At 46.0% G+C, this 107,891-nt stretch overlaps 1 protein-coding gene across 1 annotated transcript; it reads right to left on the reverse strand.

Annotated features, from left to right (window-relative positions):
- Positions 1-18,783: 18,783 nt before the first annotated feature.
- Positions 18,784-97,253, reverse strand: PtA15_8A224 (uncharacterized protein; the record flags this gene model as incomplete). The annotated part of the gene is made up of 6 exons (XM_053171631.1): positions 18,784-19,047; positions 19,140-19,237; positions 19,354-19,697; positions 96,622-96,966; positions 97,039-97,099; positions 97,187-97,253. 6 exons carry the CDS (start codon positions 97,251-97,253, stop codon positions 18,784-18,786), a joined length of 1,179 nt encoding a protein of 392 aa, XP_053022875.1.
- Between the last annotated feature and the right edge of the window lie 10,638 nt (positions 97,254-107,891).

Below are 107,891 nucleotides of genomic sequence, written 5' to 3' on the forward strand. Positions count from 1 at the left end.
TGCCTCAACAATACCCAAATGGATGATCTTGATGGCTGAGTGGCCAATATTGACAGCAGAGTGGCTTACATCAAGTGTAGAGTGGCCAATATTGACAGCCAAGTGGCCAACATTGAACACTGATTGGTCAATTCGGAACTCCTGCTAGCCAACCTGAATGCACAAGTTGCATCTCTGAAGGATGCTGCGGACACCCAACTTCAATGGATCCAACAATGATTGCGGGACCTCAGCAGATGTCCATGAGGCCATACAGGTTAATCTCTTACTCCCTTCTAATCCTCAACCATCACTGTCTCTACCCTCAAAAATATCTCTTTTCTTTTCCTTTTCTTGAAATTTGATGCTGTCAGCCTATGTGATCCCAAGGACAAATCCTTCTAGCTACATGTGGTGCAAAATCAGATAAAAGAGTATATAAATCTAAGACAAAAGTATAAGGGATAATACCAATGGATATATTGGTTATTATGGCGTAGAATATATGAGAAAATGGCGTAATTATATTAATAAAATTAATATAATTAAATAAAGATGGGCCTGATAAAATCAGGGGTGTTTAATCCCTCAAAAGTACACACTGAGGCATGTAAACAGCAGTAGTTTAAATCCCATCAAGGAATGGCGGAGAATCTCAAGAGAAGGGGTTTAAACTTACTAGTAAAAAGCCCTTAAATCTTGAGTTTCTTTGGGGTAGAAACTGGGAAATTGGAAGCGCTGGAAGAGGTTGATGTTGAGGGCTGGGTGGACACTGGGCAGTTTCTGGCGGAAAAATTGGGCTAAAAACAACTACCAAGGGACTTACCAGACTTGAACAAGGCTATTGAGCTTTTTCTGAAGGCAGGTAAATTATAGTACACCAGGTTTTTCAGTTGACGCAGCAACATCCACCAGGACTGGATTAGGATCACAGACTCCTGCGTTGGCAAACAGTTCGACCCCCCCCCCCCCCCCCCCTCCTGGCACAGACCCTTGAAAAGCTCGCAGCGCTCGATCAGCATGGTAACAGCGGCCAAAGAAACAGAACGCTGAATTTGGGTAACCAGTTGCGTCAACGCATTGAGCCAATTTTGATGGGGTGCGGTGTTAACGGTGATATCGCGGGCTGGAACATTGTTGGGCTGTTCAAACTGGGTGTGATCTGTTCTTGTGTGGTTGTCATTGGCCAAAGTCTTTGCTGATTCTGCCTCTGTACAACCTCCCGATTGACTTTCCACAACTTGCGCTAGATGCTGAATTCTAGTTTCAACGGACCCAAGAATTTTTGCAACTCGTCTCATTTCCTTACTGAAGTTGTTTGAACCCCCCCCCCTCCCCCAAAGAAAATTAAACAACTATACATCAGCTGACTTGTTGTTGTTTTTAAAAATTGGAACACTTAAAGATTCACATGAAATCCTCTTGAGTCTATCAAGTCTATCATCCACATTGGCCTGGTGCCTGGCGGTGTCATTAATGAAGTGTAATACTCTCAAATGTTGGCCTTGGGCAGGTAATTCAGTTGACTCGTTGGTGATTTGTTGCCTGGAGGCGATTGTTTGAAGATGTCCGGCGGATGATCTAGAAAAATGATCTGGCTCAGTAACTTGATTGCTTTGAGAAGATCAGGATTTGTTTTACATCATCTTACAGCACCCAAGTTCCTGGACAGATTGGTATTTAATGACACAGGTGCTTGTCCACTTCAAACATCACATGGAAGATCATATGCAGGTATAGACTCAAATTCCAGTCAAATGGTAAGCTCCCTTTGAGCAAGGCTGAAACGCTGTGCTGCGCTACAAAAAAGCGGTCTTTTAGCCCAGCGCAGCGGGGAACCGCTGCACGGTCAGCCCAAAAAGCGGTAGCGCAGCCCCAGTCCCGCTGTGCTACCGCTGAAAATAGCGGGGTCCCGCTTTTTTCCCGACCCAAAAAGAGGTAGCTCAGCGGGCGGGGCCTCTCCTTTCAGCGCCGCACAGCGGCCACCAAAACAGCTGCGCTTTTTTGGCTGGCAGCAGGGGAGCGCTACGCGGCCAGCTCAAAAAGCGGTAGCGCAGCAATGGTTCCGCTGCGCTACCGCTGAAAGTAGCGGGTCCCTGCTTCTTGCCAGACCCAAAAAGCGGTAGCGCAGTGGGCAATGTGGTGCTCCATTCCAAACCATAAGTAGTATTTTATTGCTTTCCTTTACATATAATCATCATTACATTACCCATTTCCCCATAACCCTTCACAAATACCTCATTATTATTGCATATTCAGATTCTACGCCAAATTTCACCTATAGTCACTCATACATAGTACCCCCTTATCTTCAATGGTTCAGTAGTTATAGAGGATATAAGACTTACAGAAAACCTACAGTCTTCATTAGTTACAATACTCATTTCATTAGTAACTTACTTGAATCATTACATTACATTCCTTTTACATATATATTCTCACATACTAAACCCTTTACATACATTACTCATTATGTACTATGCCTATTGTAGACATTACATCATTGGATCTGTGCTTACCCCTTTCAGCAGTGCTCATCATTACAAGTTGTTATTATGTTCTCATCACTCTTCCCCATTAGTACATTCTTTTATTCCCATAACCAGCATTCCCTTTTCAGCATTGCTCATCATTACAAACTGTTACTATGTTCACATCACTCTTCCCCATTTGTACATTCCTTTATTCCCATAGCCAGAACTCCTTGTTAAGATTTCAGCTCTTCAAAAAGATGCAGAGAGGAAGGGCTGTTCTTGGGTAAGTCGGAACAGGATCGGGGAGCTGCCAAAGGTGGCTCTTGGTGAAAAATGCTCAGACTCGATGGTTAATTTCTTATCCGAGGAGCGGACACGTATACACAACTAGAGAGCCCCCTGCACAAGATCCAGAGGGGGCCTAAGAGCATGTAACACAAGAAAACAGGAACACAACATTTACTGGAACTGGAACTGTGACATGGACAGGAACTGGGGACAGGAACTGGGGACAGGAACAGGAACAGGAACAGGAACTGGGAACTGGAACAGGAACAGGAACTGGGAACTGGAACAGGAACAGGGTACTGGACAGGGGACTGAACAGGTGACATAAACAGGATAGGGGACCACTCGGTCAGACAGGAAACATGGGCCACTTGGACATACAGGAAAGAGATTAGCCACTTGGCTAGACAGGAAGAGGGGAGTAAGAAGCTGTGAGCGGAAGAGGTCAGAATTCTGACACTCCTCATTGTCTGTGCTCATCCTTCCTTTTGTATAAGAACTGTCCTTCCCTCTTCACTTGTACCTTATGCAGAATTCTAGATACAGAAATTATAGTTAGAAATTACTCATCATCCATTGATATCAGTGCAGTTGCTCCTGAACCCATTGCTATTGAACCTTGCCATTGCATTCCCCTCTCTCATCACTCCTCCAACCCTCTCACCCTCAGTAGACAGTAGTCAGCTCATAGTACTAGCTCCTAAGATCAAGTAGAAATCAGCCACACCTTTTCTTCTTTTTCTTAGTGTTACTCTCATCCCCTCAGCATTAGTCAGGAAGGCAGCCTCATCAGCACCCTTGCATAGCTTACATTAGTACTAGTGTTGCTATACATTTCCCTTCCAAGCTCTATTCTGCCCTTTGAGTAGTTCCATAGCAAGGCCGCTACTTGCAGCGCAGCGCAGCGGCCACCAAAACCACTGCGCTGCGCTTTTTGAAGCGCAGCACTTTCACCCTTGCTTTGAGGTGTGCAGCTAGTTTCTCCGGGGGCTTTGTGGAACAAATAGATTAAATACATAATCCCTTTCATCAATTAAATACACATATAAACAACTCATAACATTTGTTAGGTGAACGCCTGTCTCTGCCCCGTTCGGGCGTGGCTTGAGCCTCCATCCTGTCTGGGTGCTGAAGTGGCCTCCATAGCCTGGCTTGTGATCACCAAAGCCAAGCAACGGTGAAACCACTGCGCTGCAAACAGCGCAGCGGTTTTTGGGAGCGCTGCGCTGCGCTGAATAGCAGAGTGACAAGCGCTGTGCCAACTGCTGATTCCACAAACACTGGGCAGTTGCATTACCAGTAATGGTAGTGTAACAGTAACATGATGTTTTTTTATCATTATCATTATCAGTAATTCCCTACATTATCATCATCAGATACTTCAAGTTTTTTGTCTGCATTACATTATCACATGCTGGAGACTATTTTTTATGTCAGCCGCCTACTAGTCCAGACAGCGCAGCCTACGACAACCCTTGGGCCGCCACAAGTGCGGGCGGCCCGCAACCATGTAAGACAGGGCCGGAGCCCTGGAGTAAGCACATTGATTGAGTAAGCACATTGGTGCTTTGTAGTTAAAGGAATCGAGCACAGGACACGGGTATCGAACTTGAGTGAGCAAGTGAACACCGCCTGGGACCTCCTTAGAGATTCCCAGGAAGGTAAATAGTCCAGTAGGCATTGGCCCGCAAGTCAGCCCAGCACATCTGGGGTATAAGTACTGGGGAACCTTTCTACCCAAAAGGATTTTCCAGATCAGCTACCAAGCCCACCAATATTGTTGTATTTGACCACCAACGCCGACTTACAACGATTGGGGCCCATTGATCCACCTTTCCTCTTTTCTCCAACTTATCCCTTGACTTTCCGCGCTTTGTCTTGGTAAGTCGACTTTTTTCCTTTTATCTCTCCAAGTCCTAGAAAGGACCCATCTCAACGAGTCCGTGGACTCCGGTTGTATACGCTCAACCAGCCCCTCCAGACGGAGGCGCGGCTTTTCTCCTTGTGCTGCGGCCAAGTCAAGCACCGACAAACGTCGCAACAGCTGAGATCAGCTGTCAAACCCTGATTATATCAACGGGTTTCATTCAGCGTGCTGCCACTTTAGAGGCACGCCCTGACATTTGGGAGCCTCATTGGGAAATTTCCTTTTCCTGAGCCTATATAACTACCCAATTATCATCCACTTACCAGTGTGATTTTCCTCCCTCTCTAGGTTTGATTGTCAGACACGAGTCCCAAAATCGAACCCATTCCCTATCAAAAACTTCTACCAGTAACAGTGGTAAGTTTTAGTTTTCCCGCAAGTCAGGTAAATCCTGGTTCTAACGAGGATCTTGTTTTGCTAGTGTCTTCACAACAAACGTCCTTGCATAGTTTTTTTCAGTCGAACCGTCCAAGACCTGCGTCTGCACCCGGAGAAGACCAAGTCCAACAAAACTCAGCTCCCCCAGCAGCTCCCCCAGTGGGATCCACCAAGGTCGTGGATCTTTTTGATCAACTGTTCAGACAAACCCGCAATACAGCCAATACTGTACCCCCGTCCACTACCTCCACGACTGCTCACCGGGACCCTGTGATAACCCAGGAATCTCCGGTGGCCACTGGTATTGATCCTGCTCTCTCTACCGCTAGTTTTCCCGCGCATCCAGCGATTGCCAGGTTAATCGACAACGTCAGATCCCGCAAAACTTCCAATAAAGGCTCCACAGCGGAAGTTGAAAGAATCCTCACCCTTGGGGAACCAATCCGTCTCAACAGCACGGTACGGGGAGAATCTCCGGATAGCGTCGAATCCATTATTGTTGTGACCGAACCAGCAGGTTAGTCTTTTGCAATTAATACCATGACCCCTCCTAATGTCAGCCTTAGAGTCAACACAGTTGACCTAAAACTGCCTTTTATCTCCATTTTGTACCTAAATGTGTTTATATCTTTTTAACCTTAAGACATAAGGTTGTTTTGACTTCAGATTCTGATTTCTCATTCAATTTTGACCCTAGTGTTCACTGATCACTTTCCAATATCTCTGCTCCTTCATAGAGTTTGTGGTTTGTGACACGCATGCGCAGCGGCGCCGTGTAGTCGCACCTGAGCGCTCCAAACCACATGTACATGTGTGATTATGTCATCCAACTTTGAAAATTTTTGAAGTCAGGATCCCCCATGCAGCTGGAGGATCCACAGACTTCAGACCACCCAGAACCACGCCGTAGATAACCCAGGATCACCTTACAAGAGGATACCACGCTCCCAGTACTCCTACCGTCACAGGCGCCTAGGATATTGACAGTAAGTATACTCTTCATTTGAACCTTGATTATCCAGAGTGATTATCTGTGTCTCTTGATTGCTTCTCTTCATTGCTTTCACTTCAACCATTCTCAAGATCAAAGGTTACTCTGTTAATCGTAGACCCAGTCTAAAAATCAGAGCAGATTAGTATTACTATTCTGTGTCCCCCCACCGTCTCCTTGATGCGCGCGGAGGCTGTAGCCCTTGTTGGTCTGGCACAGCTGTCCTTATCACTTTTCCAGGTGATTCAAGTTGACCTTTGAGGATCCTCCTACAAGGAGTAGATAGACCCCCTCCAGATCATTATATTCTCTGTCTCTTTCTCTTTCTTTCTCTTTCTCTCTTTCTCTCTGTTTGTGGTTCTTTATCCCAAGAAATACAACCAGTGTCCCCCTCTTTTCTTGTGTCCTGTAGCCACTATAGAGGCTCAGGCTCACACCTAAGAAGACCAGCAGTAACACTGGGTCTCATGCCTCCTCCACTAGGTCCGCAAAACCCCCCCTCATCCCGGCCGGCGAGTTTAAACGTGGCAGCGGCCCGCCTCGGTTGGAACCCAAGAACGGAGCTTCTTCTGCAAACTCACCTGCGCTTCAAACAGACGTTCCTGGAGGCTTGCAAGGGCAACAACCAGGAGGCAATGATACTCCTGCGGGACCAAGCCATCACGACTCACAACAGCCTCAAACAATTGATCAGCCGGGAAATTCTGTTGTCTCTGACGGAGGGATGGAATCCCCACGTGACCCACCCAAACCACCCAGCGAACAGACAGCCAAACAACCCAGCAAGCATCCCCAGCCAACGCACTCGGGGCCAAAACCCCCCAGCAGCCTCTGTATGCCAACAGGCCCCTCCACCAGCGCCTTGGGCAAACGGGCCACAGGGAGCGGCTCAGCAAGCAGCTCAAACCCAACCGGGCCAGAACGGACCAGGACAGAACGGTTGCATGAGGGGCCGTCGCAACTACAGAGCGTCAATATACGAAGAACTGTTTTGCATGAGCCAAACAATTCAGGGCGGCTATCAGGCAATTGATCAGTCGCGGACCCAAAACCAAGGGCCTCGTTAGCGCCACTAACTCTGGTGGACGCCACAGGTATACTCAAGCAGATGTTTGCTGAGATTGAGAAAGTTGTTGACGGCAATACCCGTCGAGTTATGTCTCACACCGATTCCTCTATTTCCTCCCTGGTCAAATCAGTACACAAAGATGTTTCCACTCCTGTGTCTAATAATGTTCACCTTCTTAAAGATATTATACACGATAATTTTAAGTCTGTTAAGTTTTCTATTCATGGTCTGTCTCAAACTAGTAATACTATTGCTGCTTCTGTTACCGGAAATGTTGAGTTGGTCCAAACCCTGAATGCACGGGTGAATGAGCTAGAAGATACGGTGGAAAAGCTGAGGCTTGGAGAGCGGAGTGGTGACACTGATGGCATGGAATCTAGGATAAAAGCCTTCGTACAGAATGCGCTTGATATCACGGTTTCTGATATTGTGAGCCGCAATAACAGCAACAACAAGCTTATACATGAGGTACAGAGCTTGCACGCCCGCATCTTTGAGTTGGAACAACATATATTGCGCCTACCTCGGCATGATTCTCCCCCTGCCAAGGTTGAAGCACCGGGCCCGCAGTGGACAGGTTACTTTGACCAAAAGTTCCTACAACTCAAGGATAAACTGTTTGGCCATCTCCAACAGAGAAATTCCTTGCCGCAGGAGTCACGAGCCAATAGCAACGTAGAACAAAAGCTTGAGGAGCAGAGTGAGAATCAGTGTGTCAATTTCCTTAAGTTAAATGAGAAAATCGACAGGATGATGAGTCAATACTGCTCCGAAGGAGCCCGACTGCGAGAGGAAATCTCTAGCCTGTCGGACAAGGTTAAATTGGCTGTTAATACAATTCCTAGCCGTGATACCCCACCTCATCTGACCCACACTCACCCCTGCGCCCCCACTGGCCGGTCTCCCCAACGGGATGAGGGAGGCATCAACCCCGAGTTGAAGAAACGTCTGAACATGGCAATTGCTAAGTCTGATTGGCCTACCTTCTCGGCAGAAGGTGAGTATGATCATCTGCGTTTTGTCCAATGGATAGACACCGCGCATAAGGACAGCCATGTAGATGACGAAGTCATTGTTTTGAAACTCCTACCAATGCTCACGGGTACGGCCCTATCCTGGTACAAAACAATGCGGCTTTCACACCACGACACTACCTGGTTGTTTTGGAAAACGGAGATTTGTAAGAAATTTGGTCACTCCGCATGGAAACTGAAGAAGCAAAATGCGTTTTCATCCGACAGGTTCATTCCTGGTGAGACCGAACCGGCGCAATGGGTCACGCGCCAGTACAATAGGCTCCGTTGCTTTGAGCCGACTATTGACAATGAGTCCATAAATTTTAAGCTCCTGAATCTTATGGATAATGAGGTGGAGTATGCGGCCAAGAATGCTATGAAGAAGCCAGACAAAGATCTGAGCTCCTTTATTAACATATTGGAGGACATCTGCGATAAGACCCGTCTTGGCCGTCGCCGTTTTCCTCCCAAGAGTGCCCCAACTCCCCCGGCCGCTTCTGCTAAGCCAACAAGTACGGTGGGAGATAAGAGTAAGGCTCCTTTGTCTGATGTGAAGTGTTATACGTGCAAGGGGACAGGTCACACCTCCTGCACATGCCCCAAGAATGTTAATAGCGTGGAAGAAGAGCCCGAGGTTGACCCCGCGGCAGAACAGGGAAGCGACCACAAGGGCAAAGGGCCAATCATTGCGGCTATCTCTAGTAGCACTGACGCTATTGACACGTCACGTGGTAGGAACAACTTGGTTCAGATGACTTGTTGTGACAAGGACTGCCTGGTCCTGCTGGACAGTGGCGCGGTCCGCTCGGTGGTCGGCAAAGGTTCCTTATCCCGTTTCTGTCCCGGATGGGAGAAATTCATACTGCCCATCCAGCCTGGGAGATTCCACAGCACGTCAGGAGCGCTGGTTCCTTTGGGTGTTGTTAATATACGCCTAGTATTGCAGAATGTGCAAATGGTTATGAAGTTCATGGTTATGGACAACATGTCTGCAAGATATTTTATTGTGGGAAATGATTACTTATCCCATTATAGAATTTCCCTGTTGAATTCCGATAAGCGGCGCTTCACCATTGGGAACCGTACCTTTGACTTTGATGAAACTATCAATTTGATTGCACTTGAGGACCAGGTGGCGCTCTCCTTTGAAGCCGAGGCTCTCCGGGATTCCAAGTTCAGTGGGGAGATCACTGAGCTGCAACGGTCTGAGCTTCTGCAAGCCTTGTTGGAAAAAAAAGCGGCTTTTGCTACAGCGGACCAATTATTTGGGTCGATCAAAGGCCATGAGGTTGAAATCACTCTAACCGTGGATAAGCCTTATCCTCTAGCGCTGCGTAAATCCCCCTATCCAGCCAGCCCGCGCACCAGGGCAGCTATCGAGGAGCACGTGGAGCTGTTGGTCAAGATGGGTATCTTGCGCAACATGGGCTCCAACGAAGGGGTTTCCATCACAACCCCGGTAATTATTGTATGGAACAAGGAGAAGTCTTGACTGGTAGGCGAATTTTGCGCTCTGAACTCCTATACGACTCCTGACCAATACCCAATGCCAAAGATCACTGAATCTTTGACTAAGCTGCATGGGGCTAAGTACATTACCTGCATGGATGTTCCAAAGGGCTTCCACCAGAACACTGTTAGAAAGGATAGCAGGCAGTTCCTGCGCATCATTTCTCATATGGGAATTCATGAGTACCTGCGCATGCCCTTTGGCATAAAAAACGTGCAATCTCACTTCCAGCGCATGATGGATACGGAGTTCCGTATGGAACTGAGTGAGCTCTGGCTAATTATCTACATTGACGACATCATTTTCTTCACTGATACTTGGAAGGAGCATTTAACTAAATTGCGCATTGTTCTCCAAAAGGTCATTTCGATGGGTATGAAAATTTCGCTGACTAAGTGCTCTTTTGGTTTTTCGGAACTGAAGGCGTTAGGGCATATTGTTAATGGCCTGTCACTAGGAATTGATCAGAACCGCGTGGCGGCTGTCCTGCTGAAGCCTATTCCTGCTTCTGTCAAAGAACTACAGTCTTTCCTGGGCTTTGCGGGGTATTACCGCCTCCATATAAAAGACTTCAACCTTATGGCTTCCTTTTCATACAAAATCTGCAGCCCTAATGTAGCTTTTGAGATGACACTTGAGCGGATTGAGGCGTATAAGGCGTTGCGCGTTGCTCTTACCACGGCGCCACTCCTGTTCCACCCGGACTTCCGCCGGCCGTTTCTTCTGTACGTCGATGCTTGTATGGAAGGTATTGGCGCGGCGCTTCACCAGATTCAGATGGTAGGTGATAAGGAGCAGAAGGGCCCGATTTGCTTTATATCACTGCAGCTGAAGGAATACGAAAAGAAGTACGGTGCCTCACAGCTGGAGTGCCTCTGCCTGGTCTGGGCACTGGAGAAGCTGTATTATTACTTGGACGGTTGCGTTTTTACGGTCATTACCGACTGTGTTGCCTTGAAGTCCCTACTTAACATGAAAACCCCCAGTCGGCACATGATGCGCTGGCAAATTGCTATACAAGAATGGCGCGGTTCGATGACCATTGTGTATAGGGATGGGTTGGTCCATAAAAACGCGGATGGGCTGTCCAGGTGGGCATTGCCGAATGACAACGATAACCCAACGTCCAACAAAGAAGAGGTTACGCGAGAGGTGCCCGTCATGGCTATTAGTGTCAGTGGGTTATCTGACGAGTTTTGGGACTCCGTCCAGCGTAGCTACGACGCAAACAAAAACACGGCGGCCCTGGTTGGGATTCTTTGGTCTAAGTACCCCCAGCCGGATTTGATTTCTCAGTTGGAAGAGCCCTGGAAAGGGAACTTCGACGCCGGCCATTTTATTCTCTTGGATGGCCTTCTATACCATTGCACCGGCAATCATTGTGCGTTAGTTCTGGTTGAAGAAGAGCATATATGACTTATGCTCCACGAGTGTCACGATAATGTTGGGGCAGGCCATTTCTCGAAAGAAAGGACGGTAGAGCAGTTGCAATTGTTGGCCTGGTGGCCGGGATGGACCGTTCGTGTGGAAAAGTACTGCTCCAGCTGTGACCGTTGCCAGAAAGCTAATAAAGGAACGGGCAAGCAATTTGGATTATTGCAAGCTATCGAGGAGCCTAAACAGCGCTGGGAAGTGATCAATATGGATTTTGTCACTGCGCTGCCGCCGGGGGGTAAGGACAGCTTTAACGCCGTTCTTGTTATTGTGGACCGTTTTTCTAAACAAGCACGGTTCTTGCCTTGCTATAAGGAGAACACTGCGCTGGATGTTGCGCTTCTGTTCTGGAATTCGGTTATCCATGATGTTGGTTGCCCTAAGGTCATCATTACTGATTGCGACCCCAAGTTCACCTCTGAGTTCTGGAGGATTCTCTTCCAGCTTATGGGGAAAAAGTTTTCGTTCTCTACGGTCTACCATCCGCAGACCAACGGGCTGGCTGAACGTATGATCCAGACGTTGGAGGACATGATCCGTCGGTACTGCGCGTTTGGGCTACAGTTCAAAGATAGTGAGGGTTATACCCACGATTGGGTCTCATTGCTACCAGTGTTGAAACACGCGTAAAATTCCAGTGTCCACTCCAGCATGGGTAAGACGCCGTTTGAGCTTGAACGAGGTTGGATTCCGCATATGCCGCGGGACTTGGTCCTTAGTAAGGCAGTTACTCTGCACCCGTCTGCTGCACGGTTCCAGGAGATGATGCTGTGAGCCAAAGAGCAAGCCAGCTCCTGCCTGGCGGAGGCCGTTGCGTATAACAAGGAACGGTGGGACAAGACACACCGCGACCATGACATATGTGTTGGCAACAGAGTACTTGTCTCGACCGTAAATTTTCAGAATTTAGGTGGCAACCGCAAGCTGAAGGACGCCTTTGTGGGGCCCTTTTTTGTTAAAGCTCTGCACGGGCGATACACCGTTGAGGTTGTTCTGACGGAAGGATTTGATCTTAAGCATCCTACGTTCCCGGTTAGTTTGCTCAAAAAGTATGTGGTTGATGGCGACTATGGCGAGCCTCCTGCTCCTGTGGTTCCGGATATGCTTCCTGAGCTGACAGACGACAAGGTTGCTTTCCGGATCCTCAACAAAAAGCTTACAAGGATCCAGGGTCAAGACTGTTGTCTTTACCTGACGAGGTTTAAAGGGCTGTCGGCGGACCATGACAAATGACTACCAAAGAACGTGATCCTTAACGCAGACGTGTTGCTGCAAAAGTTTTGCACTGCCAAGCGTTGCAATCCTGGCACTACTCCAATCAGAGCAGTGCTTTTTTGGGGGGGCAAGTGTCAGCCGCCTACTAGTCCAGACAGCGCAGGCTACAACAACCCTCGGGCCGCCACAAGCGCGGGCGGCCCGCAACCATGTAAGACAGGGCCGGAGCCCTCAAGTAAGCACATTGATTGAGTAAGCACATTGGTGCTTTGTAGTTAAAGGACTCGGGCACAGGACCCGGGTATTGACCTCGAGTGAGCGAGTGAACACCGCCTGGGACCTCCTTAGAGATTCCCAGAAAGGTAGATAGTCCAGTAGGCATTGGCCCACAAGTCAGCCCAGCACATCTGGGGTATAAGTACTGGGGAACCTTTCTACCCAAAAGGATTCCCCAGATCAGCTACCAAGCCCACCAATATTGTTGTATTTGACCACCAACGCCGACTTACAACGATTGGGGCCCATTGATCCACCTTTCCTCTTTTCTCCAACTTATCCCTCGACTTTCCGCGCTTCGTCTTGGTAAGTCAACTTTTTTCCTTTTATCTCTCTAAGTCCTAGAAAGGACCCATCTCAACGAGTCCGTGGACTCTGGTTGTATACGCTCAACCAGCCCCTCCAGACGGAGGCGCGGCTTTTCTCCTTGTGCTGCGGCCAACTCAAGCACCAACAAACGTTGCGACAGCTGAGATCAGCTGTCAAACCCTGATTATATCAACGGGTTTCATTCAGCGCGCTGCCACTTTAGAGGCACACCCTGACATTTTATATCCTATATTACATTGCTGTAGGGGTGAAAAACTGTAATTACTAGTAAAGAGATGGATAATGTAATGAAATAGGGGTTGGGAAAACTGATTTCAAGCAAACTAAATCTGATTTTTTTTTCTTCTGGGCATAGTTGAGTTTCTGGAAGACTTGTTCAAGCATTTTGGAGGTGTTGATCTATGTGTATCCAGGGGATGGGTCACTTCACAGGAAATATCTGTTACAATTTGATAATAGGGGGGTTCAAAATAAGGATACCCAGGGAACAGTTTTAGGGGACCCAAGTATCACTATAAGGTTGCTTGAGCGGGTTTCTTGCAGCAAGTATGTCAAATGCAACTAACCAAATTGGGAGCCGCGGGAAGCAAAAATTGTTATTGTGAACCCTCCTAATGCATTATCCAGGGGCAGGATGCATTACATTATCCATCTTGGGGGGAAACAAAAAAAAACCACGGTTTTGGGAAAACAAATGGTCATTACTGATAGTGATAATGTAGCTTACTTCAACTAAAATAGTTACATTCACCGCGTGCAAAAACGGTTCATGTTACATAATCAGGTTGCACGGTGTAAGACTCAAAAGTGGTTGTGAAACCCTTTTGCTGAATGGAGAAGGGGATGAAGGAGGTGCAAGCTCTGCCCTTCTATACTAACAGCTACAAGACCCACCAAGGTAAGCTTGGCAAGTTTTAATAAGCAATAGGAGTGGTCAGACCAAGATAAGCTTCTCGTGACATAGTATAAAAAAGTTGTTATTCAGTATGTAAGGGTTTTTATATGTAAGTAAGAGGGTTGAGTGGGTACGTAAGTTTTTTGGGTGGTGGGTGAGTATAAAACTTCATGAGTAATAAACTGAGGAACCACAAATGGGGGGGAAGAGAGCTCCTTATATAGACAAATGTGAGGGATCTTGGCTCCAGGGCAGCCCCTGAGTGAGGTATTTTAGCTGGCCTGGGCTGTACAACATGAGGGAGTTAAGAGGGAGTGGCTGTGTACAATTTATGCAAGGGGTGCATACATGAGGAGGGGCTGTGCCAGATGATGTCATAATTTATGCAAGGGGTGCATAAGCTGTGCATGGAATGATCAGGTGATGTAATAAGAACAAACAAAGTGGAGTTAGAAGGAGCTAGAATGCGGGGAACCATTCAGTTGAGGGGGCACAGCCTGCAGGGGCAGTGCTGCATGAGGTCATGTACATAACAAACAAAACCAAACCAATACATGTAGTGGGTATAGAATGGTGTGGGGAATGTGACTTGAGGTGCCTGACAGGTGGTTGACTGGGTGCTACAGGTTGTCCAGAGGGTCTAACTTCCAGTGTAGTGGGGGCTCCAGTGATGCTTCCAGTGGGGAATAGGGGTTATTTTAGCTGTGGAGTCCATTTATGGTGTCCAATGGATGGTATCTTGAGGCCTTCTATATGTACATGAGAAAAACTTTTGATTTTTCACATTTTCGAGTACCACATCCTCCCCCAACTTCTTGTCTGTCCCCAGACAATTCCGCTGTGAAGAGGGCCATATCTTGAAGATTTAAGCTTGAAGTTTGATCTGTGTCTGTGGTTTGTATGGAATCCTTGACAATCAGGCCGCCAAACGTCTTCTTGATACCGCGAGCTGAGAAGATCTGTGAAATAAAAATTGGCCAACACTTTTTGGTATTTTTTACTTAAAGAAAAAAGTCCTGTCATGTTGGTGAGTTTAAGGGCTGCGCGCAGTCTGCAGCTGAGCGTTTGTTGTGCAGTCGTAGGGGCCGCAGCAGTTGTGCTGGGCTTTGATCCGCGCGGCCTTGGTGTTGAGTAGCCACCGGGGGCCCGTTACCCGTCCGGCTTGTTCAAGTTCTGGGTTGGCTCCCGGCTTGCACTGCAGCACCACGCTCCTTGTTTGGTTCCAACTAGAAGTGGAGTTACCTCGGCGGCAAGGCAACTCAGCCACCTCTACATGTACTACCTGCCGCCTTGGATCCGACTCAATTCAATTTGCCGCCTGGTCAACCCGTTCCACCACTTGCAGCTGTCAGGTACTTCAGTCGACAAGCTGGACTCAAGTTGTTCATGGAATTGTCCTCTGCAATCTTTGGCCGAGGACCTTGATTGGCTGGAGCCGAGAGCACCACCAGGTACGTTCTTTTATTTGTTCACATTGTTCTGCATGGCTCAACTGAATAGGAGCAAACTGCTGAGTTGTTTTGAATAGTCCTGTTAACATGTGCCAGTTGATTCACTTGGATTATGCCCACCATTGTTGATATGTTTGGCTTGATGACCTTGGCAATACCTTGGTGAGTCTCAATCGGGAGAGCTGGTCAATGGGTGAGGTGTTGCATCGTCTTCCAAAGCAGTTTGGTGAGTTTGTCATTGGGTTGCTGACATCCTGGGGTCCCGACAAGAGCTCATCCCCTCCTGAAGAATATAAAAGAAGCTTTTTTTTCTCGCTTTTGGTCTATCTCTCCATCCCTTCAGCTTTCACATCAGTATCTACCGCAGTTCCTACATCCTCAAACATGCTTTCCAGACAATCTTTTCACCCTTATAGCTTGCGTCCTTGGGTGAGCTCCGCTGTGACTCGAGTGCGTCCTATCTCCAAGATTCTTTGCTTGCCTAATTGATGGTCTGATCTGTTCCTGTCTACTTTTAGCCTGGCTCCCCAACCATGAAATCCATCAAGGTTAATAAGAATATTTTAAACCATCATCCCTTGAGACAGCAATCAATTGTAAGTGCCTGTCTTCAGAATGGTTGGTTGGTGCTGAATGTATACTAATAGTTTGTTTTAGTTAGGGTCCAAGGCTATTCTTGAGCTGCACTCTCCATTGTCGCCTGACCAAATGCAATGGGCCCGTGAGAGGATGGATTTCTTCTCCGTTGGAGTACCGCCACGTTGTTCATCCTTGACAATCACCCGTTGTCCCTCCGTAGCAGATGAGTTAGTGATTCCCAGTGTGGGTAATGTAAGTTACTTTTCTTGTCTTTGTCGTTAATACCAGGCTGACAGCTATGTGATCAACATTACCGGATCCATTTTAACATTAATCAGGCCCCCCCAAGTGTTGAGGCTCCTTTTATAGCCGGTGCCCCAGCAATTCCACCAGAGTTGGTTGGTTTGCCTCCACGCTTCTAGGCTCCCACACCATTCCCTGTGGATCCTTCTGAAGTGGCCGGGCCAGGCCTGGCTTTGCCCAAATATTTCCTTGCAGTCCTGTATGGCGTCCCTTGGGTAACTCGCCGGTTAATCGGTCTGGTGCCTTGAGCATGCCTCAATTGCCCGTAAGTGGGCAGTTTGTCCTAGATTCTATCTACTTTGAGGCTGATGGTTCTTGTTTTTGTTTTTAATCAGGTTTTATTGTCCAACTGAGTTGTTTTTGACAATAGTTGAGTTGATGAAGTGTCTTGGATGAGGAACCCCGTTGTCCATTGTCAACCTGCTCCTCTTGTTGATCATCAACAACCCATTGAGGTTGATCCTTTGGTATCAACCAACATTCCCACTAGTCCTGAAGTCATTCCAATCAATACAAGGTCCAATACCAAGAGTAACAATCCTGCTAGTGAAGATCACCAATATAGTAACCCAGACTTCCCACACATTCTGTCTCCGATTCATTGTGGTGACTACAGTATTACTGAGTTGCCTTTCCTACAACCACATCAGATTGGATCTCTTTTAAACCGCAATGTAGGTAAAGCCCCGCCGCACACCGCCGTTGAACCCACCATTTTGTTTCATATGTATACTAGCTTCATCAAGGGCTTTATCACCTACTCAAATCGAAGCCCGTCCACTAGCAAATTTGACCATCTTGAACGTGTCGCCCTTTTTCAACATTGGAACCGTCAATACCTTGAAGGCGATTACAGTCTTTGCCAAAATCACTACTAAGAAAGATGTTAGTATTTGTTTTTTTATTATTATTATATTGTTTGTTTCTTGTGATTGTACTAAGTTGTTTTTGTTTGATTTTCCAGTGCCTATGTTGAGTTCATCCCTGGGGTAAAATCACCATAAAAGCCAAAAAAACCAATAGATAATAGTAAAACCAAAAAAGAATCATATAAGGAAAAAATAAAAAAATGTTTTGTTTCTTTTTATTTTTGTAAAGTATCTATTTTTATTTTTACTAGAGGCCAAGGCAGCTTTGCCGCTGCAAAACCAATTTTTAGCCTATTTGCCTCAAAAATTTGGGTTAAAAGCACACATTCGAATGAAGAGCATAAAATCATTTGATTCGTAAGGGTGGAATAGGGAGTTTCAACACTTATAGAAGAAATTTAAACCAAACAAACAGTGATTAAATTCATGTCTCATGAATTTCCTAGGCCAACTGGTATATTTTAATGGTTATTGCCTTTCATATGACCAAAACTTGCTCAAAATGAGTGAAATCATTGATGGTAATCAAGAGAGTACTTGGGCCTTGTCTTAGGAAAAAAGTGGCTGGTGGCGGATCAAAAAAATGAGTTTGAATTAACTTATCATGCTTTAACACAAAATGGTATGGTTTTGAGATTAACTCTTCTCCACATGTGATTCAGCAGAGGAAATAGATCAAGAGCCTTTATCTTTGGGGGTATCAAATATAAGGAATCCACAATTAGAAACCAGTCAATTGTCCAGAAGTGAAATTTGTCACCAGTGCATTCAAAAATGGGATAGGTGGAGGAACAGAATGTTTTAAAAATGGTGAGTTTTTTCAAACCAGTCAAATACATGATGGTGGATTTGCTCATATTTGATACCCCCTATTGGAAATATTTTGAGCTTCTTGGGATTTGTTAATTCTCCAAGGCTTCATCCTCAGAATCTTTAATTGGTGGTGGTGGCTCACAATCATGAAACTTATGTAATAGAATAGTTTTCAAAAAGCATTGCATAGAATTTTTGGGGAAGATAAATCAAAGGAGAGAGGCCTGATTTCCAGAATTGGATCCCCAACCAAATTGACCACGGTATCTACAGATTCATCTGACAAGTATGATTCAATTGCAATGAGTAAATTGATCATCAGGAGACACATTGAATACTTGTTGTATGCAGCAAGCTTGTGGAATACTGGGAATGTGTGGGTCACCAAGTGATTCTGGGAGAGGGAAGTTTAAAACTCTTCATTTTCCATACCTCCAGTAATGAAAGAGATGAGCTCATCATGTGTCCTTTGAGGGCCTATTGCAAGTGTGTTATCTTTCCCCAGCAGATTGGCCACAGGCACCTGAACGCTATCAATGGTGATGCAGGCAGTCCCCACAGCGGGCAAATAGCTATTTTTGATTGGCTTGGTCTTGATGCCCTCGCCTTGTTTGATCAACAGGACTCTGAGCCCTTTACTGGTGCGGAAGCGGGTGGAGAAGTAATCCGTGAAGGTGCCATCTGTGATTCATTTCTTGGTCCTGTTGACAATGTAATGCTGACCATCTGCCTTTCTGGTTGCCATGCATTGTAAGCTGGCTAAATCTGAACCCAAAAAGGCTTTGCTGATTGCCGACGGTATGTACTTCTGGCCCAATATTACCTCTGGAATCACTTTTGTCTTCAGCTCCTCCGAGCCGAAGTTCAAAACCAACGGTAACCCAATCACCATCCCACCCAATAACCCATCTGAGAATACTTGGCCTAAGCAGTGGCTTATTTCTTGTATTATGATGAGCTTGTGCTGGGCAGGTTCAATAAACATTTTAGCATGCACCTTCCAAGAAATCACTCAGATGTGATTTGTGGTGAGCTTGGAATAAATGGCTCATAAAGTAGGCAAAAGTTTTGCCTTTGACGGCGGTAGGTAGAGTGGGACTGTGGAGATGTTTGCCGGGCCCGAGTCGCATTGCATTTATATGTTCCTTAGCCATGAGGTCAACCAATTCCTGGCTGACGCGCTTGCCATTGACCTTGTGCTCCCGGGGCTCCGGAGTAATATGTTTATCAAAGATGAGACACATGGCCTTCTGGAATTCGCGATGAATACACTCCAGTCAGACAACAGTGGTGAAATTTGCAGTCGCCTGGGATGTTGAACGCCAATATTTACACACTCAACTTTGTTTGGCCAACAAACGATCCCAATAAACTGTTCCTGATCCAAGGATCCACCGGCAAGCCCATTTACTTCCATCTCAGGGTCCGCAAAGTACATGTCTGTTAGTAGAAAATAAACCCAAGATAACAACACAAAGAAAGGGCAATTTTTTAATTTCTTTCTGAGAGATGGGAAAGGGTAGAAAGACATGTATAAAATAATATATACCATATACCAACCTTAGCCCTACTGGGCTTCTTCCAGGCGCCATCGTCCAAGATAAAGCTAATCTTTCTTGCCAACTCCTCAGCGAAACCCAGCCGGGACTTGCGCAAGGTGACAGCGGTTGCAATGATGATGATGGCAACTATCAGTGCCAGGCCAGCCAGACTGACGAGCAGCTTCCGCTGACGAATCTTCCTGGTCCGCGCTGGCGAGCCGCCAGGGGACGGGTTGTCCTTGGAGCCAAGCCCCTTAGACAGCGGAAGCTGCTCATCAGTCTGGGTGGTCTGGCATTGATAGTCGCAATCATCATCATTGCAACGGTGGTCAGCTTGCGGAAATCTTGGCTTGGCGGCTCTGGCACAGTCAATCCCGCGGATGGTGCGATTGTCACTGCTTCAGGCAATTTGCTCAAACTGTGGGGCGGAATAGGTGACGAAATTACAGTTCAGCTCAACCGTCTGACTTGCTTCACAACTGTGAAGTTTTGGATTTGCTGATTCTTGTTGTTGCATCATTATCTTCCAGACTGATAATGGCACAACCTTTGAGTACAGAAACCCTCTAGGCTACTCTGAGTGTGACTTATTCTTTGACAGCTGGTTCAATTTCTGTTTGCAGAAGGACATTGTTGGGATGGACGGGAGCAAATGTTGCAGTTCAGTCATCATTGTACAGCAGCTTGCAAGAAAATAGCATTGCTTGGTTCTTGTGCTTTGAGCTTGTTTCTTCTGGTGATGAGCAACTGAGCAAGCTCGAAAGTGTCATTTGGCGCAAAGTTTAAGGTAGCCAAGGAGGCAGTGGTCTCAAGGTTGCAATTTTTGGGAGAGGCAGGGTTGGGGTTTGGCTTGGCGTAAGCAGCGACCAGAGAAAGGGTTTCCTGTATGTAGTTAGTGTGGTCAGGGCTGAGCGGGTGTCTAGACAACGGTCGAACTGGCTGAGTGAGGTTGGCAAGTGCAAGGAGGAGTTGGTGTGTATAGATTCTCTATAAAATGGAGGCACTATTGAGCTGTTGATCCCCAGGCTGCCCCCCGCGCTGTAATTCCAGCCGGGGGTCAGTCTCAACCCCGTCCGCTGTTGCACTTGCACAGTCTGAGGGGCAATATTCGTTGGCCCCCCTTTGCATAATGCCTTTACTGCGCGCGCTGGGGGTCATCCACCCACCTTTTTTAGCCCTGCTAGACAGGAATGGAAGGTGGGCCCAGGTGCATTAGCTTAATGATGCTAGCGGGCTGAGTATAGTTTTTTTTCTTGTGTCTGAGTGACTTGTAATTATACCAGAATGTTTTTTGTGGATTTTAGATTTTGTAAAGGGGAAACCCTTGATCTTTTTGTAATTTTGTATATTTCTAGGGGGAACCCTTGATCTTTCATTCTATGTTTCACTGAATTTAATATACTTGGATTTAGTTTATCTTTCATGCTATGTTAGTCTGAAATGAATCCTCCAACACCCCTCCTCCAACTTAAAAGGTTGTCCTCAACCTCTTGAGAGAAAAGTAAGTGTTTGTAAGAGAAAAAGGTAAGCTTTTTTTTCTTTTGAGAGATAATTTTTATGAAGAACAGAGATGCAGGAAATAAATGAGTGTGATTCTTGAAAGATTGACCTGGGTAACCAAAAAGTGAGCAGAGAAAGCTGGGGAGAGATTTGTTTTTTATTTATTTTATTTTATTTTTATGGACCTACTTCGCACAGCAGAGAAAAACTCTTTGCACACAGAATCAAACACTACCTGACGTCAGGCCCGCTGGGTGCGCAAGCCGAAAAATACTTTGCGCACAGAAAAAAAGGATTGGCATTTTCGGATTTATTTCTTGACCAAAATTAAGAGGGGGTTTTTCTTGCCTCCCCTGACAATGTTTCATAATTTTAGGGCCACCCTTATGATGCCAAAATAAATCCCAAACATTAATTCCAGAAAATAGTGGATGAACCCCCGTCGAGGACTTGATTGGCATATTCCCCTGCCCAACGGTCAGTCGCCGGGGGACAGGAAGCACCCGCAAGCAGCACAAGACCACTTTGCCTAGAGGACACCGCCAGGAATACAAACACCCAATCTCAGCAACTCCACCTGATCTCAGCAACTCAGCAACACGAAACAACATGATTGATCTCCAGGAAGCAGCAGCCACCCCCTTAGATACATTGAACGTCAAAAAATCCGTGTCAGATGAGGTTGAAGTTACACCCAATAATCCTCAAGAATTCCCTCCGATTCCTCCACCTCCAGAAGCCACCTACCGATCCAAGGAAGAATGCTTTCAAAGCATCCAAAAATGGGCTCTTGAGCACAGATTTGCCATCACAACCGCCAGCTCCTACAAAGTCAAAAACGGAATATGTGTTAAATATCAGTGTGACAAATCTGGCGCTTATCGACCGCATTGGAAGCCTGTTGAGCCCCCTGACAAGTCTGGAAACTTACTATCACGCCTCCTGAAGATTCCAAAGAGCCCAACCTTCTCAACAAGTCCAAAGAGTCTGAGGATCTATCCAATACAACTGAAGATACCGCAAAGAAACTCCAAATGAACAATGCCAATCAATCTCGAAAAGCTGATTGCCCGTTTTGGCTTCTTTTAAGGTGCAATCTAGACACCAACGAGTGTTTCTTAGTTGTCAAAAACGCCAATTACCTCTTGTGATTGTAGATGTAGACTAGCTTGTCTTAATCTTGATTCTCTTGCGTGGGAGGTATCTTATTCCATAAATACAGTTTCATTCTATGTTCAACCAACTCTGCTTGTATTTATCTTAGTAGGAGTGAAATACACTGGAGAATGAACATCACAAAAGATTGAGACTGGAAGTGATCACTATCTGATGATACTGCTCATCAAGATCAGTGTTAAATCCCTTTGATGACCCAAACGAACCCGGTCATCAAGGGGAGCATGTGCTGCTCTCGGTGGCCAGAAAAGTGCATCCATCGAGAGGATTACATACTCCCCTTGGTGACCTAATTGCTCCGGTTGTTGAGAGGAGTGAACACTCCCCTCAATAATTGGAAAGGACCCGGTCATCAAGGGAAGCATGTGCTCCTCTCGATTACCCAAAAGGATCCGGTCATTGAGGGAAGCATGTGCTCCTCTTGATGACCGGAAAGGACTGGTCATTGGGGGAAGCCTGTGATCCTCTCAATGACCAGAAAGAGTGGCCATCAACGGAAGTATAACCCGCCCAATGACTGGTAATTTGCGCTACATGTAGGTGCAGGCCGGTGTAATTTGGGTAGTGTGTAACTCCGCTTGATGGCCTGTGCCGCTGCCAGCCATCAGCACGGCGGCTGGGTTATGTACATAGCCGGAGCTGCTGCCCCTTGAACTTTCTTTTTGAGGGGCGGTTACCCAACTGCTTAGTTTTTGGCGTGTGATAACACTACCAAGATGGATGAATTTGCGATTTTGTATATTGATCAATATAGTGTATATTGATTGATTTATATTGATCAATTTTTTTTATTATTATTATTCCTCTTGATACCTTTGTCTGTTTTCCATGTCTCCTTGATACTATTCTATAATCTCTCTCCTTCTGCCTGTGTTAGCTTCAAGCCACAGGAATCTTTTTTTTTTTTTTGCCTGATAACATTCATAAATTTCTACATATACCATTCAATTCTTCCTGAAAAAAAGACGTTGCAAGTTTTAGGATTAATCCATGGTAGCTAAGGGGTCTCAAATTTGTTTTCTTATTTTTTTTCAATTCAACAATTGATGTTATCAAAAGTCTCCAAATCTACTTTTTTCCAAAAAAGGAAAAGCATTGACCCCTGACCTCTCTCATGATACCATCCTGCACACATTTTTGTGTTTGTTGAACTTTCTGAAGATATTGCACATCATACTTGAAGTGCTATATGCATAGAAGGCCTTTTTGAAATTAGTTTACCATGGTTTAACATGTTTTTGTCAGGTTCTTTTTTTTATCTACTTTTGTTATCAACCACAGATTAATGAGGAATATTTCCACATAAAATTTTATCCAAAATTTTTTTTTGCATAGAAAACCCAGAAATATTTTAAAATATAATTTATTTGGGGTCACATCCATTATGCAGCAGCAACAATGTGATCAGTTCCCAAATATGACTAATTTGGTAGTTTCTGGCTCTTTCTGCCATTATCTCAACAGAGCCTGGGAGTTCTTCCATCATATTGGTATCAAAATGATCAATAGCCCCCAAGGATTCATTGTGTACCTTAAATTACCACATAAACCCCAAATGTAGCAGCTACAATCTGATCAGTTGCCAAATGTCACTAATTTGGTAGTTTCTTGGTGTTTCTGCCGCTATATCTCAAAGCAGCCTAGGAGTTCTTCCATGATATTGGTATCAAAATGTTCAATAACCCCCAGGGATTCATTGTGTACCTTAAATGACCACAAAACACCCAAATGTAGCCCCTACGACCTGATCAGTTGCCAAATATCACTGATTTGGTAGTTTCAACAAAGGGTAGTTACGTTACGTTGCGTTATCCGCGCAATTTTGGTAATGTAACTACCCCCATTATCCGGGGCCCCCCGTTACTTTACTAGTAACCAGGTCATTTCAGGCCCCGCGCGTAACGTAACGGGCCTCATTTTTGAGGCCTGTTATCGCGTTATCCCTTGGATAACGCAATAACGGACCATTTAAGGCTTTTTAGCCTCATTTTTTGCCTGTTTTCAAGGGCTCTGCGCGCCCGGATAACGCAAAAATCATAAAAAAACCGGCTCAACGTGTTGCAATAACGTAATCGCACTGCCGTTATGCCTAACGCGTAGATAACGACAAAAATTTTGTTACGTTACCGTTATCTACGCGTTACGCGTAGCGTAACTACCCTTCGTTGGTAGTTTCTTGGTGTTGCTGCCACTATATCTCAACACAGCCTGGGAATTATTCCATGATATTGGTATTGAAATGGTCAATAGCCCCCAAGGATTCATTGTGTACCTTAAATGACCACAAAACCCCCTAATGTAGCACCTACAATCTGATCAGTTGCCAAATATCACTAATTTGGTAGTTTCTTGCTGTTTCTGCCAGTATATCTCAACACAGCCTGGGAGGTCTTCCATGATATTGGTATAAAAATGATCAATAGCCCCCAAGGATTCATTGTGTACCTTAAATGACCACATAACCCCCTAATGTAGCCCCTACAATCTGATCAGTTGCCAAATATTACTGATTTGGTAGTTTCTTTGTGTTTCTGCCACTATATCTCAAAACAGCCGGGGATTTCTTCCATGATATTGGTATCATAACAATCAATAGCCAACAAGGATTCATTGTGCACCTTAAATGACCACAAAACCCCCAGATGTAGCCTCTACGACCTGATCAGTTGCCGAATATCACTAATTTGGTAGTTTCTTGGTGTTTCTGCCACTATATCTCAACACAGCCTGGGAGTTCTTCCATTATATTGGTGTCAAAATGATCAATGGCCCCCAAGGATTCATTGTGTTTCTTAAATTACCACATAACCCCCAAATGTAGCAGCTACAATCTGATCAGTTGCCAAATCTGACTAATTTGGTAGTTTCTTTGTGTTTCTGCCACTATATCTCAAAGCAGCCTGGGAGTTCTTCCATGATATTGGTACCAAAATGATCAAATGCCCCTGAAGATTCATTGTGTACCTTGAATGACCACAAAACCCCTAAATGTAGCAGCCACAATGTGATCAGTTGCCAAATATCACTAATTTGGTAGTTTCTTGGTGTGATCACAGTGTGGCTGCTACATTTGGGGTTTTTGTGGTCATTCAAGTTACTGAATGAATCTTTGAGGGAGTTTGATTGTTTTGGTACCAATATAATGGAAAAACTCCCACGCTGCGCTGAGATATAGTGGCAGAAACACCAAGAAACTACCAAATTAGTGATATTTGGCAACCGATCACATTGTAGCTGCTACATTTGGGGGTTTTGTGGTCATTCAAGGTACACAATGAATCTTCAGGGGCATGTGATCATTTTGGTACCAATATCATGGAAGAACTGCCATGCTGCACTGAGACATGGTGGCAGAAACACCAAGATACTACCAAGTTAGTGATATTTGGCAACCAATCACATTGTGGCTGCTACATTTGGGGGTTTTGTGGTCTTTCAAGGTACACAATGAATCTTTGAGGGCATTTGATCATTTTGGTACCAATATCAGTGAAGAACTCCCATGCTGCGCTGAGATTTAGTGGCAGAAACACCAGTAAACTACCAAATTAGTGATATTTGGCAACTGATCACATTGTGGCTGCTACATTTGGGGGTCTTGCGATCATTGAAGGTAATCAATGAATCTTTGAGGGAGTTGGATTGTTTTGGTACCAATACAATGGAAAAACTCCCACGCTGCGCTGAGATATAGTGGCAGAAACACCAAGAAACTACCAAATTAGTGATATTTGGCAACCAATCACATTGTAGCTGCTACATTTGGGAGTTTTGTGGTCATTCAAGGTACAAAATGAATCTTCAGGGGCACTTGATCATTTTGGTTCCAATATCATGGAAGAACTCCCATGCTGCGCTGAGATATAGTGGCAGAAACACCAAGAAACTACCAAATTAGTGATATTTTGCAACTGATCACATTGTGGCTGCTACTTTTGGGGGTTTTGTGGTCTTTCAAGGTACACAATGAATCTATGAGGGCATTTGATGATTTTGGTACCAATATCATGGAAGAACTCCCATGCTGCGCTGAGATATAGTGGCAGAAACACCAAGAAACTATCAAATTAGTGATATTTGGCAACTGATCACACTGTGTCTGCTACATTTAGGGGTTTTGTGGTCATCCAAGGTACTCAATGAATCTTTTTGGGCTTTTGTTCATTTTTGTACCAATATAATGGCAGAACTCCCATGCTGCACTGGAATATAGTGGCAGAAACTCCAAGAAACTACCAAATTAGTGATATTGGCAACTGATCACATTGTGGCTGCTACATTTGGGGGTTTTGTGGTCTTTCAAGGTACTCAATGAATCTTTGTGGGCGTTTGAACATTTTGGTACCAATGTGATTGGAGAAATCCCACACCGCGCTGAGATATAGTGGCAGAAACACCAAGAAACTACCAAATTAGTGATATTTGGCAACTGATCACATTGTGGCTGCTACATTTGGGGGTTTCGTGATCATTGAAGGTAAACAATGAATCTTTGAGGGAGTTTGATTGTTTTGGTACCAATATAATGGAAGAACCCCCACGCTGCGCTGAGATATAGTGGCAGAAACACCATGAAACTACCAAATTAGTGATATTTGGCAACCAATCGCAATGTAGCTGCTACTTTGGGAGTTTTGTGGTCATTCAAGGTACTCAATGAATCTTTGAGGGCATTTGATCATCTTGGTACCATTATAATGGAAGAACTCCCACGCTGCGCTGAGATATAGTGGCAGAAACACCAAGAAACTACCAAATTAGTGATATTTGGCAACTGATCACATTGTGGCTGTTACATTTGGGGGTTTTGTGGTCATTCAAGGTACACAATGAATCTTCAGGGGCATGTGATCATTTTGGTACCAATATCATGGAAGAACTCCCATGCTGCGCTGAGATATAGTGGCAGAAACACCCAGAAACTACCAAATTAGTGATACTTGGCAACTGATCAGATTGTAGGGGCTATATTAGGGGGTTCTGTGGTCATTTAAGGTACACAATGAATCCTTGGGGACTATTGATCATTTTGAAACCAATATCACGGAAGAACTCCCAGGCTGTGTTGAGATATAGTGGCAGAAACACCAAGAAACTACCAAATTAGTGATATTTGGCAACCGATGTGGTGCTCCATTCCACACCATAAGTAGTATTTTACTGTCTTCTTTTACATATATTCATCATGACACTGCCTATTACCCAACACCCCTTCACAAATACCCCATTATTATTACATATTCAGATTCTACGCCTGATTTCCCCTATAGTCACCCATACATAGTACCCCTTTATCTTTAATGGTTCAATAGTTATAAAGGATATAAGATTTACAGAAAACCTACAGTCTTCATTAGTTACAACACTCATTTCATTAGTAACTGACTTAAATCATTACAGTACTTTCCTCTTACAGTTATTTTCTCACATATTAAACCCTTTACAGACATTACTCATTATGTACTCTCCCTATTTGTACACATTGCATCATTGGATCTGTGCTCACCTCTTTCAGTAGTGCTCATCATTACAAGCTGTTACTATGTTCACATCACCTTCCCCATTTGTACAGTCTTTCTTCCCATAGCCAGAATTCCCATGTCTGTGCTCATCCTTGTACCCCCCCTGTGGTTTCTTTCACTTATAAACTCCCCTCAGCCGCTGTACTTCCCCCTCATGCTGGTTTATTTTGGATTATCCCCCCCCATAGTATAGCTCTCATCACTTGCACACTTTGCTCTCAACCTCTCTTCCTTTGCACATTTTGCTCACAACCCTCATTTCCACTCACCTCATCCTCAAGCTTGTGGTATTCCAACTAGACATTGATTGATATACATAAACCCCTTATTCTAGACCTCACTAAGGATTAGTAGAACTCAAGCCACACCCTTTTCTTTCTTCTTTTTCTTAGTGTAACTCTCACCAACTCCAGCATTAGATAGGAGGGCAGCCTCAACAGCACCCTTAGCTTCAACCTACATTATCACTAGTGTAGTTGTCTATTTCCCCTCCAAGCTCTTTTCTGTTTGTTCAGTAGTTCCATACCGATCAGATTGTAGCAGCTACATTTGGGGATTTTGTGGTCATTCAAGGTACACAATGAATCTATGGGGGCTTTCAAACATTTTGGTACCAATTTCATGGAAAAATTCCCAGGCTGTGTAGAGATACAGTTTCAGAAATACCAAGAAACTAACAAAGTAGTGAGATTTGGCAACTGATCAGATTGTAGCTGCTGCATAGTGGATGTGACCCCAAATACATTATTTCTGGGTTTCATATGCACAAAAATTGTCCAATGAAATTTTATGTGGAAATATTCCTCATTAATCCAAGTTTATTAAAGACAGCCAATCACAGAAATCAAGATCAAGAGTTCCTCCTACAACTCACCAAAATACAAAATGGCAAGACTGGGAAAGAAACAACACAACCAGCCCATCATCCTTCCCTGGCTAGCAGGGTCAAAAATAGTGGGCAGATGACCCCCAGCGCGCCGCAGGGGCATTATGCAAAGGGTGGCCAACGAATATAACCCCCCAAACTGGGCAAATGCAACAGCGGAGGGGTGAGCCAAACCTCCAGCTGGAAGTGCAGCGCAGCGGTTTGACTGAGGAACAAATCAACCTGCTAGGAGCCTGCTTTTTATACTCAACACCCCTTGCCTCATTTTGTGAACACCAGCCTCGCCCAATGGTTGTCAAGCCACTAATCACCATCACCACGAGACCGCCAGGTAAGTTGCAAGCCCAGCGCCATAGTCCCTGCCACGCCCCTGGCCATAACAGCCTGCGCCTTGCCTCACTGAATCTAAAAACCTGCCCATACTACAGGTGAAAATACAATCCATCATTCTGTATCTCATTGCTGTTGCTAGGACAACTCACACAAGCCCACTGGCCCCCTTCAAATCCCGGCGTACAACATTCAACGCCACTAACCAAACAGACTAGGTGAGGCTGCTCAAACTCCAACAACTGCTATTCAGCCGCCGTGGTTAACATCATGTTGTAAACAGTAAAACTCGGCCACAGCACCTGGCAGTGTGGTGCTCCCACCTTCTTGCCAGCCTCAGAGCAAAAAACGACAGTCTACTCTCCCATCTCATTGGTCCGGTTGCCCGGACAAGTGGCCGCAGTTCTTGGACCAGCAAGTCTCCGGGATCGACCAGTTCCAACCGCTCCTCAGCAATCTCCAAAACCGACGGGACTTGTTCGCGCTCGTTTTTGCGATTGGCTGCCTGGCAGTTGGTCTCTCCCACGCGACTTGATAAAGTCACTCAAGGATGAGCTGGTACACATTTTCTGGAAGCTGATGAAGTTCCCTGTTGTCGCCCTCATCAAGGAGCTCTTTTGTTTCCCGATAGAGCCTGGCATTGTCAATCATTTCCAACCCCAAATTACCGGACGAATCGGGTAAGTAAGTCAACGGTCTTGAACTGGCCATCCTTTCAACCTCCAAGCTTGTACGTGCTGATTCATTGCAGCACAATTTTGGCTACCTGCCTGTTTAACTCATTGATGATAGCGGGGCTCAAGAGTTGGATCATGTCATTTGAATTGAGCTTATCAATCAATCGCCAGGGCAACATGAAGCTTGGCTCCATGCCCACATCGCCGATCCCACTGCGCATCAGCCCATCTAGGTCCATCCAACCCAATCTCCCTATGGGCGCGAGCACATCTTGATACTGTTTATCTTCCTGGATTCACTCTACCCATGCTTTGGCAGAAATTCATCAAACATTGTCAAATGAGTCTTGATTTGAAACACAAGTCATGTCAACATGAGCACGACCAGAAGACGCTCTTGTTCAGTGCTTGGAACAACCAACAGGGATACATTTTGAGTACAAGGTCCGACTGGGTCTGATCAAAAACACCAAGCAGCCCACCTATCAAGACGTTACTGAGGTCCTTGATGGCCCCAAAGCATCTGCACAACAGGTGATCCATATTGGACCTGAATTGGACCGGACCAGTTGAGGTGAAGTCAGCTTGACCCAGAATTTATCATCCCAAGAGCTTAGCCAAGCCAAGCGAGATCAGATCCTAGAGTTTGGTCAATTTTCTCAAATTCTTGCCAAGCAACAAGTGAATGGCATCTGTGAATCAAGTGACCATGAAGTCAGATCCAATGGTCACACCCAGTTTGGGGATTCCTCCAGCCCTGTGTATTGCTGTTGGTAATCAGTCATTCTCCATCAGTCTACCCAATCCATTCACAGATTTCAAGAGTCATTCCTGGGCAATAAGTAGTCCCGTATTCTTGTGAGTGAGATGATGATTATGGCCGGAAGACTTGCGGGTTGTTTTTATGTTGATTTGGGTGCGTTGAACCACCTTCCAAAGTTGCAATCCCAACCGTTGCCAGACCTATGGGGCTCAACTCAGAACAAGGAGATCTACAAGGAGCTACAAAAATCATCAAACCCCCTGTTGGGCCTAATCAGCCTGTTTGATTTCCAGAAGTCCAGAAACATGTTCATGTCTGCCATGAATGGCTTGGAGCCAAAGGACCACTTCCCACTGAGGATCAATGACCAATTTGGATGGCACTGCCAGCACATTTGGCGGGGTTCAAGTCATCCTTGTTTAACTGGGATGCACTCAACCAATTTAAAATGGGTTGATCTCAACCACTGAAATATAAGCCCAAGGGGGGTACCTTGGATTTACATTTCATCAGTTGAGATAAACCAAGTTTAACTTGGTTGAGTGTATCCCAGTTTAACTGGGATAACCTCAACCCAGCCAATTTTGCTGGTAGTGTGGATGTTGTGATTTGGCTGTGATCTTCTTGGAAGATCTCACCAACAGGTTATCATACAACTACCCATAACAAAAGGATTTATTGCATTGGCCCATTGATGTCAGTCCTTCCTTGTATAACTTCCTTGGTTCAAAAAAACACAAAATTGACGATGATTTCTCTCTGTTTTTCTGCATGCAGCCAAAGGTCATACTAACCAGTATTTCCTGAGTGTGCCTTTACAATTGTCTTTCATGTAAAGTTTAATTATTTTCCCATTTATTTATCACCCCAGCTATCTGAATTGTGCCCATCTTGCATGATTAACTGTGGCTTTTTTCAGATAGTATGGCTTCCTCAGAAAGTGAAACAAAGCTGCCAAGGTTGTTTCAATGGCTTTCAGGAAGGTTGAAATCAAAAAGAATCAGAATCTGGTTCTGAATATTTGCAGTGGACCAAGAGCACTACATTGAAATGAAGGAAGTGGGCTATTTGGGTTTTTGTGGAGATGCTGCCAAATAACTCAAGCAACAATGACCATTTGATTTCTGTCAACCAAGAAGCTCATCAGCAGTTCCTTCTTATATCTTCTCATCAAAAACTAAACAAAGCAGGCAATTGATGGATTGAGACAAAGCTGTGACATTCATGATTCAAATAAACAGTAAATGCCTTTTTTGTGAGAGAGAATAATACAAAGGAATGGAAAGTGGTGGGTCTTAAGTAACAGAGAGGCAGACAAAATTTGAGTACTGATGAAACTGAAGATTTGGGGTTGTAGATCTGATGGGCAGTTTTCTCTATTGGAGTTATAGTCATTAATGGGAATTTACTTATGTGACAATATCAAGAGGGATTTTTGTAATGTAACTTCTGACCGCTAGCAGAAAATTTCTTATTGTTATCTGGTGAAATCAGCCTTTGTACATTTAGATAATGTAAAATAAGGGGCTACCCCCTAATACCATGAAAAATAACTCAGATAATGTGCTAAACACGTTATCTGTTGTACTAATGCTGCAAAATGGGCAAAAACCTTGCAGTAGTGCACATCAGCAAGTAATAATGATAAATCATTCCAATTTATCAATTATGGTGTTCAAAGTTGGTTTGCATAATTTTATGCATGCATAAATCATAAAATCATAAAATCTTTTTTGCAGGGGATATGACTGTCTGATTATGTAATACAAAATTTCCTCACCAAAATATTTTTATGATTTTATGATTTATGCATGCATAAAATTACAGACTTACTTCACGCACTGCGAAAAGCTCTTCGCGCACTGTGCAGTGCGCGAAGTTTGCAAACACTTCGCGCACTGCGCATGAAGGGCGCAACTTTTTCAAATTATTTTTTGACCAATCAATAGACAAGCTTATTATTGTCCTCTGTGAATTTATTTGGAGTTTTTTGAAGCTTCCTTGTATGCTTAAAAATCCCACCAATAAAAAAAACAAGTACAGCCATTTGGGGACCTGGAATTCATATTCCCACAGGCCAAAAAATCCAATTAATTTATTGAATCATATTAAACATGTATTTAAAAGTTTTAGAACTTTTTGGCCACTTTGTACAAGGACAAGGCTTTCAAAAACCAGTAACTGTTTCTCAAGATATGCCAAAATGCACCAGTAAGTGGTGAACTTTCCTAATTTTTGAAAGCCTTATTCTTGCACAAAGTGGCCAAAAAATTCTAAAAAGCTTGAATTCATATGTATCATTATTCACTAAATTATTTGGATTTTTTGACTGGTGGGAATATGAATTCCAGGTCCCCAAATGGCTGTACTTGTTTTTTTTATTGGTGGGATTTTTAAGCATACAAGGAAGCTTCAAAAAACTCCAAATAAATTCACAGAGGACAGTAATAGGCTTTTCTATTGATTGGTCAAAAAATAATTTGAAAAAGTTGCGCCCTTCACGCGCAGTGCACGAAGTGTTTGCAAACTTCGCGCACTGCACAGTGCGCGAAGAGCTTTTCGCAGTGCGCGAAGTAAGTCCGTAAAATTATGCAAACCAACTTTGAACACCATAAATGTTTCAAAAAAATTCTCATAAACACCTTAAAATGTGTCCTAAAGTTTTATAAATTTCAATTTTGAACCCCTATTATCTCCATATTATCCCCCCCCCAAATTATGGAGGATAGAATATAACATGTAAGGGAATAGGAAAGGGAGGAAAAAAAACAACAGAAGAATTTTTGAAGTTAGTGTGTAACAGTAACAGCACCAATTCCATTGCATTTTTGTTATATTGTTGTTACTGGTAACATAATTCCAATTGCTGCTCTTAATCTAGAGAAAAATGCTAAAACTTACTGGTTTGTGATAATTGATTGAGATCAAGTTTTCACTAGCAAATTTTAGGCCAAGGGAAGTCATCCACTATCACTTAAATGGAATGATTTAGAACTGGGGTTTTTACCTTGTTTGCTGGTGAGTGCTGAGGTGGGATACTTTCAATGGAATCTGCAGCAGCGCAGCCGCCCTGGCCTCTAGTCTGTGGTTGATAACAAAAGTAGATAAAAAAAAGAACCTGACAAAAATATGCTAAACCATGGTAAACTAATTGCAAAAAGGCCTCCTATGCATGTAGCACTTCAAGCATGATATGCAATATCTTCAGCAAGTTCAACCAACCAAATTAAAAATGTGTGCAGGATGGTATCATGAGAGAGGTCAGGGGTCAATGTTTTTCCTTTTTTGAAAAAAAAAGTTGATTTGCAGACTTCTGATAACAGATCAATTGTTGAAGTAAAAAAAAAGAAAAATTGAGACCCCTCAGCCACCCTGGATTAATCCTGAAACTTGCAATGTCTTTTTTTCAGGAAGAATTGAATGGTTTATGCAGAAATTTATGAATGTTATCAGGCAGAAAAAAAAGATTCCTGTGGCTTGAAGCTAACAGAAGGTAAAGGAGAGAGATTATAGAATAGTATTAAGGAGACATGGAAAACAGAAAAAGGTATCAAGAAGAATAATAAAAAAAAAAATTGATCAATATAAATTGATCAATATACACTATGTTGATCAATATACGACATTGCAAATTCATCAATCTTGGTAGTGTAAGTCCCCGGGGGTGGGTTTTTGGGGTAGTGGGAGCCTATTTTTGGAATTAATATGATATTTTTTTTGTGTCATGAGGACAGCTCCAAAAACTCCAACATTTTTTGGAAGGGGCAAGTAATATCCCTTCTTTTGATCTATCAAAAAAAAAAAAAAAAAAAAAAAAAAAAAAACGCCTCCTTTTTTTGGGGGAAGTCGCTGTGAGCAAAGTATTTTTTGGCTTGCGCGCACAGCAGGCCTGACGTTGGGTAGTGGTTGATTCTGTGCGCAAAGAGTTTTTCTCTCACCACCCCAAGAAGGATGGCAATGAGTGCACATTGCCATGCTCTAACATTCCTCTAAAACAACTCTTAATTGTATCTTAATTCCCTCAAAGAGACCTCTTACTTTCCTCAAACAACCCTCTTAATTTCCTCAAACACCCGGCACCACCCCCAAAAATGAAGGAAATGTGTGCTTATTGCCATGCTCTAAAGCTTTTGTTACTTGAATCATTCCAATTTAGAGCCAGGGTTCTCAGTAAGGACTTTGGATGATTGTCCAAAACCACTTCCAGGATGTATGTGCAATATGAGTATGGAGGGATGGGATCAGTTAACCAAGTAACAACAAGCTCAAATCTCAGTTAAATGATTGTATCACAAGGTTATACTTGGTGGTAATACCAGGCAAGACCTATGTAATAGCAATGTATTGATCATGGCAATGTGTGCACATTGCCATCCTTTTTGGGGTGGTGTCTGCTGCACGAAGTAGGTCCGTATTTTTAAATGAGTGAATATTTTGCTTTAAGGAAATTGGACTCCTCCCCCTTTTTGCAAAGAATAACTAATGATTGTGTTGTGTGAACAGTTTAGTTTCCTGCCCAGGAGATAGATCAAAGTTGGAATTGTTGGCCAGCTCATCATCAGAGTCTTCAGGTGGGTTATCTTCCAAGTTTTCCTCTTGCTCTGATGAATCTGGTTGATCTGGATCTTTGTCTTGTCAAATTTCTTCAAGTTCTGGTCTGCAAGGATGAAACTGTTTGATATGGGAAGCTGCGTAAGCCCTTTCAAGTTCCACACCATCCAATTCCTCCGATATATAAGATCATTTTGGTAATTATTTGGTAATTCTAAATGGCCCATTCCATTGGTTTGCAAAAAGTCTTCCCTATTGGTCTTCCAGACTTTTACTATAGATTAGAACTAATTTGCCCGGTTTCAGAGGTTTTCAAAGTTGTGCTGCCATCTTTCTATCCCAGTACCAGACAGAAGATTCCCTTACTTTCATCAGTTTTTTGTGAGCTATCACTAGAATTTCTTCCCATTGTTCCAACTGCTTTGTTCAAGCTTCTAAGAGTTATTCCGTAGTTTTGATTTCCGTCCAATCAATTCCTAGATAGGTGTCCATCTCCAGATCAACTGGTAAAACTGCTTTTTGTCCAAAAACAAGCTCAAACAGCAAGTATCCTGTGGTCCGCTTTGTTGATATTTGGTTGGAAAAGAGCACTAAAGGCAGATATTCTCTCCATTTTCCTCCAGATTTGCCACACATCTTGATCAAGGTGTCTTTAATTTGTTGATGTCCTCTTTCAATCATTCTGTTGGCCTTGGGATATTAAGGTGTAGGTGGTTTAAAATTTGCACCAATCTTTTCTGCAGCTTTGATAAACTCATTCTTGAATTCAGGTCCATTGTCAGCAGTAACCGTCTTGATTGCCCTCATTGATAAACCCATTCTTCCAAGAGAAACTTTGCGATTGTTGCCGATTTTAGCTTTACCAAAAGTGCTGCTTCCACCCATCCTGATAAGTCATCTCAAGCTACAAGCAAATATTTATATCTTCCAGCCTTGATGTGACAGACGTCCAGCGCTACTTGTCCGAATAAAGTGTTTTTGCCAGTTGGATTTTGAATTTCCCTAGGTACTAGTGGGTCTCTCTTTTGACAGGGTTCACAGCTTTGTATCCATAAACGGACCTTTTTCTTCAGACTTGGCCACCAAAATCGGCAGACTAGGCGTTGGTATGTTTCTTCAAGTCCTTGATGACCAAGCTCCTTGTGAACCTTCCGTAAGAGTTTACTTTGATACAATATGTTTGAGATTACTAGTTGCACCATTGGAGAGTGTCTATGCATTAGTTTTCCATCTTGAATGAAGTAGTTGGCTGACTTCCGCCTGAGTTTCTGAAATTCTTGAGGATCCAAGCCTTTGGGTTTATGTAGCGTTTGCAAATATTCCTTGAGATCTTTCCAAAACCCAGAGGTCTCCCATTCCAGAAGATGTGTAGAAGCTGAAATCATTTTGAAACAAGAGCAGGCTTTGATTACAGGTTCATCTTTGTCAAAATCTTCCGCCTCCTTGTAGAATTGGTCTTCTTTGTCACTTATTGGTTGTCTTGACAAGGCATCCGGCATAGTGAATGTTTTACCTGGTTTGTGAACCATTTCAAATGAGAAAAGCTGAATGAATGCTACCCATCTGGTCATAGGTGCATTTGGAAGGGATGGTGAGTCTATCATTTGAATTGAAGATTGTGCATCCACTTGCAACTCAAAGTGTTGACCCCACAGTAGTGTTCGTAGTTTCTTGAGGATCCTGGCTACGCCACAGAGCTCTAGCTTTGGCTGAGAATATTTTGACTCCACCGGCAAGAAGACAACTAATTTGTAAAGAACTGGTTGAATAAATCCCGTTTCTAGTTCTTGCTGAGAAAGTACTTCTCCTGCCGCAATGAAGCTGGAATCCACAGCTAAGATAATAAGTCCGGCATCTTCAGAGTAGTCAAGGTTTTTCAAGGTGATGTCTTCTCCAATGATCTCTTTGAGGTGGTTGAAAGCTTGATCACAGTCCTTGTCCCAGACCCATTTGATATCCTTTTGTGTCAGCTTCCTGAGAGGTGCAGCAATCTCTGACAGATTTTTGATAAAAATTCTGACATAGGTTACTATTCCCATGAAGCCTCGGATTTCTGTGACATTATTCAGATTAGGCCAGGTTGAGATTTTGTTTTTCTTCTGGGATGACACACGCCTTCCTTCTCTGCAGACCACGTGTCCAACAATGTCTGAAGCTGGTACACAACAGGCAAACTTCTTCCCTGAGATGGTAAGTCCTTTTAGACAAGTGAGATAAGTGATCCGACTTATGAGGAGCACACGAGCGAGACACACAACAACCAACCTTTTAGACAAGTGAGATAAGTGATCCGACTTATGAGGAGCACACGAGCGAGACACACAACAACCAACCTGAGACACGAGATGCGTGGATCAGTTGAGGAGAAATGCCGAGTTGAATGAATGGTTATTTCATGCACACCTTTTAGACGAGTGAGATAAGTGATCCGACTTATGAGGAGCACACAAGCAAGACACACAACAACCAACCTAAGAGGAAACAGTGATGAGAACATGGTGATGATAAGAGATAGTGAAAGAACAATACCTGAGACACGAGATGCGTGGATCAGTTGAGGAGAAATGCCGAGTTGAATGAATGAAGAAAAAGAGAACCGGTACAATGTGCCCGCGGGCTCTTGACTACATACAACTAGGTCTTTGACTACTGCGGCGAAGCTACTTGAGACTATAACAAGGTGACTGATAGGAAACCACGGATAGTTCAATACCCCCCCTCTTTCACTAGCTTGCTAGGTTCAAAACATTTACCAGCTTTTGGTGTTTAGGTCGGGCAAGTGATTTTGTCAGGCCGTCTGCTTGCATTTCAGATGTGGAGATGTAATTGAGTGAGATTGAGCCGGATTTGAGAATTTCACGGGTCCAGTGATACTTGAGGTCGATGTGCTTGGTCCGTTGTTGATACATTGGATTCTTGGCGAGGGCAATGGCTGCTTGATTATCGACGTGTACATTGAGTGAGGCTTGATCGATGACCTTCAGGGATTTAAGAAGATAAGAGAACCACACTCCTTCTTGGGCGCCCTCATAAAGCGCTCGATACTCTGCTTTGGTTGTAGATGTTGACACAGATTGTTGCTTTCTTGACTTCCAAGAGATGATACTGCGTCCCCAACGGAGAAGGTAGCCCGTGTATGACCGACGACTGTCCGCGCAATTTGCGAAGTCCGCGTCGGTGAACATTTGCGGTGGACCTGATCCGCCTCCAAGAACTAGCTTGAAGGTTTTAGTCAACGAGAGATAGCGGATGAGATGGATGAACGCCCGCCAGTGGGTGATGCCGGGACGCTCCAGGTGCTGTGAGAGTTGAGACACTGCAAATGCAATGTCAGGGCAAGTTGCAACGGCGAGGTAGTTGACTGCGCCGATTGCCCTCCTGTAGTTGATGCCCAGCTGGAGAAATGCTTCGCGATCGTCTTCCGATGCCGCCTGAAGTCGTGTGTTTGGGACCATGGGAGTGTCAGTTTTACGAGCGTTGGTGAGGTTGTATTCATTGACAAGCTTTTCAGTGTATGATTGTTGAGAAAGGGTGACTTGTCCTGGGGAGTGAGTGAGTTTCATGCCGAGGAGGGATGAGGCTTTGCCGAGATCTTCCATTAGGTATTGCTCGGAGATCAATTTTTTGAATCGGTCAACGTCGTGGCTGACTATTACCATGTTGTCGACGTAAACGTGGACAAAGCATTGCCATCCAGGGACATTCGAGACAAACAGACATGGATCCGCAGGAGACGACTCAAAGTTGATGGAGTCAAAGAAATTTTTGAGATCCCGATACCACACCCTAGGAGCCTGACGAAGACCGTAGATTGATTTCTTCAGCTTCAAACAGTAGCCCGGTGGGATTTGAAGACCAGCGGGAGGGCGGAGGTACACCACTTCTTCGAGAATGCCATTTAGGAAGGCGTTCTTGACATCCATCTGATGGACTTCCATACCTTCATTCACACCGACTGTGATGACTGTCCGAAGAGCAGACTGACGACCAGTTGGTGCATAGGTTTCGCCAACATTCACGCCTTCCTCCTGAGCGTTTCCTTGCGCGCATAGCCTGGCCTTGAGCTTAATCGGGATTCCATCGGCGTCGTGCTTGCGGCGAAACACCCAGACTGTGCCAATGAGATGAAAGCCCGGTTCGATCCGGACGACTTCCCATACCTCGAGCCGTTGCATTGGTTCGAGCTCGTCCTTTATTGCGATTAGCCAGTTCTTGGAGTCCTCCGATTGCATCGCCTCCCGATAGGTGCGAGGGACGTCGTCCAGGGGGTGAGCTGGTGCCAGAGCTGCCATAGCCATGGGCTTGTACCATGGTTCGCTGGAATAGATTGAGTTTGCCATATGAGCACGGCGCTTGGTGGTGATGATATTTGAGGTGTCGATATCGGCAGTTACCGGTTTTGGTGGTGGCTGCTCTCTCGGCGCCCATTCCCACCTGGGTCGGCCAGGGACTGTCCCCGGGGGAATCGGTTCTTCCGGGGACCTAGGGCTTGCTGCGGGAGCAGTGACAAATGTTTCCGCAGTTGTATTGGATACGTCTGCCTGTCCGGATACGGGATCCGCACCCGGATTGAGGTCGGTTTGCAGTGGCGATTCCGGATTGACTGGCGCAGTGCCTTCTTCCGATGATGGTAGGAAGTTGACAGAGTCTTCAAAGAAGTGAGAAGGGAATGTACCAGCTGGAGAACAGGTGGAGATTCCTGGAAAAACAGTCTTGTCAAATCGAACGTTATGACTGAACTCCACCTTGTTTCCTGGAATGAGTATTCTCCAGTTTGGAATACCCAGCCGGTACCCTACGAGAATCCCTTCTTTCGCTGTGTCACCAAATTTCCCCTGCCTGCGCTCCTTCGGGATATTGACATAAGCCCTTGAGCCAAAGACCCGTAACCTTGAGTAATCAAATTTCCTGCCGAACCAAAGCTCATGGGGAGTTTTCCACTTGATCTTTTGAGTCGGTGTGATGTTTTCGTACAAAACCGCTGTTGTCACTGCCTCGCCCCAGAGCTCGGCTGGGAGATTGCCCTCCTTGAGGAGAGCTCGAGCTTTTTCACTGGTGGTTCTGTTGCCTCTCTCCGCTACCGAGTTTTGTTGAGGAGTGTATGGAGCAGTGACATGATGAGTAACACCATTAGCATCAAAGAAGGCTTTGAACTCATTTGAGTTGAACTCTCCGCCTCCGTCTGTGACGACATTGACGACTTTGGATTGGTGTAAATTGGTTACTGCACGATAGTATGATTTAAATTGCTTAAACGCCTTGTCTTTAGATCAAAGAATGTAGACTACTTTGAAGTATGAAAATGCATCGGTGATTTTAAAGTAGTAGAGGCCTCCGCCAACGGTGGGAGGAGTGATTTTCCCACTGAGATCCATGTAAACAAATTCTAGGATACGAGTCGGAGGAGGGAGTGTTTTAGAGAAAGGAAGCAGAGTGGACTTAGAGACGACAAGATCTACACTCTAGCGTTGAATGGTCAACTCCAAACATGATCTTCAAGGCCTCTCGACTAGGATGACCGGCGCGGTTGTGGAGGAGCGAGCTATCAGCGATTGCGCTTCTAGCAACAAGTAGATGAGATTGCTCACCTTGAGGGTTGATCGGCTTGCCGTCAAGAACAAACACGTTCCCCTGCACCTTCCCTTTGAGAACCGGCAAGTCAAGGTGAAGATCCATGACCACAAACTCGGGGGAATTGGGATTGAGGGTTCCGGCTGGTTTTTGAACAACGCATCCCTTGCAGAAAAGACGTCCTGAACTGATCAGAGGTTGAACAACTCGCGGGACGTGAAGAGCTTTCAATCGGATTGATGCTCCTAGGCCGTTGTCGATGTGTACATAGCCAGTACCTTCAACTTTCATAGATTGACCGTCAGCAATCTCCAGGGATGACAAGAGCTTCTTGTATGATGAGAAGTGTTCCTTTTTTGGGAACAGATGATCGGAGCATCCGGAGTCAAGGAACATTGTCATGTTCGAGTGAGCTGACAGGGCCTTCTTTGGATTGATACACCTATACGCTCCGTCACTCGAAATGCTGGCGGAATCAGAATCGTCGTTTACGGCTGCCTTAGCTTGTTTCTTTCCCTTCTTCTTTTTCTTGAGGCCAGGGTGAAGCTGCCAGCATTTGCTGGCCGGATGAGAAGTTGCTGGATTATGAACTCCACGTTTGCAAAAAGGGACCATAGCCATTAGAGCGGATTCGGTCTTGATTGTTTGGGAGTCGGCACTTGAGATTGAAACCCCCGATAAGCTGTTGATTTTTCCTTGGATGAGTTCCTTCACTTCTTCGACCGTCAAAGGGCGTTTGTCGGCCAGTCGATCCTTGAACGAAATGAGAGAATCAGGGAGCTTTGCGATAATTTGTTTGGAGAACAAGTGCTCGTGAAGGTGGACATCTTTAGGAATTCCGATAATCAGTCCAACAGAAGAGATGGTGGCCAAGTGGGCATTGAGGTCTTCAAAGAAGGTAGGCAAATCTTTGCCAAAGGTGAGGTTGCAAAAGGACTGATAAACCTTGGCTTGGTTTTTGGCCGAATTGGATTCATAGCTTGTAGACAGGAGCTTCCACAATTTTCGTGGATCTCGTCGGTTGGTGTCGGTAACAAACTTGTTATTGTTAAGTTGTCCCATGGTGCGTACCAAAATACCCGCAGCCTTTCCTCGCCTTGCTTCATAGATCTCAAACTTCGTTTCGTCGGTCTCAGGAGGAGCTTCAATGTCACAAAGGAGATACTTGTCAAGGTTGAGTTCTTGACAGTAAGCAAGGATCTGGGTCTTCCATTCTGCCCAGGTGGTTTTGCCAAGGCTTGGTACGGTGTCTTTCGCTGTCTTTTCGTACGACATAGCGTTCAAGCTTGGAGATATTGGTATCTAACAAAAGTCGGTTAACCAGCGCTAGACTGGGCTCATAACCTTTTAGACAAGTGAGATAAGTGATCCGACTTATGAGGAGCACACGAGCGAGACACACAACAACCAACCTTTTAGACAAGTGAGATAAGTGATCCGACTTATGAGGAGCACACGAGCGAGACACACAACAACCAACCTGAGACACGAGATGCGTGGATCAGTTGAGGAGAAATGCCGAGTTGAATGAATGGTTATTTCATGCACACCTTTTAGACGAGTGAGATAAGTGATCCGACTTATGAGGAGCACACAAGCAAGACACACAACAACCAACCTAAGAGGAAACAGTGATGAGAACATGGTGATGATAAGAGATAGTGAAAGAACAATACCTGAGACACGAGATGCGTGGATCAGTTGAGGAGAAATGCCGAGTTGAATGAATGAAGAAAAAGAGAACCGGTACAATGTGCCCGCGGGCTCTTGACTACATACAACTAGGTCTTTGACTACTGCGGCGAAGCTACTTGAGACTATAACAAGGTGACTGATAGGAAACCGCGGATAGTTCAATAAGTCCTGCTTCTTCAATCTGAAATAAAACTCTTTCAAGAATTTGAGTGTATTCCCAAATAAACCGCCAAATCCCCAGATTTTCTTCTAGTGTCTTGTCATTGTATGTTGAAACATGTCCTTTTATACCACCATTGTCAATAAATACACCTAAGTGTTGCGGTATCTTGTCCTGCAGGATACACATCATTTGAGCTTGGTAAACTGCCACAGAATTTGTTTCTCCCTGGGGAAGCCTTTTAAGTTGGAATCTTCCTGGTGGTTTATCAAAGGTGGTTAAGGGTCTTGCACCAGGGGGGGATGTGTTGCACTCTCTAGAGAGTGCCAGGCCGTAATTTTATCATGAACCAGGTCTGAAGTGAGTCCAATGTGGGTGCTGTCCTCAGTTGCCACTGATCAGGTCTGCAACATGCTGAACTCATCCCCACCTGAAAAAGATGCATGATGAAAGCACTTGCTAGTCAGACTGAACTCATGAGTACATCCAGCTGATCTGAAATTCCGTCTTCCTCCATCCTAATTAAACAGCTGATTTATGTACTTCGGCGGCAATCAGTTCTATGCCAACATCAAATATTTTTTCACCACAACAAATCCTGGTACAATTCTGAGTTTGGAGAAGTCAATAGATATTCTGTGATGTTTGATTTGTGGAGCCATGATTGAAAGTCCATAGAAATCTGCCATTCCTATCTCTTTTCCTTGCACTGTTTGATGAACTGTACTGGTACTCAGTTGTCTAGCCTGAATGCCGAGGATTCTACAGGTCAGAGTGAAGCAAGTGTGTTTTACTGGAGTACTATGCATGCCCAAAGGGTGTCAATTTCATCTTTCTCAGGATCCTTGGGAGGAAGCCTAACCTGCTTGTCTCTCTAGACATCCTTGCACATAGCAAGAAAATATACCGATCTTCATGTTGATAGGCTCATATTGCAACAGGTTGTGCGCCATCACTCCCACATGGCCAATCAGGACACGATCTCCACCTGAGCAGATGTGGGTGAGGGAAGTCCCCCAACCATGAAGGATGGCTTTCACTGCGGCGAATGATTATCAAATGTGGTTGTCAGGAGTCTGGAAGTAATTTGACTTCACCAAAAACTTCATGTCCAAGACAAGGTGTCTTTCCTTTCCAGTGGAGGTGTTTATCCAGCCAGCCAAAGATGTGTGTCAAGGAAGTGTTGTGTCTCAGTGTCAACTAATGCCCCCTTTCTCAGGGTTGTGGCTGATCACCAGCAGTTTGTAATCTTCTCAGAGGCTCTTGCAGCTGGCATGCCACTAGTAGTCTGTTGTCTCTGTTCCTGCTCTCCATACACTGGACTAGCTCCGGTGCCAGACTTGACAAGTTGGAACAGTGGTTAACCAAATCTCTCCAGCGGTCAGAATTTGCGGTGTTGGGCTCCATAATTCCCCAGAAGCTTGACATCCCATCACATATGTGTTTGCCTGTTTATACCTACAAATGTCTCATTTCGGCTGCAGATGGATGAGTAATCTGTAGAGTTTTACAACATTACAAACACCAAATACAAGGCTCAAAGGCAATTGCAGGGTCTATGCATGCTGGGTGGGACGATACATATTGGAAGGGAGTGTGTGTCCCCGACATCGACCAATTTTGAAGAAGACCTCTCAACCTGGAAGAACCAACTGACTACCCTGCGTGCGGCACAATGAGCTCGACATATTGTCTCGGAAAATTCAGCGCTCCGATTTCTTCCGCTCTACACTCTGCACGTTGGGAGGCCCCCCAGATGGGCTTCTTGCAAAGAGGTCGCTCCCAGCTCCATGTGTATTGCGCACCACGAGAGCGAGTAGGAGATCTCAGCCCAATTGCAAGCGAGCACCTCGAGCCTTTACTTGGACCGATATCGACCTGTTCGACTCCACCGACCAGCCGCAAGATTTCACCTACAGATCATAATCTCATCAAGCTCCGTCTGTTTGTTGTGACCCATCAGGGCACTCCACCTGAGTTGTGGAGTTGTGTATTCTGCCATTCCCATCATGTTAACTTGGTTCATACTGCTTTTGCTGCTGCAGGTATTGAGCTGACACAAATCTGGAACTATCATCCAAGTGTCTTCTTCAACATCCCCCATTTGGTTATTGACAGGCCCGAACCAGGTGTGACACCCCACGAAGCTTCGCTCATTTCGGCACTTTCACAATGCCATACCAACCTGAAGCCCCATCAGCTCAGTGCGCTCGAGTTACTTTGGAGGAATGAGTCAGGAAGTTCTGAAGCTTTGTTGCTCTGGAATCATCCCACCAATGCTTGGATTCACCAATTTATGGAGCAGGCCGGCATCAAGACAACGGAAATTCCAGCGGCCGCTACATCTCGAGGATCAATCCTTGCAGACAATATGGGTCTGGGAAAGACTTTGACAGCCCTAACTTACGTCCTCGCGACACGTGATCTGGCAGTGGAGTTTCAATGGGCCAATTGGAATACCCGTTCATCTGCGACATTGGTCATTTGCCCGCTGGCAACGCTGTCCAATTGGGAGAATGAGATCAAACTCCACTTCACCGATCAGGCAATTAATTACCACGTTTTCCACGGACCGGCTCGGAAAAAACTCAGGAAGCAGGACCTTCAATCGGCCCTGCTTGTTCTCACGACCTACGAAATGATTGGGGAGGGTGGGAATAGATCAGTCCGATACCAACCAACTGTTGAGTCCCTCGACTTGTGCTGGTTCAGGATTATCTTGGACGAAGCCCAGTGAGTACAGTGGTTGATCATACCTATTGACTGCCACCAAGACATATTGCTGATGGCATTCATAGCCTGATGAGGAATCCAAGCGCACACCGAACCCAGAACATTCAACAACTTCAGTCGCAGTTTTTACTTTGTTTAACGGGGACACCGGTGCAAAATTGCCTCTCAGACCTTCAGAGCTTGATCACAACCTTGAACATTGCACCCTGGGACAACGAACTGATCTGGCAGATATTTCTGATTCCAAAGGTGAACTGCGGGGCAGCGGAGGCTATCAGGAGTATCACACAATTAATGAACTCCGTCTGTCTGAGAAGAACAAAGGAAGTTTTTTTCGAACCTACCGAAGAAGGTTGAGCACGCGGTGGTGGTTAAATTTAGCTCACAGTGGGAGCCACTTTTGAGAGACTTGCATGCCGACTTCATCCGCGCATTTGGACAATTGCGGACATCTGGGGAGCAGTGGGACCCAGCGGAGTTTTTCCGCCAATTGACCATGCTTCGCCAACTGTGCAACCACCCAATCTTTGCGCAAGCCACGCTGCTAATCCAACCAACCTGGCGGTGGCAAGATTCAGGCAAGGTGGTTCACTTGGTTTCCAGTCTACGCGCCTTTTTGATTGGAGCTCGAGGTATTCAACGGCCAAAGGCAGTTGTGTTTTCTAGTTTTGTCGCTTTTTTGGAGATGTGAGCAGGCAATTTGTCTCAGACGCTTGGAGTGCCACATGCTAATTAACATCACTACAGAATCGGCCGAGCTCTGGATGAAAATCACATTGAATTCACCCTCCTCACGGGCAACCTAAGTGTCCGAAAGCGTGACGAGAACCTTGACATCTTTCAAAGCAAGAACAGCTGCAATGTTCTCCTTGCGTCTATCCAGGCAGCAGGAGTGGGGATAGACTTGCGTTGTGCTCAGAATGTATATATGATGGCAAGTGTGAGCCCCTCTTGCGAGCCATACACTGCCGGCTGACAAAACTTATGACTTCTTAGGAACCCAGTTGGAATCCGGCAAATGAATTCCAAGCAATTGACCGACTTTACCAATTGGGGCAGGAAAATACAATATGCATATATAGATACTATGTCCAAGGGAGCCTAGAGATGAATATATATCAGGTCCAGAGACGTAAGACAGAATTGGCGTTGTAAGTATTGGATCATGTCTTCACAGTGTTGTTGAAGGAATTCGCCTGGGAGCTAAGAGATGTGGAATTGAAGGCTCAGTGTACCGACGGGAGGCAACGACGAATACAAATTTGCAAAGATGCTTATGCACAACCTACAGGGGGAGGGATGCTCGTCCTCACCATAACCGTCACCCATCAACATAATGTCACCAGATTAGGCCATGTTATAGGATCTTGTGCGTTCGGGAGCGCTCTTTGGGAGTTGGAGAGTTTGGACAAGTACTGGGTGAAGTAGCAGTTGATAGGAAGGTTGCGCGGCACGTTTCTGAAGGTGCTTGACGCAGGAAGATCCGAAGGTTTCCTGCGGACCTCGAGAATGTAATCATGAACATAGATCCGTCCATTTGTGTTGACCTTTTTGTTGGCATAAATGTGATCTAACTGGGCCGCCAAATCTCCGAATTCAGAGGATCTCCAAGACAACGGCATCTTCACGAGTGTGCGAGGTGGGGTGGTTTCCGTCTCAGACGTAGTCTTGATGTTATCGAAGAGTGATCGGACGGCAGGGCTAACAGGAAGCGTACAGAGAGTATCTTGACGGTGTTGTTGCACCTGCAAATCAGTAGTGGGAGCATGATCAGTTTGAGAAGTAGCAAGTGCGCAAGATGACATGGCTACCTGCATGCGGATCTTGGCCTTGCACTCAGATTGTTTCTTCTTCAACTTCTGTTCTGGCGAGAATCGGCCGAGTCTGAGGCCGTCCTGCCTGCCAATGAACCACCGATGAAGCAGTCCCATGGGGATGGACTGGTTTCCAGCCTCGGCGGGATTGATGAAGAACAATTTGAAAACTCCGGCCTTATATGCATTCGACCAATGCTTCACGACAAACTTTGCAAACAACTGGTTCCAATGGGCATCCCACGGATGATCCCACGCAAACGTGTAACCTGGAAAGTTGGATTTTGCCAGGTCTTGCAAGAAAATGGTTCTGAGTATAGGGTGGATTGTTTGAGATTTGCCTACTAGAGCCTCCGGGGGAATGGGATCTATTGGGTGCATTAAGATGGAATCCGGGATATTAGAGCTGACATGGAAGTCGTGGGCTGAAGGACGGATTTGCCAATCATTGGATATTGGTTTCTTGCGAGCAGTGGCTAAATTGAGGACGGTTCTGATGAATGCCGCCACGCTCCGAGAGCATGGTGACTTGAAGTCAGGAAGAAGAGTTGAGTATATGGCATTGATTTTGGTCACCCCGTTTGGAGGTTTCCCAGATGAGAAACTATTCTTCGAGGATGACATGGAGGGAGAGGATGAGAAATTGCAGAGGAGTGAAGTGGCTGGGAGCCAATGATGATGGCATTAAGTATTGCGACATTGAGCAATGCACACGGAGAGACAAAGGCCTGTCCAGCTCACAGGGCCCCCAAACAGCCCTATGATCCAATCAAAGGGGGTGGGGGACGGTGGTTGTTTGGATGATACGCGTCATTGGGGTGGAGGCCCCGAGGGAATGTGGAGATGCTGCACTGTCTGCCCTCACGTTCGGGCAAAGGTGAAGGTGGACCGCCGCCCCAGCCTGAATCAGACTACTAGAAATCCTGTCACAAGCGGTGTGGGGCGCCAGAGAGTCCTTGGGAGGAACACAGTGTTAAAGTGAGCGTTGAAGGTGTCCACCCGGATGTGCGGCCGCACGTCAAAGTGGACATTGAGCCCTGGGTGATGTCAGGTCAAGTGTTCAGCTGGGGCTGAAGGGGATCACCACAGAAGCTGCAATTCGTGAGATTGGTTAGCAGCCATTGCAGACCAACACTTTCACCCCCGTCTGTGACGGAGCTGACATTCTGGGTATGACCTCTCTCCCTCTGCAACCCCGGCAGGAAGTCACTCACCATCCCCCCTTAGCGCAGGAGGAGAATGTGTGGTATAGAATGTAAATTTGGATGGGGCTGGGCGGCGAGAGTCACAGCCAAAGCCGCCGATTCCAACTGGCACTTCTTCAGTTGGTGCTTATGACCACCATCAGCGGATCAACCAATTCGTGGTGGACACAAGAAAGAAAACTGTTAGCCATCTCCAAAGGCCGGCCGACAGAACTTTATCTGGATTGCTGCAGCTTTGGAATGAGTATTTTCATGGTGCACAAGTGGCTCTGTCTGCAATTACTGCCACATAACCCTCTGGCTATGACGATGAGGTGATTGGTACATGACACCCAGCTGTAAATGACATTTGATAATGCCATCCAGATTTGCAACCGAGTAAGAAAGGTGAAATGTTGTTCAGGGAGCCCACAGGGGTCTTTTGGTCCTGTGAAAGGGCAAAGATGGAGTCAATTAGTGAGAAATTACATTGAAAGAGAGATCTGTCAGTTTCATATACCGTATTTGTGGAACAAGCAACCAGCACGGCCATTAGGCTCTGGAGCCTACGATGTATGGCCGGTCGCAGCGCAGGGCTCTGATTGTTGCAAGGCCCTGGACAGGAATGGGGATGTGAAACAGTGAGCCCAGTGATGAGGGGTGAGTTGGTTGGCACAGCTCATATCTTTTGCTTTGCGTTTTGTTATGTGTTTCCACGTGGCCGGCACATCTAGAACAGCCCGGAAACGAATCTGCAAGTCATGAGCCTCGGCAGAGAGTTTGCCTTGGAATCTGTAGATCAAGTTATTGTTGACGGTAATATGTCATATTTATATAGCTGGTTTACAATGAGCCACATTCCGGCGTCCACTGGGTTCTGTTTCTCTTGTAGCCACTTGGTTGTCAAGTAGTGAACTGAAAACAATCATGCATGAGGGAGAGGTGCAGCAGTGCAACACAGAAAGGATGGTTGAGTGATATAACTGCCGTGGGCAGGCGGTGAACTGGCTTTGTGAGCGGCCACCCGGATGGTTTGCGGGAGCATCAAAGCGGAGGGTTATGATCTTGTACAGGAGCTGATTACCCCTCAATCCTCTGCAGGTGCTGGGCTTGCTCAGGAGTACACTTCTGGGCAGGTTTTCAGGTGGAATTATTCTCTTATGTATGTGGTGTGCGGCTGCAGGCAATGCGTGACAAGGATTGTCGTTGAAACACATTGGCGCAACACACCTAGCATGCGAGAATACATACATCCTCCTGATCTATTCTTGCAGGTCCCACAAAGCTCTGATTCTGTAAATTTTGGTGTCGTTGCGGGTGATAACTTGGCCAAAAGAAGGTACTGGAATCCATCAGGCCCGTAGAGGATCTGAGCGTGCTGTAGTCACATGGTTTGGCGAGGGTGCTGGGTGACAGCTGACTGTGTTAAGGTGGCATGACAACGATGTCAGCGCGGAAACATATGTTAACCTTTTTCCAATCGAAACCTGACTCATTTCCATTTTGGGTTGCCCAGAATCATTGTTTGCAGATTAGCCTTGACCCAAAATTCCCCCAGCTGCCCATGACCAACCGAAAAGTTCACGTTTGTATGTGCGAGCCTCTTGGCTGCAGCCGAACCCAACATGAAGAAGAAGGACGAGGACTTGTCCCTGGTAGGGTTTTGTCGATGCGAGCTTTTCAACAACATCAGTTGAAACTGAGGGTTGAGCAATCCAAACACGCTGTGAGTGGTCCAGCACCCGCTGGTGAAGCTTTGAACCCAACCTTGGTGAGTGAATACAGTGAGCGGGCAGACTCCATCACACATCACACAATTTGGTTTATGGGGCTTGGCTGATGCATCCTTCACTTGGAAGAATGTTCCTATCTGCGCCGCGTATGGCTCGGCTTCTCTTGCGATAGAAAACACGGGCACCGAAGCCACCAAGCTTGTGATCAAAGAAGCCTTTTGTAAACAGGTCATGATCCAACTGGCTACGTCGGTTTTTCACAACAAACTCAGTAAAGATGGGGCCGTGGCCTTCTTGAAGGCTGCACGGGCAAACATGGGATTTCTTGCACAAATATGGAGCGTGAAGAATTCAACAATCATCAACCCAAATCCAATCCTTCGGCAGATACCCAAGAGTCAGGAGGCAGTCTTTCATCGCCTTGGTTTGAATCCGCAACTGACAACGGTTGTATGCTGCAAGAGATGCTTTTCTCTTTATGATGTGGAGCAACCAGGGCCTGAAGAGCCTCCACAAAGATGCACCCAGGCTTTTCTTTCACCAAAGCAGGGCTTTTGCAAATGGGCTAAGGCAGAAAAGCTGTTGCCACAGTGCGATGAGGCTCTATACAAAATTAACAACAGACAAAAAAAAATTCCAGTTCGCACGGTCACTTACGTCTCGATCAAGTCATGGCTGAAGGGCCGGCTCTCCCAATCTTCTTTTGAAGGCTTGCTAGATTCAAGTCTTGTGTTGGTCAACTGGCCAGCTGAGAAGCCAATGGAAGACGTTTGGCACGGCCGGGTCTGGCAAGAATTTCCTAACTTGGATGACGGTACGGGGATTTATACCAATCATTCAGGAAACCTTGTCTTCAGCCTGTATCTTGATTGGTTTACCCCTGGAGGAAGCTCTAATCTCGGAAAGCATATTACTGTTGGCGCCATCACTTTAGTTTGTCTGAACCTTCCACCAACTCAGCGATACAAGGTGGAAAACATATTCCTCTTTGGTGTCATTCCGGGCCCACAAGAGCCCAAACTTGAACAGATCAACCATGTCTTGAGACCTTTGGTAGCCGAGATGAAAGAGTTTTGGATGTGAGTCTTCTTTGATTCAACAAGCCTTCACCCGACTGGGAGAACGGTCCGCATTGCAATATTCCCGCTTATTGCAGATCTCCCCGCGCTCCGCAAGACAAATGGATTTGGAAGTCACACCGCGCTCCTGTTTTGTTCATTTTGCTTGCTTGCCAAGGATGACCTGCACGAGACGGACACTACAAAATTTCCGCGACGGACGGACAAGGACCACCTGCGAGACGCATCCACTTGGCTCCAGATGCAGAACTTCACGGAAAGGAAGAAATTCGCAAAGAAGAACAGTGCCCGGTGGAGTTTCCTGTACAAGCTGCCTTATTGGCGACCAGTTCAATACTCAGCGATTGAAGTGATGCACACCCTTGTGCTGGGTGATTTGAAGGATCACAGCATGCGTTTCTTGAATTTACCCGCAGCGGGGGCAGAACTGAAGAAGATCCAAGAGCTAGATGAAGAGTGGCAAAATGACAAGTCTTGCACCGAACCTCCTTTTTCTGGTGAGCCTGGATCCTCTCGTTTTACCGCCAAGGGGAAGAGAAGGCGTGACAGTATTGTCAATGAGCCTCCTGCCACCGAGCGACCCAGTAAACGGACCCGTCACACCACCACTGACCTAGACCGGGGCAGAGCTCCTGGTACTGGCAGCAGGTATCCCCAAGTTCGTTCTTCTGCAGGGGATTCCAGCCGATCAAAGCCTCAGGAACGTTCTGACTCGTCATCTGCATCTGGACACTCTTATGCTCTGCGTCTGCAAAAAAAATCCTTATACCACGCATCCGAGGAGGAGACTACTACTGAATCTTATGGATCTGCTGGGAGTGATGACACTGTCAAGGGTCAGCGGACGTGCCCAAGGCACCTCGAGGGGCCAGCCGATGATGTCAATTGTCCCCGACTATTGCCTGAGGAACTGGACGTGGTCCGGCAAACCATCCTACACACTGTCTTGCCTTCTTGGATAGATCGAGTCCCCCGCAACCTGGGTTCTGCTGGCCATGGCTCTTTAAAGGCAGCGGAATGGCTGATCCTCTACAAAGTCTACTATACCATTGCGCTCATTCCACTTTGGGTCACATCACACAAGACGGCGGCCTGCACAACTACGAAGAGAAGAATTTCCATTCTTCTAGAATCAACCACCACTCTGTCTTCAGTGGTACAATTCCTCACTCTTCCGAAGATCGCTGTGCAAGATCTCGACAAGCTTGATAGTATGATCTTGAAGTACCGATTATGTGTGCAGGATGGCTGGCCTGCTGCTTCAAGCAAGCCAAATTTGCACCTGACACAGCATTTCTCAGAAGTGATTAGGCGGTTTGGGCCTCCCCGTTCTACTGCAGCCTGGGCGCAGGAGCGCGTCAACGGGATGTTACAGAGGCTACCCACAAACCACCACCTCAGTAAGTTATCTCACCAGAAACCTGCCATGGTTGCCGAACAAGTTTGCTCATGTAATGCTGTCTTCTTTGCATAGACCAAATACCAAAGACCTTAGTAAACAAATGGCACATAAATTCAAACCTCCGCTCCCTCCAGCATGACCCTACGTATGTAACCCCCTTGATCGCGGAGGAGGCAGCAGAGGAGACACCAGTGAAATCCACGCTTGCGGGGCCGTTGTTTCTCAAGTGGAAGCGCGCGGTTGCATTGAAACCGGGGACACGGCACAGTCAAATGAAGCAGTTGGACCTCACTTTAAATTGTGTAGTTGAAAACATAAAGAGTGTCCTAATTGATCGGAAAATGTTTGCCACAAAGGACCACCACGAGGGAAACGCACTAGTTGAATTTTATTTGGGGGAGGATCAACGGTTTGGTCAAAAAGAGCGCATATTCCGATCCACCCAAACACCGGGCAAGACATGGCTTGTCGTGCAGCCATTCCGAGAGCTACAAAGGACGGAGGATCTGTATGGGGATTATCCCGATCTCAACTGCCGCTTGGTACAGGCCGAATTTGAGGTGACCACGGTGATTGATAGTGAGCAAGTCATTGGGCACGTCGCCATCATGCGGCATGCTGCTGGCACCTTTGGATTGTCTGGAGAAACCATAAGCGCGGTTGGTTTACGCACAGCTGTAAGTGCTTCCTCTGAAGCCTCTTTTTCACTGTTGTTGCGTGCTCTGAGTGGGTTTGTGTGGACCTTTTTACATCATGTAGGGTTGGGAAGGCCTTTTGGATGGCTGATGATGAAGTTGACTCGCACAAGTAGTGGTGGGACCTGCTGCATGTGTCAGAAAGTTTGAGCAGGTTTTTGTGTGCTGCCCATCGTGGATGGATTGAGGACATCCCCTTGTCTGGGCCCAAGATCAACTGAAACAAAGGCAAAGCTCTGTTAAATGTAGAAGACAATGTTGCTTGAAGTGTGGCTGAATTTGCTGTGGATATTGAAATTCAGACCTACTTCACACCTCATTCGTCCGCAATTGTGCCTCGCACTTGCCCCTCCATTATCTCAGAATAAGGCAGTGCCCTATCCGCTCCCTCCCTGGTACAGCCGGTGTCCTTTTTCCGCCCAGTTGATTATAAACCTCCTGTTCCTCCAAGCCACTAACGCGCCCTATACCAAAGTTCATCATGAGTCTGGATCCTGCTGCTTCCTCTGAGCAACGGGGCAATGGGGATAACGGGCCCGCTGCTCCAAGCAAGGACCAGATTTGGATCTCGGCGCTGGTGGACAATCTTGTTCTGAAATTTCAAGCAAGGGATGGAGCTGCTGATGACGGAATGCAGGACAATTCACAAGGCAAGTGTGCGGACCCTCTGAACTCGCACAAGTGATTTCCCAGCCACTGATTCCAAATTCACAGCAGGCCAGCGCACGGAGCCCGAAGTGCAAGTCCCGTCAAAGATTGATGACTCCAGAACATTGGAGCCCGAGTTTGTCGTCGCCAATGCTAGGCAGGCTCGACGTGAAGCCAAAGAGGCTGAGGGCAAGCGGCAAAGCGGGCGGCGTGTCAGAGGGATAGCGCAGAAGGGAGCGCTGGCACAGCACCACGATCAGCTGTCTCGGAGTATCCAGGCTTTTGTCAAGTTCTTCATGGGCAATCCGGAGAAGCCTCACGACTATCCTCGGACTCCAACACGAGAAGAACTGGACAATCAATATTGGGTCGACAAGCGGAGCGTGGTCATACGTGAGCAGCTCGACCGAGTGCAAACTGCTCTTGCTGGGAGACCGGAGGGCGAGATTGCCTACTACGTGGCGGTTGCGGAGAAAGAAATCCGCCAAAACATTGTCTTGCCTCCGTTCAATCCCGCTGTCCGATTGAATCCCGTGAAGGGCCCTAAACCCATCAGCCTCCAGACCAAGGCTGATGTCGAGCGGCAGTTTGCGTTGGCGGGCATCTCAAGGGTCACGTTCCAGTGGGAGCAGGCCGGGGGTACCTCTGGATGGAACTTGGCTGTTATTGAGATCCTCGCATTGAAGGCTATCGAGTGGATCCGTCGAACTTCATCTCTGACTGAGGAGCAGGCTGCTCAAGCGCCAGCGATCATCCAACGGTGGCTCCAGACCAAGTCCCGCAAGATCCAAGAATTTCAGGACATGGAAGTCAAGGCTTACAACAAAATGAAGCAGCAGAAGAGTACCAAGAATCAATATACACGATGGCAAAATAAATTGAGTCCAAGCGTAACACCTCCTTAACTGGCTGCCAATGTAGACGCGAGCTTACAAATTTTGGACGTCTATTTTGTTCGGCAGATCAGGGAAAACAGATGCTCAATAGTTGATGCTTTCTTCAAAGATAATATTGCGCTGGCGGACATTGTCGAGAATAAAGGCTGTGGCTCAGATTATGAAGACGGTCCCGGCAATGCAGCCCCTATTTCCCACATCCCAGAATGGCGTAGCCACAATCTCACCACCATATTACATTGTCTCGACAAGATGGTTATTGCCCGAGGACAGCATCACAAAACCTTTGCCGCCAACAAAAAACTTTACGGTCGCTCCAGTGGCAACTTCAAGCCAACAAAAGGAATACTTGGTGTCCCGCGTGGTTTGCCCCTTTACTCTTACCACAAGATGTACTGGGCTCGGCTCAGTCCCTTCGAGCGAGACACCATATCCCAAATCCCAGCCATTGGGCTCGATAATACTGCACGGAAGTTAGAAGAGCTTTGCAACCGTTCTGGTGCGCCCTTGGGGGGGAATCAAGGCCCCGCTCAACAAGGCCAAGCCGGATCCAGCTCTACCCCCGGCGGTGCTGCCGTGGGCTCCTCAGATGCGGCGAATGAGGCGGGTTCAATGCATATCAACGCTTGAGTGCTTCTTCCGGCCGTCCTACTCCTCGCTCATGCACCCCAGATCTCCTTTGTCTCTTGTTATTCCACCTGTCCCTTCTCTGAAATATACACGTATTGTGTTGGTTTGAAATGCCGGGAGGTGAAGTTGAAGGCTGGCGGCCGGCAATCCACGGTGGGCCCATTGGCTTTTAAGCCAAGATCCAGTGTCCTCGCGGTGGGGCTCAGTAATTGAGTATGGGCAGGGCAGGATGGCAAAGCAATCCTGAAATGCTGTGCTGGGGTGGGAGTGGCGCTGCGCGTAAGGCGACGGTGAGAAATGAATTTGGGGTCATTTAAATTGTATGTACATGTCTGACAGTCTGTCCACCCCAAAGTTTGTGCAAACATCAACGTGGCCCGGTCAGAGCTGGAGGCACTTGTCCACTCTGATGTGCGGGCGAACATGGCTGTGGACTAGGAAGCCCTTGAGCATGATCTCCGCACATGTTCACTCAGCTCAGCTCACCATCCAGCCATGAGCTCAACTCGCCCACATCAGTCCGTATGGGCTGCCCGTGAATCCTACTCCGCTGTGTTGAACTACCCGCACCAGCGTGATCAACAACATGCACAAATCACAGGCAAATCAAATGTGGTGTCACCGCTGTGACACATATGCGACTCCTAGCCCACAGTTTGAGGTACTAACAGATTCGCCCAAACTTCCCAGTGGAAGAGCTGTTATGCCCAATAGCATCTTACACCGCAGCTGCTGTAAATAGCATGTGCAGCAGCGTGTACGGGAAACAAGAATGCCACAGAGCCAAAGATAATGTATCCAGTAGGATTCCACGGCAATCTGCCGCGGATCGACTCTTGCGTGCCCCTCATCATCACCTGCATACATTCATGCTTGAATAGGCGGCCTCACAATTCCCATGAATATGTATGTAACACACACACCGGGCTCCTCCATGCTCTCAGCCGAGCATGCAACGTAGGAGCCTTCTCATCCGCGCTGGGCTCCATGCCTAGGCAGACCATTTCAGACAGGACCCAGGGCAAGCACAAGATTTGCAGCAAAAGACCATCAACTGCTACATACGGCGAGAAAAGCCACCGCTTCCACTCCAATCAATGGACCCCGGGATCAAATCAACCGGAACCTGCCCAGGCAGCAACATCCACATGGTTCTCGCCCCACTCCTTCCACCCAGCACTCACGGTGCCGCTGACACAGCAAAACCACACACAGTCAGCGGCAATATTGCATCAGCTGTCTGTTATAATCTGGCCCACTCAGTGATCATTTTTCCATCGGTACTGCCAAAGCAGATCTCAATCACACATGCAAACATTGATTGTTGGTTTGTGTACCTGCTAGTAGGTTGTGATGAGGTCAGCTGAACCCGGCAAACCCGGCAATCAACCACAACAAACACAAAGGCCTGCCTGCACGTTCATCCACAAAGGTGTTGTCTTAACCATCAGCCAATGAGCATAAAGAGGCCGCGTTGACTTCTGATTCGCCCCTGTCCACCCATCATCTCTTCTTTGCACCCACCATTCACTGCTCTCTTCGATAAGATGTCCAACCCGGGTTCTTCTACTGTACTCCCTCCTCCCGAGCTTCCCTCCTCGGACATGGAAACCGAATCCTCGCATTGCACTCCATCCCCAAGTAAGCTGGCCTTCCACTTATTGCATAAGACTCTGTTGAACGTGACTCAAAAATTGTTGTCGGACCAGCCGAACAGGACCTTCGGCAGAACTTCTTCCCACAGTCACTACCGGCACCATCCTTTCAAGAATTTGCACTCCAGAATAGCACAACTGCAACCTTTGCCTCACTTAACCCACAGGAATCCGTTCTCCAAACTGAAATTGAGGAAATCACGGCAGAGGAATTTGGCCGTTCAATTGATGTGGCCGCCCAGGCAGCAGAAGGCATTGCTGCGTTGAAGCTCCCCCGCAGCTGCAAACAAAGGGCCGAAGAACTTGCATCTTTGCTCACAGCCAGTAAAAGAAGTAAGTCACCTTTCTCTGGACTCCTCTGCCTCTCACACGTGCTCTTGTCCGTCTTGCAAACCCGGTGGCTTCTATGTACCTACAGGATGGCAGGAAACTGGTATGATTCCTGATGAAGAGGACATCAAAATCATTGATCCAACAAACTCCACTGGTTCCACATCCCTCGCGGTGACTAAACGACGCAGACCGGCCACGAAACGCAGCTGCAAACGACCATCAACCAAACCTGTCAATCTGCTTGCCAAGACACCGCTCAACCCCTCCATACCCTCATCACAAAGCCAGGCTCCATCTCCAGCGGGGATCCCGACCACTTCGAACCTGTTCAGCTGGTCTGAAACCACTGTCAATAAGTCATCAAGTGCTGAACCTTTCCGGCCGTCAACTGCAAACGCTAGCTTGGGACCGCTCATTGCAAACCCTTCAGAAATGAATGCCGATGACTCCACTGCAGGTCCTCATCCAAATCAGTTGTCTGTTCCAACAAATCCAGCTTCTTCTGCCTTGGAATCTGCTGCCGACTCAAACGCCTTGCACCCCACCTCGGCAGCAAATACATCAGCGCTTCCCTTTGAGCCTACCCCAGCCGACTATCACTCATCCGGTAAAACCAGTGACAGGCCTCTATTCCAACCACTTAGTCCTTGCACCAGCGATAAAGCCTCCGCGCGCGATCAACAGCAATCCAGCCGGTCACACTCCCCCTCCACCAACGCTCAGCAAGACGCCAATTCATCTGCAGCCGCAGCGCCTCAGCCGGGGAGACTCACAATCATCAAATGCGACAACATCCGCAGGCATTTCTTCAGTATTCATGAACAATTCAGCGGCGGCTCCAAACCATCATGGGCGAAATATCAGACAACTTGGCAGTCTTTGGTGCCCTTGCTTGAGTATTGGGCACGCGCAATGCGCCCACCAGTTCCCGCACCTCCGGAATTTGGTTTGCAACGAACTTCCTGCTCGTATGGAGGGTGGATTGATACTATAACCTCCCTTGGTGAGTACCTTGCACCAGTGATGTCCAGTGATCCACAACGTGCATAAATCTCACATTGTACATTCTCTCAGTGAATAGGTTCTTGTCGCCACATCACGGCGAGCAATGGTATTGCCCGGACCTGATTGACTTCCCTAGGCTCACTGGATTTGGTGACAAGAAAAATGACCTCTCACCCGGCAATTTCATACCGCCCATCACAAAGACTCTACATCCTGAATCCACGATAGTCCGCGGCCTCTACCGGCTCTTGCACCCGCCGCAACACTCCCACAAAGAATGGGCCAGGATTGTAGCAGCTTCAGTCGAAATGATGGCTGACAATCTCTTCAAACCACCTCAACTCAACTCGGTTGAAGCGGAAGATCATCTGACTCAAGGTGTTGAAGTCCTCGCCTATCTTGATGCTGTCAAAAATGCGTCTTCCAGCTTTGACCCGCCTCAAGAGAATGCTGAACCCTCTTCACCATTTGCTCAGCGATCGCACTCCCTTGACGTTATCCGCAAATTTAGAGATGTCATTATTGACGTGCTAATGGCTTATATCATTCTCCATACCAACTACTTCAGTGATGCGCCCTTGACGCCAGCTCAGAAGAAGGCCAACACTCGAGCCAATCAAAACCCCCGTCATGGCACAACAGAATCCCCCGCCGCGGTGCAGAAAGCTCCTTTGGACTTGGCTAATGTCCCCAAAAATGCTGCTCACCATCTTCAAATGTATCAACGCAAGCAAAACCTCCAGCCCTTCGTCTATTTTGTTCTCGCCGGCGTCCGCGGACTATTTATCATATCCCGGGACCACCAAATTGCCGGGATCTCTACATGCATGTCATTCATCCAAGCGATCGCCGTCATCAAAAAGCACACAACGACCGCACACACTCCCGAAGAGCTGATCTGGAAAAACCTTTCCGGGTATCTATTCCAGATATTCCTCCCTCTCTTTGAGTCTCCAGACAAAATTTGCCCGCTTGCAAAAGTTAAAGTCCCAACTTGTTTTGAGCTTGCAGAGGCCATCACTAATGATTTCCTCAATCAATGGCAGGCTTGGAATCCCACTTCCCCATTCCTTTTACCACACAGAGCTCCACAATTGACCTCTACCTGAATTTCATGTATATCATACAATAAACCTCCAGAGAATGGTGCCCTACTGTTCCATCTTCATACTAAATAACACTCCGCCGGTGATGTTCCCCGGTGATATATCCTGTATGAGTCTCCCTTCTGTCTCCATCTCAACCCTTTATCCCATGATTAAATTAATAGCCAGATTCCTACCTGAAAGCACCAGGAAAAATCAGTAGTCACTAGATGACAACTGACATGACACCTGCTCCAGCTGGCTATCCAGCCTCTAGTGCAATTTTCACGAGCTGATCCTCAGCTTTGTCCCAGGCACAGCTGCCTCCAGTCTTGGCACAGGACAAGCCACTGCTCAGCCTTTGCCTGAGCAAGAACGGGCATTGATAAATGCACACCTGTCCTCCGGGGGCACGCCCACGACCACGCCCTTCGAACAGGGCGTGTGGGACCGCGCACCCTTTATCAAGGGCGTGCACGCCCCCACATAGGCGTGCACAAGCGTGCACCGTGCCTGCTCGCCGAGAGCCCCTCGGTGGGCAGGTGCAAGTACATATACCTGCTCGCCGAGAGCCCCTCGGCGGGTATGGTGTATGTATCCCTGCTCGCCGACAAGGATAACTCTTGGCGAGCAGGTATACAAACACCTGCCCGCCGAGCCTGCTCACAGAGAGCCCCTCGGCGGGCAGGTGCATCTATACCTGCTCGCCGAGAGAAATCCTCGGCGAGCAGGCATACAGATCCCACCTCGCCGAGAGCCTCTCGGCAAGCAGGTATACATATACCTGCCCACCGAGCCTGCTCACCAAGAGCCCCTCGGCGGGCAGGTGCATTTATACCTGCTCGCCGAGAGAAATCCTCGGCGAGCAGGCATACATATCCCACCTCGCCAAGAGCCTCTCGGCGAGCAGGTATAGTTGAACCTGCCCGCCGAGGCGCTCTTGGAGAGAAGGTATACTTGAACCTGCCCGCCGAGGGGCTCTTGGCGAGCAGGCTCGGCGGGCAGGTGTTTGTATACCTGCTCGCCGAGAGTTATCCTTCTCGGCGAGCAGGCAAGGCTCTCGGCGAGCGGGGATATGTATGCCTGCTCGCCGAGAGGTGTATGCCTGCTCGCCGAGGATTTCTCTCGGCGAGCAGGTATACATGCACCTGCCCGCCGAGCCTGCTCACCAAGAGCCTCTCCGCGGGCAGGTGCAAGTATACCTGCTCGCCGAGAGGCTCTTGGCGAGGTGGGATATGTATGCCTGCTCGCCAAGGATTTCTCTTGGCGAGCAGGTATAAATGCACCTGCCCGCCGAGGGGCTCTCGGTGAGCAGGCTCGGTGGGCAGGTGTATGTATACCTGCTCGCCAAGAGGCTCTCGGCGAGGTGGGATCTGTATGCCTGCTTGCCGAGGATTTCTCTGCGCGAGCAGGTATACATGCACCTGCCCGCCGAGGGGCTCTCGGTGAGCAGGCTCGGCGGGTAGGTGTTTGTATACCTGCTCGCCAAGAGTTATCCTTCTCGGCGAGCAGGCAAGGCTCTCGGCGAGCAGGTGCATGTATACCTGCTCTCCGAGAGGCTCTCGGCGAGGTGGTATCTGTAACTGCCCGCCAAGGGGCTCTCGGCGAGCAGGTATACTTGCATCTGCCCGCCGAGGAGCTCCCGACGAGCCATGGTGCACGCCCGTGAACGCCCATGTGGGGGCGTGCACGCCCTCGCACGCCCATACAGGGGTGTGCATGCCCTTTCGCCCTTTATCAAGGGTGTGCGGTCCCACACGCCCTTTTCAAAGGGCGTGGGCGAGGGCTTGCCTCCGGGGGACGGGTGTGTGTCTATCAACACCCGTTCTTGCTCAGGCAAAGGCTGAGCAGTGGCTTGTCCTGTGCCAAGACTGAGGGGCAGCTGGGCCTGGGCCAAGGCTGAGCAGCAGCTTTGCCTGGGACAAAGCTGAGGAGCAGCTTGTGAAAATTGCAAGCTAGAGGCTTCAGCTGTGCCAAAATGGGCACTGAGCTGTGTGCCAGCCAGCCCTGAACTAGCAGATGGAGTAGCTTTGGAGCTGAAACCAGAGCTGTGTTATGTCAGTTGTCATCAATTGACTACTTTTTTTTCCTGGTGAAGCTGTGCGAACAAGTCCAATCAGGTAATCATGTTGAGCGGGTCCTCTGCCCTCAGGATGGGAGGTCAGATTGCAGAATCTCTCTTTGGCCAGCACCCCAGTTCAGTCTACTCTTAGAATTTTTGGGAGCCTGACGGAGTCAAGCGCAACACTTTGGCAGCTAGTATACATGTGGAAGAGCAGGAATAATTGATTTGGGGTGGCGCTTGCGACATGCAAGATGAATGTATGTGGAGATGTAATGAGAAGCATTCCACCGGTTCCAAACACAAACCTAGCTGGCATTATGCCACTAGAAAGTTTTTAAGTGAACCTTCTTTCCCTTGACTCGTCTGGTTTTTGAAGGGGTCTTCCAATCGTTCACTTGCAGTTGGAACCTTGTTTTTGGATGGCGCCTGAGGTCATAGGGTGTGTTCTTGGCTCGTTCCAGCTTTGTAGCATGTTCGACCTGAAACCACCCCATTCAATTACTGTTGTAGACTGAGTAATTAGCTGGCCAGATGACTCACACACAAAGAAAGTAATCCGGTGTGAGAGTCCAACGCTTGAGCTGCCACACCTCCAAATCTGATGGAATCCCCCCGTCAAAGTGTTTGAAAGGTCTTGCGCTCTTGAAATTGGCTTGGTGTGAGTTTGATGTGGGCAGGCTTTGGCTATAACAGTTCTAGTCAGCACGCTTGACAATGACCCACACCAGCCCGAAGAAAACAGTCTTTGTTGTTGCAGCAAAAGAATCAATCTTACCAGATTCATCTCATTATCAACAACTTCAACGTACCGCACACACCTTACAATTGGGTCCATGTGGACCTTCACAACGTAGGCTGTACCAAATGCATGAGTCCTTTCAAATTCGTGAGCCAAGTGGAATTCTCCACGGTGAACCTGCCACCGGCGGCGGTTGACATGAATCGTTGGGGAAGTCGATTTTGAGTGTACAACGAGTTGACCAAAGAAAAAAATTTGGGTACAGAAGTCATACAATATGGGAGGGACACTGCTCACTGACGACTGAAGCAAGACTTGATATTCTTGATAGGCTGTGATTGGGATTTCAGGGCGGAGCTGATGGGATAGAATGGGAGTATTTATATGTATGACATCCCCCACATTATGTATGTTGGCTGGATTGGTATTCGAGAGATGGATATTACCGGCAACCTTAATCATTCTTGGGGTCTTGTGTATTTACTGCTAGAGGGGATGGCACTTGGGTTGGCTTATGCCCAAGTGGAGGAAGATACAGGCACAGATATACCCCTCTCAAGTCCAAGGTGCACTCATCTGCTGCCGGAAACCATGCCTGCGCCCGCCAAGGGCAATTTGCGCTTTTCCACTTCAAGAAAGGGAAAGCTTTGGACTTTGTCCAAGGTTGGTGTACGTCATTCCTCCTCTGCTTGGCCCTCTCTGCAAGTAATCACGCAGGACCACACTTGGCCCCTTTCATCATGTCCCCTCTCCCCCACCTTCGGCCTTACTACATCGGGCTTGATGTTTGGGTCAATTTGTGCAACCTACGGATACATTGTGGTGTACCCTTTTGGCCTTTGTTGACTCCCGCGACCCTGCGGTTCTTACAAAGTTGTGCATTCCGGTTGGAGTCACACCTGTCATGTAGATCCATGCCAGCTGGCCTATGTCTACCTCAAAGTGCGGCCGTGCTTTGCGGGGGACAACTTGTTTAGTTGATTGTCTGCACGGGTCTATCTCCCCGGGAACCATTACAAGGCCCGCGCAGCCAAACCGTCCTCTTGTTCCCTTCCTGCCATGTTGGCTGCACATGTGCTGCCGATGGCTCTCTGCCTAATGGCCTTCACCCCGCATGCACTTGTAATTCTCACTTCCTTGATTCTTGCATGGCTGTCCGACAACAGCCCTCAAAGTCTTAAGTTGCACTTCCCCCACTCCAACATGGATTTCGGGGCAGGGGAGGTAGTTCGCTGGCACAGAGACAGCAATACAAGACTTTCACCCATTCCATTGGGTGTTCATCAACCACCCATGTGATGAAGATCATAGGCCTCAGTTGGGCACTTCTCCCATGCCACCAAGAACCCTTGTTACATACAGGCAGGACAAATTTCCCGCAGGGTCTTTGGTGTTGACGTAGACCCAACCAGCTTTCACCAGCAGCTCCAGCCGCTGAGATCCATCTGGAGACTGAATTATTCTCACCACGTGTGACATATGTGCTTGTGGACAAAGGTTTTTCACCTATTATCTTCCACATCGCTTCAACAAGGCCTCTATAATATATGTTCTGCCTGATCCAACTGTCGACACCCTGACGTGAGGGGCCTGCGCGCAAGATACATCTGCAGCCAGAGTCCCCCCTCAACCCACCGATTTCTCTCATCTCATCTTGATTGCTCTTGCAAGGGAGGTGTATGCAACGTACGCACCGTGCAATTGTCCTCAGCCAATTCCCGTGGATGTCCCCTGATCGGTATACGAGGAATATCCACAGACTGCTCACTAGCAATGGCTTGTCAGTCAACCAATGGTGAAGACCCAACGGACGGACGCACGCTGCTTGACCACCAGGTGCTGCAGTTTTCATGAATTCACGACCAACCTGAGGAGGAAACACAAGGTTGTGGAAAACTGCCCAAATTGCTTAACACAAGATCTGATCCCACTTTTGAAATGAGAAACAGAGGATTGAAGGGATCACTTCCTCATCTACAATCCATCTAACTGTGATGGGCTCCATATCTCGTGGTAACTGTAACCCAAGATGCAGAGTAATCCTCCAGTGGCATATTTCAACACCCTAAATATCTTGAGACCTTGTGTGTTGAGCTTGACCATTAGGTAAACATTTAATTGGGGACACTGATTTGAACACGTGCCACGTGGCCCGGTGTTGCAAGCAGGACATCAGGTCATCTTGTCCTTGCCTCTTCAAAACCATCTGAATTAGTTTGGTCATATGGAGTTGTGGTTGGCATGGTAGACCTGGAGAAAAAGGGATGGCCGGCCCATAGACTTTGCTTTGCACTTGGTGGGTGAGACAATCCTGTATACACCAATTGCAGGCATTGGGGAGGTCAAGAGTGATTCTTGCTCCGTTGACTTGATCAACTAGACATGTGGGTCTTAATACGCTCCTCCAGCGGCTGATGTGACCTTACATGTATCATCAAACGGCCACAGTTAATGGATTCAGGAGAGGAGTGCAACAGGACAGGTTTAGTTTGATGTTGGCCATCAAATCTGGGAGGTAGTTTGGATTTCTCCTCCTAATATTCAATCTTCACTCATCAGGCTCCCTTTCCTGGTAACTGTCAATGCTGTAAAGTAAGCATTAGCCGGCAAATGCACTAGTTGAGGTCGCTGACTGGTTGTCAACATGTCATGCGGGCTAGTACACACTTGGATGTACTTGGACACTTCAAGCGCCCACCAGCGCTGTAATATCTGGCGGCCTGCTCAAAATTGTTCATTGATAGCATAAGTAAAAATGCACCCTCCAGAATGGGAACACATCAGTATGTGCTGTCTATAAGCTGGGCTTGAGGAGATGATGAACGGTGGGAACCTGTATTATATAATGCTCTTCATCATTCCTTTGATATGAGGGGAACCACCGATGAGTGCAGATGGATTCTTTTTGGTGCATCTCAGCCCCATCCAAAGTCATGCTGATTGTGCGGTTGAATGCTGCTACAAGGCAGCGCCAATGTACACTGTTGGATCCTTTTGGGGTAAGTTGGGAGAAAACTCAAGGAACTATCTCAAGTGCCTCAAAGCCGCCATTGGGGTACTGAAGAACCACACCCAAAAGTTATATTTCAGCCCTTTTCACTATCAGTTTTGCATTAAATATCCTTAGTGTAGGACCTTGATTGTGATATGGTTATGGGCCACGCCTCTGACTTTCCTTGCAACAATCATTATGAAGTAACCACCAAACAAAGTTCATAAGTGCAGAAAATGTATTCAGATTGAGGCGCATTCCTTCAACTTGCTGTTATCACTGAGACCACATTTCTTACCCATGGCTGTTGACCTCACCAGATGGCCTATTGCCTTTGTAAAAATCTTCGACTGCTCCAAGTTAAAAGCTTCATACACATTTTTACAGCATGGGGTGTGGTTGCAAAGACAGAGAAGTTAATTGAGCTTGCAGCTTCCTGAGTGAAGTCCCTTTTAAGACCAACAGTTTGAAAATTGCATCATGCGTAACGGAACATTGTTCCAAATAGGCACCCCTAATTTGATGACCATAAGGATGACAGTTATTGCAATTGACATTGTCAGTTGATGGGGTGAACATCATGTTGTGTTGTTGTTCTGATTAATAAAACATTGGATTGTACAGAACATAACATTGGAAAGAGTTAACCTTGACGGTCATATGAGGTGACAGTAGACATTGTCCACAGTTCAAGATAAAAGTTACGGTCTGGCACTCTCTAGAGAGTGCAACACATCCCCCCCTGGTGTTGACTCTGGGGCCAATTCTCTTTTGTTGTAGCCGCCCATGATATTGCCTAGTCCATAACAGGCGCGCCCTGCAAAGGATTCCACAAATTCTTCTGTCGCAGGAGGTAGCCCAGCATCCTTGATGGTGACCTTGTTCATTTCTTGTAAGTCATGAACAATTCTTAGTTTTCCATCATGCTTGAGGACACAGAAAACTGGGCTGGAGTAGCTGGATGTTGATTGTTCATAAAGTTTGTTTTGTATACGTTCCCGTACTTGCTCCACGTATTTGTCCTTAATTGCCGCAGGTATTGGAATCAGTTTTTTCTGCAAAGGTTGGTGATCCACTACTGGTATAATATATGGTAGACCATAGGAAAGATTCAAGAGTCCTCTCTCCTCCGGGGTGAATGTTATTGCTTTCTCCCAAATTACGATTAAGTGCTTGAAGCGCTTCAATTCTACTTCCCAAAGCCATCCTTCTGGTCCAAAGTTGACTGCCTTCAGGCGTTCTTCTGTAATCCTGGCAGTGGGTTCAAATTCTGGAGGATTTGGTTTGAGTGGTGGCTTGAACGGATCTCGTGAGAGTGGTGGTCGTTGAAGAGGTGGATTTAGCATTTGAGGAATGGGTTGTTTGATGGGCTGGATTTTCTTTGCCACTGGCTTGTACTTGGTCATGCACCATAGGCTCCCGTCTTTCGAGCTCTGACATAATTTGGTTTGAACAGTTAATCCTAGGCCTTTTGCAAATAGTTGTCCCATCTCTTGGTAGTTAATTGGTTTTGTTGGTGGAGATAATTTTACAGTATTGATAGATGAAATCGGTCCGGAGATCTTGGAAGTTTTAAATTTTTTATTGTGTTTTATCGTTTTTGTATTGGTAAGTCGAGTTGCGCTTGTTTTACAGATTTTTAATAGTAGAAGGAAAGTAATCAATATGTTCTTTTTTAATAGCATCAATTTAAAGAAATGTTTTATAGTTTGTTTTGGTAGTTTTTTGAATAAGTCAAGAAAAAATGTTTTGAGCCAGTCTAGGAAGCCCGGCCTTTGAGATATAACCCGCTCAACTAGCTTTAGTTTCAGCCTACGTGATGCCAAGGATATTATCCTTCTAGCTACACGTGGTGCAAAGCTAAAGATTAGAGTTATAAAACTCTAAGACAAGTTTATAAGGGATAATTCCAACGTAATTGTTGGGAATTATGGCGTAAGAAATAAGGCAATTTGGGCCAATTTGACGTAATAAAATGAATATAATTAATTTTAAGAGGGGCCTGATAAATCAGGGGTGTTCAATCCCTCTAGAATGAAGAACTGGGGCCTGTAAACAGGTGTGGTTTAAATCCCAGAAAGAAATGGCGGAGAATCTCAAGAGAAGGGGCTTAAACTTACTAGTATAAGACCCTAGAGGCACTTGAGGTTCTTCAGGCGTGAAGTTGGGCAGTTGGAGGCGCTCAGGGGAGGTAATCTTGAGGGCAGGGTGGTTACTGGGCAGCTTCAGGGCGGAAATTGGGGCTAAAAATCACGAAAGTAGGTATTTTACCTGGCAAATCACAGGCTAATAAGGCTGTTGAAGGCGGGTAAAATTCTAGTAGGTAATGTAAAGCTGGGGAATCTCCTTTTGGGCGGAGAAAGGGCCCTTTATATAGCCTAGGCAGGCCTTCAGGGGCGCCCAGGGGACATGGGGACACTTGTGGGCGCATTCTGAGGCAATTTGGTTGCGCTAGAAGGCGCTGTGGGTCGTGGAACCTTGGGGCTTGGATACAAGGGTTGCCAAGGACCATTTACAGAGGTTCTGCGTGATTTTACATGTGCTTTACACGTCATGGGGGCTGGTTTGGGGGTTCTGTGACGCTCATTTCCGTGGAAATGTGCCACAGAAGGTACTAGAACTGGCTTCTGTGTACTAGTACACGTGTAAGCAGTGCTTTATACATGTTCTGGAGGCGCTCATTGATTGCTCCAGCTCATTTGACACCTTCTACCTATTTACTACAGTTGTAATTTACGTGTAGTGAGGCTTGGGAGAAGCTGGGGCGCTTTCTAGTGTCTCCTGTGCACGCTGCAAGAGCTCTTCTTCCATCTAGAATGTTTTATATTGAATGACGTGGTAATTACATCTTGTTTGGTGATTAATTACATGTGTACAAGCCCTATAACACATGTAATATTGTTATTGGGGCGTATTCTGGCCCATTCTTACTTATTGGTAGCCTGAGCGCTTTGGTTGCGGGCTTGTTTATGCATTATGCATATATGTACACTATGGGCGCGGGCTTGAGCTCTAGGCAACAGAGCACGCGGGCTTGGGTGCGCCACGCAACAAACAAAGCTATCTTTTGAACTGTACACAACACCTCAGTTACGTCACTAAAAATGGTTGTAAATATATGTACTTATATATATATGTGCATACAAGTGCATCTGCTCAGGGCGCGATGCACTTGCGCAAACTTTGAAGTTAGTTTACACAAGGAAGGGCTAATAATTAAGGGTACTTGTAAGTGAGGTACCCTAGGTTATTTTACCCGTAGAATAAGAATCTTCTATAATATTTCCCATATTAATTACATAAAGCTGAGTAATTAATTATTTATATATGTATTTAATGTTTTTGTGTAGTTTTACAAATGTAAGAGTAATAATGTCTCTTTCATATGTAACACTACTTTTTATGTTTTTATTTGTATTATTTCTATGTCACGGTGGCTCTGCCATAGTAGCCAGCTGACATTTAGTGAGTTATTCCCTAAGTGAAAACCGGTGGTCATAAAAAATGCTTAATAGATTTCTTTGTAAACATTCAATGTTCTTCATTATCCTCCTGGTTAGGAGTTGATCCAGTAAATGGCATTATTACATTGGCACTAAGGTCCTTCCTGTTATCCCAGCCTCTTCCGTGACCAATCCTAGCTAAAGGTACAGATATTCTTCTGCCTTTGGTTCCTTGGAAAGAGAGTGTTTCACCGGTTTTGTGGTACTCCAAAGTGCAGTTGTAGTCAAAAAGAAAAGGTCGTCCTAGAATACAGTCCTGTGCTTTTTGCAAAAAAAAAAGATGGGCTGGTCCGGAAAATTGGCCAATTCCTACTGGACAGTTTTTGGCTACACCGGTTATATCACACCTAGTTCCGCCGACTCCTTTTCATAGGTATGTTAACTGATACCATTTCTAGGTCCAATTCATCTGCTACAGTTTGAGGCATGAAATTAACCATGGATCCAGAATCAACCATAAAGTTGACCTTAGCTCCAGCAGCTATAGTAGCAAGGGTCTGATGGATCTTCTTCTTGCGGAGGGTTGGCCATTGCCGCGGCAGCCTTGGTAGTTTCTGTAGCCATGTAAGTTGTGGTATTCTTCCCTTGGAGACGTCCTTGTATCTTATCAATGATCTGCTCCATATAAGATGGCAAAATAGCTGTGAGTTGAGCAAATGTTGTTGGGATTTTAACGTGATCTAAATCCTGTAGCAAGGCATTTTCCGGTGAATCCTTCTTGGTAACGGGTGGAGTGTGGGCTTGGCTTCAAACTCTCTCTGGCGCTCTTCTTGGAGTTTCCTTTTGATTAAGGTCGGCTATCTCGTCTTCTTGATCCACATCCATATTGTCTTTTTCGGGTTCCTGGATCCTAACGTTACGACAACTTTTCTGGGCCTCAGATTGAGTAATTGCGTGAGTTTTTAGGTAGTTCCTGGCTCCAAGTTGAGGTGGTTGCCAGTCAATGGTCTGCGCTGAAGTTTGCACAACTGGACCATTCCCTGTTGAGGCATTTCTAGTTTGTCTTGATTCTGCCAGATTCCTTATTGTGTCTTGCATTTGAGGGTCCGCCAAAGCTGTTGCCACTACCAATTGTACAGGTCTAGAAGATACCCAAGGTATTTGTTGTCCGTTTGGCAAGAAGTAATCCTTGCCCCTGCAAATCACTAAACCTTGGCTTTCATCCTTAGCTAGATCAGGGCATTTAAAGGTTGTATGCCCATCCCGTAGACAATAGTAGCAAATCTTGCTTTTGTATAATGGAGTTACCGGTTGAGTATTTCCGCGATTGTAGGAGACAGGTAGAACACTTCTCAATTGTTGTTTAAGAGCAGCAAGTTCTTGCATCAGTACTTCATCCATTTTGTTATCAACCACCTTAGCAGTAGGAGCTTCTGCAACCATTTGGTCTCGTTGTTGACTATTGCCTTTCTTTGCGTCTAGAGATTTCTGCATTACTTGGTTTGATTTGGAAAAGCTTGAGAAGTCAACGTAGCCTTCATCGATGCGGATTTTGGTTTCTGCCGCTGCCACAAGATCATCCCATTTGGGTGCCTTGTTGCTTCCGTCCTTGGCTTTTGGGAGTTGCCCTTTGTTGACTAGGGTTCGTTTAATGCTTCTTTGACTTCTGTTTGAAAAGGAACTCAAGAATAACAGGGCCGCGTCCTCCTCCTTGCTAATATGATCATTCTTGACAAGGTACTTGAGGATTGAGGTGAATTTTCCAAGGTAAGATTTATAGTCTCGGTAGTTTGTAATCCCGCTCTTGGCTTGTTGTTTGGCTAATTTGATTAGGTCGTCCGTGGTGTACATAATGGTGTTATCTAAGTCCCCCCACGTTTTGACCATTTCTTTTTGTAATTTTTTCCAGTAGCAGTCGTTGTATCCGTCCATCTCCTCAAGTTTGCTCTTGAGTTCCTCTGTCCGCACAAATTGTCCAATCTGAAGCGCCTTATTGTAATCCATTGCTTGGAAAGTGTTGGCAGTTCTTTCGAAACACTTTAAGAACTTCATGAATTGGTTGCCATCATAGAAGAGACCAGGTTCCTTAATAATGACCGGTTTGACTTGGTGGATTGGTGGTGGTTGGTAGTACTGCGGATAAAAAGCTTGTGGATGCTGAATAGGTGGTTGTTGAACCGTTGGGGGTGGAATCGGCCGTTGTTGTTGTTGAAATTGAGGTTGATACATAGGTTCTCAAATATTTTCTGTGTTGTGGATTCCGTACCCAGATATAGGTTGACGTGGAGTATTGTGACGTTACGGTAAGTTGGTGTTTTGAGGAGTTTTGTCTGAATCTGATAATTCATCTTCATATTGGTCTCTGAGTTGAAGGTTGATTCCCTTTCCTTTTTCTTTTCTGGGTGGCGCAGGTGGATTCGTTGTATCTGTATTCCAATTCAAGGCTGAAGTTCCGGCCGCAGGTCTTTTTCTAAAAGGGGTCAATGGAGGAGCCAATCCATTTTCCAAATCCGGTGCGCTGAATGATAAACTCATGTTGTCTTGTTGATTCCTAGTTTTGTAATATCACAATCTGTTGATAACTGTTTTTACTGTGCTCTGAAAAAGAAACAATAATATCTGGTCTCTGGTCTCTTTAACAGGGCAAATTGAGCGGTTCTTCTTATATTTTGATATCAAAATTTACTTAACAATCTGGGAAGTACTGTTCAACAGTCTACCAATTTATCCAAATTCCTAGGGTTGTTCTGCCCGTCTTTTGGTTTAATAAATCAGACTGCTCCTTCTAGCAGTTCCAAAGTTCTCTTCAACAGACCCCTAACTTATCCAGATTCCTAAGGTTGTTCTGCCCGTCTCCTGGTTTAATAAGTTATGCTGCTTCTTCAAGATCCTTGTCTCAGAGTGGTTGTAACGTTTCTTTTCAGAGGTAGGTAATTTGTTTTGTAAGATGGTGTCTAATTAGTTGTCCAACAGAATAACTGAATATGCCGTTGATTTTGTAGATTTTTTCAATAAATTTGATCCTTTCCCCGCCAGAAGTCGTTTTCCTTGGACGTTAGTTTGAGTTGTTGAAATCGGTAATACGGTGTCAATCAAAAAAGGTTATCCTGTCACGTTGGGGACTCCCTTGTAAGACTCAAAAGTGGTTGTGAAACCCTTTTGCTGAATGGGGAAGGGGATGAAGGAGGTGCAAGCTCTGCCCTTCTATACTACCAGCTACAAGACCCACCAAGGTAAGCTTGGCAAGTTTTAATAAGTGATAGGAGTGGTTAGCTCAAGATAAGTTTCCTGTGACACAGTATAAAAAGGTTGTTATTCAGTATGTAAGGGTTTTTATATGCAAGTAAGAGGGTTGAGTGGGTACATGAGTGTGTTGGGTGATGGGTGAGTATAAAACTTCATGAGTAATAAACTGAGGAACTACAAATGAGGGGGAAGAGAGCTCCTTATATAGAAAAATGTGAGGGATTTTGGCTCCAGGGCAGCCCCTGAGTGAGGTATTTCAGCTGGCCTGGGCTGTACAACATGAGGGAGTTAAGAGGGAGTGGCTGTGTACAATTTATGCAAGGGGTGCATACATGAGGAGGGGCCGTGCCAGATGATGTCATAATTTATGCAAGGGGTGCATAAGCAGTGCAGGGAATGATCGGGTGATGTAATAAGAACAAACAAAGTGGAGTTAGAAGGAACTAGAATGCGGGGGACCATTCAGTTGAGGAGGCACAGCCTGAAGGGGCAGTGCTGCATGATGTCATGTACATAACAAACAAACCCAAACCAATACATGTAGTGGGGAATGTGAATTGAGGTACTGACAGGTGGTTGACTGGGTGCTACAGGTTGTCCAGAGGGTCTAACTTCCAGTGTAGTGGGGGCTCCAGTGATGCTTCCAGTGGGGAATAGGGGTTATTTTAGCCATGGAGTCCATTTATGGTGTCCAATGGATGGTATCTTGAGGCCTTCTATATGTACATGAGAAAAACTTTTTATTTTTCACATTTTTGAGTACCACAGCGGTCCTGAAGCCGCAACATGACATTCATTCCGCAAGCAGAGACAAAGTGACTGCGGATTGAATTTCATGTAGCAGCTTCAGGACCGTGCAACCTGATCACGTAACATGAACCATTTTTGCACGTGGTGATTACTGAGATAGGTTGGATAACATAGTCTAATGTAATTACCCAGTGTTGGAATTTCCACTGTGCTGCACTGATTTTCAGTGTTAGCGCCCTTGAGCAGCACCGAGCTAATGCTGATCAACAGCAGGCGTCCGCGGCAAACCACTGAATTCAATGTTAGTGCAGTGCTCTAACCGCTGCGCTAACACTGATTGGGCTGGAGGCTCAGCGGTAGACCATTGCGCAGTGCTAAAAGTGCCACTGATGTCAGTGCAGCGCAGAAACCCAAGGGCAAGTTCTTGGGCAAACTTTGAACCCACCATCCTGCCAAGCTCAAAGCCTTCCCCTCATGCCAATGTGTCCAAATTCCCTTGAATGGTTGTGAGATCCCATCACAATCTCTACATCAGCCAAAGAGTTTTATGATGATTGGGCGAGTATGTGGAGTGTACCACCAACTCAAAAAGCACTTCAAGCAGGGAAAAAAAAGCAAGCAAGCACTCATTAGCTTCACGGATGTCCTTCCAGGCCCCTGGCCAAGTATGGGAGCCAGATTCCAAGGACCAGAGGGATCAACTGGGTGGGATATGGCCCACCAAGTTGTTTAGAGATTTGGCCCGGGCAATGATGTTGGAGGCTGTCTATTGGGTGTTTGAGGGGGATGTAGGTTGGCTGCTGGTCACTTTCCTTCACACACTGTTGGCCCCGCTGCTGGCTGAGGTGGAAAAGATGATTTTCAACAGCTGCATTTCTCAATTTTTTTGGTTGTAGCCCGCTGATTGGGCTGCCCAATCAGCTATATTATACATAGTTTTTGTACCCACCCATGCGCCGTGATCAGCTATTTTGAAGGAGTTGAAAATCAAAGATTACAAGCCTTGCATGAGCTGAGCATCGTCTGGTGATGTGCTGAAGGAGAGGAGAAGGATTGGAGTAGCATTGGAGCAGTGTTGGAGTTGAACCTAAAGCTGCATCATTTCACTTGCCATCAAGTGACTACTTTTTTCCCTGGTGTAATCAGTTGACACTATGAAAAAAACTCAAGAAACTGGTGTCAGTTGACATGCAGTATACTGGAGTTCAGTCCCCCTTGAAACAAGCCTGATACAAAGCAAATCCCAGGGTGGTGCAACCTGGAATATTTGGAAGTTGCTCAACAGCCCAGGCTAAGCAGTATTTTAAGATTCTACTTAGCCACACCAGCTGCACCTTAACTTATGTAGTGCACTCACTTTTGAGTTGCTCAGCTGGCAAGGCAGTAGCACCTAGGTACATGTCAGCACCTTTGTCAAGCAGGAGGAATCCCCTCAGCCAACCAACTAGGCAAAATCCACCCATGTTGACCAAGTCGGAGAGGGATCCCTCCTGGTAAACTGATACTCCCGGTTGACTGATACATAGAATAGTTGTCTGGGAGGGATCCTGATACCTCCCGGAAAACAGCTTCATACAATTTTTGACTGGGAAGAATCCCTCCTGGTCAACAAATATGTACATAGAACAGTCGACCAAAAGGGACCTCTCCTGGTCAACTGCTTCATACAGTACTTGACTCGGAGGGATCCCTCCCGTCCAACAAAGACATAGGATAGTCAACTGGGAGGGATCCCTCCCAGTCAACTAATACTTGGAAACGTTGTCCGGGAGGCATCCCTCCCGGTTGACTGATAAATAGAATAGTCAACCAAAAGATATCCCTCCCGTTTGACTGCTTCATACAATAGTTGACTGGGAGGGATCCCTCCCAGACAACTGATACATAGAGTAGTCGACCGGGAGGGATCCCTCCCGGACGACTGATACATTTATCAGTCCTCCGGGAGGGATACCTCCCAGACGACTGCTCCATACAACAGTCGTCCGGAAGGGATCCCTCCCGGACAACTGTTGTATGAACCTGTCTTCCGGAAGGGAACCCTCCTGGACAACTGATACATAGAACAGTCTTCCGGGAGGGATCCCTTCCGGACGACTGTTGTATGGAGCAGTTGACCGGGAGGGATCCCTCCCGTTCAACTGATATAGGGAATATTTGTCCGGGAGGCATCCCTCCCGGTCAAGAGGTTCATACAACAGTTGACCAGGAGGGATCCCTCCCGGTCAACTGATACATTTATCAGTCCTCCGGGAGGGATCCCTCCCGGTTAACTGCTCCATACAACAGTTGTCCAGAAGGGACCCCCCCCGGACGGCAGGTTCATACAATAGCCGTCTGGAAGGGATCCCTCCCGGACGACTGTTCTACGTATCAGTTGACCGGGAGGGATGCTTCCCGGAGGACTGATATATGTATCAGTCGTCCAGGAGGGATCCCTCTGGGTCAACTATTGTATGAACCTCTCGACAGGGAGGGCGGCCTCCCGGAAAAATATTCCCTATATCAGTCAAAAGGGAGGGATCCCTCCCGCAGGACTGATAAATGTATCAGTCAACCAGGAGGGATCCCTCCCGGTCGACTGCTCCATACAACAGTCGTCCGGAAGGGATCCCTCCCGGACGACAGGTTCATACAATAGTTGTCCGGAAGGGATCCCTCCTGGACGACTGTTCTATGTGTCAGTCAACCGGGAGGGATGCTTCCCGGAGGACTGATATATGTATCAGTTGTCCGGGAGGGATCCCTCCCGGTCAACTATTGTATGAACCTCTCGACCAGGAGGGATGCCTCCCGGACGACTGTTCTATGTATCAGTCGTCCGGAAGGGATGCCTCCCGGACAACTGTTCTATGTATCAGTTGACCAGGAGGGATGCCTCCCGGACGACTGTTCTATGTATCAGTGGTCCGGGAGGGATCCCTTCCGGTTGACTATTGTATGAACCTCTTGACCGGGAGGGATGCCTCCCGGACAAATATTCCCTATATCAGTTGAACGGGAGGGATCCCTCCCGGACGACAGGTTCATACAATAGTCAACCAGGAGGGGTCCCTCCCGGACAACTGATACATACAATAGTCAACCGGGAGGGATCCCTCCTGGTTGACTGATAGGTCAACATGGGCTGGTCAACATGAGTGCCCTTTCATCTAGCCTTGTCGACCCCGCCTAGGACGGGAGGGTTTACTACTAGTGGACATGGGCGCATATTCTGGTTGACCTGGTGGAATTCCCTCCAAGGGCTAGTCAACAAGGGCTTGTATTATGTGTATGGAAATACATCCCCTTGTTGATGACCAATGAGCACCAGTACAGCTCAGGAGCTTGGCGCTGTGGAACTACTCAAGGGGGAGAATAGAGCTTGGAAGGGAAATGTATAGCAACACTAGTACTAATGTAAGCTATGCAAGGGTGCTGATGAGGCTGCCTTCCTGACTAATGCTGAGGGGATGAGAGTAACACTAAGAAAAAAGAAGAAAAGGTGTGGCTGATTTCTACTTGATCTTAGGAGCTAGTACTATGAGCTGACTACTGTCTACTGAGGGTGAGAGGGTTGGAGGAGTGATGAGAGAGGGAAATGCAATGGCAAGGTTCAATAGAAATGGGTTCAGGAGCAAATGCACTGATATCAATGGATGATGAGTAATTTCTAACTATAATTTCTGTATCTAGAATTCTGCATATCGTACAAGTGAAGAGGGTGTGACGCCCGCGCCAACTGCAGTGACGCGAGGTTCACACAACAGTCCCGGACAATTACATCAGCAACCACCACCGCGACCATTTAGACTCAACACCTCCGCACCTTCCTAGCTCAGTAGAGAATAGCTGATTCACCTCTACTGAGCTAGGTATGTTTTCCCATTTCCCTTTCTTTCTCATTTTCCTCTCTCATCTCTTCTTTCCCTTATTCACCCTTGTAAATACAGAGAATAGCTGATTCACCTCTACTGAGCTAGATTTGTGCAATTTATACTGCTGGGTTCTAGAAATTCTCTCCAAGACACAAGGTCTTGTCTAGCCCCAAAACCCCCACTGGATCCTCCCGGATCATACTTCACTGGACTGTAGTGAAGGACCTAACAGAGGTCCTTACAGAGGGAAGGACAGTTCTTATAAAAAAGGAAGGATGAGCACAGACAATGAGGAGTTCTGGCTATGGGAAAAAAGGAATGTACAAATGGGGAAGAGTGATGTGAACATAGTAACAGTTTGTGATGATGAGCAATGCTGAAAAGGGAATGCTGGTTATGGGAATAAAAGAATGTACTAATGGGGAAGAGTGATGTGAACATAGTAACAGTTTGTAATGATGAGTACTGCTGAAAGGGGTAAGCACAGATCCAATGATGTAATGTCTACAATAGGCATAGTACATAATGAGTAATGTATGTAAAGGGTTTAGTATGTGAGAATATATATGTAAAAGGAATGTAATGTAATGATTCAAGTAAGTTACTAATGAAATGAGTATTGTAACTAATGAAGACTGTAGGTTTTCTGTAAGTCTTATATCCTCTATAACTACTGAACCATTGAAGATAAGGGGGTACTATGTATGAGTGACTATAGGTGAAATTTGACGTAGAATCTGAATATGCAATAATAATGAGGTATTTGTGAAGGGTTTATGGGGAAATGGGTAATGTAATGATGATTATATGTAAAGGAAAGCAATAAAATACTACTTATGGTTTGGAATGGAGCACCACATCCTCCCCCAACTTATTGTCTGTCCCCAGGCAATGCACAAAAGAGAAGGGTGATCCATAAAGAGTTGAAGAATGTTGAGTCCAAGAGTCCAAAGTCCAAAGTCCAGTGTTCTTCCTCCAAAGGGTGAAATCCAAAGTCCTGAGTAGTAGTCCAAATCCAGAGTCCAGGGTCCAAAGCCAAAGAGAAAGAATCCAGTATCCAAAACCAAATAGAATCCAAGTATAATCCAAGTCCAGTGTATCTGAGTCCAAGGTATCCATGTCCAATCCAAAGTCCAATAGTCCTATGTATCCAGAGTATCCATAGTCCAGTATCCAATCCAAAAAGTCCAGTATCCACAAGAAGGTCCAATTATCAATGAGGGGTGAATGTTTAAGAAGATCTAACTCTGCTGAAGGCAATATCCTTGAGACAGACACATATATTTAGACTAATTTCCACTCTGAAGAATACAATAATTTTCCTGCCTAACTGAGGCCAATGGAAGAATGCAATGATTGATGATGATTGATGGGGTTGATAATTGTAATTTCTGAAGGTTGTGAATGATTTGGAGTTGAATGACCAAATTTCTGAGTATCTGAGTATATAATGTAGAGTTCAATGAAGATAATTTGAAGTCCAAAGAGGTTGATAAGCTGTCCAAAGAATGTTACTGATCCAAGTGGGTGGTTTCTGAAAGTGTCCCAGCTGCTACTAGAAGTTCAACTAAGCTTTTAACAGACCTAGAAAAATCTAAAGGGATGTAGGAATTATCTGAAAGCCATATGCCTGCTTTACCAATATGTCTAACTAAACCTTTCTGTTTATCATAAGTAACTAAATGGCACCTAGTGATGGTGTGACCCTTCTGAAAGCAATATAAACACTGATAATTCTTCTGTTTGGGAGTGATTGAAGAGGTTTCATTTTCAGGAGTGGGGTCCATTGGGAAACTGAACATGATGGTGGAGAAGAAAGGTTTAGAAGAGTGAAATGATTGATGATGATGATGATGATGATGGGGCCGATTGATTGATGTTCAGGAATGGATGAATGATTATTTCCAGAAAGAATGATTCAGGATGATGATGAATGAGTGAAAATGGATGATTATTCCGGGGATGGTCCATAATTCTCCTCCTGATCAGGGGGGAATAAATGATTGATGGTTCCTCCTCAATACTGGGCACTTTGGAATTCACCTATTTGACAAAAAAAACTTAATTTTGTCCAGATGGGGAATGGAACATGTGTCCATGCGCGTGTACTGTCAAGAGAGGGGTCCTGATGTCTGAGCGGGGGCTCCATGCGGGAGGCGCGCGTGCGGAACGCCAAAAAAGAAAGAAAGAAAATGGTAGACCTGTATCTTCGGAACGGTTCGATGAATTTTCTTGAAACCAAGCCCATTCGAAAGAGCCGATTCCATAGATCAAAATGGTATATACTGATTATTTTTAAGGGTTGATGATCGATTGTGTAGGGCCGGTTAATGATCCAAGCAAAATCCGCGGGCGCGCATAGTAGTAACACCGCGTAAATATAAGGCAATATGTTTTCGGGTATAACTTGGATTTCCGTCGATGAAAAGTTCTAATTCCGGGCTCATTAGAAAGGCAAGAAGGAGAGGATGAATAGACAACCGATCAATATTAAAGATTAATTCGGCCGATGGGCAGCCGTGAATGCTGAATGAAAACAGTAAATGAGTCCGTGGAAATACTAGGGGAACTTTGAGCGCGTATAACTTTTGAACCACTCAATAGGATGAGCTGGAACCGAGTTCAAATGAAAGGCAAGATCAGAAAGATCCATTCTGAAACCGGGAATATTAATTTTGTGACCGGCCGAGGGGTTGTTGAAGCCGTTCAGAGTATCAATATGATTTCCCGCGGTTTTCATTGTATAGAAGTTGAAAGAAAATGAATACATGATGAAATAATCTTAAGGTAACGCCAAGGAGCTGTCCGATTAGACTCCTGAAGCTGGCAATTTGACTGAAAAAGGTTATAGGCGAAAAGAACGACGTGAAAGCGATCCAAGAGCAATCCAAGAATTAATTAAACTGGGTCAAACACCAGAGTCAATATTAAGAAAAATGAAAGAGAATCCGCGCCAAACGATTCTGAGCAGTGAAGGCGTCCATCGTGATGTCATAATATGAATAAGAAGTGGTATCTATAAGGCCCTGGTCGTCGGCCAACGGAACAATCCCGTTATCGCTCTATCTTATCCACAATGATTTCGTCCAGCGCTACGTCCACGCCTTCATCGCCACAAGAGATCCTTGAACCATTGTTAGAGTACTCGTCCAACACCTCTATTTCCTCATCGCAGCTTGATGAAGAAGCCGTAATTCGTCCCAGCCATGAGTTCCCGTTCTCGATTCGACGAGCGCATTCGTTTGTCAACAACGTTCCCGTATACAATGCTTTTGCAAGGGATAGATTTAAACCAGAAGAAGTGGATGCTCTTTGCCATTATATCCAGCAAGGGCTCCTTGCCTTCGCTCGTGAAGACCTCGATGACCCAGTAGCGGCTTGCAACGCCTGTCTCCGGTTATACAGCCGGTTTCACGACGCCTTTACACATGTATGTCGAGTGGATTCTGTATGTATATAACAAAAAGGACTAGAAGAAGGATGATATAATACTAATACTTTAATCCCTGATTTGTTAGATGGATTCTCATTCTATAATTGATGCCATGGTAGCAGAGACTGAGGAAAGGAATGCCCTGGAGTTGTTAAGGGTGAGGGACCAAGTGGAAGAGGAGGAAGATGGTTGGAGGGTAGAAGCAGAAATGGAGAGGATAAGAGCTGAGGGTAAGTTCTATTTTTATTCTTTATTGAGGATTTTTACTAATGTTATGCTTTAATTTTCTTTTTATGTCTTTTGATTTTTTTTTTTTTTTTTTAGATAAGGAGAAGGGAAAAGAGAAGGAGAAGGAGGAAAGTGAAATGGAAGAGGGTGATATAGTGATAAAAGAAGAAGAGGTGAGCTTTTGATTTTGATATTTAGTTATTTTATTTGAGAGTGTTTGAGAATCATTTACATTGATTTATTTCTGATTTGTTTATAGATTTGACTTTATTTTGTTTTTATGTTATTGTGTAAGAGGATGAGAAAGAGAAAAGAGAAGAGAAATGAATTGATTATTCCTTATTTATTGTTTTTACCTGGAGTGGTATTCCTTGACATGAGTTGCAGCAAACCTTCTGGCCAATTCTGTGCCATCCAATTCTTCCAAGATGTAAGATCCTCCTGGGTTTTGAGCCTTGATTCTGTAAGGGCCATTCCATTTATTTTCAAAGAGCTTGCCAAACTGAGAGTCCAAAGATTTATTATACACTACTACTAATTGACCTTTCTTGAGTGGCTGCCTTGATGTTTTCTTCTTGTTCCAATAGTCCACAGAGTTCTTCCTGGAATCCATAAGCTGCTGGTGTGCTTGCTGCAAGATGGTATCCCTGTTTTCAAGCTGCTGAGTCCTAGCCAATAAAAGATCCTGAGTTGATTCTACCTTTGACCAATCCACTCCAAAGAAGGTTTCCAATTCTAGGTCAATGGGTAAGATGGGGGGCTGTCCAAGAACTAGCTCATAAGGTGAGTAACCAGTTGATCTTTTGGTGGAAATTCTGTCTGCAAATAAAACTAAAGGTAAATAATTCCTCCACTTCTTGCCTTCTTTTCCACAGAGCTTGACCAAGGTATCCTTAATTGCCTGATGTCCTCTTTCTACCATACCATTTGCTTCAGGATAATAAGGAGTGGTAACTTTGATTTTGATTCCAGATTCCAGAAGGGATTTTTGAAATTGCTGTCCAAATTCAGAGCCTCCATCCACTGTGACTGACCAAGGGGCTCCATATCTGTAGATCCAGTTGTCCAAGAACCACTGAGAGATTTTCTTTGCTTGAATCTTTTCTAGTCCAACTGCTTCTACCCATGCAGAAAGGTCATCTCTTGCAATTACCAGGTGTTTCAATTTGCCAGCTTTGATGTGAACTGTATCCAAACTGACTCTTCCAAAGATGGTTGCTGCTCCTGTAGGTTTCTTGGGTTCCATTGGCAATTTTGAACTCCTCTTCTGGCAAGCTTCACAAGACTGGACCCACTTGGTAACACCTCTCTTGAGACCTGGCCACCAAAATCTGAGTTTAATCCTTCTGTAAGTTTCAGCAATACCTCTGTGGCCTAAGGATTCATGAAGGGAATTGAGGATGGATTTCTGAGCTGAAGGAGAGGTGACTACTATCTGGGAGAATGGTTTGTTGATCCTGTGCAAGACTCCATTGGAAAGGAAGAAGTTGGCTGATTTGTGCAAAATTTGCTTGAATTCCAGGCTGCTGCATCCTGGAGGTTTGTTCATGGTTGAAAGGTATTCCTGGAGGTGCTTCCAAATTCCTTGCTGCAAGTTACTTACCCCCTCCCCCAACTGAGCTGATGTCCCCAGAAGCAGGCCAAAAGAAGAATTTTTAGTTCCAAATCCAGGGTGAGGTTTGATCCAGGTTTCATCTTCATCAAAGCTAGGACAATCATCTTCATCAGAATCAGGGGGTCTTCTTGAAAGTCCATCAGGTAAGGTGAAAGTCTTTCCAGGGGTATGAACAAGGTCATAGGAGAATAACTGAATAAATCCAATCCATCTGTTCATAGGGGCATTGGGAAGTGAAGGGTTGTTGATCATTCCAATAAGGCACTGGGCATCCACTCTGAGTTGAAAATGTTGGCCCCAAAGTTTGGTTTGAAGTTTCTTGAGGATCTTGGCAACACCACAGAGTTCTAGTTTGGATTGTGAGTATTTTGATTCCCTGGGTGAAAAGACTACTGACTTATATAACACAGGCCTATCCAATCCATCAGAGTCCTGTTGAGTAAGTACAGCACCTGCAGCAATAACACTAGAGTCCACTGAGAGTTTGATTAAGCCAGCATCAGGTCCATAGTCCAATTTCTTCAGGGTAATGTCAGTCCCAACAATCCTCTTGAGGTCTTCAAAGGCATCCTGGCAGTCTTCAGTCCAATCCCAAGAGGAGTCCTTCCTGGTAAGCTTTCTGAGAGGGGAAGTGATGGCTGAGTAATTTTTAATAAACATCCTGACATATACACAGATACCTAAGAATCCTCTGACATCTGAAGGAGTGGTGGGAGTTGGCCAGGTTTCAATTTTGTTGAGCTTCTTGATGGATATCCTTCTGCCTTCCTTACAAACCACATGGCCCACCAGATCTAGAGCAGGTACACAGCAAGCAAATTTCTTCCCAGAGATGGTGAGTCCAGCTTCTTCAATCCTGAAAAGAATCCTTTCCAGAGTAATGGCATATTCATAGATAAATCTTCTGATCTGGGGGTTGTCCTTTAGAGTTTCTTCATTGTAGTCAGAGGTTGGTCCTTTTATACCTCCATCATCCACAAAGATTCCCATATGTTGAGGTAATTCATCCTGGAGTATCCACATCATTTGGGCCTGATAAACTGCAACTGAATTGGTGGCTCCTTGGGGTAATCTGGTAAGTTAAAATCTTCCAAGGGGTGTTTCAAAGGTGGTCAAAGGTCTGGATTCTGGAGCTAATTCTCTTTCATCATATCCTCCCATAATATCACCTAGTCCATAGCAAGCTCTTCCAGTGAATGATTCAATGAGTTCCTCTGTCTTTGGTGGTAGTCCAGCGTCCTTAATGGTGACTTTGTTGAGTTTCTGGAGGTCATGTACAATTCTGAGCTTACCATCCTGCTTCTTTACACAAAATATAGGGCTGGAATAACTGGAAAAGGATTTTTCATAGAGGCCAGTGCTGAGTCTTTCCCTTACCAATTCTATAACCTGGTCTTTGATGGGTGCAGGGATTGGAATTGGTTTCTGCTGCCAAGGTTCATGGGGGATGACTGGAATAATATAAGGTTGTCCATAGGTGTGTTTAAGAAGGCCTCTTTCTGTTTCTACAAAAGCCAAAGCACCTTTTCTAATCACAATTACCCATACCAGCAGGAGATATTCTTGAGGAGAGAGCCATCCAGGAGGTCCAAAGTTGATGAGGTCCAGCCTTTCTTGAGTAATCTTGGAGGTAGGAGTGAATGGTGGAGGGAAAGGGTTCAAAGGAGTGAGGTAAGGATCTCTGGAGAGTGGTGGCCTTGATAATGGAGGGTTGAGAGATAATGGCATTGGTTGGTTTACTGGTTTTATTTTTTTAGAGTTGATTGATATTTTGCTGAATGAGTGACTACAGTTTGTTGCTTTTGGTTGTTTTCCAGGGTTGCAGTTGTAAGAGAGGGGAACTGAAAACCTGGTCTTAATCTAAAAAATTTACCAGACCAGAATTGGAAGGTATGCTGGTTTCCCACCTCTGATTGCTAGGGAGTATGATTGGTACCAAGAAAGTCTGACCAGCTGAATCCATAATTGAAAGTGCTTCTCCTCTGGCTCCATTGTAGTTGATTTTGGCAGAGACATCCATCAAGAAAGGCTTTCCAATAATCATCTGAACTGGTCCTTTGGCTACCCAGAAATGAACAGTCCTGACTACTTTTCCAATGGTTACCTCCACATCTTCAGCAATCCCAGGAATATCAGTAAGGTGGCCTCCAATCCCTTTGAGCTTCATAGATTTAGCAGTGAGTACTAATACAAGTTTGTGTGCAAGAGTTTCAGGAATAATGTTGACCATAGATCCAGTATCCAAGAGTGCTTGATGTTTCTCTCCTCCAATAGTGATGGTGATGTATCCAAGGGGACAGGAATAGTGAGTAGTGGGTGGCTCCTGTGCTGGTTCTTCTTCATCCTCCATGTCTGTGAAGTTTGCTGATTTGACACCTTCCAATGGGACCCTTCTGTTGGTTATCTTCTTCCTGATACAGTCAGTAACTCCTGGTGATATAGCAAAGATTTCTCCAAAGGCCAACTCCATCTTTCCTGCAGTCAACATCCTACTAGCCACTTCCTCTTCAATTCCTGGGTACTCCTTGGCCAAAGTCTTTTCCTAATAGGTCTTTTTAACTGGTTTGTCCTTAGGTGCAGTGGTTGAATCCTTGTCCTTATCCTGGAATCTGACTTGAGGGGAGCCTTTTGAAGTAGGGGATTTGGAAGCACTAGGAGTGGGGGGCTGGGTCATGTGAAGTAAGTCCTCTGTATCCATGTCCATTAGATCCTGTTTTTCCTTTCTGATCCTTTTGTCTGACTTGGCTGGTTCCTCTTCATCCTGATCCTTAGAGTTGTTTCTGGTCCTCTTTCCAAGGTCTGCTTCATAACTGTGGGATTGATAATAGGATGGGTCCTCCTCCAGTTGGCCAAAAGAAGATGTGAGCTTAGTTTTAGAGTATTCTTCCACTGGGGTTCTGATTGGTCTGCTTGGGATCCATGGAATAACTGATTTGTCTGGAAGCTTGTAATCTCTCCCATCCTTGATAACAGCACCACTAGACATGTCCTGGGCAAGTTGAGAGCAGCTGTTGGTCCCATGGGTTTCCTGGTGACAATAATAGCATTTTAATGGCCAGGTCCTAGCAGGTTTGTCCATATGGGGGGGTAGTCCTTTGCCAGCCTTGAGGGATGCAAATTGCTTAGTAAGGAGTTCCACTTGTTTGTCCAGAGAAGTAAAAGCAATAGGAGCAGTTCCTTGAGTAGCAGGGGTAGGTTTGGAGATCCTAGGTGAGTTGTCCATAGTGAATTTCTCTTCTGCCCTCCATTCAGTCCTTCTGTTGACCACTGATCTTGAGTAAACCTCCTGGTGAATATAGGTAAGAAGGGTTTCAGTGTCTGGCAAGATATCACCTCCATCCTTTGAGGCTAGCATTTGATTGTCCTTCATCAAGCTCCTAGTAACCCTTTGATCCAGATCCTTGTGAAGAGTTTCCAAGAGAAGGTGTCTGAATTCCTCCAGGCTGGTACTGTACCCCATTCTTACCAAAGAGTGAGTGATGGTTTCAAACTTGTTTCTGAATGTGTTGAAGGTTTCCAAGGTGCTGATTCCTCCATCCTGTGCAGATTTGTAGACTAGTTTCCTGAGATCCTCCCTGGTATATCTGACCAATGGCTGAGAAGTTCCAAACCTGGTGAGTAGCTGTTTCTTCAGGGTTTCCCAATCCAAGTTTTCATGGCCTGACATGTCTTCCACTTCATCCTTAAGGTCCAATCCTTTGATAAAAGCAATGATTTGTCCAGCCAGTTCCCTAGAGTTAGCACCATCATCTCTTCCAGCACTTTCATACCTTCTAATGAATTTCTCCACAGGCATGTTGGTTCCATCAAAGAAGAGCTCTTTGTCCATGGGTTTGATCTTTACTCCTCTGCTGACAGGATCCTGATACCTAGGCATAGCTGGTTCCCTATTTAAAAAGTGAGTGTTGGACCTGGTGGAGTGTGTTGAGTGGTCCCTTTGGCGCTGATATCTGGGGAAGCGGGGTGGAATGCCTAGATCTTCTGAGTCGTCTGACGGCTGGCTGTTGTCCCTATAGCCAGAAAACCTAGGAGCACTGGAATTCTGATGCCTAGGAGGAGGTCTGCAAGAACTGGAGTTGGCCTGTGGAATAGAAGACCCCTGTGGACCTTGAGCATTGGAAGGAGCCTGAGGACCTGGACCAGTAGAAGAAGGTTGGTGACCTGGACCAGTATGGGAAGTAGTGGAGTCCTGAACTGCAGCAGTACTGGAAGGATCCACTGGAGGGTAAAGACTGGGAGCAACATTGGTGTTGGGAGTTCCTTGGGCAGACATAGTTGAAGCAAGTAAGTTGAATTTAAATCTGAAAGGTGTTGAAGGTTGATAATGGATGTGCTGATAGTATTACTGTTGATTGAATTTGATTCTAAAAGCAGGGGGTTGTTTATGAAAGGAGGAATATGAGGAGTGTAGGTGAAGTAGTATGTAGCTGATGGTAAGAGTGTTTCTAAGACTGAAGATATCTGAAGTATAGAAAAGCCACTGTTGGGACACCACTTGTGGAACTACTCAAGGGGGAGAATAGAGCTTGGAAGGGAAATGTATAGCAACACTAGTACTAATGTAAGCTATGCAAGGGTGCTGATGAGGCTGCCTTCCTGACTAATGCTGAGGGGATGAGAGTAACACTAAGAAAAAAGAAGAAAAGGTGTGGCTGATTTCTACTTGATCCCAGGAGCTAGTACTATGAGCTGACTACTGTCTACTGAGGGTGAGAGGGTTGGAGGAGTGATGAGAGAGGGGAATGCAATGGCAAGGTTCAATAGCAATGGGTTCAGGAGCAACTGCACTGATATCAATGGATGATGAGTAATTTCTAACTATAATTTCTATATCTAGAATTCTGCATATCATACAAGTGAAGAGGGAAGGACAGTTCTTATACAAAAGGAAGGATGAGCACAGACAATGAGGAGTTCTGGCTATGGGAATAAAGGAATGTACAAATGGGGAAGAGTGATGTGAACATAGTAACAGTTTGTAATGATGAGCAATGCTGAAAAGGGAATGCTGGTTATGGGAATAAAAGAATGTACTAATGGGGAAGAGTGATGTGAACATAGTAACAGTTTGTAATGATGAGTGCTGCTGAAAGGGGTAAGCACAGATCCAATGATGTAATGTCTACAATAGGCATAGTACATAACGAGTAATGTATGTAAAGGGTTTAGTATGTGAGAATATATATGTAAAAGGAATGTAATGTAATGATTCAAGTAAGTTACTAATGAAATGAGTATTGTAACTAATGAAGACTGTAGGTTTTCTGTAAGTCTTATATCCTCTATAACTACTGAACCATTGAAGATAAGGGGGTACTATGTATGAGTGACTATAGGTGAAATTTGACGTAGAATCTGAATATGCAATAATAATGAGGTATTTGTGAAGGGTTTATGGGGAAATGGGTAATGTAATGATGATTATATGTAAAGGAAAGCAATAAAATACTACTTATGGTTTGGAATGGAGCACCACAGCGCATGCAAATACTGAGCTACAATGCTGAGCTAGCTGAGCTGCCCTGTGATTAATCAAGGAATGAACATGGCTGTCCTGGAAGTCTCACCCTGGATTGCGCATGTCAACTGACGTCGCTTTCTCGAGTTTTTTTCACAGTGTGACCAGCCAATCTAATCATAAGATGCTGAAAAGTTTGACTTTCAGACTCAAATTAGGTTCCGACAAACAACTTTGGTCAATGACAACGCCATGCGTCTCCCCAGCAAAAAGAACATTCAGCAAGGTACCTCTGAGTTGGTGGTTGGATCCTTTTTTTGGGTTGTAATATTCTGAGTGCCAACCCTAGATATGACTGTAAGAGTCCCGTTAGGACTCTTAATGGCCGCCCTCAGTAACTCCACACTTGCCCTGTGAGGCACAAGAATTACTTCATGTACGCTGGACATCACTTTCTCCATGTTGTTGCTCACAGTTGTCTCCCAGGCCAAAGCTTGCCATCAGATTCACCAAGAGGAATAAATGAATTTTGGTCCGCCCGGCTTACCCAAAGCTCCCAAACGGCGCTAGCAAGCCTGGGCGTGAAACCGCACTGACTGATGGCAAACCTCATCCAGAATCGAGTTTTTTTGACCAATCCTTCAACATTGATTCCCTGTTGTTTTTCAAGGGCAGCAATTCCGTGTGGGGGTGGGATTTTCTTGATGGCAACAAAAAGCGCAATAAGCAGAAAAAGGTAAGTATTTTTAAATTATTGAAGAGTGCGGTGAGCCTTGGTATACTCACTATGTAGAAGCTTGAGAAAAACACATTGGCTTGTTCATGTCATGCTTGATTTGGTGATGGAAGTTGATGACCTGGAAAAAGTTATGCAAGAGCCCTGGATCACCCCGACAGGATATTTGGCTAGGCAAAGCAAGGTATCATCTGGAAAGTTGAGTGCAGGGATAGGAAGAATAAGTAGCTCCAACATATTTTGATCAAACAATGCTGCTTGCTCTTGCCGTTTTTTGGGTTAGCCCTGTGAACCCTCATTGGCTTTTGGTCACTGCCCCTCCATCCTTGTCCCGCTTCCCTTGTTTTCAATTGAAGCCCACGGAACTCAGTAGCTTTCTCAACAACCTTCACTTGCATCCTTGGTGACATCAAAAATAATCAAGTCTACTGGTTTTCTGTCGACGATCTTGAATGGGACCACTGAGGGACCTCCTCAATACCTGCCAAGTGCAATTGTCATAAGCCTACCCTTTTCAATCTTGGTACTAGACAGACGACACCCTGGCCCTTCCTGCAGTATTCCCTCTTGCCCTGGTCTTCCTGCCGTTTAGGCCTTGCACTCGCCTCCTGGCCTCAACTTCCCCCCTCCAGCTCCGCCTTCTATTCAACCCAGCACGTCGCCGCCCTCTTCCCATCCTCCCCAATGCTCAGCCAGCTCTGCACCAACCTGACGCCTCTCCGCTGCCTGCTTGCTGCTTGTCTATGCCACGCTTGTTGCCGCCGCCTATCTCGCCAGCCACAACAGCTGTCTCTCCCCGCCGCCCTTGCCCTACTCATCACATCCCTCAGCCTTGCCACCATCATCATTGTCTTTCTGCTGCTCCTCAGACTCACCCGGATGCAGCTCGACGCCCCTGTCTACAAGCCCTCCAGCACGCCCTTCAGGCTGCCCTGTGTACTCCCCCTTGTTCTCCTCCTCCAAAACATAGCCTGGCTCAGCCTTTGTTGGCCTCCAGTCACTGGCCAGTAACCACCTCCATATCCTTGTCACCTCAGTTCCTTCCCCCTTGCCATTACTTGTTGACCTTGCCTGTAATCAGACTGACAAGCTCGTCGTCTCATTCACGCCCAACTTATCCTCAACCTCACCTCCGCCCGACCCCCTGGCTGCTTGCCTACTGTCCACGACTAGCCCTCAACTGAGCCCCCGGGCTCCTCGACGCCCTGGACGGCCACGCACAACCGCCAAGACGACCCCTTGTAACCTACAGACCCCAAGACAGCGCACCTGGCCACCTCAACGACACTTGGCTGTCCCAAGAGCGCCCTCCAGCCCATCCTAGCCTCCTCCATTCTGCTTGCCCTCCAACCTTGAAGCCAACCAACAGGCCCCAACCGTCCAAGCACAGCCCAATCTCCTGGAAGCCCCTCAGAGAAGGCTTGGCCACGCGGAACCCTCTTTTCCCTCTTGGATCCAAGCAACCGGAACGACCAGGAACAATGACCAACAGTCAGCGGCCCCTCCCTTTTCCGCTATTTGCCACGCCCCAAGCTCCTCAAGCAGCTGCTCACCCACAAGGGCCAACGACTGCCAGGGGACCATCCTCAAGCCCGTATGTTGCCACAACCCGCTCTTGCCTGCTTTCTCCTCCCATCTGCGCCTTTCAAGGGCCGGCCGACCCTGGAACGGCGCCCGCCAACCCCCCTTGGTCTCTACAACCACCAAAACACAACATGGCCCGGCCTTTGTTGGCTGGTGGTCTTTGCTTCGCCCCCCCTCCATCGACGACCCCCCAACACCCTCATTGCTGCCCTTTGCACCTGGCTTCCTCAAAAACTTCCTTGCCGCGGACACCCGCTCCGACGACTGCCCCCCAACCTCACCTCCTCTTTAATCTTGAAGGACCTACAACAAGCAGTCGCCGGTCCCTTTGTCCCTGGCCTCTCTCTTCAATCCGAGAGAGCCAAAGACCCTGTAGCTCCTCTCCTCACCGCCTCCTTTTCTCCCTCCCCAATTCCCCCTCCAATCTCCCATTGCTCGCCCCAAGACGCCTCAACGCCACTGCTGACCTCATCTCTTTCCTTCCCAACAACTTCCCAGACCTTCCCTCACTTCTGACAACCCCCAGTTCTCTCCGAGGACCACATATCTTCTCCAACAACTCCTCAGACTCCCCGATGATACCTGAGACCCCCCCCCCCACAACACCTGGGATCCCCATTGACCCCTCGCCCTTGAACCTCGCAACTGGCCCATACGGCCCCTCGCCCTTGAACCTCGCAACTGGCCATAAGGCCCCTTGCCCTCGTACCTTGAAACTGGCCCATACAGCCCCTTGCCCTTGAACCTCGCAACTGGCCATAAGGCCCCTTGCCCTCAAACCTTGCAACTGGCCCATATGGCCCCTTGCCCACAAACCTTGCAACTGGCCCATAAGGCCCCCTTGCCCTCAAACCTTGCAACTGGCCCATACGGCCCCTCACCCTTGAACCTCGCGTCTCCCACCCCCTTTCCAGTTTTCTCAGTCATTCCTACCGTTAATTTTCCCCTTCTTTATTCTCTTTTATAGGAGGGGAGACTGTAAGCTCCCTCCTTTGGGGTCTCACAAAGCTTTCAAAAAGAGTATCACAGAATCTAGTATTTAGCCAATCCTCCTTCCAAATCCTAGCCGGTAGAGATCTTGCCCTCTACATCTCTCCCGGCTAGGTAAGCCTTCCCCCTTTTTCCTCCTTCTCCTTCTGTTTCTAGTTGTACTTACAAGAGATCTTGCCCCCTACATCTCTCCCGGCTAGCCCTTGAAATCCAAAGCCCCACCGTTTGGAACTAGAACTTGTCTGCTCCGGCCCGTCCCAAGCGCCGTTTCCTCCTCTCTTCAGTGAAGCTCCGTTGCTGAGCTTACAATGTTGTGGGGGGAAAGGTCAGAGTACTCCTTCAGGGGTCGGCTTTCCGCCTTGTGTTCCGGGAAGGGCGTTGGGGAAGTCAATGCAACAGAGAAAGGGCGTTGGAGGGACTTGTTGACGCGGTAGTTGTAGATGTCAATCTTTGTCTGATTGCAGTGAAGGAGGCAATGGAGGATGGAAGGGGAGAGGTCAAATTGTTCAAGGAAATCCGTGCCAACAATGATCTCGTAGTCCCCGTCAATGGGGCCAATGCACAGCGGAACATTGTCAAAAGCCAGGCCCAATTTTGGATCATGGAGCGTGGCGGTCACAAAGTGTTGGAGGACAATCCAATCCCATGATTTGCCTTGAAGAACATTCCTTCCGAAAGCTTGCTCCCACTAACCGACACCAAGAAAATCATCCAAGAAGCCAACAAAGCCAAGCGCACAACCGCAAAGGAAGCTAAGTCCAGAGCTCTAGCCGCGAGCCTACCCGTGACGTCGGGCACAGACTCTCCCTCAGACACCGGTGGCCCCCCTAACCCCTCTGCTCATCCCTTGTCCGTCCAAACCTCCGCTCCCCAACCCCCCCTGCGTCCTCTTGCAGATCTCTGGAGTCTCCCACCGGCTATTGGCTTCCGCGGATTGTTGGGTACGTCCTTGTTCTCCGGAACCAAAGACAACGCCCCGGCCGTCCGAGCTTGGACGGTGACCCAATAGCCCCAGATCCAGATTCCTCCCCCCCCCCCCCCCCCCAACGGCCCCCCTGTACCCCCTAATCTCTGCCCCACTTGCTCTGCCTCCGCCGGGCCCCCAGCTGCCAGGTCCCATCTTGCCATCCTTTGTGAACCCCAACCCCACGCATCCGGTGGAAGAAATTGACCGCACAACCAGAGAGTCACCCCACCTACACCCTGGCTCTAGACCGCCACGCCTCTCCCCTAACCACTTAACAATGGCCAACCCTGCCGGCACATCGGACCCAACAGACCGGGACGCCTCAACCAACGACCAGATTGGAAGACCGACTGGTTTGGCGCCCGACAACAACACACTGGACCCCCCACAAGAACCGCCCAAACCCTTGTTGACCCCCAACCCCCTTGTGATGTTTGCTTAAATGCAGCAACTTACCCTCCAGATGCAACAAGCCAGCATGAAAGCCCAGCAAGCCGCAGAAGCACGAGCACGCGCAGCGCAGGAGTCAGCCGAGCTCCCGGCACACGAAGATGCGGAACGCTTTGCCCGTCTAGAAGAGGCCTTGATCCGCATGGCGACCAGATCGGTTACTCCACTGACCAAGACCACGCTTGACAGTGTCAGGAGGCGTATTGATCTCCAGCGTTTCTGAACGTCCAACGGGCCCGTCTTTGTTGGGCCGTACCATGAAATCAAGCCGTTTTTGACCTGGATCCACAGCGTCCAAATCTTCTTTGATACAAAGCGTGTCTTAAATGATGACAATAAGGTTTGCCTGACCAGAACCATGATCAAGGAGACAAATTTACTCTTGGTCTCACTACCAAGATGTATGAATTTGTGATGTTGTATATTGATAAATATAGCGTATATTGATCAATTTATATTGATCAATTTTTTGTTTTCTTTTTTATTATTCCTGTTGATACCTTTGTCTGTGTTCCATTTCTCCTTAATACTCTTCTATAATCTTTCTCCTTCCCCCTGTTTTAGCTTCAAGCCACAGGAATCTTTTTTTTTGCCTGATAAAATTCATGAATTTCTACATACACCATTCAATTCTTCCTGAAAATGCAAGTTTTAGGATTAATCCAGGGTAGCTGAGGGGTCTCAATTTTTTTTTCTTTTTTTTACATCAACAATTGATGTTATCAGAAGTCTCCAAATCTACTTTTGTTCAAAAAAGGAAAAACATTGACCCCTGACCTCTCTCATGATACCATCCTGCACTCATTCTTAACTTGGTTGGTTGAACTTCCTGAAGATATTGCATATCATACTTGGAGTACTACTAGTACATGCATAGAAGACCTTTTTGAAATTGATTTACCATGGTTTAGCATATTTTTGTCAGGTTCTTTTTTTTATCTACTTTTGTTATCAACCGCAGATTGATGAGGAATATTTGCTCAGAAAATTTCAGTGGGAAATTTTTCTGCATATAAAACCCAGAAATATTATATTTGGGGTCACATCCCTTATGCAGCAGCTATAATCTGTTCAGTTGCCAAATAGCACTACTTTGGTCGTTTCTTGGTGTCTCTCCGACTATATCTCATCCCAGCCTGGTAATTCTTCCAAGATATTGGTACCAAAATGTTTACAAGCACACAAAGATTCATATTGAACCTTTGCTGACCACAAAACTCCCAAATGTAGCAGCTACAGTCTGATCAGTTTCCAAATATCACTACTTTGGTAGTTTCTGGGTGTTTCTGCCACTATATCTCATCCCAGCATGGGAATTCTTGTGAGCCTGAGTCTCTATAGTGGTAGCAGGACGCAAGAAATGGGGGGCAATAGTTGGATTTCTTGGGATAAAGAAAATACAACTATAAGAGAGAGAGAGAAAGAGGAAAGAGAAAACAGAGCAGGATCAAGATGAAGAGAAGTACTAGGTTATTCTAGTGGGAATGCACGTCCACTGGCAATGCTACTCTTCAGAAGAGTGCTGCTAATCTGTGCTAAGAAGTGCTACAGCTTCCTCTCAGGAGGGTATCTGGATTAGATAAGTTTAATCCAGCCACAATTTTTTAGCTTCCTTCTGGATAGTCAAGGTTCTTAAAGGGAAACCTGAGGAACAGCCCTGTAACCTAAATTTGAGGCAAAGGCCTAATGATAAGAAGGGACAGCCCTGTGATCAAGATGGAGGCAAAGGCCTGTAGATTTGGAGGGACAGCCCTGTGATCAAGATGAAGACAAAACCAGCAGAAAGAGAAGATCAAGCAAGACACAGAGTTGTACCTCTGAGATAAACAAGGTTTAGTGAAAGAGGTTACTTACTGTCAATATCCTAGGCGCCTGTGACGGTAGGTATACTGGGAGTGTTGTAAGCTCTTTGGTGGTGATCCTGGGGTTATCTGGGTGGTGGTTCTGGTGTGCTGAAGGCTGTGGATCCTCCAGCTGCATGGGGGATCCTGACTTCAAAAATTTTCAAAGTTGGATGACATAATCACAAATGTACATGTCGTTGGGAGCGCTCAGGCGCGACTGCACGGCGCTGCTGCGCATGTGTGTCACAAACCACAAACTCTATGAAGGAGTAGAGATATTGTAAATTGATAAGTGTACACTATGGTCAAAATTGCATGGGAAATCAGAATCTGAAGTCAAAACAACATCAATTCTTAAGGTTAAAAAGATATAAACACATTTAGGTATAAAATGGAGAAAAAGGCAGTTTTGGGTCAACTGCATTGACTCTAAGTCTGACAATCCTTTTGCCATATGGTTACCAAAATGTTGAAAAGCCCCCAAAGTTTCATTATGTACCTTTGCTGCCCACAAAACCCCCAAATGTAGCAGCTACAGTCTGATCAGTTTCCAAATATCACTACTTTGGTAGTTTCTGGGTGTTTCTGCCACTATATCTCATCACAGCGTGGGAATTTATCTGCCATATGGTTACCAAAATGTTTAAAAGAGTCCAAAATTTCATTACATACCTTTGTTCACCACAAAACCCCCAAATGTAGCAGCTATAGTCTGCTGTGAGAGGCCCGCAGGGTCTCTTTATTGACAGGAGGTCTCACTTCATGCAAGGTGCTTTGTGCCGCGCCCCCCGGCAGGCAAGGGACTTGTAAGTTTGCATGCCGTTGGTGTTGTTGCCATGACTGTGTTGGTGGGGTTGTGAGTACATTCCAACTCAAAGCCAAAATCCCGCGGGGACTCAGCTATATAAGGATGAGGTCTGACCAGTCTTTTTGTCCCCCTGGGCGCATCTTTTTTGTTTGCAATTCCAGCTGGCAGTGCGTCTCACGCTCTCCTGCTGCTGCATATGCATTTGCACAGCCTGGGGGGTTAAATAGCTGGCCCCCCACTAAGCAGATTGCCACAGCGCTGCTGGGGGCCTTCCTTACATACTGTTTGACCAATCCGGTGAGTTGGACGGCAGTATGGGCCTGGGTGCAGCAGCTTGGGCTGGTGTTGGGCTAGATTGCTGGTTGATATTTTATTTCTAATTTTCAATGTAATTTATCCTGTCACAATAATTTTCATTCATGTATTTATTTAGTGTGGAAAACCTCACAATTTGCACCAGGAAAATAAAATAGTCAGTTGATGAAAAGTGACATTACACCAGCTCCAGCCAGCTACCCACCATCTATCCAACATCTTTCCACTATCTACCCCAATCTCCCAACCATCTCCTCAACTTCCAAAATTTAACAAGGAGTTCCTGTTCAGTTTTTGATGAGCCCAACTGATCCTCAGTTCTGTCCAGCTGATACTCAGATTTGGTATCCAGCTCATACTCAGCTTTTCTGCCCAGCTCATACTCAGCTTTTTCACATAGCTCACTCTCAGAATTGGAATAAAGCCTTTTGACCAGTCCTTGCCCAGGTGATGCTCAGTTTTGTACTAGTCCTGGCGCAGCTGATGCTCAGCTTTGTATCAGTCCTTGCTCAGACTTCTCCTAGTCCTGTCCCAGCTGATGCTCAGCTTTGGCCCAGTCCTGGGCCAGCTGGCCAGCTGATGCTCAGCTTGCTGAGTATCAGCTGAGCCAGGCCAGGGAAAAAGATGGGAATCAGCTTGGACAGGATCAGAGCTGAAAATCAGCTAGGCTAGGGCCAAAGATCAGTATCAGCTGAGCCACAGCCAAGGCTGAGCATCAGCTGTGCCAGGGAAAAAACTGAGCATCAGCTGAGCCAGGGTAAAAGCTGAGCATCAGCTGGGCCAGGGCCAAAGCTGAGCATCAGCTGGGCCAGGGCCAAAGCTGAGCATCAGCTGGGCCAGGGCCAAAGCTGAGCATCAGCTGGGCCAGGGCCAAAGCTGAGCATCAGCTGGGCCAGGGCCAAAGCTGAGCATCAGCTGGGCCAGGGCCAAAGCTGAGCATCATCTGGTTTTTTCACATTCAGTGCTTTGATCCTGACACCTATCATGTGAGCCCCAGATTTGCTGGTGGAGAGGAGCAGTATTGGAGCAGTGTTGGAGCTGAAAACAAAGCTGTGTCATGTCACTTGCAATCAAGTGACTATTTTATTTCCTAGTGTTGTTTGTACTTTTTTGTCTTGTGGGGAAACCGCTGTCATTTTTTTTTGTAAATTTTGTTTTTTGTAGGGGAAACCCTTGAATTTTTTTTCCCACAAAACTGAAGTTTTAATACACTTGGATGAAAAACTAAACAAGTGAAGAAGAGCCAAAAAAAAAACCAGAAAATTTGATAAAAAAGGGGATCTTCAGTTAACAACTTATCGAAGCTGAGCTGTTTTTTTTTTTTTTTGGTTGAGTTATATTTGAATTGTCAACTGGTATAACAGCCCTCCTCCAATCTTAAATAAAAAATATCATTCAATCATAAGATCTTCAAATGTTCTCCTCCACGCCACCAAAGAAAATCTAATCATACAAACAGAATTAAACAAAGACAAAAGGACAAAAAAATAATAATGAGGACAAGAAGGCTGTGGGAAGATGAGAATATGCAATTATTATGGCAAATCAATGGATATTTTTTTTTCAAGGACTGCAGATTGATGGAAAGAAAAGACTTTTGTGTCTTTCAGTCTGTGATTGAGCCCACCAGTCAAAGCACAACAGATCTAAGCGGAAAATTCACTTTCCCTGCTCAATGACTCACCAAAAGGATGTGCAATTCAAAAAAGGGAAGCATTGGACTACACAGCACATCTGAAGACAGTGATTCAGGTACATTGACTAAGAGCAAGATACCAAGGAAGGAAAAAAAGAAGTAGGGCTAACATTCGTACATAGATATTTATTGATAAGATGCTTCTATTGTTGGTGGCTCTGCATGAGCAAAACACACCCAAGTGTGAAGTCAGGCAGAATTAGGAGAAGATCAAGGAAAAAAGGCCCGGGATTGGAGGAAAAATAGTGTTCAGTACTTTGTTGAGGCGTTGCTTGAGAGGTCTTGTGTGGATCATGACCATGGATATTATTATCTATTGATTCCTCAAATTTACAGAAGCTTACAATGGGAGTGAGGGAGAAAGCAGGAATCTTGAAGTAACAAGAGAAAGCTGGTTTTCAAACTGTTTTATGAACAAGTCATCTTTGGTGCCAAAGAACCTCTTAGGTTTGCAGCTTGAGAACCCAGCAAGAAAAAAGCTGTCAGAAATGGGATAATCTTCAGTGCCGACAGCAAGGATCATCATGGATGTATAGGGGTCCAAGAGGCTGTTGAGCTTGGGCTGCAAGGCATCCTGTCCAGCCTCTTTGACTGAAGGGTTTTGGTAGAGCAGGCCACCCATGCCTGCTCTCAAAACCCGCGGATGCAGGCCTGGTTCTAGCTTGGGCACTGGGAGGGAGATGCTGCAGCTGGAGATTATGATCATGCGGCCAAGATTTTAGGATCCCTTGTAGGGCGCAACAGCCATCAGATAGACGGACGAGAGCTTTAAGGTCACAGTGAGCAGTTTTGTGGCCAAGTTTTGTATCTCTGGGTTTGCTGCTGCATTGAAATCCACAAGGATAAGATTGGATAATCAACCTCAGAAAGAAAATTTGTGGCCGCAAGGAATTGGATACATTTGGGTACCTCCGCTGGTGCCAACAATTAGCTTGTAGTAGAAATTGATCAGCTTTTCCCAATAGGTCAGCGGCATCCCTCTCAATGGGCCTGACAAGCAAGCAGTTAGCAGGATTTAATTAAAGTGTGGGAGCTGTTGAAATGGGACTGCTGGGCAAGGCTGAGATGGTGGTTGAAGCTGCCAAGGTAAAGCGGCACTGGCACTGGTTGGGAAGCAAACGGTGCAGCGGTGACTGGTCTTGTTGGTCGCGTGAGACATGGAGGGTAATGGGAGAGGCACTGCCTTTGTCTTGGCAACAGTTGTGAGGAAGGCAAAGAGGCAAGCGGCAAGCTGGAGGGCGTTGGAGCCTATAAATAGTGGGCCTGGGTAATCAGCTGTAGCCTAAGGCAACTTCTCCAGCTGTCATTCCAGCTGGAGGGTTGTTCTCCTCTAGAGATGGCCAGTGGGTATCTGGTGGCGGTACCCGGCACCCGTTGGCGGGTACCCGCCACTGCCCTTTGAGTACCTGTTGGCAGGTTCCGTGTACGAGTTGGGGTATGCAATTTGGGCCAGAAAATCACCGGGTACCAAACAGGTACCCGCCAATGTCAGCAGTGGATGGCTGGCCATCGAGTGGGGTACACACCCCGCTTGATGACCGGGCATCAAGCGGAGTACACGCCCCGCTTGATGACCGGACATCAAGCGGAGTACACACCCCGCTTGATGACCGGACATCAAGCGGGATACACATCTTACTCAATAGCCGGTGCACTCCATGACTAGCCATTGAGTGGGATGCGCACTCAATGACCATTGACCGGTCACCAAGTACACACCCCGCTCAATGAACGGTCATTGAGTGGAGTACACACCCTCAATGACCGGCCATTGTTGAGCAGAGTACACACCTCCACATCCCAGGCAATGACCGGACATCGAGTGGGGTGATGACAATGGCCGGCCACTGAGCGGGGTGTGTACTTTGCTTGATGACCGGCCTACACCCCCACTCAATGGCTGGTCATCGGGTTGGGTGCGCATCCCACTTGATGGCCGGTCATTGAGTGGGATGTGCACCCTACTCAATGTGCGGTCATCAAGAGGGGTGTGTACATACCTCACTCAATTGGTCACCAGTGTGGTACCCGCGGTACCCGCCTCAAGTACCGCCGGTACCTGTCGGCCGGTGCCGTGTCCCAGTCCAGGTGTCCAAAATTGGAGAAATTCACAGCAAGTACCCGCACCCGTTGCGGGTACCCGGACCTGTTTGGCCATCTCTACTTACAATCAGGTAGTTGCTTGCCAAATTTCTCCTCAACACAACCATGCAGGCTTTCCTGTTCTGACAATCATGTGCTCCCTGTACCCATCATACTACAGCCACTCTCAGAAAAACTTTTGATGTCAGCCTACGTGATGCCAAGGATATTATCCTTCTAGCTACACGTGGTGCAAAGCAAAAGATTAGAGTTATAAAACTCTAAGACAAGGTTATAAGGGTTAATTCCAACGTAATTGTTGGGAATTATGGCGTAAGAATAAGGCAATTTGGGCCAATTTGGGCCAATTTGACGTAATAAAATGAATATAATCAATTTTAAAGAGGGGCCTGATAAATCAGGGGTGTTTAATCCCTCTAGAATGAAGATCTGGGGCCTGTAAACAGGGGTGTTTTAAATCCCAGAAAGAAATAGCGGAGAATCTCAAGAGAAGGGGCTTAAACTTACTAGTATAAGACCCTAGGGGCACTTGAGGTTCTTCAGGCAAGAAGTTGGGCAGTTGGAGGCGCTCAGAAGTGGTAATCTTGAGGGCAGGGTGGTTACTGGACAGCTTCAGGGCGGAAATTGGGGCTAAAAATCACGAAAGTAGGTATTTTACCTGGCAAATCACAGGCTAATGAGGCTGTTGAAGGCGGGTAAAATTCTAGTAGGTAATGTAAAGCTGGGGAATCTCCTTTTGGGCGGAGAAAGGGCCCTTTATATAGCCTAGGCAGGCCTCCAGGGGCGCCCAGGGGACATGGGGACACTTGTGGGCGCATTCTGAGGCAATTTGGTTGCGCTAGAAGGCGCTGTGGGTCGTGGAACCTTGGGGCTTGGATACAAGGGTTGCCAAGGACCTTTTACAGAGGTTCTGCGTGATTTTACACGTGCCTTACACGTCATGGGGGCTGGTTTGGGGGTTCTGTGACGCTCATTTCCGTGAAAATGTGCCACAGAAGGTACTAGAACTGGCTTCTGTGTACTAGTACACGTGTAAGCAGTGCTTTATACATGTTCTGGAGGCGCTTATTGATTGCCCCAGTTCATTTGACCCCTTCTACATATTTACTACACTTGTAATTTACGTGTAGTGAGGCTTGGGAGAAGCTGGGGCGCTTTCTAGTGTCCCCTGTGCACGCTGCAAGAGCTCTTTTCAGTCTAGAATGTTTTTATATTGAATGACGTGGTAATTACATCTTGTTTGGTGATTAATTACATGTGTACAAGCCCTATAACACATGTAATATTGTTATTGGGGCGTATTCTGGCCCATTCTTACTTATTGGTAACCTGAGCGCTTTGGTTGCGGGCTAGTTTATGCATTATGCATATATTTACACTAGGAGCGCGGGCTTGAGCTCTAGGCAACAAAGCACGCGGGCTTGGGTGCGCCACGCAACAAATAAAGCTATCTTTTGAACTGTACACAACACCTCAGTTACGTCACTGAAAATGGTTGTAAATATATGTACTTATATATATATGTGCATACAAGTGCATCCACGCGGGGCGTGATGCACTTGCGTAAACTTTGAAGTTAGTTTACACAAGGAAGGGATAATAATTAAGGGTACTTGTAAGTGAGGTACCCTAGGTTATTTTACCCGTAGAATCAGAATCTTTGATCACAATATTTTACTTATTAATTACACAAAGCTAAGTAATTAATTATTTATAAGTGTTTTTAATGTTTTTTGCGTAGTTTTACATATGTAAGAGTAATAATGTCTCTTTCATATGTAAAACTACTTTTCATATTTTATTTGTATATTTTTATGTCACGGTGGCTCTGCCATAGTAGCGAGCTGACATTTGACAAGCTTGCCTGAATCAAAGAATCATATCCAGACCTTTGATTTCCCAACTGAGCAACATCTGGTCAGTCAGCATCCCAACAAATCAACCCAATGTCCTTGGATGTTACTGAAGGCTGTTCAGGTACTTTGGAAAAACCGGAAGATGACCATCCTCACCTGGAGACCAACGACTTCAATCAAGAACATCTGGCTTATAGTGGTGACCCAATTGATGATCACTATAGCAACCCAGACATTGGTTATTCAAAGAGACCACTGGGCATCAGCAGATCTCTATGATGATGCCACAGCGGACAATGCATCTGGCAAATTTGTAATTGAAATCAACCAAGATGATGTAAATGGGATTGGTGATCAATTTGATGTTGGTACTGGTGCCAAAGGTCCCTCTCCCTCATGTCTGTTTCTGCAACCACCTTGGAGTTGCTTGAATTTTAGTTTGTCTGCGGAACAATACACTGACTATAAAACAGACAAGTTTGTATCATTGAGACCAACCCACAGCCATACACTGTATGGCTCCTTTGGTCTGTCTTTACCTGACAGATTGCCTGATGAAGACAGTTGCTCAGCAGATGAGGGAACAAGGCCAACAAGCACCCGGCATCATCAATGTTAGAGAACGGAAACATGCCTGGAAAATCCTTACCTGACCGCTCCCAGCTTGAACAACATTCACCGCCAGCCAGCTTCCAACATGTACAATCTGTTTCTCAAAAGTTCCCCCCCCCCCCCCCCCCCCCACTCAATGTGAATCCCTTTCCTGAATCCTACTTTCCTCATTGGCATTCACCTTCCCTGCTCCCTGAAGATGATCCTCCCAAATCCAATGATCAAACTTACTCTTAAATCAACCGGTACAACAATAAAAACTACATTCCTGAAAACAACTATGACTATCACTCTAACTTAGAAATTGATAATTACACTAGTGAAGATCTTAACAATTACAGTAATGACCAAGTTGAAAATTTTGAAGATCACCAATTTGGCTATGAGACTGTTTGTGATGTGCATGCTGAAGATTACTAGTTTTTCTTTCATTTTCCTCATCTCTTGGCCTTTTTTTCCTTCTCTACTTTTGTTGTTGAAGCCAAAAGGGGCTATGCAACCACGCGTTGCCACAGTTGTGGTATCTTCCTCATCCCAGATGTGAGTCCGGGCTGAGAGCTTGTCAATCCATACCATCTTGTGTCTCTGAGTCCCTGTGCCACAACAAGGGGGCCTAACAGCATGGAACAACAAAAACTAGACATGTAAAATGATAGTAGACAGGGACAGGAAATGGGACAGGGAACAGTGACAGGAACTTGGAACAGGGACAAGAACAAGGGACAGGAAAAGCAACTGGAACTAGGAACAGGAACTGGGAATGAGACATGGACTGGGGACAGAACCATAAAATAAAGAAATTGAGTGGACTAAAAAGCTCAAATTCTGACACTGGCAACAGTTTCTCAAGTTTTTTTAAGTGTAAGCATGTCTCTGCCATATTTGCTTATGGTTTGATGTCTATGCATTTATGATTGCAATTTTGCAGACTTAGGCCCCGTTTGGAGCCAATATAAACATAGGTGATATAATCATTTGTAAATTCAATAAAAAATACAAAACTCAACATAAAGAATCCATTTTTTTAGGAAACCTACAGTACTGGTCTCATCAACTATGAAGTCAGATTTAACTGATTCAGCCATCTTCAGCACCATAATACCATTATATTGCTTTGTTTTGGTCAAAAGCAAAATAATGGTACTACAGTACTGAATATGGCTGAATCAGTTGAATCTGACTTCATAATTGAAGAGACCAGTATTGTAGGCTGCCTAGAAAAAATATTTGGAGGCTTTATGTTGAATTTTGTAGTTTTCATTGAATTAACCAATGATTATATCACCTATATTTATATTGGCTCCAAACAAAGCCTTACTGTATATGTTTTGCAAATTTCTAAATATTGCAATCAGTACCCCGGTACCTGCTGCATTTCTGGGTCCATCTGGCTTTATTTTCTAAAAACAGACACTCATACCCTTACCCAGTATCAGTGCTACTTTCAGTTATTTTTTGCAGTTTTTTTGTATCTCATGCCTTGATATCATCAAAAAAAAATTTAAAGGGAGGTGAAAATATTTCTATTTCTTTCTCCTTGCCTTTCTTCTTCTGCAACATACTTTTCCTCTTATTTCCCACTTGGATCCCTTGTTCCAGAATCCACTTCATGTTGAGCAGTCAAATTTTGATGTTGTGCTCAGCATTTGAGCATGGCTGGTAGCATCTGGTATCAGCAGTTTCTGTGCCACATCTTTCACCTCCCACCATGGCTACCACTGTGAAAAAAAAAACTCAAGAAACCGCTGCCAGTTGACATGCAATATGACAAAGGCGCCTGTAATATTGCATGTCAACTGGCAGCAGTTTCTTGATTTCTTTTCACAGTGTACCATGTCACAAGTATTCTCCTGCTCCCCTGATTCTAATGGTGGTTATAACCTGCACAATACCCCCACACTTGGCCAGCCCACCTTGTCCACTCAACCTGACAAGACAAAGACCCCACACCTTCCTGCTTACAACAATTGTGCACATTCTGGCTGCTGCAAATGTGTGGGGGTAGCTCCCAATATTTTGAAATCAAGAGGCACAATGCCTGACCCAACACATACCCACTGCCGCCAATTCTTCATGGCTGACAAGACCAAATTTTTTCTAGGAGTGAGCCAAAGCACAGTCCTTTTCTAGGAGTGTGCCAAAGCAAAGTCCTTTTCCAGGAGTTTGCCAAAGCACAGTCCTTTTCTAGGAGTGTGCCAAAGCACAGTCCTTTTCTAGGAGTGTGCCAAAGCACAGTCCTTTTCTAGGAGTGTGCCAAAGCACAGTCCTTTTCTAGGAGTGTGCCAAAGCACACTCCTTTTCTAGGAGTGTGCCAAAGCACACTCCTTTTCTAGGAGTGTGCCAAAGCACACTCCTTTTCTAGGAGTGTGCCAAAGCACACTCCTTTTCTAGGAGTGTGCCAAAGCACACTCCTTTTCTAGGAGTGTGCCAAAGCACACTCCTTTTCTAGGAGTTTGCCAAAGCACAGTCCTTTTCTAGGAGTGTGCCAAAGCACAGTCCTTTTCTAGGAGTGTGCCAAAGCACAGTCCTTTTCTAGGAGTGTGCCAAAGCACACTCCTTTTCTAGGAGTGTGCCAAAGCACACTCCTTTTCTAGGAGTGTGCCAAAGCACACTCCTTTTCTAGGAGTGTGCCAAAGCACACTCCTTTTCTAGGAGTGTGCCAAAGCACACTCCTTTTCTAGGAGTGTGCCAAAGCACACTCCTTTTCTAGGAGTGTGCCAAAGCACACTCCTTTTCGAGGAGTGTGCCAAAGCACACTCCTTTTCTAGGAGTGTGCCAAAGCACACTACTTTTCTAGGAGTGTGCCAAAGCACACTCCTTTTCTAGGAGTGTGCCAAAGCACACTCCTTTTCTAGGAGTGTGCCAAAGCACACTCCTTTTCTAGGAGTGTGCCAAAGCACACTCCTTTTCTAGGACTGTGCCAAAGCACACTCCTTTTCTAGGACTTTGCCAAAGCACACTCCTTTTCTAGGACTGTGCCAAAGCACACTCCTTTTCTCCAATGTCAGCAGTGGTGATACCAATACTAAGTCTTCTGGCTACACCAGCTGCAAGAAATACCAAATGGTATTTGGAGGATGAGATAATAGCACGGTTTCTGATATAGAGTACCGGCAAAAACAGAGATAATACAAATTTTATCTTATTTTACAAGGGGCACTGCGGAGATAGATTTTGAGCTTCAGACAAAACTGACAAGATGACGGTGTATGCTGGACGAGTTATGAAGTCAAATAGGTACAGAGAAGTGTTTGTTAGTAGGGTTGTGTGAAGATGTCTTTTTTCTGTAGCAGGAAAAGTTCTTGTCTTATATAGCCCACCGTCAGGGTCTTTCTTTGCCCTAATAATCCACGTTTCTAGGGTTAGTCCTAGACTTTACGGGAGCTCATCTTCCTGTTTTAGCATTTGTTACAAAGATGAGCTCCTCTCTCAACGGGGGTCTGTTTTATGTACTAAGATGAGCGCTTTGTTCTTGTTACAGCAACTCTCTTTGCAAATGCTTATTTTTTGAACATCTTTGTTATAGTATTCATTGGTCATAGTTGCACGTTTTACCAGCGTAAGTTTAGAATTGGTCTGCGGTTTTATTTGTAGTAGGATTTTAAGCGCAATAATATTCACAGACCTTTCTTTGTATTTTCATGGATTATATTTTTGTATTTTTATGCCTCCTTTTTATTACTTTTTATAAGGAGGCGCTTTTTGTCTATTTTATGCTTAGATTTTTTGTACACTTCAAATGAAGCTCTTTTTATATTTTTATTGTTCAGCTAGCTCTGATACAGTAACTAGCTGACAGCCAAAGCACACTCCTTTTCTGGGAGTGTGCCAAAGCACACTCTTTTGCCAAAGCCCCCTTGGTTACAGGAGTGTGCCAAATCACCCTCTGTTACAGGAGTTTGCCAAAGTACCCTCTGTTACAGGAGTTTGCCAAAGCACATGGGGAAAACGTTTTCAAAACAAATTGAATGGTCCTTACCATGTTTTTCAACAGCTGCGGGCAAGTCCTATGAGTTAGAAGAGTTAAACAGTGCAGTGATAGCTAGAAAATATGCAGCAACTTGTGTCAAAACCTTTTACACTTGCAAAGAGAAAGAAAAGAAATTGTTTAGTGCTCTGATTGCCTTGGTAAACCAGGCTAGTGCACATGTATTGACCTACACTGCCAGTTCCCAAAGACAAAGCCAAAGCCAATCCTGACCTGCTCGCCACGGGGGTAGATCTACATGGGGTTTACTTCTTGATTTTATCAAGAGGGGAGTAAATATTGTTCTACAAAATATCAAACCAATGAACATCCAATCAAAAGAAACAAAAATTATTAGCATCAAACATCTTAAAGAAAAAAAGAACCAGAAGCTATATGTACTTTTGATAATGAATCAAAAATATCCTCATAGGAATGTTTACTTACTGGTTAACCCAATGGGGCCTTTGAAGAGATCAATGAACCTCTCTGTTTTAGGTGGATCCTGCTCTTGAGAGATTGAATTACTGGTGTGGTCTAGCACACTCTGTTGCAGGAGTGTGCTAAAGCACACTCTGTGGCAGGAGTGTGCCAAAGCACACTGTGTGGCAGGAGTGTGCCAAAGCACACTGTGTGGCAGGAGTGTGCCAAAGCACACTCTGTGGCAGGAGTGTGCCAAAGCACACTCTGTGGCAGGAGTGTGCCAAAGCACACTCTGTGGCAGGAGTGTGCCAAAGCACACTCTGTGGCAGGAGTGTGCCAAAGCACACTCTGTGGCAGGAGTGTGCCAAAGCACACTCTGTGGCAGGAGTGTGCCCAAGCACACTCCATGGCAAGAGTGTGCCAAATCACACTCTCTTGAAGGAGTGTGCCAAAGCACACTCTGTCACAGAAGTGTGCCAAAGCACACTCTTTCACAGAAGTGTGCCAAAGCATACTCCATTGCAGGAGTTATAAGCGGCGTGTGGTTTGGCACACTCCTGTAATTTAGGGTGCTTTGGCACACTCCTATAACAGAGGATGCTTTGGCAAACTCCTGTAACGGAGGGTGCTTTGGGACACTCCTGTAACGGAGGGTGCTTTGGTACACTCCTGTAATGGAGGGTGCTTTGGCACACTCCTGTAATGGAGGGTGCTTTGGCACACTCCTGTAATGGAGGGTGCTTTGGCACACTCCTGTAATGGAGGGTGCTTTGGCACACTCCTGTAATGGAGGGTGCTTTGGCACACTCCTGTAATGGAGGGTGCTTTGGCACACTCCTGTAATGGAGGGTGCTTTGGCACACTCCTGTAATGGAGGGTGCTTTGGCACACTCCTGTAATGGAGGGTGCTTTGGCACACTCCTGTAATGGAGGGTGCTTTGGCACACTCCTGTAATGGAGGGTGCTTTGGCACACTCCTGTAATGGAGGGTGCTTTGGCACACTCCTGTAATGGAGGGTGCTTTGGCACACTCCTGTAATGGAGGGTGCTTTGGCACACTCCTGTAATGGAGGGTGCTTTGGCACACTCCTGTAATGGAGGGTGCTTTGGCACACTCCTGTAATGGAGGGTGCTTTGGCACACTCCTGTAATGGAGGGTACTTTGGCACACTCCTGTCACGGAGGGAGCCTTGGCACACTCCTGTAACGGAGGGTGCTTTGGCACAGTCCTGTAACGGATGGTGCTTTGGTACACTACTTTAAAAGAGGGTGCTTTGGCACACTCCTGTAACAGAGGGTGCTTTGGCACACCTAGAAATTAAAGAATGTGGCTGGTACCCGGGAACCTTTGGCGGGTACCAGACACACTAAGGCTGAGTAAGAACAAGGTGGGCAGTTACGTTACCCGTAATTGTGAATGTAACTTTATTGTAACCTTCAAGGTTACCTTATCCACCAGTTATGGATATCTTTATTTTCAGTTACAATATCCACCCAAGAAAAAGAGGTGTTAAAACAAAACAACATCATTGATTTTTGGCTTGTTCCAAGTTCCAAGAAGGACTGGCTGTGTGCATTTCTTCCTCTTCACCATATTTTCCTTCATTGATTTGATCCGCAATGTTTACTGACTTAAGTCTTCTGTTTCTGTTGATTGGAGGGTGCAATGGTAGTATTGTTGGTGAGCAAAGTTGAAGCAGAACATTGTATTGGGGGAGAACTTGACCCCAAAGCAAAAGTGGGGAAAGATAAAGGGGCTGCCAGTGACATCATTGTAAATTCTAGACAGAAATGGACCTGGGATTTGAGCAATATAGCTTTATAGGACAAAAATTGTACCGGGTAAATGATCTCTGACAACGACAACGACTTCTCAAGCAAACACACCTTTATAGGACAAAAATTGTACCAGGTAAATGATCTCTGACGACGACAACAACTTCTCAAGCAAACACACCTGCGGTGGAAAGCGCAGTTGTATTGATTTTAGATTTGGTTATGGATTCGGGTGAAGGACGCGTGTAAGAGCACAAAGATTTAGTCTCTTCTTCACGGGTTGATAGTGTAAACGCTTTTAAATTTTATTTCAAGCTAACCTTTATAGGACAAAAATTGTACCGGGTAAATGATCTCTGACGACGACAACGACTTCTCAAGCAAACACACCTAACATGAAAACAAAAGAAGGAGGGAAAACAATAATGAAAAATAAGCAATGAACAATGAGACAGTAGTAAGATGATATTGTTTTTGACAAGTTTTGAGGTTTGAGTGATGTATTTGAGGAAAGTTTGTGCTTACTAGTCTCTTCTTCACGGGTTGATAGTGTAAACGCGTGAAGAAAAGACTAGCAAGCTTGGGGCGGGATGAATTTTCTTTTTGGTGTTGGAATCTTGATAGGGTTAGGTTAATGTTTGGTATATTCAAGATGCAAGTGAGAATTGGAATGTTGGCTGCGTATTCATAATGAGTAGCGTATTTAGGCGCAAATTGCATGTAACTCAACAGTCCCCCTCAATTCGAACTGCATCTTTCAATCCGATCATATGGCGAAATTTGGCGAAGGGGGCTTTTCCAAGGTTTTTTGTAAGGATGTCCGCAATCATGTTTGAGGTGTAGACATGTTTCATTTTGAAAGTTCCGGCTTGTACGT

This window comes from Puccinia triticina, chromosome 8A, assembly GCF_026914185.1.
Source record: "Puccinia triticina chromosome 8A, complete sequence".
Lineage (NCBI taxonomy): Eukaryota > Fungi > Basidiomycota > Pucciniomycetes > Pucciniales > Pucciniaceae > Puccinia > Puccinia triticina.